Below are 132,562 nucleotides of genomic sequence, written 5' to 3' on the forward strand. Positions count from 1 at the left end.
TCACTCCTGAAGTGGCCACAACAGCCAGAGCTGAACCAATCCGAAACCAGGGGCCAGGAGCCTCTTCTGGCTCTCCCACATGGGTGCAGAGTCCCAAGGCTTTGGGCCGTGCTCTATTGCTTTCTCAGGTCACAAGTAGGGAGCTGGATGGGAAATAGAGCAGCTAGGACACAAACCAGTGTCCCTGTGGGATCCCAGCGTGTGTGAGGCAAGGATTTAACCACTGACCCATTGCGCTAGGCTATAAATTTAATTTCTACAAAGCTTTCATTCTAACACTTCTAGATTTAGAACTCACTGCAACCTGTTTTACAATTCTAAATGGTTGATGATAGAGGCTGACTGATTAGGTAAATCATTTGGTAGGGAACTACATTCTGACAAAAATTTCCACCTTGCCTTACTTTCCTCTTTGGTGCCAATATGTTTCTCTTAGGACCACCAAGCCTTTGAACTCTTTCTAGGAATACTTTTCCATTGGTCTGTTTATCAAAATCTATCCAGTTCCTTGCTCTGAAAGGACTTGGCAGACAGCCCTCCCCTGCCATTGGATTGTCTTCCCTTGGGGCAGCTGAGAAACAGAATTGTTGCTGGGCTTAGAAGGCAATTTGCCGTGATTTCCTCCAGACACCTGCAGCAGAGTGGCTGTCTCCACACTTCCTTTTCCTCTCCTTTCAGAGTATAGAATTTAAATCCAGACAAAGACCACACTTCCCATACTCCTTCACGATCATGTAGCAACACTATGGCCAAAAGGATGCAAACACAAGTTTTGTGTGCACTTCCTGAATGATACACTTGAAAGATACATGCCTTTTCTCTCTGTTTTCCCTCTTATGGCTCAAACATGGACGTACAATTTTCCTCCATGCTGATGAGGGTAACAGTAGAACAAAGAAGTGGAACAATGAGGCGGAAGGCGAACTGGATCAACATGGAGCCCTGATGACAGGTCCGCAGGTTGCTTGAGAGAATTCTCTTTCAATCATGCTGAAAGGACTGTTATTTGGGGGTTTGTTCAAAGAGATTATCTGGTGTCTCATGCCTTCCTGCCTTCCTCACCCAGAAAAGCAGCAGCACCATCTCCATTTTGCCAAAGCAGGATAAAGAATGGACATGCCCACACTGCTCAATAACATCAACAAATGTTCAAGACCTTGAGCTGGTGTCTTCTAAGATGTGTGGCCCCTGGCTCCTCTGGTATCCTTGCCTGTCTTTATTGACCTGTCCTTGGTCTGCTCTCAGTTGTGACTAAGCTTGCCCACAAGCTGTACAACAGGACCTGAGTCATGGATACAGTCTAAGAGACCCTGAACAGCCTTGCTCCCCTGCCAAGCAATGCTTTGCAACTTCCCAATTGGAACATTCTCCATTCTTTTTGCTCAGCTTTCCCTGAAGTTTCTGCACCAGCACTGAAGTCCCCTCCTTCAGCCTTATGTCCTGGGCTTGTCAGGTTGCCTTCTAGGGCCTGGCATGGTAGCCTAGTGACTAAAGTTCTTGCCTTGTATACACCAGGATCCCATCTAAATCCCAGTTCATATCCAAGCTGCTCTACTTCCCATCAAGTTCCATGTTTGTGGCCTAGGGAAGCAGCAGAGGATGGCCCAAAGCCTTGGGACACTGTATCCATGTGGGAGATTCAGAAGAAGCTCCTGGCTCCTGGCTTTAGATCAGCTCAGCTCTGGCCATTGCAGCCACTTTGGGAGTAAACCAGCAGATGGAAGATCTTTCTCCGTATCTCTCCTTCTGTCTGTAAATCTTTCCAATTAAAATAAATAAATAGTTTTAAAAAGAAAAAAGAAACCCTTCCAACATTAATAACTCTTTCCTGACATAAAAATTACTTTCAAATGTTCTTCATGTATCTCCTCCCATTCAGCATTTCTTGAAAATAGCTGATCCTGATATCCTAAGTGGTCTAAATGGAAGCAGTTAAGAAAAAGTAGGTGGTGTAAACCAAGCCATTTATGCTACCAATATATGAAGGGACTTCAACACATACATGGAAAATGGAATAAAAAGATACATGTCTTTCAAAGACATTTTGAAACTCATGCAAAGCATTTTTTCCTGGCACTCAATTCCTGCAAACTGTTTGAAGATTTCTTGCATGTGGCCCACCTACTCATGAACTCCATTAGACCTAAGAGTTTATCAGTGAACAGAGAGAGGACACAGAGCTCCCAGCTTATTTTTGGAGGGGGGGGGGTGTTGCTACAAAGGAGAAGAGAAGGAAGGAGAGAGAAGAAGACAGCAGGAAGAAGAAATGTCAAGAAATTTTAGATAGTGATGAGAATGAAAGGATGCGTCTCAAAGACCAATGTCAGGACATTGGCGTGGAGTGCCTAGAATACACCTGTTCTCTTACAGCCATGATCATTGCTGCCTGTCTCCGTGGCATGGTTCCCATCTGGTTAATTTCACAGACATCACTGCTGACAGGTCTGTGAGCAGTTCATTGCCCACGCTGTTGATGGGCAGGTGAAGAGGCCTTACTTTCAAGAGGTTTCAATCAAGTGGAAAAGGTGAATACAGGACAAGGAATGTCTCCAGCTCTGTGGAGAAGATCCCTTGGGAAAAGCCAGTGGTCATGTTTACGCCTGGGGCTGCAGAACTCAGTTTTCTTTAAGGTCTCATCCATTTTGAGAGATTTATTTTCTAACCCTTAAAGATTATTTGCCTTTCTGATAAACATTAAAGAAAAACTTGAAACATGTAAGTTTGTTTTTCACCACCTACCTACCTTCTACTGACTCCCTAAGCAGTGGCCCCACCCTTTCTTATTGCCAACAGTCAAACAGACTTTTGAGCAGTGGACCATGGAAAATGATATGGGATGTGGGAAGAGTCCAGAGTTTGGCCTGAGATGATCTGGGCTCCAATCCCAATGTTGCCTCTGAGAAACACCCCCTCCCCTAACACACACACACACACACACACACACACACACACACACACACACACACTGAGGATAATAACAACTCCCATCCTCACTCCCAGGGTTTTTGTGAGAATCATGGCAATCATTTACATGAGAATGCTCTCAGAACTGTGGTGCATTATCCTCATGTCAGCTGCTATTTCACAAGTCTTAGCATATTCTGGACTCCGGTTCTTCCTGACATGAACACACAGATTCCAACTATTCTTTTGTGACATCCTTCAATATATGCCCCTCCTTCCATCCTTTGTGTTCATGAAAAAGATTGGCTCTAACAGCTTTCCCTCGCTGCCACACTGATTCCTTTAATTGCATCTCTCTTTCTCCCTTAGGATTTTCTGTACTGCTACAGATAGGATGTCATGAATACTTCAAAACCTTCCAGGATCCTTTCAGGAGCATCCTCAAACCAAATCTCTGACACACATACATACGATTCCATTTTACTAACCTGGATAGTCAGAAAGTGCCTTTCAATCCAGATCAACATCATCTCTCAAAGACCAGCATCAAGACCCTCATCTTTTTCATGAAATCTATTCTATTGGTGGTGACCCTAGAGGAACCATACAGAAGCCAGGGGAGTCATAATTTCCTGAGGGACTTGACAGGGTGATGGGGAAGTTCAGCAGTCTGTATGCCTGGAAAATCATCTTCAAAGTTTGCTTTGTTCCCACAGATGTACCCTGAGCATAGTCCACCCAAGGAGCTGTGCTTGGCTTCAGCTTGCTGGCCACCATGTTCATCTCTGGTTACTGCCCCCACTTCAGAAAACACCCTTGATCTCCTGGGAGTTTTGTGTGAAGCAGGATGGGGCCAGCTCAGAGCCACTTCACTTCAGGTCATTCTTCCGGGACCCAGCAGAGGCGGCTTCAACAGGAGCTTCCCTTCCTCCTCCAGGCAGCACAACACTGACCCTCATGGTCAACTGGCAGGCAACATGACTGTCCTTTGTGTTCTCAACTCTCACAGAGGGCTTCTCACTGGAGTACTTGGAGAGAGAGGAGCATCAGAATTCTCCCCTTCTCCTCTCCACTACAGACAGGTAGAAACTGCAATGCACAGAGATGGAACTAACATCAGTCTTTCTCCTCCTCGCTTAAAGAGGTTGATGAGTAATCACATTTCCAGAAGTGACTCTCTCATTGGCTGTACCTGGCTACAAGCAACAACGGACAGGAAAGCTAATGTAATGGATGACAAAACTCTGGGGTCATTGAGGGCAAAGGACCTCATCCCAGAATCCACAGCTTCTGCCCTGGGTCACATCCATTGAGCATCTTACTAAGAAGGATGCAGCCCATTGCTCAATTAGCAAATCTCTACCTCCAAGTGCAGGTATTCCATATGGGCACCAGTTCATGTCCCAGCTGCTCCACTTCCCATCCAGCTCCCTACTTATGGCCTAGGAAAGCAACAGAGGTGGGCCAAGTCCTTGGGTCCTTATACCTGTGTGGGAGACCAGGAAGAAGTTTCTGGTTCTTGGATCTGGATCAGCTCAGCTCTGGCCATTGCGGTCACTTGGGAAGTGAACCAATAGATGGAAGATTTTTTTCTCTGGCTCTCCTTCTCTGTCAATCTGCCTTTTCAATAAAAATAAAATAATCATTAAAAATTAAGAAGAAGGATGAAGCCCCTTGAGATAAGAGCATGGCAGAGCCCTGGCTGCCTCTGAGCTCCCAGACTCTGGCTTTGGCTTTGTCCCTTTCTTCCAGGTGAGTTATGGGGAATCCTAAACGACATGCATGTGTCTCCAAATAAAGACACAGGAGGCACTGGGTTCCTGCAAAAGATGAGTCTTCTTTCTTTCCAGCCTTCTTAACACAGTCTACCCAGGTTCAACAAATCCCCAATCATGGGCGGAAGCAGCCCTTACTTGCTCAAAACACAGGTTAGTTTAAATCCTGGGATGGGACTCATCTTACAAATCAAGACGCATCCTGGAAAACAAGTATGGAGAGAAAAATAATGTGTAACTTTGTATTGTCCCAAACCTTCAGCAGGGAAATACTGCATTCCAGCTACTGCAATCTCAGCCACTCACAGACTTCATCTTTTTAACTTTGAGTACTTTTTTTTAAAGATTTATTTTATTTTTAATGTGAAAGGCAGAGTTACAGAGAGAGACAAAGATTTTCTATCTTCTGGTTCACTCCCCAGATGGCTGTGATGGCTACAACTGGGCTGATCCAAAGCCAGGAGCCAGGAGCTTCTTGTGGGTCTCCCATGTGGGTACAGGGGCTCAAGGACCTAAGTCATCCTCTGCTGCTTTTCCAGTCCATAAGCAGGGAGCTGGATGGGAAGTGGAACAGCAAGGACATGAACTGGTACCCATATGGGATCCTGGGGCACTGCAAGTGTGGGCTTAGCCCACTATACCACAGTGCTGGCCTGACTCTGAATACTTTTTTAAAAAAATGTCCCAACTCCTGATAATCCTTGCATGGCACTGAGGAGGTGGGGCAGGTGTCTGTGCAGGGGCCGAAGCTCAGGGCATGCACTGCGAGGCTGGACCCGTTGACACTGCAGCGGATATCCATTCGTAGCTGTGGAAATAAAGGGGAGTCAGCTGGCATGAGAAGGGTTGGGTTTGTTTGTTTTACTTAAGTGAGGTAGTTTTCTAACTGTTTGTTTTTTTGTTTTAAAGATTTATTTTATTTTCATTACAAAGTCAGATATACTGAGAGGAGGAGAGATAGAGAGGAAGTGGAGCTGCCGGGATTAGAACCAGCAGCCATATGGGATCAAGGCGAGGACCTTAGCCACTAGGCTGCCGAGCCCTCAACTGTTTATTTTTAAAACAAACTCTAGAACTCTTTAGTGTCAGAAAAGCAAAAAGCCACTGCTATCAATGGAGTTCTAGGACCTTCTGTGCATAAACACATTGTGTGATATTCTGTTATTTTTTTGTATGTTTAGAATTCACAAATGTTTTTGAAGCTAAATAAACAGTATGACATTAAAAAAAAGTGTCCCTTTAGGTTCTCGCAATCAAGGCTTAAAGTTGATGCTATTGTTTTGGGCATGATTTCATAACTGTTTAAAAGTTTTCTTAGGGCTGGTATTATAGTATAGCACGTAAAGTTGCTGCCTGCAATACTGGCATCCCATTTGGGGGATGGAAACCCATAAGTTGCTGCCAGTTTGAGTCCAAATTACTCCACATCCAATCCAGTCCCTGCTGATGTCCCTGTGAAGCATCAGAGAATGGCCCAAAAGCTTGGGCCCCTGCACCCACATGGGAGACTGGATGAGGTTCCTGGCTTCCGGCTTCAGTCTGGTCTGACCCCAGCCAGACCACTGAGAAGTGAATCAGCAGAGGAAGATCTGTCTCCTCCTTTCTCTTCCTCTGTAGCTCTGTCTTCCAATAAAATAAAATAAATCTTTCTAAAAGTAAATAAATAAAAATTTCCTGAAGCTATCTAAGAGAGTGTACCCTTGAGGGGATAAGAAGGAGGGTGTTTCATGGACATATTGACCCATTAGGGTTTATTTAAATCATCCTTGCTTCTGGGATTCTGAAGACAAAGCCATATCCATGGCAACCACATGCTGCCCAGCCAAAGAGCGGACACATCCACACAGAGCACAATAGCTCTGTTGACTGTCGCCTGCAATCTTGCAAGCTTTTCCTGTACATTCCAATGCACAGCTTGGGCTAGGAGTCCAGACAGCCTTTATCCGCCAGGCCTAGAGCTGATAATCAGAGCCATGGGATATCAGAAAGTGCTTTTCCCAGCCATGGACCACATGTCCCTGGGAGTAAGCAAAGTGGTACGACTGAGGCTCAGCATGATGCTGACCAGAAGCTGGACGAGGCTAGGTCCCGCAGAGGACTGTGGGAGCTCTCGTGGGCCGAGGAGTGTCCCCGCCTGGCACCAGCTGAGGACAGCCACCTCTCAGCAACCCTTGCAGGGACTGCCTTGTGCCGAGTCAGCTCCAGAGAAAGGTTCTTAAGTGCCAAGAAGCTCCACCGCAGGAGTAGGTCCTAGCCTCTATCTCACACCCAAGGGTTCTCTGATGTACCCTGCCCGCCTCCTCATCAACACGCTTCACTCCATCACGCACTGGTGAAAATCTTAGCAAGCCTGCACAGCCCATGAGAGGGCTGTGCCTGAGAGTACTTTGTAGTTCACTGCCTGGGACACAAAGCAAGAATTCACTCACTCTTCTAGAACAGCTCATCACAGAGTGCCAGGCTCATATGGGGCCGGGTCAATGTACATGACTAATGTAGAACTCATGCTTCCACTTCCCTTTCACGGAACATGCCAGAACAATTTCTCTGGTAAAGTATATGATGTTGGACCTGGTACAATAGCCTTGCAGATGAGGTCCTTGCCTTGAGGGCACCAGGATCCCATGTGGGCACCGGTTCTAATCCTGGCAGCCCTGCTTCCAGTCTGTCTCCCTGCTTGTGGCCTGGGAAAGCAGTTGAGGACTGCCCAAAGCCATTGGGCCCCTGCACCCGTGTGGGAGACCCAGAGGAGGCTATGGGATCCTGGCTTCGGATTGGCTCAGTCTCAGCCATTGCAGCCGCTTGGGAAGTGAACCAGCAGATGGAATATCTTCCTCTCTGTCTCTCCTCCTCTCTGTATATCTGCCTTTCCAATAAATAAGTAAACCATTAAAAATATATATACGATGTTTTTGGATCTCCCAGCAGCATGGCAACTGCTGGGAGAACCTGGGCCAGGTCGGGCTCAATGCTTGGGGCCTTGGCCCTAGCCACTGCTGCCAGGCAGTGAGCAAAACCTGGGCTTATGCAGGCCTGGGGTGTTTCTCCCTTCACAGTAATTACACTGTGATGGGATTTTAAACAGGCTATGAGGCAGGCCAGGCCACAACATTCACCAGCTCAAACAAGGCAAGCTGGAGGGGCAGGCCATGCCAGGCAAGAGCCTAGCACCCCAAGGAATGCATGGGATCTGGGTCTGGGAGTAGAGCCAAGTGGGGAAACTTGGGAAACTCCCATAGTGGGTAATTGCTTCCATTGGTGAGTACGTGGTCCAGGCTTGGGAGAAGGGCAAGCTGAGCAAGGCAGCTCCAACTGTTGGCTAATGTGTAGGTTGGTTTGGAAGGGGCAGACTGGGGAGACCAAGCAAATGTTAGCTCACCAGCAAGTGCAGAAACCAGGCTGGAACACAGGCCATACCAGGCTAGATTGTCATATCTACTGGTTTACATAAGCCAGGAATGGGAGTAGACTGAGCAGAGCCAGGTTCCAGCACCCACTAGTGAGGGTTGAGACTGGGGGCTGGGGGGTGGCTGGGTCAGCATCCAAAGGCAAAGCATCCAAAGGCAAAGGTCAAGACAGGTGAGGGACTATGCCAAGCTGGGTCAGAGCAACCACTGGCATGTGCAAGATCTATGGCTGGGATCAGGCCTAGTTGGGAAGCAAAGGGAACACCCTAGTTGGGTTGTAGTTCCCACTGTTAAGTACAAGGCCTGGAATGGGGGCTACTATCTGGTCTGAACATTGCTGCAGTCTCCCTCAGAACAAATGTGGGCTGGGTCTGGGGTGTGGCAGACTGGCCTAGACTCCAGCACTCACTGGTGCTCTTGATAGCCAGGATAGGTATAGGACGGACTGGCCTAGGACTCTGCCCCTGTTGAGCCATGTGTGAGCTATGTCTGGCTGTGGACCAGGCTAGATAGGCCATGAACCCAACAGTGGGTGCAAGATCTGGCTTTGGGAGAAGTTTTGATGGAAAAGCTTAGGGGACTCCTAAGTCCCTGCAGGTGACCACAAGAACTACGATTGAGAGCAGCCCAGACCATGCCAGGGAACCATACCTACCAGCATACATTTGGCACAGGTTGAGGGCGAACCAGGCTGGGCCAATTCATATCACCCACTGGCAAATCCAAGCACCAGAATGGAGTGTGTGCCAGGCTGGGTTGAACTGCAGCACAGGCCAGTTCACATGAGGACCGGGAATGGGGACCAGCTGGGCTGAGCCAGCCTGTAGCCCCCACTAGTGTGAGCTGTAATTGGGAGTGAGCCGGGCCCAGCTAGGCTACAGCACCCACTGGCAAATGCCAAGGTGTGGTGGGCCATGCCAGATTAGGCTGCAGCACCCAGCCAGCATACACAAGACCCATGGGGTGGGGGTGGCTGCGAAGGGTTCCTCTGCTAGACCACCACTCCCACTGGTGAGCATGAGAGCTGGGATGGGGGAAAACCAGGCTGGGCAGGGCTACAATACCTGTTGGCCACATGTGAGCTGGACAAGGGAAAGCCAGGCTGGGTTGACTGTACCTTCTGGTGCATGCATAAGCCAGAGGGGGTGTGGGTTAGTCGGGCTTCACTGCAGCATCAGCTGGCAGATGCTGGCACACAGGGCCAATTTTGTCAAGTTAACTTGCAGAACCACCTGCAGATTGCAAGATCCAGGAATGGGAGTGGGCCCATTAGGAAAACTGTGGGCACCTCCCTCTTGGGTTGCCACTCTGACTGGTGAGCATGAGAACCAGCACTGGGACAAGCATGGCTAGACAGAAAGTGGTACCCACCAGCACATGTGTGGGCTGGATAGTGGGGCTGGTTGTGTTGAACTAGCCTACAGTGCGCATGGACATGTATGAGAGCTGAATGGGATATGGGACAGACAGGACCAGTCTGCTGTACATACTGGCAAGCATGGGAACCAGGGCAGGAGGCGAGCCTGGTGGGGGTTATTTCAGGTCACTCCGACTAGGTCACAGCTCCCACAGATGCATGTGAGGGCCAAGTGTGTGGTGGGCAAGATCAGGCTGGGCTCCAACATCCATTGGTTTCTGTATAAGACAGAACTGGAGACAGAACTGACCCAGCAACTGTAGCCACCAGCATGTGCATAAGCTGATTGACACAATGGACTGTGCTGGACCCTGTATTAGCAAGCTCACACAAGAATCAGGTCTGGGATCACCTCAGATGAACTTTCTTTAGGGATCCCCACAACTGAATTGCTGGACTCAGAACCCCTACTATGGAGAGAATTGCAGGTTCCATGGTCTGACCATGGCATGCATATGTCAGAGCTGGGCCTCCTCAGTGGCTTAGACAGAGCAAATGACAGCATAACCAGGTGCACATGAAGGATATGGCAGTCCACTGGAGTCTGCAGAGGTCACCTGGTACCACAACAGAAGAGAAAAGACAGAACAAATTGATTAACTACCCAGCCAAGTGTTGGCAGTGAATATCCAGGCAAAAAGAAACTCTAAGGTGAACTACTGTCAACCAGTAGATTCTAGAGAAATTTCATTGTGCTTGGAGTAGCAAGATTGGCAGTCATTCAGAACTGTTGAATTATCAAAACCAGTTGAACACCACCCTCAGAACATGCCCCACATCAGGGATTCTGGGATGTTATCAGGTGGCTGTTCTCCATCTCAGGGTGCAGAGGTGTTTGGAAGACTGGGCGTGGCTTCTTCCATTATATCTCCCCTTCCTCCAGATACAGGAAGGAAAAAAGAATGTGGAAATAATCATTTTACCTTCCTGTAGCCCTCGACCCTTATCACAATAATCAACCATGTAATAATCATCAAAAATAAAAATAATTATTAAAAAATTTTTAAAGATTATGACATTTTGACTTGGGGGTTTAGGTTGTTTGATTCAATGCATCTGAGAGACAAATTGTTCTACTGATTCAACTCTTTTCTCCTGCTGTAATGGTCCTTCAACTATCCACACCCACAAGGACACTTCAGAGAGATCCACCTTGCACTGGCCTTCATTTATTGCTCCCACCTTCAGATGTAAGGCCTGCAGTAGAGGAACATGCAGGTCCCTGAGTCAGGCCACTTCCTCCCCTCTCCCAATGAGGATCCTAAAATAAACAGGGTGTGCTGGGCCTCATTTAGTGAATGCCACTTTAGCCATGGGTGACATTCTATTAGTAAACTAAGACCATCTGTCAACCATTCACAAACCACCCTTCTTTAGAGTTTGAAGACTTTGGAAGAGCCAGTGTTGTGGCACAGTGGGCTAAGCCATAGCCTATAACACCAGCATCCCATATCAGAGTGCTGGTTCAAGTCCTAGCTGCTTTACTAGCAATCCAACTCCCTGCTAATGTACCTGGAAAAGCCGAAGAAGGTGACCAAAGTGCTTAGGCCCTCACCACCCACTTGGGAGAGCCAGCTGGAGTTCCTGGCTCCTAACCTTGTCCTGGCCCAGCCCTTTGCAACCATTTGGGGAGTGAACAGCAAATAAAAGATTCTCTCTTTCTCTCTGTATATGTATGCATGTGTGTGTTACCATCTACTCTGCACTGCAACTCTTCTTTTCAAATAGATAAAGTTTAAAAACAAAAATGAAGACTTTTTAAGCACACGAACTAGATCTCATTAGGTCTTCTTCGTCCAGCTCTATTTCCTCTTGTCTGTTTTGGCTTTCCTGATTATTCTTTTGCAGATAAGAATCAAAGTGATTTGAAAAAAAAAATTCTTGAAGGATGAAGCTTGGAATGGCCATTGCTTTATCAGATGTGGAAGGAGCGGGGGAGATTTATAAAAATGAATTTCTATGTTGAGAATAGTAATAATTCAAGTTCTTATCTAAGGGTTAGCCAAAACAGCAGATACTTTTATAAGCTGAATAGAGGCCAACGTTAGATACTAAAAATAAAAGAATAAAAATGGAAAATGAAATTAATTCTATATTAGGCTCATCAATAATGAAAACATAGAAACTGGCATTGCAGGTTAGAGCCACTGCTTGACATCAGCATTCCATATCAGAGTGCTAGTTCGAGTCTCAGCTGCCCCACTTCTAATCCAGCTCCCAGTCAATGTGCCTAGGAAGGCGACAGATGGTGACCCAGGTACTTGGGCCCTCACCACCCATGTGAGAGGTCACAATGCAGTGCCTGGCTCCTCACTTCAGCCTAGCCTAGCCTGACTATTGTGGGAAGATATTTCTCTCATCTCTGTTTCTCTCATGTCACTAATTTAATCTGTGTCACTCTACCTTCCAAATAAACAATAATAACAATAAGTAATAATAAGCAAATGAAAAATTTTAACATTTGGAAACAGTTCTCTACTTTTTAAAAATTATCTTCTGGGGCTGGCACTGTGGTGTAGTAGGTTAAGTCTCAACCACATGGGTGCCAGTTCCCCTCTCTCTCTCTCTCATAAATTATTATTGAATTTTAAATGTTTGGCAATTTCTTGTGAGTCCATAAGTACTTCAAGATAGAAAGTCAAAAATATTAACGGGGATCAACAAACACAAGGAGCTTATGGACTGTGTAGATTCAAGATACAGATCATAGCATTTGTCCATGACACAAAGGTAAAGACAGATGAGTGTCACTGGTGTGAGTTAGAGAGATATGGAGCTTCTAGGAGAGGAAACCTATGGACTCACGACTCTATCAGCAGACAGAAGAAGCCACAGTTGTTCTTAGAGACTTCAAAAAGTTGGTGGAAATGAAATTGAAAGAAAAGTCTGGTCTTTGCATTTGGCACAGCCACTAAGACACTGCTTGGAATGGCTGTATTTCAATCCAAGTTCAAGTTCTAGCTCTGCTCCCAATTCTTGCTTCCTACTAAGGCTTCCCATTGGAGGTAGCAGGTCACACTTGGAGTCCTTGAGTCCCTGACACCCACATTAAAGGCCTGGGTGCTGGAGTTCTGCGTGCCTGGCTTCAGCCTGGCCCAGCCCTGATTGCTGAGAGCAGCTGGGAAGTGAACCAGTGGATTGAAATCACTCCATCTCTCCCTTTTTCTCTCCCTCTCCTTCTCCCTCTTTGCCTTTTCCTTTTCCTCTCCCATAAACAAATTTTTTTAAAGTTATTTGAAAATAGAAGTTTTTTCTCATCACAAAAGATGTCAAAATCCATGCATACAAGGAGTCCTCAAAAAGTTTATAAAAAGTGTGAGTTATGAAAAAATATTGTGTTAATTTTCAGTCTTTTGACATCAAAGTTAATTTCTCTTTTAATTCCACTTTCATATGAACTTCTTGAAGTGCCTGCATACTTCCTTGGTGGCTGAGTATTACATGCACAGTAGACATCTGTCCCTGGCCTGGCATTGCATCCCAGTGCAGACTCCCACATTCCCTCTAGCCCTTTCCTTGTCACAGATTGCTTACTCCTTTCTCCAAAGGCTAAGGCAGGTGAAATGAGGTCAGTGACCTTGGGGGTGTTGTGTACAGCCAACATGAGATTCTAAGTTCGTGTCTTGGATTCTTTCTCCAACTCCGCTTGGGCCATAAGCCACTGACAAGTCATCTGAGCCCACGATCAGATGCCCAGCAGAAGGCAGGGCACGCGGGGTATTGTTCCTGCCCTGGTTCTGCCCGCCCCTGGCGGCTCCTGCTCCACTCGCGATTCCCAAGCAGCTGAAATGTGTCAACAGGCAGCGGGTCTGCTCAGAGAAGCCTGGCATCTCGCACTCACCCTTCTGGAGCACAAAAGCTGGTTTCTCCTGGGAAGTGGTTGCCCAGCGCTCAGCACTGAATGGAGCCCTTTACAAATCCTTTACACTTGGCCTCGCAACCTGAGCTCTAGCTCTCTTCCTGGCAAGGACGCTGTGGAAAATTTCCTGTGCATAGAGAGCTGGCTCCATCTCCCAGCAATTCTACGAAATTCTGTCCCTTGGAATGGCAAAAACACGGAGCAGTCTAAACATCTCCCCCAAACAAAGAGTACCTCGGACACAGACGACAAGAAACAGAGTCCCATTGATTCAGCCTGCAGCGCTGAGGAGAATTTAAAGTAAATCTGGCACGGACGATTGAGTCACAGAAATCGCTTCAACTTGGAGCCAGCTGGGACATTAGCAGAAGCCAAATGGTTCCGTTTTATTGGCAAAGCTGTTCCAGCCCTGGTCACCTTCCTTTAGATTAGCTACCTCTGTGAGTCAATTACAATTATACAGAAACAGCTGCTAGTTTCAGAGAGAAACAAATCCAGGTGTGTATGTGGGCGGGTGGGGAGGGGGGTTCTGCAACTGCAGTTCCAGAAGGCTGCCCTTTCTAACTGTGCAACCTTGGCCTGCTCCACCCTCTCCCATAGTCCCCACCTCCCAGAAATCTCCTGAAAGCAACTGACATCCTACCAAGGGGAGGACTGGTGTGTTTCGGGTTTAAATAAAAGCCCTTTGCCCCGGAGTTCTTGGCATGCTGGTGTATTCTCTGTCACACTCACTTTTCATTGAAATGGTGGGGCCAGCCATTCAAGAGCTTTTCCCAAACCTGAGACTTGACCATGTTTGTTCAGCAGGTGTCTCTTGGGAGCATCCAAGTAGAAGACTAATTTGCCCCCTAAATATCGATTTTAAAGCATGATAATAAGGGCAGTCATGTGCGGATACAATAAGGGGGAGTAGGAACCTGTGTCACTTGCAGCTCTATGAACTGAAAATGGCCACGGTGAACATATTGGTATTTCTCCTCCCAGGTTTTGCACTGGATTTACTTATATAAAAATATTCATGGGAAATGCAAAGTTTGGTTCAAACTAGATACACAGGATGGACCCAGCATCTGTTTGGGTTTTTTTTCCAGGTCATTGAATGATCTTGCTTATAAACAACACCAGCCAGACAGCAGTGCACTGTATGCTACAGGTACCATTTGTTCATTCATTCTACTTTACAGATGCTTTCTCTTTGTTCCAAATATTTTGAAAGATCAGAGATGTTTTAGGAAAATAAACAATCCGTGTTCATCTATCTGATAATTTTTGCCAGCTCTGACCTGGATGCAGCCAAGAAGCAGAGCCCAAGAAGGAGAACCACCAAGTAAAAGCAAGACATGCCCATGGCTCTTGATGTTTTAGATGTTAAACAGTTTTTCATGAAATTTGAGTCAATTCACCTTCCTGGGGTGTCCCTCAGTCACACACAAAGAATGTGAGAAGGGTCTGGTGAAATGGCTAAATTGGCTAATCCTCCCCCAGCAAGTGCCAGTATCCCATATGGGCACTGGTTCATATCCCAGTTGCTCCACTTCTTATCTAACTCCCTCTCTGTGGCCTGGGAAAGCAGCAAAGGGCGGCCAAAGCCGTGGGATCCTGCACCCATGTGGGAGTCCTGGAAGAAGCTTCTGGCTCCTGGCTTCAAATGGTCTCAACTCTGGCTGTTGCGGCCATTTGTGGAACGAACCTTACAATAGATGTAAGATCTTTCTCTCTGTCTCTCCTTTTCTTTATAAATCTGCCCTTCAAAAAAAAAAAAAAAAGATTTGGGGAGCAGCTGTGAACCCTTATAAGAGTACCTGGCTTACAGAATTCTTCCTGGGTCTTTAGCGATTCAGGGTGTTGTTTGATTCCTCACATAAATTAGCAAGCTCTCAAGGGATAAACAAACGTGCATGCTCCACTGACCAACTCTTAACAGAACAGCCTTGCCAGCACCCCAGAGCGCATGCTGGCTCATCCAGCAGCCTGTGCAAACTTGAAACCATTGCATTTTCCTCGAGATACTTTAGTACAACTTCCCAGTGCTTGAAATGCTCAGAACCTAGTCAAGTCCATGAGGCCTGTCACATTGTCCCGAAGTGTCCGCCCCTGCAGTTCTAGAGGTTTCTACACCAAAGGGTGCCTCTGTCACCACAGTCCAGATAAAAAACAAAGCCTGTCCCCTGCCACCTGTGCTAGGGCACCTGCTCAGGCCTCCTGCTCCCCCTCCACCTCTGGCTGCGTACAACAGCCAGACACTTGTTGGGATAGAAAATCCCTGAGCCTCCTGTTGGTCTGCAAATTACAATTGGCTGCTTTCACAGGTGTGCCAGGCTGCATTTCCTGTCCTGTAATGCTGCTCCATTTAGATAACCCAGCGGTGCCTCAAGTTGGTCACAGGAGCCAAATCTCATCCTCTCTGCCCCACTTCTCCGTCTCTTCGGGGAAAGCTGATCACCCTGAGGCTTGTCAACAAATCATCTCTTCCCTTCGCACCCCACCACTGAGCTGTTGCCAAATTCTGATTATTCTTCCTTCAATTCGCGCTCTCCTCCGCCTCCCTTGAATCCATTAACCTCGATCAGGACATTAATGAGCACAGGGTATGGAAAATTACTCCAGCTTCTGGTACTATCGTATTCACGTTGGAGTCTTCCAAAAATTTCCTACCTTGCTCTCCACGCAATCCTCCCCACCCCAAAACTGCCCTGTACTAGTGCTTAGAATGAAACACAGCACTGGATTGAGAGGGACCAGAAGCAAGAAATAAATTGCTGGACAAGCTCACTGAGTTCAGGCGGAGTCAAGCAGAAGGGGATGTAATCAGATTGGCTGCACATGGTGGATCAATTCAGTCAAGACCTGTGGAGGAGATTCCCTGAGCACAAAAAGCCGAGCTTCTTCAGTCAAATGCTCTGTAAACTGGACAGAATCCCGACAGGCTCTTGTCTGGTGCAGGTGGCAGCATTCCAATCCCCCATCTTTGCTTTTGAGCTGCTGGTGTAAATCCTAATGCAAGTGTCATCCCTCACACCGACCTGCAGCTCAGATGAGGCGCCATCTCCAGTGTCAGACCCTCAGCCAACAGCCACTGTTTCCAGTGGCCAGTGGAGGGTCCCTTGTTGGTTTCAGGTTGGTACCCTTTCCCTGTAATCTCTGCCATCATCCCCACCGTTGCTAGATTACAGCTTTGCAGGAAGCCCAAGTCCTGCCAGCCGCATCATCAAACCTGAACGTGCTTTTAGAACCTCCCACCCTGCCCTCCAAATGTCACTCGGTGTCAGAAGTGAAGAAGGTCTTGGGACTAAGCCTGCAATTTCTAACTCTGATCAAATGGGCTTAGGGTGGAATATAATGTGATTTAGCTTAGTCCACAGGAAATGTTCTTTTATGACAAAGTTGCCAAGCTCTGGAAGTGAAAGTCCATCTCAAGATGGACACGCATGGTCTGGGGAGAGGCCCAGGTACATTGGGACACCCACATTCCATATAGACATACCTGGGTTGAACCCCATCTATTCTGATTCTGACCCAGCTTCCAGCTACTGTGCATCCTAGAAGGCAGCAGATGATGGTTCTGCATGCAAGAGAACCACATGGGGCTTCTGGTTCCTAGCTTCTGCCTGGCCCAGCTCCTCTGACTCTTGTAGGCATTTGAGGAGTGAACCAGTGGCTGGAAGATCTCACTGTGTCTCTCTGGCTTTCAAATACATGGGGAGTGAAGAGTGGAAAGTCAGTGTCACCACATAAGAGGCACATGTAAATATTTGCTGAATAAGTGAAAAAAAATAGAAAGAATAGTAAAATGCATAGTTTTCCAGCATGATTTTATCTATGGCTTAGTTTTTTTAACTTTTAAAATTAAAATAGAATTTACATACCATGAAATTCAGTCTTCTCAATTTGGGACATTTTTAGCCCAATGCTATGAACCTACTAAATCACCACTCTTTATATTAAATCAGCATTCTTATTTCTTCCAACTTAACTTCAATCCATGTCCCTCTTTTTTGTCTGCTGTGTGGCAGAAATGGACTTGATGATTTGGGAGTAGGATTGGAAGCCTGAAGACCCTCATGCATCACCCACATGGCAAGCCCAGGGCCCAAGTGAGGCCACCTCCTCCTCAGCCTTTCAACATATGAGGAGGCCAAAACGAGTGAGAACAAAGCTGACTGCACCCAGTTGCCTTGCTGTGGGGGAGCCCTCAGTCCACCAAAGGTGAAAATAAATCTGGAGAAAGACGCTGTTCTTGTGGTTCCCAAGACTAGCCACCCCACTATACTTCCCGCAGACTGCTTACCTAAACCCATGATTCTCCCAAGCCCAAACTAGTTCCAAACTAGTCTTTCGATGACTTGGGACCTGCGTCCCTATTCTGCCCACACACTCTTTCAGCACGCATGTAGTCAGCATGTACCACACGCAGGGCACTAGTCTTGGGGCACACAATCCAGTAGAGCCACCCCAAGCACAGTCAATGCCGTGAGAGGGCAAGTTGCCAAGCAGAGATGCTCCCCACTGTCAGGGGGCAGGAGACTTCTGTAGGGAATCCCATCTCAACTAAGACCTGACTTTAACAAAGAGTTAAATGTGGGATGAGAGGTGCCCAAGACACTCAGAGCACTCAGAAGGGACCACCGTCAGCTACAGATGTAAGCTCCATGAAGAAAACCAAGTCTGAGTTGAGCCTTAAATGATGGGTAATGGCCAGCTACATGGAGATGGGGCGTGCAAGTATTTCAGGTATAAGAAGATTTAAACAAAGATCAGAAGCAGCAAACAGTGAAAAACCAACCAGAGACCAGGGCATGTGAAAGAAAGGCAGGAGCACAAAATTGGGACCCCAGAACCCAGAAGGTGTACAGTGGGGAAATAGTACTCACAGCTGTTGTATCAGGTGTTAGAACATGGCTAGAAAGGATGGATGGTCCCTGGTCGGGGCAACCAGACCATCACCCAAAGAACAAGACAATCCAGACCAGCACAGTGGCTGGGAAACAGGTAAGAACATAGGCATGCACCACCCAAGAGGAGGAAATGTTCAATGTTACGATTGGATAGGGCAGGTGTGGAGGAGAAAGAGAAACTGATGATGATGATGGCAGTGGTGATGGCCGAAACCAACATTCCTTGGCTGTAGCTGGAGCAGAGCAATCCATGGGCATTATCTCATGACATTTTCTTGATAGCCTAAAACAGGCCTCCTCTTCCCCCCCATTTTAGAACTCCTTGCACCAAGATAATCTAGATAACAATGAAAAACAAAACAAAAAAAGAAGGCATGGGGTAGAGAAGAACCAGCAAGAGGACCGCTTTTGGCTGTACTTTGCCTGGTTGTCTGGAGCTGAGTTCCCAGCTGCAGTCTGAATGTGCCCCTGCCAACCAGGAATCATCTTTCTTACCTGTTCCTAATGAGTACACCACAATGTGTGAAGTCCCAAGCTCTCTTAAGTCAGGATAGATTATCCTGACTGCTCCCTCCTCCATCATCACTGTCACTCTGTGATGGAAGGAAATGAGAACTGCCTGATGAGTTTTGCTTTTTCACACAAGGATGTGGGATACCCTGTGGTCCTCTGGGTGTTTGCAAATTGATTTTTGTTGTTATTGTTGATGATGATGACTTGTCCCAGTGATTTTCCATGTAGTCAGTGTTTGTCCGAGTCAGCGTTACCATGTGGCTCAGTTAAAATTCTTCTGGGCCTTCCTTCCCTTGCCAGCATTCACATGAATGTTTAATGTGGCAGTCCTTTGAGAGAGTCCTGTCTGCAGCAGTGGGGGTATTCAGGAAACACCCGCAGAGGGCTATAGGACAGTGGACATATTTGGACTGGGACATGCAGCAGGCTTTATGCAGAATCCCTCAGCCTTTCTGACTGTGCACAAAACATGGAAAGGTACTGATCCTCAGTCAATCCCACACTTTTTAGACATGCTTATAAACAATTGTACTGTGTTCATGTCATATTATGAGCAATGAATAAAAGCTAAATACCAAATAGAGGTTTTTATAAGTTTTCTTTCCTTCCCTGAAGCCAGCATGTGAAGGGAGTTTGAGGATATGAGGGTCACTCAGAGGTCCTTGTGTTGAAATACAATCCCTACTGTGAGGTATGAAGAGGATGGAAAGTCAATATGGCTGTGGTGTTGTTTCCGGGAGTTGATTAGATTAGCTTGGATTACCAGGGTGCAGCCCCCACTCTAAAACTGAACACTGGGGCTTGACAAGGAGAGAGACCAGGGGACACACCCAGGCACACAGGCACACACTTCTGCTGTGGCCACACGAAGTCCTGCACGGTAATGCAGTGAACTCTGCCTGCAACCATGCCCACAGAGTTGTTACAAGACCAAATCCATGATCTTGGGGTCACCCCCTATTGTACTTCCAGCTTCCAAATCCATGAGCCAAATGGCTTTCCGCTCTCAGCCGTCAGTATCCACTGTTGGAAGGAAAAGCAAAAGTGAGTACACCACCTGAAGTGCAACACTAGGCAAGCGCAGGACTCAATTCCCAAAAGGGCTGTGTCCTGGGGAAAATGAAGGGACCAACTCGCCAGCTGTTAAGGGTCTTTGCAGGTCAAATAGCCTGTGATGGAATGAGGACAGTCAGCGATTCTGTAAAATGTCTTACCAACAGGTAAGGCCAGGAGAGTGCCACATGTAGATAAAATCATCACATGCCTTGATGTTTCAAACTTTTCATTTTATTAAGTTTTTTTTTAATATTTATTTTTATTGGAAAGGCAGAGTGACAAAGAGAGAAGGAGAAACAGAGACAGAGATCTTCGATCTGCTAGCTCACTCCCCAAATGGCTGCAACAGCTGGAGTTGAGCTGATCCAAAGCCAGGAGCTTCTTCTGGGTCTCCCACATGGGTGCATGCGTTCAAGGAATTGGGTCATTCTATGCTGCCTTTCCAGGCCATTAGCAGGGAGCTAAATTAGAAGTGGAGCTGCCAGGATTCAAACTGGGTCCCATGTAAGATACCAGGCCGGAGGCAGAGGCTTAGCATGATAAGCCACAGCCCTGGCTCCAATCGTTCTATCAAGTTTTTAGACATGTCTACCATGAGGCTGGTATGAAGGTTTAACTGGATAATCCTCTGCCTGCAAGCATCAGCAGGCATAGGTCACCAGTTTGTCTACCAGCTGCTCCACTTCCCATCCAGCTCCCTGTTTATGATTTGGAAAAGCTGGCCCTTGGCTTGGGATCAGCTCAGCTCCAGCTGTTGCGGCCATTTGGGGAGTGAACCAGTGGATGAAAGATCTTTCTGTCTCTCCTTCTCTGTAAAGCTGCCTCCCTCCCCTGCTCAAAAAGGAGGTGGGTGGCTACTATGCTCTGAACCCACTAAATATTAGAGGAGAAAGCTCCTGCCATACTGTAAAGCCAGAAGTCTATTTTTGGACATAAATGGTTAGCAGGAAATATAGCCATTTTGTGGAAATAGGTGATTAATAAGATGACTAGATTTGACAGATTTCATGCAAATGGAGCTCACCTGCCATCTGAAAGGAAGTTTTCAGACAACCAGGACAGCCCACAACTCCTTGTCCTGGGCTGTACTCCCTGCTGGAGCCTTGTTAGCTGGGCAGATCTGTGCACCACACTATTCCTTGCTGCTTGCCCAAACTCTAAAGACTTCTTCTGAGTCTTCCCTTTATTAAACGTCACTCAGAGTGAGCCACCACTTTTCCCCAGGCCAAGCTGATGACCTGATGCCGTCTAGCAATGAACTGAACTTCAAAACAGATGTGGATGCTTGAGCCTGGTCCATGGTGTAAGTGCTCAATGAAACAACCTGTTGTTGTTGTCATTTGGGGTTTTGATTCTCCCTTTCAGTTCTGCCCTACCTGGCTCAATAACCACAGATGGCCTTCTCTTCATCAGGAATTCTGACTCAGCATCTATTCAGCTTGGCATGTTTATGAAGGGCATTTGGTCTTGTGTCCCTTAAATCCCAAAGGATCATTGAAAAGAGAGGACCCCTCCAAGCAAGTCATTTGGACGCTGCATCGCATTCACAGCCCTCTCTGTGCAGGGCAGCGAGAAAGACAGAATGGGCAAGAAGAATGTGACTCCCAGGTGAAAAACAAGGGTACCCGCCATCAGTGGAGGTTCTGTCCGGTAACAGCCGGAAACTGGTCGCACAGCAATACAGAGATGTCTAACTTTGGTGGAACATACCATGAAAGCTTGCTTGAAGTCTTAAAAAAAAAAACTAGGATTAGTCAAATGGAGGTTAAGGAGTGAGAAAAAGACTGCTGCCATTGGATATTTATTTATTGCTAGTGGAAAGGCAGAATTACAGAGAGAAGGAAATATAGAAAGATCTTCTATCTACTGGTTTATTCCCCAAGTGGCCACAATGGCCAGAGCTGAGTCTATCCCAAGCCAGGAACCAGGAGCTTCTTCTGGTTCCCCCTTGTGGGTGCAGGGTCCCAAAGCTTTGGGCCATCTCTCACGGCTTTCCCAGGCCACAAACAGGAATGATAACCTGATTTTCTCTCTCCCTTTCTTCTCCCTCTAAATAAGGGAGTTTGTGAGCCGTTTGATCTTCAGACTCCATAAACTGGGCATTCAAATGGAATGGAAACCTTACTAGCCTCGATGGAATGGGGCAAGCAACTTAAAAGCCCCATAAAAGCTGGGCCTTTCTTTCTGCTCAAGGACGAGCACTTTGGGGCCAGTTTCTCCATATTCATCATACAAGGAGAAACTGCAGGGGCCCTTGCCATGTAGCCACGCCCCGCTGCCTCAGCCCTAGTTGTTTATTCCAAAAACGGATTCGAGAAGCTGAGTTACTCCTTCGTGTTTGAGATCTGGAGCCCTTCAGGCTCCTCTTTACGCGTGTATTTGCAGCTTTTCAATTTAAAAACACCAATCTTTTAAGGTTTGTTCGTAAAAAGTAGACATTCCCACACCGGGAGTCGAACCCGGGCCGCCTGGGTGAAAACCAGGAATCCTAACCGCTAGACCATGTGGGAGATGACAGTAACTGCTGCAGGGCGAGGCAAATTGAGTCTTTCTATCACTGCCTTCCGCCCGTGCTATCTCACAGGTTTGTTGGCGTCAAACTTGTTTCTGCGCTTGCGCTTATCTGGCACTTGCTTAACCCGCTCCAAGCTGCGCTTTCCTCTTTGCTTCCAGAGAGCCCTGGAAATTTCTCTTGCGTCTGCTCTGCACTCGCGCTTTTTGTGGTCTCATGAGTTTCCTGGTCCGAGCCCTGTGGAGTTCACATTGGATGAGTCAGTGTTCTTAATGCCTCACAAGAACTCGTGCAAAACACGGAAAGAATGGCTTTTGAGCGTTCGAGCCACGTAAACCGGCAGGGACCACGGGGAGCCTTAACACCGCCAGGGCGGAGGTCCTCCCCGGGCGGGCGGGCGGCCCCCCGCCGAGCCCCCACTGTCCCTGCCCCGCTTCTGGGCATCAGGCACCAAGCCGTCGCCTCAAAGCCGAGCTTTTCTTCTGAAGGAACCGAACGGCAGCCGGCAGGGGCCGTTGGGAGCGTCGCTTCTGACCCGGCAGAGGGCCCCTTCTCGGGGCGTGGAAACTCCGGGTGGTTCCCACCCGTTCTGCACGGGAAGCAGCGCCCGGCGGGAGCGGCCCGCGGGCTGTGGGGCCAGGGCCTGGGAAAGCGGCTTCCCTCCGCCACGCGGACTCCCCCGGCCTCCCTAAGCGGGCGAGGAGAGGCCACCGTAGGCGCCGCTCGGCCTCGCGCTGACGGGAGGCGCCGGGACAGGGGGCGAAACTAATCCCGACGTGATGAAAATGGCGCACAGCCGGGCTGGCGTCCTGGGTTTGTTGGAGCCGTTTAGTGTCCCCGTGAGGAAGATCTAATCCACCTTGTAGCGCTGACTCTTCCCCTACTGTGTTTCAACAGGGTTTCGCTTGTTAAAGACACAGAGATCTTGCTTCCGCGGGCTCACGCTGCAGATAACTGGCATCCGCGGGGGGCCAGGAGGAAGCCAGGAGCTGAAAGCTCATTTCCAGGTCTCCCACGGGGCGGCAGGTACCCAGACAAGTGGGCCGTCCTGGACCTGCCAGGGGGCGCCTTAGCAGGAAGCTGGACTTGGAAAGGGAAAACCCGGGGCAAGACTCCAACCCGGAAACCTGAGGTGGGATTGCAGGTGCTGCAAGCTGTGTGTTACCTTGGTGTTTTAAGTGATAGGTGGATGTTTTCCTGTGGAGTGCATGCTGTAGAACGTCACCGAGCAAAACTCATCAGCCACACAAGCCCTTTCCTCTACAGTGCTCCAGCTGGGTCTCAGAGATCTTATGCGTAGGTTTTCTGCTCCCGTGTGATAATAACTGATGTAAACTATCTTGGTGGTGTAAAAGATAAAATTCCTAAGAGTAACTCACACCTCAGACAGAAGCCATCCACAGCCTGACTTGGTCTGTCACTGTCTCCATAGTGAAATTTGTTCCATTTTTCGCTGGCCACCCAATGGAACATTGAGCAGTAACAGAAACCCTAAGGTTACTCACTGGAAGTCACGAAGCACAGTCCAAGACAATAGCGTATTCAACAGCTCGGTCTTCTCCATAGCACTTCTTCCCACACCAGAGCTTGGGCAGAATTTCAAGCTAAGAGCAGAGGTTTGCTGGATCAGGTTCCTACTAGTTTGCTGGAGCTGACTGTGGGCTTCTGTTGGCGTTGTTCATGGACATTGTAGCCGCAGCTTGAGACGGCCACGCTGGAACATTTACACCATGGCAATAGGCAAAGACTAGACAGGACTTCCCCCCATCACCCCACTGGTAAGTGGTACACTGGTTAGATATATTTCTTTTCTTTCTTTTTTAAAGATTTATTTATTTTTATTGGAAAGGAGAATCTGAGGAGAGACAGAAAGAAACTTCTTCCATCCACTGGTTCACTCCCCAAATGACCACAGCAGCTGGAACTGAGACCATTTGATGCTTCTTCCAGGTCTCCCACACGGGTGCAGCATCCCAAGGCTTTGGGAACATCTTCTCCTGCTTTCTCAGGCCACAAGCAGGGAGCTGAATGGGACATGAACCAACACCCCTATGGGATCCTGGCACTTGCAAGGTGAAGATTTAGCCACTGAGCCATCACACAGGCCCAGGATAAATATTTCTTATCTACATGATCTACTTATTCCTTTCTTATGCCGTCTTGCCTTAGAGGCTCCAGGGCCTTCCAAGATTAATGTACTGGGATGGGAAAGGGAAGAGGGGACCAAAGTTCCTACTTAACAGGTAGTGACCAGACCTGGCCTCCAGCTTCCGGCACTGCCTTTGTTGTAGGGCTGACTCTCAGTTGCCCTGCTGGGCTCACTTGGACAGGGAGGCCAGCGACACTTGCCTGGGACTCAGATGGGTAGCCCTGCTTAACTGCGGCTTCCTAGCTACATCCACGGTTTGTCCAAATGACACCTTCAGGAAGGGGGTTTTTGTTTTTTGCTTTTTTTCTGAAGATTTATTTATTTTTATTTGAAAGGCAGATCTACAGAGAAGAGACAGAGAGAGAAAGTTCTTCCGTCCACTGGTTCACTCCCAGATGACCATAACAGCTGGAGTTGAGCCAATGCAAAGCTAGGAGCCAGGAGTCTCTTTTGGGTCTCTCACATGTGTGCAGGGTCTCAAGGCATTAGGCCATCCTCTGCTGCTTTCCAAAACACATTGAACAGGGAGCTGGATTGGAAGTTGAGCGGCTACTCAAACATCAACTGGTGTCCATATGGAATGCTAGTGCTTGAAGGTGGAGCTTTTTGAGCTATGGCGCTGGTCCCTGGGAATATGAATTCTAAAAAACATTTGCTGCTCATTCCTGGAATGATTCTGATGGCATTTGTATTTGAATACTCATTATATCAATTCCGTTCAATCTCTGATCCCTAAAGGACCCCTTCTGTCCTTTCCCTTCCTGGCTCAAAAGCCTGGAAAAAAATGGCATCTGGGTGTCAGTTGAGTAGATTTCCCTGTGTAAGCATTCCTCCTCCAATGCTAGCTGCTTGCTAATCCCACCCTCCCTGCCCAGGCCCCTCTGCAGAGTTGCCAGGGTCCCCACTCCGTTATTCCACCTCCTTCTACGTTCCACAGCTGACCCAACTCCAGGGCCAGTGCAGCCGGGTGAGGCTGCTCGCAGCTCCTCCTAGCTATGAGGCATTTCTGTTCCCTCTGAATCCCAAAACGTGGACCCCTAAAACAAAATAGTGATGTAGGCTTATGCCTTAACACCCTCATTATTTAACTTACTTAATAGGAAAGTTCATGAATAAAAAATCAGATTCCATAATCCCCCTGGGAACTCAATTCCACACTCAATCTTTCTGCCAAGTAGTCCTTCCTTTTATCTAACTTAAACACTTCCTGCTGTACTTCTATGTGAAAGCTGCCACCTTTTAACCACCAGTATGAACAAAATGTTCCTAGGAGGAAGGAAAAAAAAGCAACATGAAGTTTTGAAGTGTAGCCAGACCAGTAAGTGAGCTGCATTTCTTCAGTTCGGCATATACTCACAGAAAAGTCTCCTTGTTGACACAAGGAACAGTTATTCCTGTTCCCATGCATCTAAACCTGATTCTCGCTGGGCAGCTCTCCCACTTTGTCCTCCATTTGATACTGGAAAAAAGCCCCAAACAGACTAGTTGCCAGGCCTCTACATGAGCCAGTGTAATGTGGGGTGTGATTCAGGGCTGTATGTGCCAGTCGGTTAACAGTTAAGACAGCTTCTATTTCAGTGGCCCTGAGAATCATCCCTTTTTAAAGGACGTTAAAGCAATGGCCAATTTAGTTGCATTCTCCCAAGCAGAGCCCTGGGCAGCACCAACCCAGCCTAGGGCACCAAGTTAACCTCATAGCTCTTTTGGGTAACAGCACATGCCCCTGCTGACCAGGCAGGCTGAGTTAATTTTCATGGCCTAACAGTAGGCTCAGCTTCTAAAATTAAGTTTGCTTTCAAGAGTTCACTGGGATGACAGCTTCCTCAAGGGCTTGTCTAGATCATGTAACTCTGACCCTCACCTCTAGCCCAAATCTAGCAACTCCCACTTTATCCTATGACTCAGGGCAGAATCCTTGAACGCCCAGGGCTGGCTTGGGGCTTGCTGTGTGGGCCCATCCCACTGATCCTTGGCTAGAGTTACTATCCTTCTCTCTTCCTGCTAGATTGCAAACTCTGTGATGGCAGATTCTGAATGTTATTCTGTTGTATGCACAGCTTCTAGCACACAGTACTTGGCACGCACAATTGTTCTATACATGAATCAATCCCTTAAAATATGTTTCTATCTTTAAGGGTCCTTTCTGGGAGTTACTTTTTTCCTGGAATCAGTAAACAGCAAGTGAGAACAATTTCTCAGCTGAGTAAAAATACCTCCACAACATTTCTTTCTTCCCAGTTGTCAGTCCGCACACACTAAGTGTTACTGGTTTGTTCAGTAATGAATTGATCAATTGATCAGTCTCATGGGAAGAGGCTGGTTGTCACTGAAGTGGCAATGGTGAGTCTCAGAGTCTTGATTTTAGTATTTGAGAAACTGAAATGTGGAACAAGAAAACTATATCACTGTCTCTTAATATCCCTCCTATAGTCTTTCCCCACCCCTGCCCCGAGTTCTTGCCTTCATCTGATCTGACAGCACAAGACAGGGTTTGGCCAGGCCATCATCACTCTCTCCCACCAGATTCTTTCAGGCCTCCCCCTGGGATTAGATGTGTTCTTGTTTTTTTTTTCTGAGGTCACACTCAGAAATGGTAGGGCAAGGTGCTCCAAGGCCTGGCATCTTGAACTCTTGCCCAACACTGTGGTCTTTTTGTTCCTTAACTGTAGTTGCTTAAAGATTGAAATCATAGCCTTCTGCAATCTTGGTTAATTCACTTGCATTAGATGCTAAGTGAAAATGAAATTGGCTGTTACATAGGAGGTTAAACTATTTTTTATTCATTTCTGGAGCTCCCACCAATAGTTCTGAGTTGAGCGAGCTTTCTAAACTCATTTTCTTCTTTCCTTGTGACATAATCTGTCTCAACTATCATCAGCAGATCCATAGTCAGAAATATTGTCAAGTTCATTGCTCATCATGGCATCCTATATGTATGTGTGTTTGTGTGTGTGCATGCATACATATATATGTACTGTACTTCATATAAATATAATAGCTTTTAAGTATAGGGTTCGCTTTATGGTAGGCAATTCTAGGCACATTAAAGTATCAATGATTTAATTATCAATGATTCAATGAGATAGGAAGTAATATTCCTATTTGTAGCTTAGGAAACTGAAATATAGGCAAGTTAATTTGTTCCAAATCTGACAGTTTATGCAAGCATTTTGCCTCTGGAATCTGAACTCTTTTTTTTTTAAAGATTTATTTATTTTATTACAGCCAGATATACACAGAGGAGGAGAGACAGAGAGGAAGATCTTCCGTCCAATGATTCACTCCCCAAGTGAGCTGCAACGGGCCTGTGCGCGCCGATCCGAAGCCGGGAACCTGGAACCTCTTCCGGGTCTCCCATGTGGGTGCAGGGTCCCAATGCATTGGGCCGTCCTCAGCTGCTTTCCCAGGCCACAAGCAGGGAGCTGGACGGGAAGTGGATCTGCTGGGATTAGAACCGGCGCCCATATGGGATCCCGGGGCTTTCAAGGCGAGGACTTTAGCCGCTAGACCACGCCGCCGGGCCCTGGAATCTGAACTCTTAATTTGTGTTCACCTATGTTAATAAATCAGTCTGAACTGTTATGAGCATATTACATGAAATAGGACAGCGTTGCTGAAAGTGTTAATTCCTTCAGCAATAATGATAGCACACATTCTGAAGTTGATGATATGTTCTCAGGGGAGTGAGGAAGATTGTTTTGGGCTCTTAAGCCAATAAAAATAAATTAAAATAAAAAATACCCCATAGGTATTAATGCCAACACAGTGTCTGCCCCGGTCCTTCTTCCTCATCATCTACTTACAAAACTACCACCTCATTCATGATTGTCCCAAAATAAATTAGTGGTACCTGCTGTTAATTTTGTGTAGATACAGAAATGATTTCTTCCCCAACCTCCCTTTATTCTCAAAATTTTGTTGTTGTTCATTGACTGGTTGATTGGTTGATGCTGCCAATAAACTAGGCCTGAACATCCATGAGGCCTAAGATTTCTGTCCTTCCCAAGTGACAATTTACTTGACACCCACACATAGGTGGCTAATGAGCATCTCAAGATTTACATATTTAAAGCTGAACTCCAGAAGGTCTGCCCTTTCTCTTCTCTTAGGAGAGTGCCTCCTGCCACCTTCTCCATCCTGGTTGGTGGATAGTCCACTCTCACAGTTGCTCCTGCCATAATTGCTAGAATCAGTCAACCTTGAATCCATTCTCTTGCACTCCACACCAGACCTTCAGGAAATCACGTCAGCTCTATCATGCAAATGTATCTAGAATTTGGTCAAATCTTCCCATTCTTATGGCCAAGCCATCATCATCTCTCACCTGGATTACAGAAGTGGTCTAATTCCTGCTTCTATCTACTGGTTCTCAGCCCCCCACAGCCTTTTCTAAACACTGCAGGTTGGGGCCCAGCACCGTGGCCTAGTGGCTAAAGCCCTCGCCTTGAACGTGCCAGGATCCCATATGGGTGTCCACTTCCCATCCAGCTCCCTGCTTGTGGCCTGGAAAAGCAGTCGAGGATGGCCCAAAGCCTTGGGACCCTGCAACGAGTGGGAGACCTGGAAAGAAGTTCCTGGTTCCCGGCTTCAGATTGGCGCAGCACCGGCCGTTGCGCTCACTTGGGGAGTGAATCATCGGACGGAAGATCTTCCTCTCTGTCTCTCCTCCTCTCTGTACATCTGACTTTGTAATAAAAATAAATAAATCTTTAAAAAAAATAAATAAAAATTTGTAAAATAAAAATAAAATAAAAAAGCATTAAAAAAAGAAGTGACTTCTTCAACCTGCAGTGTTTTTTTTAAGACTTATTTTTTTATATTTTTTTTTTATTACAAAGTCAGATATACAGAGAGGAGGAGAGACAGAGAGGAAGATCTTCCGTCCGATGATTCACTCCCCAAGTGAGCGCAATGGCCGGTCCTGCGCCAGTCTGAAGCCGGGAACCAGGAACTTCTTTCCAGGTCTCCCACTCGTTGCAGGGTCCCAAGGCTTTGGGCCATCCTCGACTGCTTTTCCAGGCCACAAGCAGGGAGCTGGATGGGAAGTGGAGCTGCCAGGATTAGAACCAGCGTCCATATGGGATCCTGGTGCATTCAAGGCGAGGACTTTAGCTGCTAGGCCACGCTGCCGGGCCCAAATTTTTATTTTTCATAATAATTACATAGTTGATCAGGATGGAAAGGATCAAACGTTAGGGATAAATGGATAAAATCATTATTTTAAAATTTGCTATTTCTTCTTTTTGTTTCTGGGGGAAGGGAAGAGATAAAGTGGAAAGCCACACCCAGCTTTCCAAATGTCCCAGTACCCAGGGATGGGGAACAGCCACCCAATATCCACCCAGGGTGCATGTTCCAAGGGTTCTGCCTAAGTGGCTTAAATAGTTCTGAAATGCTGTTGATTCACTGATCCAAGGATGACACAGCCCTCCCGATACCCACTTACTGACATGGTCAACCTCAAGTATCCCTTCATCCAGATTTTTGTTATCATCGTTTGGCTGGGGTGCTCGTCCAATTTTCTCTGTTCTTCTTCTGCTTTTGGCTACCATATTCTCTGTGTGCATAAGGGTCTGTGCCCACGGTTCTACCCTTTTCACTAAGGAAGGCATATTCTTGCAGAGAAGTTCAAGGACCTGAGCCAGGCAACCTGAGCCCCACCGGATCTCCTACCCCTGGAGCTGAAGAAGTCACTTCTATATTTAAAGCCCCCACAATGGTTTTTAGAATCTTAGGGTAAAGTACTTGCCTAGATCCTTGACCTCCTAAATCAATGTTAAATGTGAAATCCTGTCTGATGCCTGATGTGTAGTAAGTACTCAATAAATAGTGGTGAGACTGTCATGGCTCTGGCAAATAGCAGAGATTAATTTGAGCATAGTTGTGCATAACAAAGTCTTTATTATTAAAAACAACAGAGTATCTAGAGTGTCTCCTAGAAATGTACAGGCAGGAGTGCAGCCAACTTGGGACTATCTACCCTGCTCTTGCTGCACTTTGCACAGTGTAATCTGATTCATTTTTGCTAACTTAACTACTATGTACCAGGCACAGCTTGAGGCCAGAACACAATGGCAAAGACAGAGATAAAAACGTTAACACTTTAAAGTGCAGGGTTTACACTCTAGTGGAGAGAGATGAATTATCTATCTACAAGTGAAGTAGGCATTTAGCCCAGCAGCTAAGATGCCTGCATCCCACATCAAGCTGCCTGGATTCTATTTTTAGCCTTACCTCCTGACTCATTTTCTGCCAGGGCAGACCCTGGGAGGAGGCAGCCATGGCTCAAGTGATTGGGTTCCCGTCTCCTGCTGTGTAAGACCTGCATTGAGTTCCCAGCTTCAAACTGTTGACCGCATCTAAGTGAACCAGCAAATGGGAGCTCTTTCTGACTGCCTCTCTCTCCTTATCATTTTCTTTTTGAAAAGAAAAAATATTACACAAGTAAAAACTACAGCGATGATACTGAAGCAAGCCTGAATTGTTATTCCTGGCCACTTGGGTTCCTTGTCTCATGTTCCACAAAGAATGAAGACACACACCCAAAGGACTGAGGGAAGAACGAAGCAAAGATTTATTTAAGACGACAATGAGAGGGACCTTTTGAAACAGGCCATTGAAAGAAAGCAGTGTGTGGCTTATGTTCTTTGTGTGAAGGGAAAGTTTATACAAGGACACAAGGTCTTTCAAAAACTTGCCCGTTTTGCTGTGAGTTCATCTGGCCTTCTTTTCTCCTGTTCCTCCCATTTGGTCAGTCTCTGGCCTCAGCTGTTATCGATGGTTTTCTTTGGTTGGTAAATGTGCGATCCTGAGCCAGTCCTCTCCTATATTGTTGTTCATGGCTTTGGGCTTGTTGGGTTACGACCACAGTCTCTAAGCTTTTGCTCTTTAAATTCCCTGTTAGGCTTTTGCAAAGTGTATCTCTGAAGTGCATGCCCTCGTGTTGCTTAGTAACCAGAGGCCAAGGCAGAGACTTGCCTAAGCCTAATCTAAACTGGCTTTCTCCTACCTACATCAGCACCTGCTGAGGACGACAGGAACCTGGTGCCAAGTCTATATCACAGGAGGACCTGCCCTGCTTTGGGAGGTTAAGAAAGGCCCCTGTGAAGGAAATGAAGAGTGAGCAGGGACCCAAACTTCAGCAAGCAACAAGATCACAGTGGGAAGGAAGAGCTTCCCAGGCGTAAAGAGCTGTACACCCCTGACCAAAGGGAGTATGGCAAGGAGCCAGGATTGGTGCTCAGAAGATTAGGACACTTGCTCCAGGTTGTGAAACCAGCATCAAAGAATAGGGCTTTTAATCCAAGTCTCTGGAACTCCTAGGTTCTCTTCATCGTGCTGCCAACATCACTCAGCCATCATCCTTTTCTCTCCACTCAAAACCTTGCTCCAGTGAGGGGATGAAGCAGCATAAAGTGGGATGTGGAAAAAAAAAAGCGCAGAGACTTGAGGCACAGAAACTGAATATCTTTCTATGGAATTGTTTCTTGTTTTTTTAAAAAGCTTGATTTTCTTATTATTTTAGATACACATGCAAACACACACACACAAATACACACACAAGGATGGAGGGAACTCCCTTTTGCCAACTAATCCACTCTCCAAATGCCAACAACAGCTTGGACTGGGTTACCCAAAGTTGGGAACTGAAAATGAAATCATTGAATCCAGGTCTCTCATGTGGCTGGCAGGGATCCAACACATGGGCCATAACCACTGCCCCCCATGATCTGCACTAACAGGAAGTCGAAATCCAGAGCAGAAAAAAACAAACTCTAATGTAGGAAGCAGACAGTGTGGCAGAGTGAGACAGCCAGGCATCTTCCATCCACTCCCCTAAATGGCTGCGACAGCCAGGGTTGATCCAGGCTAAAGCCAGGAGCCTGGAACTCCTTCCAAGTCTGCCACATGGTACAGGCTCCCAAGCTAGGGTCATCTTCTGCTGCTTTCCCAGGTATATTAGCAGAAAGCTGGATCTGTTTTATACAGGGTGCTGGTGCTGCAAGCAGTGGCTTAACTTACGAGCCACAACACTGCCTGGGATGCAGGTATCTGAACTGTAAAATCAAACACCTGCTCCCAATTTGTTGTTTCTTTGTTGAGTGTGACCTAGGGGGGGTTGATCTATGTTAGAGGTTCTCAAAATGTGACCCTAGGCAAGGCAGCAGCATCCCCTGTGAATGTATTAGAAATGCAACGGGCAGGTGTAGTAGTATAGCATGCTAAGCCTCCACCTGCTAGGATCAGCATCCCATATGGGCACCATTTCTGTTCCCTACTCATTCACTTCCCTTGCAGCTCCCTGCTTGTGGCCTAGGAAAGTAACTGAGGATGGTCCAAAGCCTTGGGACCCTGCGCCTGTGTGGGAGACCTGGAAGAAGCTTCTAGCTCCTGGCTTTGGATCAGTTCAAAACAAGCAGGTTGAAGACCTCTCTCTCCTCTCCACGAAACATGCCTTTTCAAATAAAATTAATCTTTAAAAATCAAGATTCTTAAGAAAGAAAGAAGAGGAAAAGATGTAAATTCTCAGGTTTCTTCACACCCTGAGCTTCAGAGGTTTGAGCAGCTGGGCCCTGCAGTCTGGGCGGTGATAAGCAAGCCCTGCAGGAGCTTTTAATGTGTACACAAAGGTTTATACCAGTGGCTCCCAAAGCTGGTTAAGCTCTTCACCTGAGACATGTTTTAATCTAGTCCTCAGTTCACGCTAGTAGGGACAAAGCTCGCAATCTCAGGGCAGGACTTAGGAACCTAGGATCTGATGGTGAGCCTGGATTGGCAACCGCAGGTCTACATCACAGTCACACAGTGTCTAACATGGAGAGCAGTTTCTTTCTGAATGCTATGTGTCACTGCCAGGAAACTTAGAGTAGTTAAGTGCCGCTGCACTACATGCCAGACTCAGGCTGCAGTTTGATTGATATTTCTCAGCTGTTCGGTTCTAAAACAATATCATTCAGAGACTTCCCATTTTCACATTTCTTGATGTCTCCTCTTGTGTCACTGTCCCAGATCATCAGAGCCACCACAAACTGAATGAAATTTATTAATGCAAGCTGAACAAATTCAAGCTGTGGTCTTGGAGCTGCAGCTTAAAAATCCAGGCCTGTAAACCTCAAGTTTCAAAATATGAAAGAGAAAATTGTGCAATCTTATAACACAAATGTATACTCAATTCAGAACTTTTCTGTTTCCTGCTTCTCCAAGGAAGTGGGTTTTCTTAAATGTTAATACAATTGGCTAATCTGCCTGCAAGTCCTGGGATCCCATGTGGGCACCAGTTGGTGACCCAACCATTTCACTTCTGATCCAGCTCCCTGCTTGTGGCCTGGGAAAGCAGTAAAGGACGGCCCAAAGCCTTGGGAACCTGCACCTGCACCTGTGTGAGAGACCTAGAAGAAACTCCTGGCTCCTGGCTTTGGATTGGCTTAACCCCGGCCATCGCGGCCATCTGGGGAGCGAATCAGCAGATGGGAGATCTTTGTCTCTCTGTAAATCTGCCTTTTTAATAAAAATAAACCTTTAAGACAATTTAGTGAACAAAAAAATACTTTTCTATTACGGTAACACAGTAGTTTTAAACATAAAAATCAATGAAAGTAGTGAAGCAATATTATTTTCAAAAGCATAAAACATTTTCAAGAGCTAAAAGAACAGACTTTATTCTAGATTCCTTTCAAAGTAATATTTTCAATAAACTTTCCCATTTTTAATTTTTTTTCTTTCCCTGGGATTTATGCAGCTTATTTGCAGGTAAACTGACTAGTCTCTTCCAGGTATTTTACAGAAACTGTTAAGTGGTCACTTCCACATTTAAAAAAGCACAATTATTGGTTAGGATATCTCTCTAGTGGCTAGGGCCAGCAACCTTGGATGATGTAAACTCTGGCTTTGTGAAGTGGCTATTGCTTCCACTCCAGTAAAACTAGAAAGCAGTTTCAGTCTTAAGAAAACAGAAGTACATGTGTGGGAAGAAAACGTAGCCATGGTGAAATTACTGTGCCCCTGAAGATGTCAAAAATAAATTGCTAACTGTAAAATTGCTGAATGGTAATGGATTGTTTCTCATATCCTGGTTTCATCATCCTCAAAAGCAAACAAAAGAAGCAGAGATTTGGGGAGAGTGAACCAAAGGATGCAAGATGTTTCTTTCAAGTAAAATGAAAGTAATGAAAATATATTTTTAAACTCCAATGCAGCTCCCTAAAAATGTACCTGGCAATGTCTTCCACTTGAACCCTCCCCCCTGCCACCTGTGTAGGGGACTCCGAATCAGGCTTTCTGGCCCAATGCAGCCATTTGGGGAATGAACCAGCAGATGGAGGATCTCTTTGTCTCTCCTTGTAACTCTGCCTTTCAAATCATTCAATTGCACTTAAAAAGAAAAAAGAAACGACAGAGGGAGCATTCCCCTCTTGAGTGTCTGGGTCCAGGTTCTAACTCTACTCTCCAGGTGACGGTCCAAGTACTTGAGGCCCTGCCTTGCAATGGGGACCTGAACTGAATCCCAGTCTCCTGGCTTCAGCCTGACCCAGTCCCCGCTGTTACAGGCATTTGGGGGATAAACCAGCAGATGGAAGACCTCTGTCTCTTGCTTTTCAAATAAATTAAAAGAAATACTGTAGAAGCCAAAATCTTTAGAGCACAAAACCTAGAAGGGAGTGTCAGAGTTAACCATTATACCTGTAGAAATGAGACTGCAGGAATGCCTGCCGCCCCCTTCTATGGTTCTACAGAAGAGAGAATTTTAAGTAAGTCAACAAATAAGCAGAATAATAAAAGCTGAAATGTAACATTGCAAAAGTGTTTGGAGGAAAAATATGTGCATTTGAGGATAACACAAAGCCCCAAAGTCATTGATGAAACCGTGATAGATGTCACCTCCCCAAAAGTTAAAAAAAAAAAAAAAAGAACGAGTGAAATATTTAACTAAAGGCCAAAGCCTACAACAAAATGTAAAAATTAAAAAAAAAAAAAGCAACCCAATAGGAAAAGATAAAATGAGAACAGGCAATTCGGATCACAATGGCTCATAATGGTAAGAAGTAAAAGTGAGTTCACGATGGACAGGGAAACAAAACATTTCCACTCTCTCACTTGACAGCATACCATTACCATATTTGTTGTAGGATGTTCTCATCCCTGAACAGGGTCATCCGCATGTTCCTTGTGTCACATGCAAATGGTCCATCCTTGGGAAGCCTGTACTGCAACTTGGAACTGGGGGCTGGCTGAGTGCACCAGCCTCCTGGGATCAGAAATTCCATCAGGGAAAAGCAGAGCAGCCCTTGGCAATGCCCTGCCAAGTGTGACAAGGGAAGCTTGGGGACAACCTGATTCTTCCTCCACTCACATCATCCTCAAGCCAACTAAACTGAGGACATATTGTTTAGAAAATCAGAATGTCTTATACACTGGTAATGTCACATGCATCAGCAAAACCAGAAAAAAAACATTTGAAGTGCCACAAAAAGCAGAAGTAGAAAGAAGTTCTCATGTACTTTTCACAGGATAATTTTCCAAAAGTAACAATAAAAAAAAAAAAACAGTAAACAGCTCAAAAGATTTATTTAACTTATTAGTTTCAATGACGTCAGAGGACACAAAAAACATACCACAAAAGAATGTCAGGGTAAGATTACAAATTAGATGCTTAAGTAGTTGTGCTGTGGCTGGGATCTGAGTGTCCCCCAAAGGTTTTGTTGGCAGCTCAGTCTCTAGCATGGCGATGTGGGAGCTGACACATCCTTCAAGGGGCAAGCCCCAGCAGAAGGGTCCTGGGTTATGGCAGGCAGGGGAGGACTTCTCTGGGAGGGGCACTGGTCTGCAGTGAGTTCTCCTGAGAGCAAGTTGTTAGAAAAGCTGCAACAGTCTGGCACAATGGCTCACTCAGTTGGCTAATGCTCCCCCTTCAAGAGCTGGGATCCCATATGGGCACTGATTTGTGTCCTGGCTGCTCCACTTCCCATTCAGCTCCCTGCTTCTGGCCTAGGAAAGCAGAGGATGGCCCAAAGCCTTGGGACTCTGCATCTGCATGGGAGACCTGGAAGGAGGTTGTGGCTTTGAATCAGTTCAGCTCTGGTAGTTTCGGCCATTTGAGGAGTGAACTAGCAAACTGAAGATCTTTCTGTCTCCTCTTCTCTCTGTAAGTCTACTGTTTAAATAAAAATAAACAACTCTTTTTAAAGAAGAGAGAGAAAAGCGGCAGCCTGATGCTCCATCACTCTCTGGCTCCTCCTTCCACACCTTTCAGCGCTGCCAAAGCCATCATCATGAGGAATTGGAGCCCAGCAGAGGCTGGCTGCTCGCCCCTCAATCTCAGGAATTGAGCTCTGGCAATTACTCTGCCTAACAGAAAAATAGGTAATAGTGTCCTGTAATGTTTTAAAAAGTGGTACACTCTTGTCTACCAGAAAGAAATATAATACCTCTCTACCAGATAATCTATTGTAGTAGGCAATATCGGCCTTCATAGGGTCTGAGCCTTCATGGACAGGAAATGACCATCAGAAAGCATCACTAGCCATTTGGTGGGTGTGTAGGACACTACTGCAGCACATGGCTCCTCCAACACTTCGGTCCCAGGACTCCCTCCGCTCTTAAGAATCATTGAAGATATCCAGGAGCTTCAGTTTGTGTTGGTTACTTACTAACATTTAGAGCAGAAATTAAAATAGAAAACTTGAACATACAAATCCACTTAAAAGTCTTAAGTCCATTTACAGATTAAATAATCTTTTTTAAAGGAAATTCTATTTTCCAAGTTCAAAACTAGTGGCATCATTTTAGTTTTGCAAATCACTGGTATCTCAAAATAATTTACTGATGGCAATCAAAACAGAATTGATGGAGCATATACCAAGTTTAGCAATGACAGAGTGTAGGAAAAGTATCAAGTTAATCCCTGAAAATTCCTAAGAATATTCTTAGTCTACCACCTTAGAAAACTCAAGAAAATGCAAGAATAGTCAAAAGTATGTTCTGTTGGCTGTTAAGAGTGAGGTCAGCATCATATATCATGCAACTTTTGAAAACTTCACTGTGTACACATAACAGAATGAACATGAAATAGGCAAATCATGTCTCAGAATTACAAAAATTAGTTTTCATTTTATAGACTCTGGGTCACATTTTGACAACAGCTGTTTCAACAAGACAGTGAAATGGCATGTAGCACCTGATTTTCCTTATCTCAAAGACCTGTTTTTTTGAACATCGGGTCCTTCAGAAAAGTCCGCAGAAAAATAGAATGAAATACAGAGTCCATTTTGGTGCAAAGAAAAATTAGATACATACACACAAGAATTTTTTGTATATCATGAAGATACTATAATGGATTTCAATGATTTTTGGAACAAAAAGCTATAATTCTACTTTCCATGTCTTTTTTGAGGTATGGTTGTATACTCATACACACATGAATGAATACTCAGGACATTGTGAAATAATTGTGAAGCAGTATCTGTGATAATATCCCCACATAACAACAAAATTTGAGTGCTTAGTTACTTACAAAAACATATTTTTAAAAGCCAGGAAATATACACCTAGCTTTTTCATAATGTCATTTCTGGGGAATACATGGGAAGTAGGACAGAACAAACTTCAGCTATTATCTTATATGTTACTGGATTTATTCTTGCCATTAGTAAACAAAGACAGACTAAAAGCAAGTTAACAAGAGATGTTGACTAAATGCAATGTGGTATGCCAGTCTAAATCAACAAAAATGGCATGAAGAAAAAGCTGATTAAATCCAAAGAAAGCCTGTATTTTAGCTTTAAAAGTTAATTTTTTTGAAATTCATAAAAACAGGAGACAGACACACTAAACACAAATACAAGGAGGCTTCATAAAGTTCATGGAAAATGCCTCTTTAAAAATATTTATTTTCTGAGATACCACATTTTAATTTATACTACAGCAGTCAAAGGTTGTTCAATAAATAAAGACTGTAATCTAGAAAGAAAATACTGTGCCTTATCTTTTAATTGCTATTTTTCGTAAACTTCTTGAGGTACCCTTGTATGTTACAGTCAAGGAAATGGTACTTGCTAATACTGGAAACTGGAATATGGAAACTTTCACACAACTTGCGAAAGACTTTGTGTGTGTGTGTGTAGGGAGGTGTGTATATAAAGACTGATTTACCAGGTCACTAGAAGACCCAGAAAGCATTCCAAACATGAGCCACAATTAACCACTTCATAGGATGCGCTACCTGCAGTGTAACCTATGGCAACAGCTTTTAACAGAATTTCAATCTGAGGCTTTTCCCCAGGGGCCCTTTGTACACTTGCATTCTCTTTTGTTCATGCAGTTTATCCACTTTAACCTATTTTCTCGTCTCTCAGTTATAAGCAATAATCACCTGCTCCCACTTCAGCTCTGCGATAAGGTCTCCCACTCTGCCAATGAAGACTTCTCTGGGTGCTGATGCATTGGCTCTATTGGCTAATCCACTGCCTCCAAGCACCAGCATCCCATATGGGAACTGGTTCATGTCCCAACTACTCCATTTCCCATCCAGCTCCCTGCTTGTGGCCTGGGAAAGCAGAGGAGGATGGCACGAATTCTTGGAACCCTGCACTTGCAAGGGAGACTTTGGTCCTGGCTTCAGATAGGTTCAGCTCTGGCCATTGTGGCCATTTGGGGAGTGAACCAGCATCTTTGTCTTTCCCTCTCTCTGTAAATCTGCCTTTCCAATAATGAATAAATCTTAAGAAAGAAGGAAAAGAGGAAGAAGAGCAGGACGACGACGATGAAGAAAAAGATGATTCTGGAGCACCTTTGTCCCTTGAAGCGTTCGCTCGCCAATACCAGTGGCCTCTCGGGCAGAATGACCCTTCCACTTTCACCTTGTATCAGCAACAGGGGCTTACAGAGGAGGGACAGTGAAGGGCCAGAGATCTTCCCAAGAAAAACTGCCCTTCCTTGTTGTACCAGCTGGGTTTCCCTCTCCCACCCAGAGCCTGCCGGGCTCCCAGGTGTAGTAAGTGAATTCTTCAGTACTTGCCACCATCTAAGTCGAAACACATTACCGGGGGCCAGCATTACAGCATAGCAGAGAAAACCAACTGCCTGCGTACTGGTTCCAGTCCAGAGTGTTCTAATCAAGCTCCCTGCTAATGGCTGGGAAAAGCAGTGGAGGATGGCCCAGGTTGCTTGTGTCCCTGCCACCCTTGGGGAGATCTGGATGAAGCTTCCAGCTCTTGGCTTTGGCCCCACCCAGCCCCAGGGACTGTGGTCATTTGGGGGGTAAATCAGTGGATGGAATATCCCTCTGTCTCTCCTTCTCTGCGACTCTGCTTTCGAATATATAAAATAAACATTTAAAAAAAGAGAAACTGATCGGTGTTTGACTTTAATCAGCAATATCCACTGCTAACAAACATTGTTATAGCTCAAAATGCAATGATTTTGAATCTAAAACTGTAAGTTACTTTTTAAAAATTATGTTCTCGACATTTAATGACTTCAAATTATGTTTCAATAAACCAAAACACTAACTCTGGAATGCACGAAGCAGCAAAGACAAGGAAGCAGTAAATTCCTACTTGTCTAAAAACTAAATTAAATGTTAAAACACACCTACTCCCAAGGTTATAGAGATTCATTCAAGACTAAAGTCACACACAATCACACTACAAGAAGAGGCTGAGGTGAAAATGTGAAAGAATGCTAAGGTTACTGACTTAATTGGGAGATGTATGGAAGACAAGGCAACTGATTAATCCTAAAGAAAGAGTAACCATAAAGAAACAGCAGTATATTTAATAATCTCCATACCACTAAGAAGTAAAACAAGGACAAAAAAATCATTGCAACACATATATTACTGACATAAAAAAACACAAAAATATGGTACATAGAAAACACAAAATAAGATGGCTAGACCCAAACATTTCAATAATGTCAATTAATATAAATAGTTTAGATTCCCAGAGATACTCAAATGGAATGGTCAAAAAGCTTTTAGTTGTGCGAAGTAGAACTTCTGAAGATCCTGAGAACAAAGGAGGGTATTTCACAGTTAGCATGTAACGCACGATGCCGACAGTGCTTTCAATCTCAGAACTCAGAGGATTAAATAGACAAGATAGGAATGTAGAAGGCTTAAGCAATCAACAGCTAAATCCACAAGCAAGCCCCCTCCACCCTCTAAAACTCATTTACAAATACTGACTATGCATGCCATACAGCTATAGTTTACCACCTGTAAACTTCAAACACACTTACTTTATCTTGAAGAGAGATGAATGGGCTAGGAATCATAGTATTGAAAAAGTAAAAATTAAAAGCTTCTTCTGGTGCAGGGCAGGGTGGGAAGAAAAAAAAAGCTTCTTGTAGCCAGGCAAGACTTTTTCCATTTTTATACCTACAATACAGGCTCAAGTAAGCTACTCACAGTGGTGTAAATTTTGAACTGAATATAAGAGTGGGGTAAACAGAATAAAGATACGGTGGTGACTAGGTTGAGAAAGCAAGGACAAGGTGTGAACCTTACCTCCTGTCTGAGACGTCACGGTGTAATCATTTGCCATCCTTCCAGGACCCTGAAGGGGGGCTTTCCACCGTCACAGAGCAGTGAGCAGTCTTTCTCACCCACCTTTTTTCTTATCAATGAGATTTATGGACTTCAACAACCACATGTGAAATGAAAACCATTTTTCAACTATACGACAAGACACTGATTTTTATATCTTTATTTTTAAAGATTCATTTATTTTTATCTGAAAGATTTTTACAGAGATAAAAGGAGAGACAGAGAGAAATCTTCCACCTGCTGTTTTATTCCCCATATGGCTGCAATGGCCAGAGTTGAGCAGATCTGAAGCTAGGAGATGGGAGTTTCTTCTGGCCCTTCCATATGAGTGCAGGGCCCAAGGGCTTGGGCCATCCTATGCTGCCTTCCCAGGCCATAAGCAGAAAGCTGGATTGGAAGTGGAGTAATTGGGACATGAACTGGCACCCACATGGAATGCCAGTGCTTGCAGGCAGAGGGTTAGTATTTTATACTACCATGCTGGCCCCATCAGACTACTTTTTAAACCTAGTCCATTATCTCTATGTCAAAAGGACAGACCAGGACATGAAATAAAAATCCACATTATAGGAGACAAAATTCCCAGTAACTTTGATGATCTAAAAATAATTTTTAAAGGTTCCATTACTACGTTCATAGAATCAATTGGCTTAAAACAGATTAATTTATTCTGATTACCTCAGAAACCACCGAGTGTTTTAAGAAACAAGTTGAGGGCTCGGCGGTGTGGCCTAGTGGCTAAGGTCCTTGCCTTGATCCCATATGGCCGCTGGTTCTAATCCTGGCAGCTCCACTTCCTATCTCTCCTCCTCTCAGTATATCTGACTTTGTAATAAAAATAAATCTTTAAAAAAAAGAAAAGAAACAAGTTGAATCTCATCAAGTACTATCCCGACATACTTCTCATGGGGAAAAGGCCCCATTCTGAACTGTATCAAAAAGAAGCACCTCAATTAAGTCTACATATACAGAAGCCACATCAAACTAAATCTAGACACAAACACCACATTTATATTAGTATTTCAAACAGTAAGTTATGTAAGTGCTACTAATAGATGAGTTTCAGTGCGTCTGTCGAAAGAAACAGGAACATTTCAAGAACTGTCTGATTATATTAACTTGACCTGGTTTATTTTGAACATATTTTCCTTTACTATAGTCAAAGAAAAACACTTCCTCTTCTGTTCTACAAACAAAAAGGCTAGGACAGGAGCTGTTGTGCAGGGTTTGAGATGCCCCCTAAGAAGCTGGCACCCCGTACAGGCAGGCCTGGGTTAGAGTTCTGCCTTCTCTTCTGATGTACACCTGGGTCACACCTGTGTGGGTGATCTGGGTGGACTGCTGGCTTCTGCGGTTACCCTGGCCCAGCCCTGGTTGCTGCAGGGAGTGAACCAATGGCTCAAAGATCCCTGAACGTGTGTGTCTTTTCCCTTTAAAGAAATCAGAATAAACACAACTTAAAAAAAAAAAAGGCTGTACTCTCCACCCCAGTTTACTTAGCTACACTGAACATTTTACAAGAGGTAACAGTAAACCAGTAAATTCAATTCTTAACTGGCAAAGCTGGCATAGTGATACCAGCATCCTGTAAGTACTGGCGACTCTACTTCCCATCTAGCTCTCTGCTAATGTATTTAGAAAAGCATCAGACGGTGGACCAAATGCTTGGGTCTCTGTACCCACATGGGGGACCCAGATGAGGCTACTGGCTCCTGGCTTGCAACTGTCGCAGCCTTTTGGGGAGTAAACCATGAGATGAAACATCTCAGTCTGCTCTGCTCTGCCTTTCAAACAAAAAAATAAACCTTTGAAAAAAAGTTTTCAAACTGGCCCATCAGCAATCTTCTCTACCTTAGAGCAATACCAATAAAAATTCCCTCACTAAATCTTACATGTACAATCTCAATAGTACCAACACAGTAGATAAAAAATCAGCTGTACATTTATTTGCATAGACACAAAGGAAATACTTGAAAATCCAACATAATGTCTTTTGGGCTTACAATTTAATTCCTAATCTAGTTTTGGGGAAGAAGGGGTTTTTGGTTTGTTCCCACTAACTTAAGGCTGATGCCATTTTACACGCTTCAGTTATCTGTGTGGAAACATCACACATCTTGAGTTTTATCAGAATTAGTATCAAGTCCAAAGAAGTTGTTTTTGATGATATACCGAACACACTGCAAGATCACATTTCTTTCATGTCGAATGTCTGGAGCAAGAAGCTTAAAAAAAAAAAAAAAAAAGATGATTAGCTGACACAAAATGTACAGGAAACAGTATAAAGACTGTGTCTTCCCATAAAGAACATGGTACAGTAAGAAATAGAAAAAACACATTTAGCAATTACTTTCCAAGACCATTTTCTCATACAAAGACTAGCTTGTTAAACAGAAAAAAATGTTCATTCTGAGGTGATTCCTTAATCTGAAAATTATGTCAAAGAGGATCTCCTCCCCCAAACTCAAATCAATAAACAGTCCAGAAACTGGTAAGTAGAGCTTTTAAAAGTAATAATGAGACTGCAGTAAAAACTCCAAAATTCTGATTTTTATATCATTTCATTTTTGTGCTTATTCTAATTGAAAAAAAAAAAAAAACAAAACTAAAATTTCCTGGTATTCAGAGTAAATACATAACTAAGCAGTGGTATGCTATTTGCCAAAAATCAATGTAAATACTTTCTACAGACTGCCAATAGTTTGGTAATTCTGAAATATGTGGAGGATACAGGATGTTTCTATTACTGTTAGATGTGAAAGTTTTTGATCTTTGAACAGCTTCATGTCCATTTCCTAGAATCAAAATATGCATTGCTTCCACCTTACAATTTAAAGAAATGCATTATATTTTAAGGCACATAATGCTGAGAATAAACCCAGAAATACACACACGAAAAATAAAGATTCAAAAAGAGAAAAAATGGAAACAATCCCTAAAGACAGGAAGTAGGGATTGTCAAGAAACCTTAGTTTTTTTTGCTTCTATTACCTTGTCACTTTCAGCAGATACTTGCATAAAAACCCTTTTTTCTCTCTTAGCCTACCATTGAATGCCATCACTGAAAATGCTAAAACTACAGTAAATCAATACATAATTCCTTGATAACTATTTAAGCCTAAATTTATTTTATTTTAAGCAGTTTTGAAATTGAAATTATTCCACATTTACTAAACACCAGCTATATGCCAAATGTAGCTTTGGAATTAAGATAAATAGACAAGTCTTCTAGGACCATATGTTTCCAGTAACCAGAAAACACATGCTCACCAAGAAAGGCGAAGTGGCTCTATTTTTATGAGACACAAGGACTGCGGGGTAAAGAAAAGTCACCTACCATTTCCAGGAGATATGGATGGCGTGTTCTCGGTTCAAATAATGAATGAAAATTGTAATTTTTTTTCCTGTTAGAATTCGTCTTTGTAAAACTTTTCTTTTGGTTCTCACATTTGGCTGCTGAGGGACTTCTGACAGTTGCTTTAACATCTTGCCTTGGACTCTGAGGAGTACTGCTAGGAAGAACCTGGTTTTCTGCCAGCATGTCTGTTTCGGTCTTGATGGGAGTTTCTAAGTGTGATGAAAAACACGTAAGTAAAAAAAAAAACAAATTGAAAAAAAAAAGGTAGAAATTTTAAAAGTGATCAAAACAGCCATAATAATCTCCCACAAGCTAAAATATTGGCCACTTAATTGCTTAAGACCATGAGATATTTTGCAAGGCATTTACAGTGTACTGCAATATTTTTCAACTAGGGAGCCACACATGCCAACAATGGAGGAGACTACTACAAAGAGCTCCCTATGAAGGAAACAACACCAGATGGAAACTTGGACCTACACAAAGGAATGACGGCTGCCGGAAATAGTAAACGTGTGGACAAACACCAGACACTTTTTTTCTCATATGAATTTAAGACAGCTGACTACTTAAAGCAATAATAAGTGTATATGTGTTTTGTTAGTGCCTCAGGAGATAAAATCTGAAACCACATAAAGGAAGAAAGGAAGGGGGAAGCATACTGCCTTACAATTTTTAATTTACCTATAAAGTGGTTATCATTTGAAAGCACACTGTGGTAAGTTAAACGTTGCATTCTTTTAGACAAACGCATGAAAGCAAAAAGGGGGATTTATAGCTAATAAATCATTATTTGCACTGCCTCCTAAACAGAGTTAATCTAAAAGAAGGTAGGAAAAGAAAAACAGAGCAAGAACAGCTAAGGCAGATGAAATAAGCCACACCAATCAGTACAATGTGTGCAAGTGTTCTTAATATCACACTTTAAAGGTAGGGGTGGCAAGACTGGAAAAAGAATAAGACCCAACTCCATAATGTCTACAGGCAAGTAGGCTTTATAAGGGTTGGACTGAGAGTAAACCTGTTACCAAGGAAATGTGCAAAGAGAAGATCACCTGTGTAAAGTTATGGGCTGACCAACAAAAGAATATTGTGCACACACCCATCATAAGCTAACTGGAACGGTTACATCAGTAACAGACAGAAAAGGCTTCAGCATTCGGAGCATCAGCCAGGGGTAAAAAGGAACACAGGTCCAGTACAGCAAAGCTGACACGGCCCAGCATTGTGCTGCAATAGGTGAAGTCTGCCTGAAACGCTGGCATCTTATATGGGTAACAACTTGAATTTTTACTGCCTCACTTCCAACACAGCTCCCTGCTAATGTGAGGTATAAGAGGGCCTGTGTGTATGAGCCCCTGCACTCACGAAAGAAAAGAAGAGAAGAGAAGAGAAGAGAAAAGAGAAAAGAAAAGGAAAGGAAAGGAAAGGAAAGACAAGAGAAGATAAGAGAAGATAAGAGAAGAGAAGAGAAGAAAAGAAAAAAGAAAAAAGAAAACAAAAGGAAAGAAAAAACAAAAGGGAAAGGGGAAGGGAAGGGAAGGGAAAGAGAGAAAGGAAGGAAGGAAGGAAGGAAGAAAGAAAAAAGAAAAAAAGAAAGAAAGAAAGAAAAAGAAAGAAAGAAAGAAAGAAAGAAAGAAAGAAAGAAAGAAAGAAAGAAAGAAAGAAAGAAAGAAAGAAAGAAAGAAAGAAAGAAAGAAAGAATGAATTACTCCCAGAAAAAGCTCCTGGCTTCAGCCTGGCCCCGTCCCCAGGCCAGCCACTGTGGTCTTTGTGAATGAGTAGATAAAAGATTCACTGTCTTTTCTCTTTGTTTCTCTGCCTTTCAAATAAATAAAAAATACTAATCCTTTAGAAAAAAGCTGACATAAGGGTACTAATGCTAAAGAAGTCAATTCATCAAGAACACAAAAACAGTAAGATTCAATAACAAATTTTCAACATATAAGCAGCCAAAAAATACTCCACTCTTGGTAACTATAGGAAAATCAGAAAATGAAGGCGTGGTAGCCTAGCAGCTAAGGTCCTCACTTTGCACACCCGGGATCCCATATGGGCACCGGTTCTAATCCCGGCAGCCCTGCTTCCCATCCAGCTCCTTGCTTGTGGCCTGGGAAAGCAATCAAGAACGACCCAAAGCCTTGGGACCCTGCACCCATGTGGGAAACCTAGAAGAGGCTCCTGGCTCCTGTCTTCGGATAGGCTCAGCCATTGTGACTTTGGATTGGCTCAGCTCCGGCCGTTGAGACCACTTGGGGAGTGAATCATCAGACAGAAGATCTTGCTCTCTGTCTCTCCTCCTATCTGTATATGTCTTTTAAAAAATCGACATTGCTTGTGCAGCGGTAGTGTTTTGCAAAAAGAAAAATACAACCAGCATCCTTCAAAAATATGGATGCAAATATCCTTAACAAAACACTGCCAAATCAAGTCAGTCAATGTACTAACGTGTTAATAGTCAGGTGTTGTGGCACAGCAACTGAGTCAACACTGGAGTGCCTGAGATGGAGCTTTGCTTTCCATCCAGCTTCTGCTAACACACTGAGGTAGTGAGTGATGGCTCAACTACCTGTCACCCACACTGGAAGACTCAGATGTAGTTTCTGGTTCCTGGTTTTGGCATTGTCCCTTTCTTCCATTTCTTCTCTGCCCCAAACCTGTCATTTTGCCTTTCAATTAAAATTTTTTTAAAAGATTTATTTATTTTTATTGGAAAGGCAGCTATACAGAGAGGAGGAGAGACAGAAAGATCTTCCATCTGCTGGTCCACTCCCCAAGTAGCTGCAACAGCCAGAGCTAAGCTAATTGAAAGCCAGGAGCCAGGAACCTCCTCCAGGTCTCCCACAAGGGCGCAGGGAGCTGGATGGGAGGTAGAGCAGACCAGACATGAACTGGTGAACATTCCAGTGGATGCTCGGAGACTCGCAAGATGGCCGACATAGGAGGAAGACTGTGAGAGAGCTCACAGACAGAGAGGGCTAGAACGCGACAAAAGCGTAAGTGGAGCAGCATAGAACTACACGGAGAAGAACGTGAAGTTCCCTGGACAGTGTGGAACCAAAAAAATCCACACAACTAGGAAGAGCAACCAGGGAAAAACAAAATGAAGGGCAGGGAAGACGACTTTCCGCTCCTGACCTGCTGAGTCACCTTTGAATGCAGAAGCTGAAAGCCGCCGACCGACCCCCCGCAGACGCTGAAAGCCGCCAACCGACCAGCACACGCTGTGGCCGTGAGGACCAGCGGTGATCGGGACCTGCTGGAATCTGCTCACCCTGGTCACCAGGACCCGCCAGGACTCCCCCCGCTGCGTACACCAGGACCCTGAGTCACCGGGACCCGCTGGCATCCGCCCACCCTGGTCGCCAAGCCCCGCCGGGACCGCTGCAGCCTCCAGGTTCCACCCGCCTACACCCGCTGAGACCAGCAACAGACGCAGTAGCTGAGAGACGCATCCGCGGCGAGGGTTCCCACCAGAGGAAGAGGCAAACTGCAAGAACCTGAGGTTTGAGTGAGTTGGGTGGGGACAGTGGTGGGTTGGAGGCTTCGGGAGTTGGCCCCCCAGGGGCATGCACAGAGCCTGAACACAATTGGTGCTCGTCTCCCCGCCCCTCCCCCCCCAAGACTCCAGCGTCTAGAGACACAGGGCGAGTGCCTTGAAACTGCCAAAGCTGTGTCTGGGAGAAAGGCAAAAGGCACACTGAATACTCCCCTGTGCCTTTGCGGTGTGGCACTCAGCTGGGCGGTGCTATCCCACAGGAACCCAAGCACGCCTCTGGGCTGGGCAGTCCCGTGCTAGCGCTGGGGCGGTCAGTCCCCTGCAAGCGCTGGGGTGGGCGGGCCTGCGCAGGAGGCGCCTCCAGAGAGCACCTGGAATACCCCACGCCCTATAGTCCCGTGCTCCGAGCCTTGTGATCCTGCGCACAGGGGGCGCACACAGAGAGTGCCTTCACTCCCCCACGCCCTGTGGTAGCATACCTGTAGGGGACGAGCTGAGAGTGCGCTTTGAATCCGCTGGACCCTGGAAGTGGCGCCCTGAGGTCCAGTGTTCTGGAGACGCACCAAAAGTGCCTTGAAAATTCCCACACCCTGCTACTCCACGCCTGCAGACTCCGATCTCTACAGGATAGTGCTTGGAGACCCCTCAGCACACTGGTGCCTAGGTCTCTCAAAAAAGAAACACTAACACAATGGGAAGAAATACCAGAAAAGGTAATGATCCAGATGAGAGTGCCAACACCCTACCAATAAAGAATCAAAAGCCAATGTCTATTTCGGAGATGCGAGATGAAGACATAGAAGATCTACCAGACAAGGAATTCAAAAAATTAATGTTAAAATATGTCAGAGACAATGAGAAGAACTGGGAGGACTTCAAGGAATTCAAGAACCATATAACCTCAGAAATACAACAAATGAAAAGTAAAATCCTTGACTTAGAGCACAAAATTGAGAGCCTAACCAACAGAACAAATACAGCAGAAGAGAGGATCTCTGAAACAGAAGACACACAAAACGAACATACCCAGTTCATTAAACAGCTGGAGACAAGTCTGAACAAAGCCAATAAGACCATACAAGAAATGAAAGACAACCTCAGAAAATCAAATATTAGGATTATTGGCCTTCCTGAAGGAGCGGAAAAAGAGTCAGGAATGCAAATGGTGCTCGACGAAATTATACAGGAAAACTTCCAAAACACTTGGAACATGAACCCAGCCCAAATCCAGGACGGTCAGAGGACTCCCAGCAGATATGACCCAAAGCGATCTTCACCCAGACATATGGTGCTCAAGTTCCACTCCAATGAAGACAAAGAAAGAATCCTGAGACAAGTACGAAGCAGAGAAAAGATCACATACAGGGGAAAACCAATCAGGATCACTGCTGACTTCTCTGAAGAGACTTTACAAGCAAGAAGAGAATGGACAAAGATCTTCCAAATCCTGAATCAGAACAACTGTCAACCAAGACTATTGTACCCAGCAAAGATCTCATTCGTATTTGAGAACGAAATCAAATACTTTCACAGCAAAGAGAAATTAGAAGAATATGCCAGCACAAAACCAGCTCTACAAAATCTCCTTAGAAATGCACTAAATCCAGAAAAAAAGGAGGTGAATCATAAGCAAAGATGGCAAACAGGAAGATCTCCCCACTAAAGTCCACACAAGGAAGGGCAATTACACAGATATCAACACCCACAAAAACAAGTATGGCAGGGCAAAATCACAACCTCTCAATTTTAACTCTTAACACAAATGGCCTGAACTCACCAATCAAAAGACATAGATTAACAGAATGGATTATCAAACAGCACCCAACTATCTGTTGCCTACAAGAGACACATCTAACCAGAAGAGATTCGAAGAAGCTGAAAGTGAAAGGTTGGAAACAGATATTTCATGCCAATGGACGAGAAAAAAAGGCCGGGGTAGCTGTCTTAATTTCAGATGATGTGGACTTCAATCTGACACACATCAAAAAGGACAGGGAAGGACATTATATATTGGTGAAGGGACTGATCCATCAGGAAGTAATTACCATTGTGAACATATATGCACCAAATTCAAACGCACCTAGCTACGTGAAGCAATTACTCACGGACTTAAGGGGAGACATAGATATGCACACAATAATAGTGGGTGATCTTAACACCCCACTAACAACAATAGACAGATCAACAAAACAAAAACTCAACAAAGAAACAACAGAGCTCATACAAACAATAGAACAACTGGACTTGGTTGACATTTATAGAATTTTTTACCCTAAGGCCACAGATTATACATTTTTTTCAGCAGTGCATGGCACCTTCTCCAGGATCGACCACATGATAGGACACAAAGCAAACCTAAATAACTTCAAAAAGATAGGAATCATACCATGTACCCTCTCAGACCACCATGGAATGAAGCTGGAAATCAGCAATTCAAAATGCCCCAGGAAATACAGAAACTCTTGGAGGCTGAACAATATGCTATTAAACGAACAATGGATCAGAGAAGAAATTAAAGATGAGATCAAAAAATTTATGGAAACCAATGAAAACTCTGACACAACATTCCAAAATTTGTGGGACACTGCCAAAGCAGTGCTACGGGGTAAATTCATCGCAATTGGAGCTCACATCAAGGCCCAAGAGAGGCGCCAAATACAAGAACTAAACACACACCTCCAGGAATTGGAAAAACAACAGCAGAAGTGCCCCACACACAATAGGAAACAAGAAATCATCAAAACAAGGGAGGAAATCAACCAGATAGAAATAAAAAAAACCATACACAAAATCAATGAATCAAAAAGCTGGTTTTTTGAGAAGATAAACAAGATAGACACCCCACTGGCCCGACTGACAGAGAAAAAACAAGAGAAGGCAAGAATTAACAGCATCAAAGATGAAAAAGGCAACATAACAACAGACACCACATCCATTAAGGCCATAATTAGAAATTACTACAAAGCACTGTACTCCAACAAATCAGAAGATCACCAAGAAATGGAAAAGTTCTTAGACTTCTACCACCTGCCAAAACTTAGCCCAGAGGCAACAAACGACCTGAACAAACCCATAACTGAAGTAGAGATTGAATCAGTGATTAAAGACCTCCCAACAAAGAAAAGCCCAGGCCCAGACAGCTTCACTCCAGAATTCTACAAAACATTCCGAACAGAACTGACCCCAATCCTCTACAAACTCTTCAAAACAATAGAAAAAGAGGCAACCCTTCCGAACTCATTCTATGAAGCCAACATTACCTTAATCCCAAAACCAGACAGAGAACTAACAGAGAAGGAAAACTACAGACCTATCTCTTTGATGAACATTGATGCTAAGATTCTCAACAAAATCCTAGCCAACAGAATTCAAAAACACATCAGACAGATCGTTCATCCAGATCAAGTAGGATTCATCCCTGGAATGCAGGGATGGTTCAACATTCGCAAATCCATAAATGTGATACACTACATCCAAAAACTGAAAAACAAGAATCACATGATAGTATCAATAGATGCAGAAAAAGCTTTCGACAAAATCCAACACCACTTCCTACTAAAAACCCTAACCAAGGTAGGCATAGATGGAAAAATCCACAACATAATTAAAGCCATATATGAAAAACCCAACGCCAGCATCATACTGAATGGAGAAAAGCTGGAACCCTTCCCACTGAGATCTGGAACAAGACAGGGATGTCCACTTTCTCCACTACTATTCAACATAGTCCTAGAGGTACTCGCTGAGGCCATAAGACAAGAAAAAGAAATCAGAGGAATCCAAATGGGAAACGAAGAAGTCAAACTCTCACTATATGCAGATGATATGATTCTTTATGTAGAAGAGCCAAGAGACTCAATACAGAGACTGCTAGAACTTGTACGAGAGTTTGGTAGAGTGGCAGGGTACAAAATTAATGAACAAAAATCTACAGCCATGGTGTATGCGAACAGCCCCAAGATGGAAAAAGACTTAACCAGCAAGATACCATTCAAAATAACAGAGAAAAGTATGAAATATCTGGGAATAAATCTAACCAAAAATGTAGGAGACTTATTCGAAGAAAACTACAAACTACTTAAAAAAGAACTTGAACAAGACCTCAAAAGATGGAGTAACATCCCATGCTCCTGGATAGGTAAAATCAATATCATTAAAATGTCTATACTGCCAAAAGCAATATATACATTCAACGCAATCCCAATCAAATTGCCCAAAACATTCTTCATGGAACTGGAAACAATGATCCAAAAGTTCATCTGGAAGCACAAAAAACCACGGATAGCTAGAACCATCCTGAAGAACAGGAAGTTAGCAGGGGGAATCACAGTTCCGGACCTCTGGACATACTATAGGGCAGTGGTTATCAAAACAGTGTGGTACTGGCACAAAGATAGAGAGGAAGATCAATGGAGCAGAATAGAAACACCAGAAGGAAACCCACACAGATACAGCCAAATAATCTTTGACAAAAAGACAAACGACAATCCAGGCAAATGGGAAGGTCTGTTCAATAAATGCTGTTGGGACAACTGGTTAATAGCCTGCAGAAACAAAAAAATAGATCCACATCTCTCACCATACACTAAGATCAGATCTAAATGGATAACAGATCTAAACCTACATCCAGAAACCTTCAAACTTTTGGAAGAAAATGTTGGAAACACACTGGAACACTTAGGGGTAGGCCCTCACTTCCTAAAAAAGACTCCAAATGCAGTAGAAATCGAGACCAAAATAAACAATTGGGACCTCATCAAACTAAGAAGCTTCTGTACAGCTAGAGAAACAATCAACAAAGTAAAAAGGCAACCCACAGAATGGGAGAAGATCTTTGCACACGACATAGGTGATAGAGGGCTGATCTCCAGAATATACAAAGAGCTACAAAACAACCAAAATGTCAAAACAAACAACCCACTCAAGAAATGGGCACGGGAAATGGACAGACACTTCACAAAGGAACAAACCCAAATGGCAAATAAACATATGAAAAAATGCTCAAGTTCCCTGGCAATAAGGGAAATCCAAATTAAAACATCAATGAGGTACCACCTAACGCCAGTAAGACTGGCCCACATGAATAAAAGCACCAACAACACTTGTTGGCGAGGTTGCGGGGATAAGGGAACCCTACTCCACTGCTGGTGGGGCTGCAGGCTGGTACAGCCTCTATGGAAATCAGTATGGAGAATATTCAAACAACTCAAATTCAACATACCGTATGATCCAGCAATAGCACTCCTAGGAATATATCCAGAACAATTGTTTTATGAGGAACCAACATGCACTCCTATGCTCATAGCAGCACAATCAGTAATTGCAAAAACATGGAAGCAACCAAAATGCCCATCAACAGAGGATTGGATAAGAAAGCTATGGTTCATCTACTCCATGGAATACTACTCAGCTATTAAAAAAAACAAAATGCAGTTCTTTGTGGCCAAATGGGCCAAACTGGAAACCATAATGCTAAGGGAAATGAGCCAATCACAAAAGGTTAAATACCACATGTTTGCCTTAATTTAAGATGATATGATGTTATGTATAACATGTTATGTTTTGAATGTTATATGTTGTGTATAAACTAAATTGAAGTATAGGTGAGGTGGTCACAGAAGGTGGCTGGGAACTCGTATTTACTTTCAACATGTTGGTTACTCATTACTATGTCAATTAATTCCATAATGATGTAAATTTTTGCTGATGGTATGATGGAGCTTTCAATTGACTGGGATAATACTCTGCTAGCTCTGTCTTCAGACCAGAGAGGGTATACCTAAGAAGACGTTGAACTTGACTGGACAATAAGATGCTGGACTCTATGTTTGGTGTATGCTTGCAATGGGGGAATCTCAACTGAACTTGAGCTGTGGTTATGCAACAAGGTGGAGGAATCCACCATGGTGGGAGGGTTTGGGCAGGGGTGGGAGAACCCAAGTATCTATGTAACTGTGTCACATAATACAATGTAATTAATGAAGTTAAATAATAAAAAAAAAATAAATAAAATTTAAAAAAAAAAAAAAACATTCCAGTGGATGCAAGGTGAGTATGTTAGCCACTAGGCTATCGCATAGGGCCCTTTTCAATCAAATTTTAAAAATGCTTTTAGAAAGATAACAGATCATGATCAAGCAGATTTTACTCCAGGAATACAGGTTAATTTGACATCTGAAAAGTCAATCAATGTAGTTCACTGCTGAACTACACTGAGTAACAGAAAAACAACTACTGACAGTTGAGAATTTTAAGAATTAAGACAGAAATCTTCACCACTACCACTTCCACATACTTGCTCTGCAAGAGTGGAGAAGTCTCACAATCTCCCTCAAAACACTCCACACTTAAGTATTATGCAGGACTGAATGCAGACATTGTATCTGAGATATAGGAAAATATTAAAAACCCCAATCTGCTGTCAGTTAAGTTCAACTCCTAAGTTCATCACTTCCTGCCTATGTGACTTTGGAGCAAGCCACTCTACCTAAACTTCTCCCATAGAGTGAAGGGAGGCAGTGGTACCTACTTCCTGGGGTTGCTGCGATAATTATCTAAGTACAGCAGTGCCTGCAACAGTGAACACTGCTTAGAATGTGCTCTGACAATACTAAGGATGATACATTTTCAAAATGATGGGGAAAAGAGGAACACAGGGAAATGTAATTATAAAAGAATACCGCTAAGAATCCCCAAAGCAGTTTTTGGGTTAACTCTGGCAATAATAATTAAAGGCAAAAAAGAAGAAATTGGATTTCTACTTTCTAGGGCACTACTCTCTGTTATTCCCTTCTCCCTCAAATGTTGACTGCTTAATCCAGGACCACAAAAGTCAAACAAATCAGAGTTTATATTACCAATTTTTCTGTGCAGGAATGAAGAACTTGTGCCACCTTCTTTTTTTAAAAAGAGATTTACAATACTTCTCCTTATCAATATAATGTCCATCAACTCAAATATAATTAAAATATATTCATTCAATCCTCAAATTCCTCTTTGGCTTACGAATTCATGTGAAGCAAGATAAATTCAGGGCACTGTAGAACCCTGGGTCAGATATCCAACCAACCCACTTTGAAATACTTCTCATTTAAATTTTTTTCTCTTATTTCTATTTAATGTGATTCTCACAACCCCAGATCTGAGAATATTCTCTTCCTTTGCTTCAGTTTTGCTTGAGGGACTCTTTCCTAGGTTAAAACTCTTTCCAGAAAAATAGAATTTATGTTTCAAGATCCTCTATATACTTCTACATTACTTCTTGAAATGGAACTGAATTGTGAAGAACTAATTGCTTAAATTTCATTTGAATTTAATTACATTAATAAAAGGAAATGTTATAAATTCCAGAGCCAGAAATTGAACCCTGTTACTTCAGCGTAGTGTGTGGGTGTTCTAATGAGGCTTAACCACTAGATCAAATTGCTGCCTCAATTTTCTATTATCTTATTCTCAATCTTGCCCACTGCAGGGCATTTTAAACATCTGTATAAAACTGAATACATATTTTATCATACAAGTTTCTTTTCTGTTGCCTTTAAAAGGAAAGGCTATGCATTACTGCCAGGCAGAGAGCAAATGCCACACCAAGGAAGACCATGATGTGAGAGTCATCAGAGCTGCTTCTTTTCCCCTTGAATTCCCATCACATATCTGCCATCAGCTCTGTCATTTCTAGCCTCGTAAAGTTATTTTCTCTAGCTCAAAGTTCTTTGAAATACAGGTTTAAGGTCTCAAAGTTCCTTGCCAAGTTTCCTTTCTTCCTTGCCATTGAAAACGGTGACAGTCTCAAAATGAAGACATGAAGATCAAAGAATTAAATATTTTATCTTCAGAAAGGGAGAAGAAAGCATTAATCTACCTTGTTTTTATGGAATTCAGTAATCTGTTACTAGTTTTGTTATCAATTATCGTAAACAAACCAGTAAGCGAGAAACATAATCTGTGTTTAAAGAATAACTTCATCTTTATATCAAGGCATTAGACACATGAGTAAGAAATAAATACTGTTTTTCTTAAAATTAAAAGAAAGAAATGAGGCAATTCGTGGTTAAGTGGTACTTTGATAAAGCCAAAACAGTCTAGATTTCAAAATCCCAGTAACTTCTAATAAGCGACCAGAGCAAAAACTCCCATGTTACAAACATCATTTTTCACGTTAAAGCCACACTCTTCTTTACATCTTCCAACTGCAGTCACAGGTAAGAGTGTCACCACCGTCATCCAATCATACTCACACTGCCTCTTCATTTTACATACATTTTAAAAAAAAGATTTAGTTAATTTTTATTGTAAAGTCAGATATACAGTGAGGAGGAGAGACAGAAAGATCTTCCATCTGATGATTCATTCCCCAAGTAGTGCAGTGTAGCAAGGGCTGGAGCTGTGCCAACCAAAGTCAGGAACCCACAGCCTCTTCCGGATCTCCCATATGGGTGCAGGGTCCCAAGGCTTTGTGCCTTCCTCAACTGCTTTCCCAGGCAAAAGCATGGAGCTGGATGTGGGGAGTGAGGAGACCAGGATTAGAACTGGCATCCTTATGGGATACCGGCATATGCAAGGCAAGGACTCTGGCCACTAGACTACTGTGCTGGAACCTCATTTTATATGCTTTTAGATATAGTGACATTTTGATGCATTTCCCAAGAGAGCTGCACAGGAATTCCCTCATGGTTAAGCCACTGTCTGCTCCACTTTTGGTCCAGCTCCCTGGATTAACAGTCTGGAAAAAGCAGAATATGGCCCAAGTGGTTGTGGTCCTACAACTCACGTGGCAGATCCAGATGAAGCTCTAGGTTCTTCTGGCTTTGGTGAGACCTAGCACCGGGCACAGTGGCCATCTGGGGGATGAACCAGCACAGAAGATCTTGGGTCTCTCTCCCACTCTGCTAATTATTTCAAACAAGTAAATAAATCTCAAAATAAAAAAATTTGGGATTAAAAAAGTACCACGCTACATCAGATCAACAATCCACACAGGTTTTTTAGAAGACGCTATAGGAGAATAAATTGGCTTGTCATACTCAATTTCACTAAAAAGATGCAGAAACGATCATCTGTGACATCATCTTTAAAGCGAAGACTATGGAGAGAATCAAGATGGCAGAAAAGAGTAAGGACATGTTTAAACAGACAGAAAAACATTAGCCAGTGTGAGGCAGAGAGGGCACATTCAAGGAAATAGCAGAGGACATAACAACAGCAGAGGGGCACACAGAGACTGACAGACACAGGAAAGCAGCAGACACAACGGTGTGGTGTTCAGTGACTGATACCACGGCATTCAGCAAGGGGCGATCTGAACCGCACCAGCACTCAGAAATCGACCAGCAGTAAGATGGGAAGGAATGTTTATGGGGAGCTTGGGAGGTGAACCCAGACAAAGTATTGCCCATCCTACTGGTCTGTTTGATTTGACCAGGAACAGAGACAGAGCAGCAGGGCCCAGACGGACAGTGTGGGAACAGGGTGGATTTCACAGCCCAGTCTGCCCCCTACACCTGAATCGGGTGCCATTTTGTGTAGGGAGGTAAGGACTACGAACAGGAATGTGCGTGCATTGAGCTGAGAGGGAACTCATTTCTGGCTCAGTGAACTGCAACAACGAGGCATCCTACAAGTTCCACCCAAGATAGGTCCTGGTAGCCCTCAGACCTGACAGCCAGCAGATCAAGACCTCAGGTAGTGGCACATCAGGTGCCATTTAGTACAGTGCAGCAAAGGCATTAAGACCACAGGGTTAAGAGTGAGCTGCATATGTACTGAGCTGGGAGCAAACTCACTGAGATCAGTGCACTGCACTGGTCCCACAGGGAAAATAATACCAACTTGGGCATCGTACAAGTCAGAATAGGTCCATCTGGCTCTCAGACCTAACAGCCAACAGGTTCTGGCAAGATCAGCACCATCAACAATCTAGCTATATAGGACTCCTGGTGTCTCCCTAATCCTGGGAACTGCTCTAACAGGAAGTGGGAGAAAGCTTGTACAGGCAATGATGCAGACTCAACATGGTATCACAAGAGGTGGAGACTGGTGAGCAAGCAGCTGGGGCTATGGCGATAATCGTGGAAGTCTAACCAAAGAACCCAGACCTGGAACTCACTGGAGAGTGTGGCACAAGTGACTGCAAACAAAGAGTCATGTGCCAACTGCAATAAGTAAAATCAAACTGTAGACCTGTGGATGACACAGCTTAGAAACCTGCCCCAAGGAGAGGAATCTGATAACCAGAAGTACAATGACCAAGAGCAAAAAAAGAGACAAAGGCACAATGAATGTTACTGAAGACTTTCCTGCAAAGGAGCAAACACCTTTGCCAACCTCAGAGTTCACTGAGGAAGACATAGAGAAAACAGGGGATACAGAATTCAAAACACATGTTATGAAGCTTCTTATCAACAACGAGAAGCACATAATATAGGAGTTCAAAAATTTAAGGAATATGTCACACTGGAAATGAATCAAATGAAAGTTGATCTATCAGAAATGAAGAATACAATGGAGCAAATTAAGAGTAGAGTGGAGAGTCTCCAAAATAGAATGATGGAGGCGGCAGAAGAAAGAATCTCAGAATTGGAAGATATTTCCTGTCACCAGAGGGAAACAATCAGAAAGCTGGAAGCAGAGCTGGGTCAAGCTAAAAAAGCATTCAAGAACTGAAAGACACTATTAAAAAGCTAACTATAAGAGTTATGGGAGTCCCAGAAGGTACAGAAAGAGAAGCTGGGTTAAAAAATATATTTAGTGTAATAATAAGGGAAAATTTCCCTAATCTAGAGAAAGAATTGGCAGAAGAAAGAATCTCAGAATTGGAAGATATTTCCTGTCACCAGAGGGAAACAATCAGAAAGCTGGAAGCAGAGCTGGGTCAAGCTAAAAAAGCATTCAAGAACTGAAAGACACTATTAAAAAGCTAACTATAAGAGTTATGGGAGTCCCAGAAGGTACAGAAAGAGAAGCTGGGTTAAAAAATATATTTAGTGTAATAATAAGGGAAAATTTCCCTAATCTAGAGAAAGAATTGGGAAACAACATCCAGGAGCGACACAGAACTCCCAACAGGCTTTACCAAAAGCGATCTTCACCATGACACATTATTAGCAAGCTCTTTTCCACCAAACATAAGGAAAAAATCCTTAAATGTGCACATGAAAAAAAAAACCAATTGACATATAATAGAATGCCAATTAAATTCACACAAGACCTCTCACAGGAAACTCCACAGGCCAGAAGAGAATGGAGCAACATATTCCAGATTCTAAAATCAAAAAACTGTCAGTCCAGGATAATGCATCCAGCAAAACTTTCCTTTGTTTTTGAGAATGAAATAAAATTCTTCCACAGTAAAGAAAAGTTAAAAGAATATGCCTGTTCCAGCAATTGCAACCACCAGCTGATCGGGGTGATGGACTGTGCCGGGCCCTGTGCTTGCTAGAACATACAAAAAACTAATCTGGGAATACCTCAAAGTATCTTTGGAGATCTCCCCAATCGAACTGCTGGACTCAGAACTCTAACCAAGAAAAGACAGAAGACAGAACGGGACAGTCAGTCATCTCAGCTATATGTTGGCAGCAAATTATGGGGCAAACGGAGACTTTATGATGGACCATGTCAATCAGTGGACGACCTCATCGAGCGGAACTGGCAGCGATTCATAACTGGAGAACTATTAACACCACTTGGGCACATATCTCAGAGCATGCCCCACATCCGGGACTTGGGGTGGGCGGGAAACCGGGTGGGACTTCTCCCTCAATGTCCCCCTTTACCTCAGATGCATGATGGAAACAATATGGACATAATGGCATTACCCACTTTCCTATCCCCCTGAACCTTTTTTTCTTTTTTTCTTTTTTTTTCTTCTTTTCTTTTCTTCTTTTTCCTTTAACTGTAATTAACTATGTAAAGATTGTCAACAACACAATAAAAAGAAAAAAAAAAAAAAAAAAAAAAAAGAATATGCCTGTTCCAAACCTGCCCTACAAGTGATACTTCAGATGTTCTCTTGACAGAGAAGAGGAATAGCACCCAACAAAGCTAAGGGCAAATGTGAAGAACATCCCAGTAAAATAACAACAGAAGACTAAACCAATGAACAACCCATTGCTAAAATGACAGGACCAAATTACCACCCATTCATATTAACCCTGAATGTAAACGGCTTAAACTCATCAATCAAAGATAGATTAGTAGACTGGATTAAAGATTAGTAGACTGGATAAAAAAACAAAAGCCATTTAATTGTTGCATCCAGAAGATCTATTTCACCAGCAAAGATCAAAAGAATCTGTATCTCATGGATTTTGATTTTGTTTTAGTTCAAAACACTTTCTTCCGATTAAATTCTCCAGTGACTCATAGATCATACAGCAGCATCACTTTCTTCAAGAAGGTTCTTGATTTCTTTTTCATTTCTTCAGAGACACATTAGTCGTTCAGTAGCATGTTATTTAATTTCATGGCATTTTTAATTTCATTTTTTTCTACCCGTTGTTTATTTTGCTTTGTGACTTTTCATTTGAGAGGATGTATAGTAACTGTAATGGAAACTATCATATCCAGATGTGAAGATACAATGCAGTATGCTTCTCCACTTGCAGATCAAAGATGCACTCCCAATGATACTGTTTACTACATCTTGACAATGGGATGCTGGACTCTGCCATTGTCCATGCGCACAATGATGGACATATGACTGTGTATGAGGAACTATACTATAGTAATGATATAGGGGAATGCAGAGGGGGAGAGAGGAGGGGACTTGGAGAGGGAGTAAGGGACTTGGGGAGGGAGTAAGTGAAATCCCAGGGCCTATGGAACTGTATTATAAAATGATAATAATAATAAAAGAAGTGTAATTTTCAAAACAAATAAATAAAGGTAAAAGTATGGATCACTAACTTCTTAGAAAGACTCCTGCAAAGACTTCAATGTGTCCACCTTTAAGAATGCAGGCTACCATAACCACAAGAACAGGGCCATTGTATTTTCTTTTTTTTTTTTTTTTTAAAGATTTATTCATTTTTTATTACAGCCAGATATACACAGAGGAGGAGAGACAGAGAGGAAGATCTTCCGTCCGACGATCCACTCCCCAAGTGAGCCGCAACGGGCCGGTGCGCGCCGATCCAATGCCAGGAACCAGGAACCAGGAACCTCTTCCGGGTCTCCCACGCGGGTGCAGTGTCCCAATGCATTGGGCCGTCCTCAACTGCTTTCCCAGGCCACAAGCAGGGAGCTGGATGGGAAGTGGAGCTGCCGGGATTAGAACCGGCGCCCATATGGGATCCCGGGGCATTCAAGACGAGGACTTTAGCCGCTAGGCCACGCCACCGGGCCCCATTGTATTTTCCCAAAGAGAAATCTAAGTAGATGGGATTTATAAGCAGCAATGACGTATAAACATTTAAATATTTTAACATGTTTATCATAAAGGAGGTCTTCTACACCTACCAAAGGCACTAGAAAAACATGTTATGGGCCTGGCACAATGCCTCAATTGGTTAATCCTCTCCATACATGCGCCAAGATTCCACATGGATGCCAATTTGTGTCTCAGCTGCTCCGTTTCCCATCCAGTGCCCTTCTTGTGGCCTGGGAAAGCAGTAGGGGATGGTCCAAAGCCTTGGGATCCTGTATCCATGTGACTGACCTGAAGGCTCCTGGCGCCTGGCTTCAGATCGGATCAGTTCTGGCCACTGTAGCCATGTGGGGAGTGAGTCAGAGGACAGATGTTTCTCTTAGTCTTTTCTCTCTGTAACTCTACCTTTCCAATAAAAATAAATATTTAAAACAAAAAAAGCAATCCGGAGATGAAATAAAGTGCATACTGGATGCTATTAATACATAACACTTGCCAGAGACAAAGAGCAACAGAACAAAGCATACCTCCCTGCAGCAACCAACAGCAGGACTCACCTTCTGGCTCACTCTCCGATCCAGACAGATTGCCATAGCTGCTCATGAGAGAGCATAAGGCTGGGGTGACTTCCTTGGGTATGACAGTCTGCTGTGGTTTCTCCTCCTTTTCAGACTCTGAGAGAGAAGGGGAAAGAACTTTCAAACAGTGTATCGCAAAGGATCTACCACCAGAAAAAAGAAAGCAGATAAAGCTCATCTGTTATTGAAAAGAAATTTCTGATCAACCCTTTACCTCTTCAAATAACTAATTCCAGAGGACCTGAAAACCTTCCCCTTGATTTAAATCCTCATGAGCAGGAGACATGATCTACAGGAGACAGCCAGGTAACTCATGCACATGCTCCCCATGCTTCCCAGGTTGTGGAGTATGTGCCTTCCCTAAATCTACTTGATTACACAGTCTTTGTTATTAAATTACAGGCAGTAAGAAGGTTAAAAACTTATGTAACTTTACTGGCTCAGGATCATTAAATTTAAAAATTAGATCTAGGAATAAATAAAATATAGAAATATGCACCCCTGGTTTGGGGAGGGGTGGTGAGAATCCAAGTACCTATGAAACTGTGTTACATAATACAATGTAATTAATGAATTAAAAATAATAAATAAATAAATAAATAAAGAAATATGCACCCCTTTTGTTGTTTGGGGGACTACTTTTCAGGACCCATACATATTTAAATCAGTGTATAGGCTTAATCAAAAAGGTAATGCTGAAATGAATCCACCTTATTTTTATTACTTAGAACTTTCAAGAATGTAAGTAAACAAGATGACCATGAGAATTTAACAGGTTCTGAAGAGCCTGCCAGGGATAAAGTGTTTGATTAGAACGTAGCCAGCCTGGTTGTAGCCCTAGGACACCTCCTGTTGCATTTATTTTTGGCAGCTCTAAACACATATTAACTTTATTCTGGACAACCAATACAGAGAAAGCCTGCTGGAAGACAGTAAGTAACTTGTCTATTCAGTGAAGCAACTCAACCAATCCACAACTAGTAGGAAAAGTTTCAAGTCTGAACAGTTAACATTCACCAAGTCTAGGGGAAACCAGAACCTGCCAACAAGAAATGGGAGCACTCGCCTATGCAAAGGTTGAATTAGCACCTTCTGCTTGCTGAAGTCAAACCCTCCTCCACCAGCCCACACTACCTAGGGCCACACTCCTCTCAAATCACTCCTTCTCAATTTTAGGCTAAATGGATAGTGTTTCTTCTGGATTAAAAGAGGGAATTAAAAATACATTTACACTTTACAATGGAGGAAACAGAAATCTGCCATAATTTCAGTGGGAAGACTGCTTACTCGGTGTTTGAATGGCCAAAGACCAAATTATAGCATCTCATTCCAAGACCCACACAAAGCGACAACACAGAAAAATCAACAGTTGAATGCTATGCTCTTTAAAAGCATGGCCAAATTGGATCAAATTAACCTGAAATAATGAGCCAGAATGCCTCCTACAGATACGCAGTGTCTGTAACAGCTGGGATTGGGCCAGGCTGAGGAGTCAGGCATCAATGACTTGACCCATCTCTGTTCCTTCCCAGGGTCTACTTGGACAAGAAGCTAGAGCCAGAAGTCAGGGGCAAGCATAAAATCCAGGCGCTCTCATTTGGAACACAGATGTCTTAACCAGCATTGTAATTTTTAAAAGAGATTTATTCATTTTAAAATTATTAATTAATTTTATTTCATGATATAGTTCCATAAGCTCTGGAATTTCCCTTTCTCCACTCTTCAAATCCCCACCTGATTTCCCCCATATCATTACAATAGTACAGTCCTTCAGTCGTTAAGTCCATCATTCTGCTATTTAAGTGTATCCTGGGGCCCGGCGGCATGGCCTAGCGGCTAAAGTCCTCGCCTTGAGCGCCCCGGGATCCCATATGGGCGCCGGTTCTAATCCCAGCAGCTCCACTTCCCATCCAGCTCCCTACTTGTGGCCTGGGAAAGCAGTCAAGGATGGCCCAAGGCATTGGGACTCTGCACCCGTGTGGGAGACCCGGAAGAGGTTCCTGGTTCCTGGTTCGGATCGGCGCGCACAGGCCGTTGCGGCTCACTTGGGGAGTGAATCATCAGACAGAAGATCTTCCTCTCTGTCTCTCCTCCTCTCTGTATATCTGACTTTGTAATAAGCTGCATAAATCTTTAAAAAAAAAAAGTGTATCCTGACATTGTAGGCGAGGACAATGGCAGAGTTCAGCATTCATTCATTTTTATTTGAAAGAGTTAGAGACATAAAGAGAGACAGAGAGAGAGGAGCAAAGAGACAGATATCTTCCATTTGTTGATTCACTTTCCAAATGGCCACAATGGCCAGAGCTAACCCAATCTGAAGCAGGAACCAGGAGCCAGGGCTTCTTCTGGGTCTCCCATGGGGTGCAAGGGCCCAAGGCTTTGGGCCATCCTCCTCTGCTTTCCCAGGCCACAAGCAGGGAGCTGGATGGGAAATGGAGCAGCCAGAACATTAACCAGAGCCCATTCAGGATACCAGGCAGAGGTGTAGCCTCCTATACCAAGGCACTGGCCCGCTTAACCAGCATCTTAACAGAGAGGCTAAATGCCCACCCGTAAAATATATTCATAATGAATAACCATGCCAATAATGTCTTCTCCCACTTGCAATTCCATTTGTTATTCTTTTTTCAAAAAATGTTATTTTATTTTTATTGGAAAGTGAGGTTTACACAGAGAAGGAGAGACAGAGAGGAAGATCTTCTGTCCATTGGTTCACTCCCCAAGTAGCCACAATGGCCAGAGCTGAGCCAATCTGAAGCCAGGAGCCAGGAGCCAGGAGCTTCCTCCAGACCTCCCACACAGATGCAGGGTCCCAAGGCTTTGGGATATCCCTGACTGCTTTCCCAGGTCACAAGCAAGGAGCTGGATGGTAAGCTGAGCAGCCGGGATACGAACTGGGGCCCAAATGGGATCCTGGTACACGCAATGCAAGGATTTAGCCACTGACCTATTGCACCCTACCCTCAAAATCTCAACCACTTATATGGTAAAGTAATTCATGGGGGAATTAATCTAGGTCTCAAATTTTCTACAGCTGTCTGACTCACTCCAGAATCTATTCCTATCAGTCCTTTTGGCCCACTGCCAGTGAAATTTTTTCTTCCAAGTTAACCTACTGTACTTCTAAACTTATAAGTAATTTCTTGCTTATCTTATTTAACTCAGCAGCAGTACTTGACAGTACAGAATTATCTTCTTTGCAATGCACCTTCTTCATCTGGCTTCCAGAAGATTTTCCTGGGCTCTCTTTCCCTAGTCTCCCAACTGAACTCTTCTCTGACCACCTTCCAAAATCAGAGTGCCCCCAAGGATGTTGCTCTCGTGTTTTTAATATATCTAGCTATCTATAATCCATTTATTCATCCATCCATCCATCCATCCATCCATAAGAATGACAGAGACAGAGGGAGACAGGGAAAAAGAGGCAGAGGCGAAGATGGGCAGGGAGAGATCTTCCAAACTGATTCACTCTCCCAAGTTCACTCCTGCCTCAGCAATAGCTGAGTCATGTTAAAGCTAGGGATACCACTTGGGTCTACCACATGGGGGTCAGACGCTCAAATATGTAGCCATAATCTGCTGCTCCCCAGGCAAATTATGAGAGCACTAAACTGGAAACAGAACAGCTATGATTTGAACCATGCAAGCAGTGGGCCAACCTGTGCACCACCAGGCCCATCCCTCTCAAATTATAGTCTGAGACCTCTTTTACTTTAGGCCTCTCATTCCCAAGATGTCATGTTATCTCAAATCTCAAAAAAATATTAACTATATGCTGGTGAGTCACAAAATTCCATTTCCCATCTTCAATTTCCCCCTAAATGCCAAAATAATCTTAACAACTCAGTCAGCATCTTATTTAATGTTAAGTGGGTATCTCAAACATAGCATGTCCAAAAACAAACACTTGATTTCCACATGGAACATGTACTCCCTCCATCCTGAAAAATGCCAACTCTCTTAAAGGTTAGGCCAAAAACACAACAGTCACGCATGACTCTTACATACCACATCCAATAAACCAACAAACGCTGTCAGCTCTGTTTAGAAAATGGATCCAGAATCATATTCCTCAGTACTTCTACTACAACCCTAACACAAGAGAACATTTTTTGCCTGGATAATTCTAAAAGCTTTCTACAAGACATCCCTGATACAACCCTGTTTATCCCTCCTTATAGTCCATTCTTCACCTAAACACAGAAATCACAGGGTATCACTCTGTTTCACCTTTAATTAAGACCCCCAAACCTTCTCCAGGATACAATGTCAATGCGATCTGGTCCTCTGTCTATATCAAATCTGACCACTTTTTAAAGATTTAGTTATTTGTTTGAAAGTCAGAGTTAGACAGTGAGAAAGGAGAGACAGAGATCTTCCAGGTGCTGGTTTACTCCCCAGATGACCACAATGATCTGGTCTGGGCCAGGTCAAAGTCATGAGCCAAGAGTTTCATCTGGAGCAATCTTATGCTGCTTCTGCTAGGCCATTGAGAGGGAAGTGAAGTAGCCAGGACACGAAACAGCATCTATAAAGGATACTGGTGTCACAGGCAGCATCTTTACTTGCTATACCACAACACTGGTCCCTAACTACTTTCTCACTCCAATCTGGCTGTTCCTTAACTACATGCATTTGTTGCTATTTGCCAAGATATTAGTCTCTCACTTTACTCTGATATCTTCATGTCAGCCCATCAAAAATATGTCACTGAAACAGTACACACCCCCGACTCCCAGTCTCTATCCTCTAACTAGGCTACATTCATCTTTATGAAACCTATATCTACCTAACATATTACATATTTGCCTGCTGCTATTCTTCCCAATTAGAATGGAAACTATAGGACAGAAAGACTTTTTCCTCTATCTAATATTTTATTCTTAGAGCCTGTAACAGTACACGAATGTTCAACAAACATTCAAAAAAACTGTTTTTAAGAATAAGACGGGGGGGCCTGGCACAATGGCCTAGCGGCTTAAGTCCTCGCCTTGAAAGCACCAGGATCCCATATGGGCACCAGTTCTAATCCCAGCAGCTCCACTTCTCATCCAGGTCCCTGCTGTGGCTTGGGAAAGCAGTTGAGGACGGCCCAAAGCCTTGGGACCCTGCACCCACACGGGAGACTTGGAAGAATCTCCTGGCTCCTGGCTTTGGATCGGTTTAAATCTGGGCATTGTTTCCATTTGGGGAGTGGACCACCAGATGGAAGATATCTCTCTGTGTGTAAATATACCTTTCCAATAAAAATAGACTCTTCTTTTTTTAAAAAAAGAATAAGATAAGTTCAGAAAGGTTAGCTAGCACAGGATGAATGATAACAGGTAGATACAGGGGTAAAAAACCTGGTTGTTCTGCAGAACAGAAATAGAAAAAAAAATGCATGCCATCAGTAAAGAAATCTAGTGACAAAGTTCTCTTTCACTGGTTCCCTCCCCCAGATTCCTGCAATAGCTGTGGGTCAACCTGAAGTCAGGAGCTGGAAACTCAACCCAGGTCCCCCATGTAAGCGGCAGCCATTGGCTGCTTTCTCCCAGCCTCAGAAGGGCACTAGAATCAGGTGTGAGGCCAAGAATTCTCCTAGGCACTCCAATACGGGATGTGGATGTCTTCACCAGCAGCTGAACCATTCTAAAATCTTTTTAAGAAGAAAAAAAAAAAATCAAGGCCCATGTCAATTCCACACTAGTTCAAAATATCACTTACTTTTGCCTTGCCCTCTGTAAAGGTAAGACGCATTTTTTTTTTTTAGATTTATTCATTTTTATTGGAAAGCCGGATATACAGAGAGGAGGAGAGACAGAGAGGAAGATCTTCTGTCTGATGATTCACTCCCCAAGTGAGCCGCAACGGCCTGTGCGCGCCGATCCGAACCAGGAACCAGGAACCTCTTCCGGGTCTCCCACATGGGTGCAGAGTCCCAATGCCTTGGGCCATCCTTGACTGCTTTCCCAGGCCACAAGCAGGGAGCTGGATGGGAAGTGGAGCTGCTGGGATTAGAACCGGCGCCCATATGGGATCCCGGGGCGCTCAAGGCGAGGACTTTAGCCGCTAGGCCATGCCGCCGGGCCCGGTAAGATGCATTTTTTAAAACTCTTCCTCATATCAAAACTATCCTATTCTCAATAAAATATTTTGTTGAATAAATTCAGACTTCACATTCAGAGGACCTGTAGTACTAGTGAAGTTAGACCCCTAATTTCAAATTCTAACTACCATCAATAGCAATAAAGTTAAGGCAAATTGCTTAGTCTCTTTGTTCCTCTTTTCTAAAATAGGAGAGCAATAATACAGAGAGTGCAATAACACAGAAAAGACTGTTGTGAGGAAAAGAAATGTATATGAAGCATGGGAAGAACAGTAAGTATATTACTTGACAAATGCTATTAACATGACATTATGTTTCCTATTAAATTTTAATACTTAGCTCATATCTAAGATCCAATTAACAAATTAGTTACCCCCATTTCTTGACATAGATGTGACATAGATATGTTTAACTGCTTGTCATGTGATCATGGATACTACTGTCACCTGGGATGAAGAAACCTGTAAAATTCCCAGGACAACCCTAGTCTACTCACTCGCCATGTTCAGGCACCCTTGTGAGACAGGAAGCATAAGCAATCCGCTAATGCTTCACCGTGCTGTTGGAGGAAATGGGACCTTAGACCCAATGACACCTGCGTGTGACAGCAACATGTTGATGCTTTAGTGTTTTAACTTATTAGCAAGAGCCAACTTGCCCAATACATTTTAGAGAGAATTCAAGAGTAAACTGCAAACTGCAAATGTACATAAATATATTTTAGGTTCTGAGGAAAAACAAATAGACAAAAACGATGAATCACACACAAGAGAACATGTCAGTATCATATGTTATACTTGCTTCCTAGCATCCCTGCATTGTAGTGTGGGGAAGTACACATAACTGGACAACTGTAAATCTACAGCACCAACACATTCAAAAACAATCAACATTCCCAAGACTGCATAAGACTATGGAAATGGTCCAACAAATCTAATCTTTCTTCCACAGTCTGCCTGCTCACCCTCAGACTCCTGTCACATTCAGAAAAAAAATGTTCTGAAACAAGCTTTTAACAAGATTCTCCTACTAAAAAAATACAACACTGAACGATTTGCCATTAAGCTCTCCAGACACAAGGTTATGAATAATAATCAACTTCAGCATCACTCTTCCTTCTTGTTGCACTTACCAGAATCACTGTTGGCCAAGACACCAAGAGGATCTATATTTGTCTCAAGTGGGTCTTTAGGCTTCGAGTCGCATGCATGACTGCCTGCTGCAGTCACTGGCTGCTGGGCATTGTCACTCTTCCACCTGTGATGTCTGCCAGGACTTCTGAGTTTTGACATCTGTGAATGCCTTGCCATCCCCTTCATCTTGCTGGAGTAAGAAAAATGCAACACCCAGTAACACGGGCACTGATTTAACCAAAACACAAACAAACAACTCTGCAAAGGGCAAGTGAATGCCAAATAAATAATGCTTAATTATTACAAACACCAAATATTTTCACTCATACATGGAAACTAAAGAAGCTGACTTAACAGAAGTAGAGAACAGAATGTGGCTACCAGAGGATAGGAAGAAGGGGGCAAGACATCTGTTACTAAGCACTTAAAGGAAAAGTTCTTTTTTTATTTGAAAGGCAGATTTACAGAGAGAACAAGTGACAGAGAAAGAAGCTCTTGCAGCTCTGGTTCACTCCCCAATTGGCCACAATGGCCTGAGGAAACACAATCCAAACCAGGAGCCAGGGGCCTCCTCTGAGTCTTCCATGTGGGTGCACAGACCCAAGGACCTGAGCCATCCTCTGCGGACTTCCAGGGCCACAAACAGGGAACTGGAAAGAAAGTGGAGCAGCCAGGACTAGAACCGGTGTTCATATAGGATGACAGCACTGCAAGAAAGAAGACTATCCCGTCAAGCCACCGTACTGACCCCAGGAAGGGTAAGTTCTAACAGCAGAGTAGGGTGACTAGAGTTTACAATTTATATTTTATAAGGAAACAAAATGATAGGGATTAGAAGATCCCCAACACAAAGAAATGAGAAATGTTTAGGTACAAGAAATGTTAATTACCTGTTTTTCTCATTACACAATGCATATCTATTTCACAATATCACACTAAGCCCCACAAATGCACTAGCATTAAGTTTTATAAAGTCTACATTAAGAAATAAAACTAAAAGGTTGATATTTTAGATCTCAAAAAAGTTAAGAACTTTTATTTATCAAAAGGTACTCCCAGAAAAGTCTGCTTCTAGCCAAAATAAAGAGCCAGGATTGATAGTTATGATAGTAAAATAAAATACCAGAGGAAAAAAAAATAAAACATTTGAAGAGACAATGGTCACAATTCTTCCAAATCCAAGACATATTAACCAAACTGCTAAAAACCAGTGATAAAAGAGGCCAGAGGAAAAAAATGTGTTCTATATATGAGAAGATAATGATGACAGCAGACTGCTTTCTGGAAACAATGCAGGCCACGACCAAGCACCATCTTTAAATTACTACAAATTTTAAAAACAATTTAAAAGTTCCTATCCATCAAAGGTATCTTTCAGAAAGGAAGATGCAGGGCAAGCATTTGGTGCAGCACTTGAATCACTGCATGTGACACCCACATTCCATTTCAGAGTGCCTGGTGTAAGTCCTAGCTTCTCTGCTTCCAATCCAGCGTCCTGTAATGGGGGATGAAGCTGACCTAAGCATCTGGATGCTACCACCGATATGAGACTTGGATTGAGTCCTGAGCTCCAATCTTCAGTTTGGCATAGACCTGGTGGTTTGGGGGATTTGGGTAGAGAGCAAGAAAAGGGCAGTGGAAGAACTCTCACTGTCTCCCTGCTTGGGCCCCTGCATCCACATGAAGGATTTGGACGAAGTTCCTTGCTCCTGGCTTCAGACTGGCTCAGTTCTGGCTACTGCAGCCACTTGGGAAGTGAACCAGTGGATGGAAGATCTTTGTCTCTGCCTCTCCTCTATTAAGTCTGTCTTTCCAATATAATACAATAAATCTTTAATAAAAATTGCTAAGAACTTGAATGACCATAGAAAACTGGATTTTTAAAAAATTATTTTTATTGGAAAGCCAGATTTACAAAGAGAAGGAGAGACAGAGAGAAAGATCATCCATCCACTGGTTCCTACCCAAGTGGCTGCAACAGCCAGAGCTGAGCCGATCTGGAGTCAGGAGCTTAGGGCTTCTTCCAGGTCTTCCACATGGGTGCAGGGTCCCAAGGCTTTGGGCCATTTTCCACTACTTTCTCAAGCCACAAGCGGGGAGCAGGATGGGAAGTGGAGCGGCTGGAATGCAAACCAGTGCCCATATGGCAGCGCATTCAAGTTGAGGATTTAGCCACTGAGCCACCACACTGGGTTCCACAGGAAACTGTTTTTTTAAAAAATAATATAAGATAGTTTTCAGATACCTACAAATCCTTGAAGAATGAGGCTTGTTATAGACCTACAACGAGACAACCCTCAAGCCTATCATTCGGCTAACAAAGCAAGGTTCGCAGGTGGACATGTAGGAGGTGCGGCAGAGCCTGTATCCCTTATCACAGTGCCTGTTTCAAGTTCTGGCCACTATGCCTCCACAACCAGCTTCCTGTTATGGACTCCCCAAAAGGAGGCACACAAAGGTTCAAGCACTGGGTCTCTTGTAATGCATGTTGACTCAGATTGAGTTCTCGGCTCCTTGCTTCAGCCTGGTCCAGTCCTGGCTGGCTGGGGCATTTGGATCTAGTGGGATCTAGTGGATGGGAGATCTCTCTGCATCTGTCTTCTCAACTTCCATATAAAATGAAACTTTCAATACATAAATAAATAAAGCAAGATTCAGGGCAGTATCAGAAAACAAACTGATCCCATCATCTGTGTGCTGTACATAGGCTGCCTATGGTGAGGATGCTTGTCCACTGGGAGACCAGACCCAGACCCAAAGGACTTGCTCCTCACACCACTTTGAAAGTCTTAGCAAAAGAGGATGATACTGAGTTAGCATCAAGAATGAAAGCAATTTGAGGGAACTTACCCATACTGTGTTGTTGTCAATACTGCTCCTCTCTTTTCCTTTTCAAGTTTCAGCTTTTTTTTCCTTTCAATATTGGCTAAAGTTGGATAGTTTCTGAAAAATAGTAAAAGAGCTTTGAGAGGACATCTTGAAGCAAGCAACCAAGCAACTACTGCATTTAGGAATTCTGCAATTTTGATTTGCAGTCTTGCAAATCATTATACAATTTAATTGCTCTAAAACGTTTTTTTAAGAGGGGAAACACGCAGACTGTAACAGTACCACTTGAAGTGTAGGTCAGCTGCTGGTCTACAAATGTGCTACCAATCCACAACTAAATATGGAACTTACACTCGAATTTAAGTAGGTCATACCATGCACTCACACTGATGTAATTCATATTTTGGCATGTACCCATACATTCTTTTGGAAAATATTCAAGTCGAGTCAACCGGTTATAGAAATACACGTTAGATACACTCAACACTATCAAAACACAGAAGAGCTAAAATTGCAGCCCATGAAGGAAGATCACAAAAGCGTACAAATGACTCTACCATAGAATAAAACACCACAACGTATACAAACAGGAGAGATAGTGATTTAACTAACTGGAGGAATCCAGAAAGAAATTGTCCTTAAGTGGTGTGAATTCAGATGGAAATGTTTCAGTGCTTGAGGTAAGGCAAACACAAAGTCAAAGAAAGAACTCTAGCTTCCGAAGTGTGAGGGATCCAGGAATAACTCTGCATGGAACCTAACACAGTCATGCAAACTGGAAGGCCAAAATGTGTCTGGAATACCAGGCCAGAAAGTTTATACTGAATTCAGCAGGTGAAGGGGAGCCACAGTCACAAACAAAGAGATAGATACAAGACAGTGCTTAAATCAGCAGCAGGCAAGATGGATTGCTTTCTTTGTTTCTTGGCACAGCAGTGAGGAGACGCAGGCTCCAACTCCGATGGGGAGGACAGACACTAGAGAGTGGGAAAAACACTGAAGGTGAGAACACCAACAGTTCTCCACCTTCACAGCCATTGCAACGCAATCAATTCTGAGAAACATCAACATATTATTATCTGTCATTGTTTAAAGGACACCTCTTGCTTTTTAACATTTGAATTACTGACTTGGATGGCAGGGTCAATATGAAATCTATGGTTGACTATGTTAGAAGACAGGAATGGAAATGACAGAGTAAGCGATGAAGTAATCAGAAAAAAAGGCAATGAATTTCAATGAGGACAGTGCAAAGCAATACACCCAGCCAAGAAAAATAAACTGCATAAATAAAAGATGATGAACACACAAGCTATAAATAAACATAAGAGGAAAAGATCAAGGTCATAGGAGATAAGAATCTGACAGCCAGTGAACAACATAGGACTACCCCTTTGGAAAACACACACTGTAAGGTTTGATCTAGCGGGCTCTGACACTCAGCACGAGTGTGAAACCACCCTCCCATGACACTCAGGATTAGTGCACTACTCTGAGGCACTATCAGTTTTATACTTCTAACTGGAAAAGAAACAAGGAAAAAAAAAAACCAATTTGGAAGGGACTCAGACTCACATGATGAATAGGATGAAAAATAAAACCTTGGCAGAAGAATGAAAGGAACTATTTGCAGCGTCTAAAATAGGATGAAGGTGGCAACAAAATAATCTTTCAGGGAGGACTGCGTGGTGGCCAGCTGTCCTGAGAACTTAAGCTGGAATAGGCAGCAGCGGCATTGATGGGCAGAACCGTGCTGACTTTCCCAGCTCCACGGAGTCAAGGAACAGTGGTGAGGAGTGCAGCTACTCCACTGGCTGCCCGGCGCTCAGGCTTACATACTCTTACTCCGCTGTGCTTCTTCACAGTGTTTGTTCCAAATAGTGCAGACCCTCACCCTGGCGGACCATATGTGAAAAAACAAGATTTGGTACTTTAATGTACACCACATAAAAAAAAATGAATGTTAAGTAAGTGCTTTCCAGTGTTAAAGAGTAAAAATATTTGTTATATAGGTATATTTTAAGTAAAGCATAAAAATTCCCTAGACATCTAAGATGTGTGCAGACACCTTTGGTAGAAGCCTAACTTTTTTCTTCCTGGAAGAATAATACATCAGGTTTTTTTAAAATTTATTTATTTTTTCTCAGAAAGTCAGATTTACAGAGAAAAGGAAAGACAGAAAGATCTTCCATTCGATGGTTCACTCCTCAAGTGGCCACAACACCCAGGATGTGAAGCCAGGAGCCAGGATCTTCTTCTGGGTCTCCCATGTGGGGGTCCCAGGGCTTAGGGTCATCCTCTACTGTTTTCCTAGGCTACAAGCAGAGGGCTTGATGGGAAGTGGAGCAACCGGGACACAACTGACGCATTCAAGGCGAGGACTTTAGCCTCTTAGGCTACCAAGCCAAGCCCAGCCCAATATATCAGGTTCTTACAGGTAAGCGATCTTTCAACATCCCTTCCTAAGTTATAAAGTTCTAACTTTCAATTTAACATTTGAAACTTCTGTCTTGGATTTTTATGTTTTTTCTCCTTTAACCTATTTTTCCCATTAAATAATGGGTAAATTGTAGAAATAGAAATGTGGTAGGAATGTATTACTGATTAGCAGGTAATCGTATGTGCTTTGGCCTTTAAGTCCTGGCTGTCGCTCCATGGCTACCACTGAAAAATGAATAATGGCTTGCTTTGAAGAATATGAATACAGTATTTTGCAGAATAATCTTTAGGGGCACCTGCTTAGCCCTGAAGTACAGACAGAATGACCAAATGTTTGTGCATGCCCCCTTGGTCTTGAAGTAAAAGTAGAACAATTAGTTGTTTGTGTAGAAGCTTGTGATGTGCCTGAGTAAATAAAAAAGGACAGCTTCTTGAGCTGTTGCGAGAGGGCACTAAGTAACGCTGTCCGTGTCTGTCTTTACCGCCGACTCCACACACCCTTCCCGAGCTCCGAACTCGGCTGGAACTGGACTCCGGCAGCACAGTGAGACCAAGTTACAGACTGCCACAAGGGACATGTCTTTTGCCTCTCCTTCCTTCACTTTTTTTTTTTAAATCAATTTACTTATTTGGAAGATAAAAGTACAGAGAGAGAGGGAACTTCGATTCACTGGTTCACTTCAACGGCCAGGACTAGGCCTGGTCAAAGTCAGGAGCCAGGGACTTCATCTGCATTTTCCACATGGGTGGCACGGACCTAAGCACTTGGCACTTGGTCCATCCTCTGTTACCTTCCGAGGCACAATGGCAGGGAGCTGGATCAGAAGTGGAACAGGCAAGACTTGAACCAGTGCCTGTATGGTATGGCGTGCTGGTGTCACGGGTGGTAGCTTAATACTACAACGCCAGTCCTCTGTTAATATCTTACCTCCTTTTTTGCTCTCTCCTTTGTCTACACCATAAACCACAATGATATTCCTTAATCACCACAGAACTAACAAAAGGGCAAACTTGTGTGAACCATCACCTTAGCATTTAATCATTTTGGTCACATTATTACCTTTTTCTTTCTTCTCAAGTTACCACCCATTTGCTGAGTCTTACTGTCTGGAAGGCACCACCTTACACTCTCAGGGACCACCTTGTGCTTCACTGCCAACTATGTCTGCAATTTTATCCCAAAGCCTCTGTTCTTCAGACACATGCGGCTTTCTTGAGGCGCAGAACCCTGCATGCCAATTCTGAATGGCCAAGGGGATTCCTCAGAGCCAGTCAAGCACCAAAACATTACAGAAGCACTCCACCTAGTGGACTCCCAGGGTGCTGTCAAGCTCACTGTCCCTACAAAGTTTTGGAAACAAATATTAACTATCATTTACCAAACCATACAGCATTTGTACCTCACAGGTAATGAACTAAAAAAAGAAAGGATTTCCTTTTTCTTTTGAATGGGGAGTGTGCAGATTTGTTTTGGATTTTTCCAACTTTTTAGGGAAAAACCCTAAAGTTTTCAACTAAACACAATAACCATCTGTGAGTGGCTAACCTGAAAAAAGGATGCACTTTCCTTAAAGACAAAGGAGCGATTTTCTTCCAGTTTTAAAATTTTTACTCTGTGAAACATTTACGAAGATTTCTAATATAATACTTAATGACTATCATTGAAATATTTGTTTTTTGGGCCCAGCGCAATGGTGTAGTGGCTAAAGTCCTCGCCTTGAAAGCACCAGGATCCCATATGGGCGCCGGTTCTAATCCCAGCAGCTGCACTTCCCATCCAGCTCCCTGCTTGTGGCCTGGGAAAGCAGTCGAGGACGGCCCAACGCCTTGGGACGCTGCACCTGCGTGGGAAACCCGGAAAGAAGTTCCTGGCTCCTAGCTTTGGATCAGCATAGCACCAGCCGTTGCGGCCACTTGGGGAGTGAATCATTGGACGGAACATCTTCCTCTCTGTCTCTCCTCCTCTCTGTATATCTGCCTTTCCAATAAAATAAATAAATTTTAAAAAAAACCATAATTTCATAGTCCTTATCGACAAGGCAACATCTCAGGTACAAAGAATCTTAATTATCACCTTTGCTTAATTTCTTCATTCTTTTAAACACCTCTAAATCTCACCCTCATTTATTTGCTCAACAACAGATTCAGCCAGCCATTCCATGGCTCAGGAACTTGGGAGCACTATGACAGCATACCTTGGGCCTGCACCCGGGAAACCACAGCTCTCTGCGCCATCTGCCCCATGAAAGGAAACACCAACAAGCATGTGAAGTGTTTGCTCAAGTCAATTCTGTTCTCAGGACACAGAAGCTCCCTGCTACAGTTCTGATATTTGGCAAAACGTGCCACCAAGTGCCAAGGCAGCACAATCTCCTCTTCTAAATGATGTGGGGCTTTTCTGTGACTAACTCCACTGCCACTGAACGTAGCCAAACAACCTACTTCTAATCAGTGGAAATCCCTAGCTGCAGCAAAAACAATGTTATTGTTTTCCCAAAAGAAAAGAGGGAAACCAGGCCATATGTGTCTGTTACTTTTTTTCTCCTTTGTGCCTAGAATGAAGGTTTATTATTGGATTTACAGGAACCTTCCGGCAGGGAAGATGGAAACTACCTGCTAAGCAGCAGTAAGAGTCTGTGCCTGATGGTGTGTGGTATGCAGCAACAGCAGTCCTGGGCTTCCTTCTCTTGGGAAACAGGGATTCCCTCTGTACCTAGCCACAGCAGTAAGGCCCTGCTCCATGTAAGGGAGCACGGTCCTAACTCATGCACACACCACTGCACCCTCAACATTCCCTTTCATCTGAATGCGTACCCTGTTCAAACTGGCATATCTTGATTTAAAAACTCTTCTCCTAAAAGGTTTGGGAGTTTCAGAACATGTGCTTACCGTATGACCAACCAATTCCAATCTCAGGTGCTCACCCAACTCAAATAACACCTATATTCCAAACAAAAGCCTATACACGAATGCTTATGAAGGCTTTGTAAAGGCCAAAGATGGGAAGCAACCCATAACTGTGAAGTAGCTAAGCAGAACTGACGCATGCATGCTATGGAGCAGACTACTGCTCAGCAACCAAGACAGACCAGGTCTACAGGCAGCAATATGGAGCAGGCAAAGATTTCATTTACAGGATGTTCTGCCAGGCATGACTATAGAACAGAACCAGATCAGTGGCTACTGGGGGTGGAGAGCAAATGAATGCAAGGGGCATGTCAGGGGTTTCAGGACAATAGAGCCCTTGGTTATGGTGATGTTTATACAACTGTATACATCTTTCAGAACCATCCCCTAAAAGGGAATACACACACACACACACACACACACACACACACACACACACAATGTACTTTAAATAAGGGACTATCTTCTTCATATCTTACAGGAAGCCCTACAAAACAAACTGAGGACCTGTCTTTTAATGACTCCAAGGAAACCTTGAGCAGACAGAATTTATCCCTATATGGCCAACAGCAAAGCTTCTGTGGCCTACAGTCTTACAGCCATGTCATGTACATGTATCTTACTTCTCATATGACAGAGAGTCTTCAAGACAAGGCTCTACTCCTATCTGTTGTCAATGACCTTAGCCCTTTACAGCAACATCTCTCCCCTTTCAGATATAGAATGTTTACCTCAAAATGTCAAGCTAAACTAATCCTGAAAGGAAGGAAAGGAAAGAAAACAAGACGGATGGATAGATGGATGAAAGGAAGGAAGGGATTGATTTTCTAGAAGCAGGAACACAAGCAAAACCAAAAGGTGAAAAAATGTGTAGGAGATATGATAAATAACAAGTCCAGCTGAGGCCAAAAGTTCCTTACAGGCAAATAAGGTGGAAATAACCAGAAAAGGTAAATCCACTGTAGAGAATCCTGCTTACCAACTCTATCTTTGCTTCTACCGGGCATTTTAGCTGTGTAACAGATTCTTAAATTTCATACTACACAGTCACCTAATAACATATTCATAAGAAACATCTAACTTTATGCCACAAAAGAACAAATAACTAAGAGAATGCCTTAATGTTCTCAGTAGTCAAGTCAGTTCCCTAAGTCAGAGAGCACTGTTGAGTACCCTGTAGTGTGTGGTTTCCTTGAACAAGAGTCTGCCAAGCGAGAGCCATGAGGGACAACGAGGGGAAGGAACTGAGACAATGACAAAAGCAGTTGCTGGGGTGAAGGGGTGAAGGCACGAAAGGAATGAGAGAAAAAGAAGGTAAGAGTCAGGGGCTGGGAAGCCTCAACTAGCCCAAGTCCAGTTGGAGGTGCCTGTAATGGCATGGATGCAAAGAGATGCTCAAACAGGCAGATGCCCAACTTTAATCCAGTGTGGCTATAAAAGCAGCAGAAACTGCACGGAAATGAAGGATATTGCAAGTCTGAGGATTACAGGGTACTGGATGAACTTGGCAATTACAATCCTGCACTACAGAACTAAGTGTGCCAAGGGCAGTTGGCAAAAGCAAGCCCTCTTGTTAAGAATCATTGGGAAGGGTTAGTTCGGATTAAAGACAGCTGTACAGATGGCCAGAAGCTGACAGGAGCAGGGCCAAGGATTAAGCATCTGGAATCCCCCTTCAAGGAGGCCCTGCATACGTCCCAAAATCTGTCACTTTTTGTTCTTGTTTTACTTGATCATTCCATTGCAATCTTTCCTGCTAACCACATCTTTCTTGAAACACTTCCCTTCGGTGGCATCCATGACACGCTATATTCCAACGCATTCTAGAACATTATATTGGCTATTCTGTTAGCTGAAGATGCTCTTGAAATTTTACCACAACCACCTGTTCATATAGGCAGAATGGACCTTATTTGTTAAAAAATGAAATTCCTTTATTGTTCCTTCACCTTCATTTAACTCTTTCCTCTGCACCCAAGATTGAGTCCGGACATTTCTATAATGCTGTCACAACACTCTGTCCTGAATCCTTGTGGTTCTGCTGGTTCCCTGAGAAGCATCTCTGAAGCCTTAAAGGACAGGAATTAACATTTCTTACAAAACAGTACAACATCTGCACTGTACTGCCTAATTGAGTGAATTTAAACCAGAAACTTCACATTGAACAATGAAGATACAACCTGATGGTCAGGAGTTTTAAGTATTCTCCTTGACCTACAAAGATACTACTTCTTTTTTCCATCCCAGGGATCTACCCCCCTTTTCTTTTTAAAGACAAGAAAACTCCATTTGACTTTCAAAGTGCATCTGATCATTTTAATAGTTCTGCCTGGGGCTGGCATTGTGCCACAGTGGATAAAGCCACTAACCTGCAACACAGGCATCCCATATGTGAACTGGTTCAAATCCTGGCTGCTCCACTTCAGACTCAGTGCCCTGCTAAAGTGCCTGGGAAAGCAGCAGAGGACAGCTCAAGTCCTTGGGCCGCTACATCCATGCGGGAGACCAGAAAGAAGCTCCTAGCTCTTAGCTTCAGACTGGCCCCGCTCCACTGCTGCAGCCATTTAGGGAGTAAGCCAGCAGATGGAAGACCTCTCTGTTTCTCCATCCCTCTCACTCTAACTCTGCCATTCAAGAACATGTTTATTAATATATTTAAATAGATTATACTTAAATTAAAATACTTATTAATATATTTTTTAGAGAAGGCATTTCTGGTCTTTGTGCTGTGAAAGACAAGCAAGCCATGTCCATCTTGCTCAGTGCTGTACTCCCATCCAGTGTGGAGCAATCATCTGGCAATCTGCTGATATACAGATTTATAGAGAAGGAGAACCAGAGACAGATCTTCCATCTGCCAGAGCCAGGAGCCAGGAGTCAGGAGCATCCTCTGGTCTCTCACATCAATACAGGGGCCTAAGCACTTGGGACATCCTCCATTGCTTTCTCAGGTACACTAGTAGGGAGTTGGATCAGAAGTGGAGCTGCCAGCACTTAAACTGGGGCCCATATGGGATGCCAACACTGCAGCTAGGGACTTTACCCACCACTCCACAGCGTCAGCCCCGACATGTTTTTTTCATATAAGAAGACTCACGCGTGCTATGTCAACCACCAAACATCTAACAGATGGTATGTAGTAGCTCCCTTCAGAATAGCATACAGTCCCACTGAGACACCTGTTACTTTAATGAAGAGTTCCTATTATGTACCTCCCAAAACTATCTTCAATAATAGTCATATATCATGGCTTCCAGTCCTACTCCCAGGTAACAACACCATAAGAAAATGCAATGGATTTAACCATAGCAATAAATACTGTATCTTTATAAATATAAAATTTACTTAAATATCTTTTTTTTATTATTTATTATTTTTATACTGTATCTTTAAGCCATCAAGTACAAACATCTTCAAAATCACTGTGTTACCAATTCTGAAGGACAACAAAATCAGGACTGGCAGTTTGCAGCTGAATATCTGCAGGTGTACAAGACCGAGCTTCTTCTAAGTACTCACTAGGGTTAGAAAGGCAGGACTGCAACAGCGCTGACGTGGTAATACACAACCATGCCACAGCTGACCCCTCCACTCACCTCCTTCTCTCCTCCCTCCACCTTGCAATCTCCTCAGGGGTGTCCAGCTTGATCTTCTTCATCCCAGGAGCATGCATCTGCAAGGGAAAGCCTGCTGCACACCGAGAGGCACACCACATACTTCTGACCAACCCGGAGACTTGATCACCAACAGGAAATTCACTCTGAGAACCCATTCTAAAACTAAACAGATCTCATCCATCCTTTTAGGACTTTCTTTCAAGAAAGAAGGCCAATTCCTCGGGCTATGGTGTCAGTGAGTCCTCTTCCCCCCACTGCACAGTGCTGAGGTGGGGCCATCAGGAATCCATCTCAGGGAAGTAGTGTCCTGATGAAAACAATGACCTGTCCTCCACCCCATCTCACCTGTTCAGACATCCCCCCGCCACCTTACACAACAGGAACACAGGAAACAAGGCCCCCATCCATCCTGAAACTTCCAGCCTTCAAAACAGTAAGAAAGAAACCTAGTGATTTATTAGTTGTTCAGTCTCAGGTACTTTGTTCTGGCAGCACAAAATGGGCTAAGAAAAAAAGAAGTGACACAATTTTGGATAAAAGAAGATATGTCATCCATTTTCTTCACTGACATTAAATACTCAAATGAACAACTTCACCCAAATTGAGGGCAGAGTTCAACAAATGAATAGACAACACAATCTGGAGCAGCATGTCATAAAAACAGCACAGAACTCAAAGTCAAGAAATTCAAGCGCAAAAACCCATTTGTATGCTTTGGCCAAATTTTTAAATGTTTTTCATATATTAAATGGGCCAATATTTACTTTTTTCACACAACTGTTTACGAGGACAAAACTGAATAAAAGATGCTAAGATCTCTGATACAGTACAAAGTACTCCAGGAATATAACTTACCACTTATTAGGCTACGTCAAAGCACTGTGATCAATAAAAGAAAAAGCACGTATAAAAAAAAAATAGCCTTAAGTAAAACTTAAAAACTTACATTTTTCCAGTGGAACTGGACAATCTTCTCATGAGCACTGAAAGAACAATCTGCTTCTGGACACTACAAAAGTTAAAAACAAAAGACTCATGCTTCTATGTTGAATTCAATTGAGTTACACATACACAGACACACTGTGCTCAGATTAGCTGGTTATCCATCCACCTAGTGTTGCTGCTGCACACTCCGGTCAGCAGCAAAGTGTGAACACAACGCACATACAGTAATAAAATCTCATTCACATCTCCACTGGAGTGAAAGCATGACATCAGTACTACAGTAAAATGCTCCTAAGTCCTGAAATTGAATAGTATTCCTCCAAACCAAGGATGGCAATTTTTTTTTTCTGCCAAGGGCCATCTGGATGTTTATAATAGTGTCTATAGACCATACAAACTCATCAACCTAAAAATGAGCCTGCTATAGATTGACTGCATTTTGAATCCCACCTGGAGTTGCTTTGGCAGGGCCGGACCAGACGATTCTGGAGACCTTATATGACCCAAGGGTCTGATACTTCCCATCCAATTCCCAACCAAATTTTTTTTTACAGTATGGGACATTCTCAGAAGTTGTTGAGAATCACAGTAAATTACATGGAGTGGTTAACTGGTCCTGGGCAACTTCCTTTTTATTCACTAAGTTTATCTAAGGCAGAGAGATGGAGACACAGAAATCTTCCCTGCACTAGATTACTCCCCAGATGTCCTCAACGGCCCAGGTCTGGGTCAGCTGGAAGTGAAGTGAATAAACTCCATCCAGGTTCATCATCAAATAGTAAGTGTGTGAAAACTGATCTCTTAAACAAAAACTTGGCATTTCTATCAGTTAGGAGGTTGTTTTGTTACGCAAAATTCAGGACAACAAAGAAAACCTACTTTTGTGTGTTCAGACATGTGTGTGTCATACTTCTCTTGATTTTTAAAACCACGATCACAGGTATCACAAAAAAAGTGAAAAACTGGCTCCTTCCTTTTCTGCAAAGAAAAAACAGATACTATTAAGCATTTGGCAAATAAAACTTCTTTCTTCAAAAATTTTCATTAGTAATAAAATATATAACTATCCTTCTAGTAATATAAACTTTGATTTTTCCCATAAACCTTATATAATGGGGACTTCAAAAAAATTCATGAACAATAGAAGAGATAATGTAAGTTTTCTCTGACTTTTGTGAGCCACTCATGCTGATGTACTTATTACAGATATATTCATAATGAAAAGATAATTCTGTTCTTTCCTTTCCTTCTTCCTTTTAGTAAACAGTGACACAGTAGGCTAATCCTCTCCCGGGGCGCCAACATCCCCCATGGGCACCAATTTGAATCCTGGCTGCTCTGTTTCTGATCCAGCTCCCTGCTTTATGGCCCGGGAAAAACAGCAGAGGATGCACCCATGTGGGAGACCTGGAGAAGGCCTGTGGTTTCTAGCTTAAGACTGACTCAGCTCCCACCACTGTGGCCATTTGGGGAGTGAACCAGCAGACGGAAGGTCTTTCTCTTTATCTCTCCTGTGTAACTGCTCTTCAAAACAAGTCAAAATAAAATCATTTTCATTTGAAAGTCAGAATTACAAGGAGAGATCGCTTCTCAGCCTTTTGGCTAAGATCAAATGCAGAATTACAAGGAGAGAAGGAGACAAAGAGCTCTTCCAGTCACTGATTCACTAATTCACTCCCCAAATGGCCATCCTGGTCAGAGCTGGGCTGTTCTGACTGGGAGCCAGGAGCTTCTTCTGGGTCTCCAACATAAGGACAAGTGTCCAAGGACTTGGGCCAACTTCTACAGTTTTCACAAGCCATTAGCAGGGACCTGGATCAGAATTGGGGCAGCCAGGACACGAACTGACTCCCACATGGAATGATGACACCACAAGATGGTGGAATAGCTTGCTATGTCATGATGCTGACCCTAAGGAAAACTTTTTAATGTAAGCAGAGCTGATATAAACTATAAATTTCAAATTGGTAAGTCAATTAAGATATAATACAGCAAATGTCAAACTAAAATCCACTTAATGCTTTTCTACAATTACTATGTTTATTTCTCAAAGAGATTTTGCATTAACATTTTACTTACTATAGCTAAGACACTTCCAACACAAATATGCAACAAGGGATACCTCATTTTATTGCATTTCATAGATACATAATTGCTACACAATCACAGTGAAACAGTTATCACATAAACAAAGGATTCAAATCATGATACAGGCACTGGAATATCACAAGCAAGACAATCATGAAAATACCTTTTTTTTCTGTTTTCTGTTGGGAGGCATGTTGAAGTCAGAGAACTTTACATCATGTTTTTGAGGAAAATATGAATGTTTACCTAAAAAAACAACAAAAAATCCACTCATGTTTACAACTATAAACAAGAAGAAATTCAGACAAATAAACAAAGAAAAGAACTAGTCTATCAATAAGTATTTTTTGGAGAACCAAGATGGCGGAATAGGGTAAAGACACGTTTAGACATATGGAGAAACATTAGCCAGTGTGAAGCAGAGAGGGCAAGTTACAGGAAATAGAAGAGGACATAACAACAGCAGAGGGGCACATAGAGACTGACAAACACAGGAAAGCAGCAGACACAATGGTGTGGTGTGACTGTTACCCCAGCAGCATTCAGCAAGTGGCGATCTGAATTGCATCAGCAGTCAGAACTCCACCAGCAACAAGGCGGGAAGGGATGCCATTGGGGAGCTTGGGAGGTGAACCCAGACAAAGAACTGTCCATCCTGCTGGTCTGTTTGATTTGACCAAGAACAGAGACAGAGCAGCAGGGCCCAGACGGACAGTGTGGGAACAGGGTGGATTTCACAGCCCAGTCTGCCCCCTACACCTGAATCGGCTGCCATTTTGTGTAGGGAGGTAAGGACTACGAACAGGAATGTGCATGCATTGAGCTGGGAGTAAACTCATTTCTGGCTCAGTGAACTGCAACAACGAGGCATCCTACAAGTTCCACCCAAGACAGGTCCTGGTAGCCCTCAGACCTGACAGCCAGCAGATCAAGACCTCAGGTAGTGGCACATCAGGTGCCATTTAGCACAGTGCAGCAAAGGCATTAAGACTGCAGGGACAAGGTCTGGTGTGGTAGCCTAGTCACTAAAGTCCTTGCCACGCATGCACCAGGATTCCATATGGGCGCCGGTTCTAATCCCGGCTGCCCTGCTTCCAATGCAGCTCCTTGCTTGTGGCCTGGGAAAGCAGGCAAGGATGGCCCAAAGTCTTGGGACCCTGCACCCATGGGGGAGACCCAGAAGTGGCTTCAGGCTCCTGGCTTGGGATTGGCGCAGCTCCAGCCGTTGCGGCAGCTTGAAGAGTGGATTATCAGATGGCAGATCTTTCTGTCTTTCCCCATCTCCGTATATCTGACTTTCCAATTAAAATAAAAAATAAATCTTTTTTAAAAAAAAAAGACTGCAGGGTCGCAGGGTCAAGAGTGAGCTGCATATGTACTGAGCTGGGAGCAAACTCACTGAGATCAGTGCACTGCACTGGTCCCACAGGGAAAATAATACCAACTTGGGCATCGTACAAGTCAGAATAGGTCCATCTGGCTCTCAGACCTAATAGCCAACAGGTTCTGGCAAGATCAGCACCATCAACAATCTAGCTATATAGGACTCCTGGTGTCTCCCTAATCCTGGGAACTGCTCTAACAGGAAGTGGGAGAAAGCTTGTACAGGCAATGATGCAGCCTCAACATGGTATCACAGGAGGTGGAGACTGATGAGCAAGCAGCTGGGGCTATGGCGATAATCGTGGAAGTCTAACCAAAGAACCCAGACCTGGAACTCACTGGAGAGTGTGGCACAAGTGACTGCAAAGAGTCATGTGCCAACTGCAAGAAGTAAAATCAAACTGTAGACCTGTGGATGACACAGCTTAGAAACCTGCCCCAAGGAGAGGAATCTGATAACCAGAAGTACAATGACCAAGAGCAAAAAAAGAGACAAAGGCACAATGAATGTTACTGAAGACTTTCCTGCAAAGGAGCAAACACCTTTGCCAACCTCAGAGTTCACTGAGGAAGACAAAGAGAAAACAGGGGATACAGAATTCAAAACACATGTTATGAAGCTTCTTATCAACAACGAGAAGCACATAATATAGGAGTTCAAAAATTTAAGGAATATGTCACACTGGAAATGAATCAAATAAATGCTGATCTATCAGAAATGAAGAATACAATGGAGCAAATTAAGAGTAAAGTGGAGAGTCTCCAAAATAGAATGAAGGAGGCAGAAGAAAGAATCTCAGAATTGGAAGATATTTCCTGTCACCAGAGGCAAACAATCAGAAAGCTGGAAGCAGAGCTGGGTCAAGCTAAAAAAGCATTCAAGAACTGAAAGACACTATTAAAAGGCTAACTATAAGAGATATGGGAGTCCCAGAAGGTACAGAAAGAGAAGCTGGGTTAAAAAATATATTTAGTGGAATAATAAGGGAAAATTTCCCTAATCTAGAGAAAGAATTGGGAAACAACATCCAGGAACTCCAACAGGCTTTACCAAAAGCGATCTTCACCATGACACATTATAAGCAAGCTCTCTTCCATCGAATATAAGGAAAAGATCCTTAAATGTGCACGTGAAAAAACATCGATTGACATATAATGGAATGCCAATTAAACTCACAGGAAACTCTGCAGGACAGAAACATATTCCAGATTCTAAAATCAAAAAACTGTCAGTCCAGGATAATGTATCCAGCAAAGCTTTCCTTTGTTTTTGAGAATGAAATAAAATTCTTCCACAGTAAAGAAAAGTTAAAAGAATATGCCTGTTCCAAACCTGCCCTACAAGTGATACTTCAGATGTTCTCTTGACAGAGAAGAGGAATAGTACCCAACAAAGCTAAGGGCAAATGTGAAGAACATCCCAGTAAAATAACAACAGAAAACTAAACCAATGAACAACCCATTGCTAAAATGACAGGAACAAATAACCATCCATTTATATTTATCCTAATTGTAAACGGCTTAAACTCATCAATCAAACATCATAGATTAGTAGACTGGATTAAAGAAACAAAACCTATCTATTTGTTGCCTCCAGGAGATATATCTCATAAACAAAGATCAGCACAAACTATATCTCATGGATTTTGTTTTTAGTTCCATCTCTTCAAAACACTTTCTTTCTCATTAAATTTTCCCGTGACTCATAGATCATACAGCAGCATCATTTTCTTCAAGAAGGTTCTTGATTTTTTTTATTTCTTCAGCGACACATTAGTCATACAGTAGAATCTTATTTAACTTCATGTTGTTTTTAGTTTCTTTTTTTCTACCTGTTGGTTGTTTTGTGGCTTTTCAGTTGAGGGGATGTACAGTAACTATGTAATGCAGACTTTCATATCCAGATGTGAGGATACAATGCAGCATACATCTCTAGTTCCAGACAAATATGGACTCCCAATGAAACTGTTTACTATATCTTGACAATAGGATGTTGGACTCTCTGACATTTTTCATGCCTGCAATGATGGACATATAACTGTGTATGAAGAATTATACTATGGTAATGATATAGGGGAACTCAGCATGAGAGCAGGAGAACTGGGGAGGGAGTAAGGTATGTCCCATGGCCTATGGAACTGTCTCATAAAATGATAATAATAATTAAGTAAGTAATAAAAAAATTTAAAGCTTATCAAAAAATTTAAGTATTTTTTTTCTTAAAGATTTATTTATTTTATTGGAAAGGCAGATCAGATTTACAGAAAGAAGGAGAGATAGAAAGAAAATCTCCACTTGCTGGTTCACGCCCCCAAATGGCCACAACAACTGGAGCTGAGACAATCTGAAGCCAAAAGCCAGGAGCTTCCTCCAGTCTCCTATGTAAGTTTAGGGTCCCAAGACTTTGGGTCATCCTGCTTTGCTTTCCCAGGTCATAAGTAGGGAGCTGAATTGGAAGTGGAGCAGCCAGGACATGAACCAGTATCCTTATGGGATCCTGGTGCTTGCAGTATGAGGATTTAGGCGTAAAATCATCACACTGGGCCCAAATGGCACTTCTTACATAAAACCACACGAATGAGTTTATACGCCCATAGATGCTTTAAGCAGCAATATGCAATCTCACCTGATGGAATTATGTCAATTATTTCCCATACTAGAAATGTTAACAAGAAAAGTCTCTAACACAGTTCTTCAGAACATCAGTTTCACACCAGGCAAACAGAATCTTAGGACACACCTCTCCTCTCCAAGCCCAGTGAACCTTTCCATTCTTATTGCTACCCAACTCAAATCCCATCTTTCACACAGGGTTACTGTGCTGGCTTCCCACTTGGTTCTCCCATTCCTAAACTTTCTCTTCCAACAGACCTGCATTCTTCAGTCAGGTCAACTCAATTTAAAAAACCTGAAAATAGTTCCCAGAGTTCTTTGATGTGATTCTAGTTTCTTTTCCTGCCCTTTCCCACTCCCGGACCTTCTACAGACTTCATGTCAATCACACCACAACACTATGGTCTTCAGGACCTGCCTTGGGCCGGCATCCGGCTCTCTCTGTTCTCACATCCCACACCTCTCCCAAGAGACATCTCGTCCAAAGCTTTTCCCCACTTTGCATTGTGAAATGACCTTTAGTATACTTCCCTCACTGATCATAGTTTCAGGATTTATCGTTAAAAACCCCTCTCCTCTGACTTGGTCAAACTCATATTCCCAGCATCTGCCACACAATAAACATTGTCTGGATTCAATTTAACCTAAACTAAATCCCACACAGAATGAGTTAAATTTAACATAAATATTATCTACTCACACTTGATTAGGGTTTTAAGTCAACAATCCAATGCTTTAAATATGAACAACACTTGGATGACGTCCAAAATTACAGCAGCCACACAGTTCCCCAAAAGGCAGATGAACAGTTAACGGTCTATTCAAAAGTTCTGGTCCCAATGCAACTCCTGGTCTTCCATCCAAATCTCCATTCGTATTCAATGTACACTGTATTTCGATGAATAGCGCTCTCTCCTTCCAATTGTTTGGTAGAAAATTTTAACTTGCTACTGTCTCCTCTTTATCTCACATCCCACATGGCAACAAATCCTGTTTATCCTACCTTTTAACATTTATCCAGAATCCAACTGCTTCTCATCATCCTGAGCCTCACTCCAGTTCAAGCGTCAACTCTCTCTTCTTTGGACAACTTGCAACCATGGTCCCTCACTTCCCTGAAGTCTTTATTAAAATGGATTACCTACCATTTCCCTTCGCTTTCCCTTGCTCCACGGTACATTCATATAGCCTCGGACGAATAACGTTTGGTTTCTTATGTCTTCCTACTCAACGAGGGAGGGACGCTAGGCTCCATCAGTTAGTTTGCTATTTTGTTCCCTGCTGTGTTCCCAACTCCTAGCGGCATAGTTAGAAGACAACAGAGTCGCTGCAGCCGGACACATCTTAAGACATTAATGATCAGACTCCAAAAGCGCAGGGCAGAGTGGAGGGGGAGGGAGGAAGGAGGAGCAGGGAGAAGATAGGCAAAGCGTGGCCCCGCGCGGAACGGCTGCTTACCCAGAGGGTTATGGGGGTTCTGGTGCCGAGGAAAACCCTCCGGAGACTGTCCCCAACACCATGAGGTCGCAGCTTGGAAACTCCAGGGTGACACGCCGTTGAACTGAGGCTGAGAATCACAGGGGGACTGGGCATCGAAGGGTGGTTGCGCTCCTGGAAGAATCTGCGCGTCGAAGGGGGGCGGCGCCCCGGACAGAGATGGGGTCACCATGGGCCGCGCTTCGGAGGCAGCCTCTGACCCGGGCGCGAGAGGCGACGACGAAGGCAGGGGCGGCGGTGTCAGCACCGACCACGGCATACAGCCGTCCCGCGGCAGGGCCATGCCGCTCTCGGGTCCAGACCTGCGAGTCCCGTCTGGAGCTGGAAGCCAGCCGCTGGCGAGCTCAGCCATGCCACCTTTCAGCCAGCAGCACGCGCCTGTGCAACAAGCTTTAGGCGTCACTTCCTTCACCGCAAACGTCACGGTTCCACCAACCACAGGTTGCTGCGTCATCAATCAGAGACGGAAAAACTTGCAACCTTTGCGGCGGGTTGCGGACCACCTTTTGGGAATTGATTGAAAGTGCTTGGACAGGTGTGCGTGACGAGCGCCGGCGACCGCGGATGGCCAGGGACCTGATCGGGCCGGCGCTGCCACCCGGCTTCAAGGCCAGCGGACTGGCGGAGGGAGAGGAGCGGGACCCGAGCCCGGGTAAGCGGTGCGACGTTCTCGTGCCCGCCAGGCCCCACCGACCCTTTCTGGAGGGTTGAGGGAGTGGCGGGTGAGCGCGTCCGGATCCCAGTTCCCAGGGTTCTTGGGTGGCTCCTCAGAGTCAGAGCTTTGGGTGGCTAACCCTGCTGAGGACGACCCAGGCCCGAGAGCCGGAGGCGCTGTGCTCATTGATACCCGCATTTGGCCATGTTCTCTTTCCAGCCGCTGTATATGGAAAATACCATTATCCCCAGATCGCAGTGTGAAGCTAGAACGAGGCGTGTGCCCTTTGAACTTCCAGTGCACAGGATTCTGGCCTTGGCTCTGCCTTCCTAAACTTTCCTTGTGTTACTGCATCTGACTCTCGGGTCCAGTGCTCCTGCAGCTCCTCAACACGCCCAGCTTCTTCTGGCATCTCTCTGGTTACACTTCCGTACAAACCTCGTGATCTCCTCGTCCTTAAAGGGCCGAGTTAAATGACAGCTCAGAGAAACCTTCCCAGACTCTCCCAGGTGTGAGTCACTCCTCCTCTTTAGAGTTGTTTTCCCTCTTATTTAGTTACATTATGCATGTTTTAAGTGTTGTTGTTTTTTGTCTGTGTATTTACTTGAAAGACGGAGAGGATCTGGAGCAATGGTTCAATTGGCTAATCCTTACCTTGCAAGTTCTGGGATTCCATGTGGGCACCGATTCCTGTCCCAGCTGCTCCACATTCTATCCAGCTTCTTGCTTAAAGTCTGGGAAGTCAATAGAGGATGACCCAAAGCCTTGGGTCACAGCACCACTTGGGAGGATGGGAAGACGCTCTTGGATCCAAGCTTTAGCTCGGCTTAGCTCTGGCCCGTACAGACATCTAGGAAGTGAATCAGTGGATGGCAGATCTTTGTCTCTCCTTTCTGTAAATTTGCCTTTCCAATAAAAATAAATCTAAAAAGGAGGGAAAGAAGGAGGAGTAGGAAGGAAGGAAAGAGACAGAAAACGAGGGAGCAGTCTCTTGTATGCTAATTCACTTCCCAAATGCCCAGAACAGGTGGTATTGGGCCATACTGGAGGTCAGAACTAGGAACTCAGTCGAGACCGGGCATGTGGGTGCGAGGGACCCTACTATTTGAACCTTCATCTCTACTTAAGCTATGCATCAGAAGAAACAGGAATCTAGAGCCAGCTGTTGAATGCAAGGACAACAATGTGGTTAAAAGACATTTAAAAAAATATTTCCTTATTTGAAAGGCAGAGTAACTGAGAGTGATTTTCCACCTACTGGTTGATGCTCCCATAATAGCAGGGCTGAGTCAGGATGAAGCCAGGAGGCAGGAACTTCAGCTGGATCTCCCGTGTGGTTGCAGGGGCCCGAGGACTTCCCCTGACACTAGCAGGTGACTGGATGGGTTGTGGAGCAGCCAGGACTGGAACTGCTGCCTGTTAAGAATGTCTGTGACACAAGTGGAGGCTTAATGTGCTGTGCCAGAGTGTCAGCCGGAACAAAGACATCTTAACGACTAGGGTAACAACCTGCCACACATTACATGTTTAATACATCATACATGTGAATCATGTATTGGCATATCTGTCCCTGTGTGTTCTTCTATACACATAACAGACCTTTCACATACAGCAAGGACATGTTTCTCAGATGCATTTGTGCCAAACTGTCTCCTTTAATGGTCTGATTTGCAGACTGAGAGAGGTCCTATAGATAGAGAAAAGCTGGAAGAACAAGCCACACTGCCCTCCCCCGCAACTTCTGAATTTAATTTTCCTTCTTTGGTACCCAGAGTCCTTGTTGCTGCCAGAAATTCCCTTCTAGATCTCAGTTTTGTTATAATCACTAAAAAACCAGACTTGGGCTCGGTGCAATGGCTCAGTGACTGTATCCTCCCTTTGTAAGTGCCAATTCATCATAGTCTCTGATTTTATTTATTTATTTTTAAAAATTCATTTCTTTTCATTGGAAAGATAGATTTACAGAAAGAAGGAGAGACAGATCTTCCATCTGCTGATTTGCTCCCCAAATGACCACAATGGCCAGAGCCTGGTTGATCTGAAGCTAGAAGCCAGGAGCTTCTTTGGGTCTCCCGCATGGGTGCAGTGTCCCAAAGCCTTAGATCAACCTCTGTTGCTTTCCCAGACTAAACAGGGAGCTGGATGGAAAGTGGAACAGCCAGGGCATGAACTGGCACCCATATGGGATCCCGCTGCTTGTAAGGAGATGATTAGGCAATTGAGCCATCACGCTGAACTCAGTCTCAGATCTTAAACTCAGGCAACATTTGCAGATAAAGTGCTTTCCTGGAAGGGTGTTTCACTGTGATTGGCTTTTGCCATTCTACAAGCACTTACGTCAGGTGCTTCTTTCTTTGTATGCCCTCTGTTTCTCCAACTCCTAACATGTAACACTGTGTGTGTTATGTCTGTCAGGTTTTCCGTTGAATGAGTTTGATGCCAACCTGCCGACACCGAAAGAGCCTTCATACATAATTTATTGCATGCCTCTACCTCTTCATCAAGCACAGTAGCATGCTGTGTGTGTCATCTTAAGCCTGTTACCCACCCACCCCATCCCACTATAATTCCATTCCTTTCATGGTTGATCCTAAGACAATTACCAACATTTTTTCAGATAGCATCTTTTTTAAACTCTCCTTATTTCTCTGTCTGGGCCTCTATCAAGCTTGTTAGCACCAACAGTGTTCAAAATCCCCATAGCACATGAGAGATGCTCCCCATGGGCCGTCTTCCTAGCTGTCCTTCCCATCCAGAAACCAGGGGGTTATCTTATCACTGCCCTGACTTGTAACCTCTCTGGTTAATTTGACATACTTTTTTGTTTTGTGTAACTGGGAAAATACAATATGAGCTCTTCTGGAATTGGCTTCATATTTAGCATCACATTATTTTGTGATGTTCATCCATATCAATGAGAATTGAGGTTTTGTTTTTTATTTGTTTGTTTAAGTCATTACTGTTTAGTAATCCTGTGGATAAATGTAGTAATTTGTCATGGGTATAACTTACTTTTCTTTGAAGATGTATCTTATTTGTTCGAAAGGCAGTGTGTTATTTATCTGTTATTCACTCCCCAAGTGACCATGATGGCCAGGACTGGAGCAGGCTGAGACCCACCGACAGGAACTCCAGCCAGGTCTCCTCTGTGGGTGGTAGAAGTCTAAGTAGTTGGGCCGTCCACTGCCTTCACAAACGCATTAGCAGGAGCTGGATGGGAAGTGGAGCAGCCTTGGACTAGAGCATGCTGTGGTAGTGACAGCTTCACCTGCTAAGCCAGAGTGCCAGCTCTTGAGTGCAATTTGTGCATTTTACTGTTGGAAGATGTTTGAGTAGTTTCCATCTCAGGCACAGAGTTGTAATGAGGCTTGCACTCTTGGGGTTCTGCAGCTCGTCAAGTGAGAGGCTGTGATGACAGCATCCTGTTGGGCCTGCAACCGGTTAGGTCGGAAGTCCCCGTTCCACATATACACATTGCTGTTCACACAAACCATACTGCTTTCCACCACCATCTGGCCACCTGCTTCCTTCTAAGTTTGGCAATTTTTTTTTTTTTAATCTACAGTCCTTTACTCAAGGGGCCAGCACGTTGGCTCAACTGTCTCATCCTCCATCTCCAAGTGCCAGCAACACATTTGGGCATCTCTTTATGTCCCAGCTGCTCCACTTCCCATCCAGCTCCCTGCTTGTGGCCTGGGAAAGCAGTCGAGGATGGCCTGAAACCTTGTGGGACTCTGCATCAACATGGGAAACCTAGAGGAAACTCCTGACTCCCTTACTTCGGATCAGCATAGCTCTGGCCATTGCTGTCATCTGGGGAGTGAACCAACAGATGCAAGATCTTTCTTTCTGTCTCTCCTCTCTATAAATCTACCTTTCCAATGAAAATAAATAAGTCTTTTAAAATTTTGAGAAAAATGCATCTAAAAACTTTTAATTTGAAAGGCAGAGATTAGCAGACATCCTGCATCTACTGGCTCACTCCCCAGATGCCAGCAACAACCCAGACTGGACCAGACCAAAGCCAGAAAGCTAGAATCCTGTCAGATCTCCCACATGGTTGGCAAGGACCGAAACACTTGCCTTCACTTGCTCCCACCCAGGGTGCACATTAGCAGGAAACTGTGATTGAGTGGAGCCAGCACTCAAACCCAGGCACTCTGATACCGGATGTTGGTGTCCACGTGACATCTTAACTTCCTAACCAAATACCTCTCTCTGTCAGTTTTGTTATTTTTTGTTTTGTTTTCGTTTTGAAGATTTATTTATTTGCTTAAAATACAGAGTCACACAGAGAGATCCCACCTACTGGTTTACTTCCAAAATGACCATAATGATGGGCTGGGCTGTGTTGAAACCAGTAATCTGGAGCTTCTTCTGGATTTCCACATGGGTATAGGGGTCCAAGGAGTTGGATCGTCTGCTGCTTTCCCAGTCATATAAGCAGGGAGTTGGATTGAAAGTGGAGCACCTGGGACTCAAACCATTGTCCTTGTGGGATACCAGTGCCATGGACTATCACAGACGGTACTGTTGCCTGCTACACCACAACACCAGCCCCCAATCAAATTTTTGAAGAAAGAATTTAAATTTTGAAGTCGATCTTTATGTATTGGGCTTTTGTTCTATATTAATACACCCAAAGATACAGGAAATAGTGCAACACTCCAAAAATGAGCCCTAATTTTTTCCTTCAGTTTTAGACTGGTATAACCAAATATCACTGACAGCACTACAGAAATTTTTAAGGGCCATTTTAAATTTAAAATGAAGACTAGGAAGACCAGGAATCTAGAGAATGGTAGTCGAGCAAGCAACCTAAGGCCTCCTTGTTTCCTTATATCTGCCCTTTTCATATCCAAGCCATCAATAAGCTCTCTTTGCTTACTAATGGTTTGCAATTCAAATATTTTTTATGAGATATATTTATTTGGAAGGCAGAAGAAGATATTTGGGTTCACTCCTCAAATCCCCAATGCTAAGGCCAGGCCAAAGCCAAGAGCCAGGAACTCTGTCCAGGCCTACCACATGGGTCACAGGGACCTGCATGCTTGAGCATCATCTACTCCTTTCCAAGCACATTACAAGACCTGGATGGAAAGCAGAGCAGCTGAAACTAGAACCAGCATCAAAGACAGCAGCTTAACCTGCTCCATCACAGCGCCAGCCAGTTTCCTTCCTGCCTTTCCTTTTTCCTTCCTGCCTGCTTTGCTTTGCTTTTACGATTTATTTCTTTACTTGAAAGGCAGAGTTACAGAAAGAAGTTTTCCATCCACTTATTCACTCCCCAAATGGCCGCAATAACCAGAGCTGAGCTGGTCTGATGCTAGAAGCTTCTTCATTGTCTCCCACTGGATACAGGGGCCTGAGTACTTGAGTCATCTGCCACTGGTTTCCAGGGACATTATCAGGGTGCTGGATTGGAAGTGGAGCAGGTAGGACAAGACCAATGCCCATTTGGGATGCCAGCCACAGGGGCAGCAGTTTTACCCACTATACCAGAACCTAAGTGATGGATCTTAAGAAAGGGTCATTGTGATTTTCAGTATACTGGAGTATGTAGCTACAAATTTGGTTGGTTGCATGGTGTGAATGTCATCTCCAAAGTGCTATCTATAAGGAAAAGACATAAACCTGTTTTAGCAGGTACACTAACCAACATGGAAGATAATATGTTATCAGGGAACTTACTTAAATACTATTGTTACAAATTTAGGTTTTGACAAAAAAATACTGTGGTGCTCTTAGATGTCTAAAGCATGAGGGCTGCCTTCTTCGCTTTGGAGACACAACCACCATCTACAACACAGGAGCCATGAGAGTGAAGTATGTAATAAATGATAGACATGCAGGGCTGTGAATATTAGGGAAGAAAGTGGACGATGTCAGCCAGAGGACTTGCTGAAACAATGACAGCCACTCATGACGTACCCACCCATGTTTAGTTGCAGGACCAGCTCTGCCCCCAAATTACAAAAGCAGTAGTTCAGATTCATCAGACAGCGATGAGGACAGCAGCTCTTTGTCTGAAGAAGGAAATCAAGAATCTGAGGATGAAGACTCTGGTCCAACTGCAAGGTCAGTCACTTCAATGGCAAACCAAGCTTCAGACCCTGTGAAGTTGACTGGAGCAGAGAGCTAGTAAGAGGCTGTCACATCTGCATTTGTACAGCACAGCAAGAAATCAGATAAGATGGCATATTATGAACAGTGCTGTCTACAATGAAGTTTATTGTAGTAGATTACTATATCAGCATCTAGTCTTTCAGTGAAAAAAAAAAGAAAAATAAGATTTATTTATTTCCATTGGAAAGACAAACTTTCAGAGAGAAGCAGAGACAAAGATCTTGCATGTCCTGGTTCACTCTCCAAATGACCACTATAGCCAGAGCTGAGCTGATCCGAATCCAGGAGCCAGGAGCTTCTTCCAGGTCTCCCAGGCAGGTACAGGGTGCCAAGGACTTGAGTCAATGTCCACTGCTTTCAAAGGTATAAACAGAAGCTGGATGGGAAGTGAGGGAGCCAGAAAGGAACCAGTGCCCAGATGGGATGCCACCCTTAGAAGTAGAGGATTGGCCAGTTAAACTATTGTGGCAGCCCCTCAGTAAATTTTTATATAAAGTACCTTTATTTTTCTGTTGTTATTGAAATCAATTCTAAATAAGCCATCAAATTTCATTTTAAAATAATATATGCAGTATGTGTCTTATTTATAATACTTTCCTTGTAATCTAGTCTCACCCTGCATGGGGCCATATAAATAGGCAATTGAATCTTAGTTAGATGATAGGGTTTTCTGATACATTTTATAGATTATGAAAAATAGCAACTTAAAGCCCTTCCTCAAAGGAGACTGCGAGTCAAAGTCAGAAACGTCTCCGGAGAAGCATCTGACAGACAGTGGGCACTTCAGTGAGTTGAACATTTAATACCACAGAAGACAGAGAAGAGTGAAATGTTACATCTATAAAGAAGTAACTAACCTCTAACAGTTTGGGATAAAAATAGAATTCCAGATTTCCACTACTAATCTTACTGCTTTTAGAATTAAATTTTGTCTTTATGAAAAATAATTTAGTGGGCCCAGCACGGTAGCCTAGTATCTAAAATCCTCGCCATGCATGCTCCATGATCCCATGTGGGTGCTAGTTTGTGTCCCGGTGGCTCAGCTTCCCGTCCAGCTCCCTGCTTGTGGCCTGGGAAAGCAGTGGAGGACGGCTCAAAGCCTTGGGACCCTGCACCCATACAGGAGACCTGGAGGAAGTTCCTGGCTCCTGGCTTCGGACTGGCTCGGCTCCAGCCATTGGGGCCACTTGGGGAGTGAATCAGTGGACGGAAGATCTTCCTCTCTGTCTCTTCTATCTGTATATCTGGTTTTGTGATAAAAATAAATGAATCTTTTTTAAAAATGGAAGAAAAAGGAAAAATAATTCGGCATATATACTGATCAACTTTATACTATGATCTTTTCAGAAAACAGGGGAGATATGAAGATGATGATGATGATGATGATGGATTTTTTGGACCAGCCCTTCCTCCTGGATTTAAAAAGCAGGATGATTCTCCTCCAAGGTAACACTCATTCCAGGCCAGTTGTTTTCATATATTTCCAATGCTTTCCCTTGGTAAAGAGTTGTCTGAAAATTTTTTTTAAGATTTATTTTATTTTTATTGGAAAGTCAGATATGCAGAGGAAGAGACAGAGAGGAAGATCTTCCATCCGCTGATTCACTTCCCAAGTGGCCACTTTGGCAGTGCCGATCTGAGGCTAGGAGCCAGGGGCCTCTTCCGGGTCTCCCATGTGGGTGCAGGGTCCCAAGGCGTTGGGCCGTCCTCAACTGCTTTCCCAAGCCACAAGCAGGGAGCTGGATGGGAAGTGGGACTGCCAGGATTAGAACTGGCACCTATATGGGATCCAGAGCATGCAAGGCAAGAACTTGAGCCTCTAGGCTACCATGCCGGGCCCTGAACTTGTTTTTCTAAATTATTTGCAATTGGACATTCATAGGGAAAAATACTTATTCCCTATAATACAAATAATTATTTGCATGTTTATGACACTTTTCACGGTTCACAAACACACCACATCTCTTTTGATACTCAAACAAAGCATTTTATAGTAGGCTGTGTAGACCCAACAGCCTCTTCCCTTCTTTTTGTTTATTTATATTTGAGAGACAGACAGACTGGAGCTATCACTGGTTCATTTTCCAAATGCCTAGAGCCAGGAGGGCTGAAGGCAGGTGCTGGGGGATCTCAGCCCAGCTGAGTAGCAGGAGCTTAGCTAATTCGGCCAACGCTGCTGCCTTCCAGGCTCCACATGAGCAGGAAGCTGGAATGATAAACGGGAACCAGGAATTGAACCCGGGAACTCCCACAGGAGATGCAGTAGCCCTTCTGGCATCTTTACAATGAAGCGAAATGCCAGCCCTTTCGCAGCATGCAACAGCAAGTAGAAAAAGTTACTGTTTATTTTATGTTTAAAATTTATTGTTATATTTAGCAGTGAATGATTTCCCTGTAACCATGGTGCTTTTAGAGGGCCTGTTGCCTATTTTTTTAGGAGACCCCAAGCTAAGAATGGTTCTTCTGTTTTTAAGAAAAATTATAAACACAAAGAGAGATATGTCCAGAAACACATCCAGTGCTTTCAAAGTCTAAAATTTATCATTTTAGGGCTGACATTTGGCACAGCGTTGAACATGCTGGTTGAAACACTTGTGTACTGTATTGAAGTGCCTAGTTCGAGTCCCACCTCCTCCACTTCCAGTTAGTTTCTTGCTGAAGCATACCCTCGGAAGCAAGAAATGATGGCTCCAGTCCTTGAGTCCATTCCACCAGCAGGGCCCAGCCCGAGTTCCAAGCTCCTAGCTTCCCCCTGGTCATGATGGATAGTTGAGCCAGTGGATGGAAGATCTCCATCTCTGCCTCTTTGTCCCCTGCCTTTTAAATAAAGTGGAAACAAATACATTTTTAAAATTCATGATCTTATTCCTTACAGGATGCACGCTGACCCCCTGGGATATAACACCGCTTTAAGAAAACATGTTACAGGAACAGGTGTTTGGTGGAGCAATTAGGCTGGTACAAGTTCATCCTGTGTCAGAGTTTCTGTGTTTGAGTCCCAGCCCTACTCTCCATCCAAGCCTCCTGCTGATATGCTGGGATACAGCACATATGGCTCATGTGTTTGGATCCCTGCCATCTGTGTGAGAGGCCCACAATGAATTCCTAGTTCAGCTCCTGGTTTTGGCCTACACCCAGGCTCTTCACTGGCATTAGGAGAGTAAACCAGTAGATGGGAACATATTTCCTTTTCTCTCTCTTTGTTTCAAATAAATAAAATGAATTTAAAACTTTTTTAGAAATATATATGTATTGAGCTCTCTAATCGAAAATTCAAAATACCCCCAGAATTTTAAAAAATAGTAAAGATAGATAAGCTCAGGCCCAGCTTGGTAGCCTATCTGCTAAAGTCCTCATCTTGCATGCACTGGGATCCCATATGGGAACCAGTTCATGTCCCAGCCACCCCACTTCTGATCGAGTGCTCTGCTTGTGGCCTGGGAAGGCAATAGAGGATGGCCCAAAGCCTTGGGATTCTACAACTGCATGGGAGACCCAGAAGAAGCTCCTGGTTCCTGGCTTCTAATGGGTTCAGCTCCGGCTGTTGCGGCCACTTGGGGAGTGAACCAGTGGATGGAGGATTTTCCTCTCTGTCTCTCCTCCTCTCAGTATGTCTGACTTTCCAATGAAAATAAATAAATTTGAAAAAAATAGATAAGCTGAACATTTTATTTTATCTGAAATACACACACACGGAACTCTCACTGGTTCAAATGCTTCCCCCAGTAGCAGAACTCAGTCCAAGTCCCCACACAGTTAGTGGGAACTCATTCACTTGAACAATTACTGCTGCTTTCCAGGGTCTATTTTAACAGGAAGTTGGAGTTAGGAATGATTGTGGAGTTGAACATGGGTACTCCAGTATGAGATGCAGGTATCTTAACTGCTGGACGGAACACCTGCACCCTGAAGCTTTGAGAGAAGCGTGTCTGACAGTTCCTATGTACACAAACTTTGTTTCCTACACAAATTTATCAAACGTGTTGTAGGAAATGATCTTCAAGCTATGTGTATAAGATATATGTGAAACAACAACAACAAAATATATACATATATGTATGTATGTATATTCCATGTTTGAAGTTGGCATCATCTCCAAAGTATCTCATAGTGTGTGTGCAGATATCCCAAAATCTGAAACACTTAATGGTTCTAAAGATTCCGGATGAGGTGTATGTACCTGGGCTTAGATGTATAGCAACATATTTTTAAAGGCTGTATTTATTTATTTGAAGGGCTGAGTTACAGAGAAAAAAGATCTTCCATCTGTTGGTTCACTCCCCAAATGCTCACAAAGGCCAGGGCTGGGCCAGATTGAAGCTAGAAGCTTCACTTGGGTCTCCCATGTGGGTACAGACACAAGTACTTCAACCATCTTCCACTGTTTTCCTGGGCAGATTAGCAAGGAGCTGGATTAAAAGTGGAGCAGCTGAGACATGAAACAGTATCCATTTGGGATGCTGGCTTTGCAGGCAACAGCTCAACCCACTGTACCACAACACCACCCCCAGGGATATGTTGAAAAAAAATTTTTTTTTGAGAATTTTTGAGAATTACGTTTCAGTTAAAAAAATGAACATATACAAAATAAATAGCTGATGCTGCATATTGGATTCAGAAACCTTTTCTACAACCACAGCATGCCATGGTTGTATTCCTTTGCTGTGTTTTAAGTTTTCAAGTATCCAGGAGTTTTATCTTTGGAAATCCCCGGAATCCAGAAAGTTGAGCATTTGTAGATCTGCTAAAAATTATACTCAGAAAAAAACATGTGGTACTCTCTTGTAAATGATAGATGATAGGTAATTGGATCTTTCTAACAATGCCAAACTTCCCCGTCTCTCATTAACAACATTGTTCTGCTGAATGAGGTTTCAGAAGCTGAGATGAGATGATTCTACAGTCAAGAAGAAACCGGGCCTTCTGCCTCTCAGGGCAGCTTTTCCTCTGTGAGGAAGGCTGCCTCTCAGACTCTGATAGAGTGCTCCAACAGTGCATCCTAGAAATTTCAGCCTAGGACTTCAGTGCTACCTGCATGGGCACAGTGATGGCCAAGGAAAAAACCGTGTTGCAAAAACAAAGGTGGGGCCCCACACAGTAGCCTAGTGGCTAAAGTCCTCGCCTTGCACATGCTGGGATCCCATATGGGTGCCAATTCAAATCTTGGCTGCTCTATTTGCCTTCTAGCTCCCTGTTTATGGGAAAGCAGTGTAGGAAGGCCCAAAGCCTTGGGACCCTGCAACTGCATGGGAGACCCGGAAGAGGCTCCTGGCTCCTGGCTTTGGATCGGCTCAGCTCCAATCGTTGCAGCCACTGGGGGAGTGAATCAGTGGATGGAAGATCTTCCTTTGTCTTTCCTCTTCTCTGTATATCTGACTTTCCAATGAAAAGAATAGATAAATTAAAAAAAAAAAAGGTAAAAAACTTAATCAGAGACAAGAAAGCATCTTTTCTCTCCTTCCTCTCCTTCCCCTACCCCTCACCCCAACAAAAGTAAGGCTGTTTCTTCTCAAGACTCAGAATTCAGGAAATTCTCTCTTCCACGCTGGTGACAGTTCCCTCATGATGTGGCAGAGTAGAGCGTCTCACATGAACATTGGTGCCTTGGGTTCAAACTCTAGCTCAGGAACTTTCTATTTGTGCTGACCTTTGGCATTATTTTGCTACTCTGAAGTGGGATGAGTTACATAGGGTGATTTTAAACAACAGAAAGGTACGTGGATAGAAATGTGCTTAGCACAGCACCTTCTCCTCTTTCTGTGGGTCTCAGTGAACTCCCTGCATGCTTCTGCATCATTCCTGGATTAGTGTGTAGACAGACACCAGCGTTTTATACCACCATACCTGCTGTAAATAGATTGCTGGCATCTGTTATAAGTGTATGCTATATGCATATCCTTAGAAGAGCTCATTTCCTTCTTTAGTAGTTGTGACTGTAATAATAATGCCCTCAAGAGATGTTTTGTTAGTGGGTAGTGAATATAAAGCTGAAGGAACACCAAAGCACAAAATAAAAAAAAGACCTTCTTAGATTTTTGTATGTGATAGGAACTTTGATGATTATTTTTACTAATATAAATAGTTGTTTTTAGGAAGTGGGCATACTTCAGTGTCACATAGATTTAGAATTCTTAGTTTATTATCTAATAATTAACAAGTATAAAGATAGAATGTAAAAATTAGGCTTTTTTGAAAAGTCCTAGGCAGGGACTGGAGTTGTGGCTCAGTGGATTGAGCTTCTGATGCCAGCATCTCATCTGAGCACCAGTTCAAGCCTCAACTGCTCTGCTTCCTATCTAGCTCCCTGCTAATGTGCCCGGAAAGGCAGCAGAGGATGGCCCAACTACTTGGGCCTCTTCCAGGTATGTGGGAGACCCAGATGGGGTTCTGGGCTCCTGACTTCTGCCTGGCCCAACCCTGGCTGTTAGAGCCACAGGAGAAGAAACCAGCAAAGGAAGCACCTGTCTCTGTCTCTCTTTTTCTCTCTATCTTTCTTTGTAACTGCCTTTCAAATAAATAGATTCAACTTTAAAAAGAAAAAAAAACTAGGTGATACTAGCAAAAATAAGCTCTCACTTTCAACATTTCTTATTTTCTGACTTTATAATCTTGTGCACTTTTTGATTCTGGAGATGACTTTTTTGTATTAGGGTGAATGATAAAGATACATCTTACTTTTCAGGCCCATCATAGGTCCTGCATTGCCACCTGGCTTCATTAAATCTACCCAGAAAAGAGACAGAGGCAGAGATGGTCCAAGAAAACCAGCATCGTCACATCTCAATTCTGAGGTTTGGAAAGTTTTCATTTAAAGAATCAAGTATAACAAGCTCAGAACTTTGTGAAGATGATCATTTAACAGATTAACTTGCATGGTGACATAAGTAGATGAGATCAAAAGTTGTTCAAAAACCTGGGAATCTTTTAGAAAAAATAACAAGGTTGAGTGGGTGTTACCTGAAAAGGCTATTTATCTTTGAAGGGATGCCGTAAAGTGTCAGAAAAACCGAACAAGATGAACAACTTAAGGAATTTAGTCTAGAGAGAAAGCTGTGGTTTCTGCCCTGGTACCCAGCTGTGTACCTACATTGTAACAAGTGCACTGGGTGGATGAGTGATTTGTTAAAAAGATGAAATGATTTGGAGATAAAGTGTGAAAGCTCTTCTCCCTAGCTGTGTATTTTCCCATCTGTTTTTATCTTCTTGCAGCCTCATAAAATATAAGATATCTGCATCTTACAGATGCAAAACACCAAAGTCAGGTGACTTACCCAGGACTGGATAAAGTTTACTTAGCAAAACCTTGGTGGAGACCCAGTTTTTATAACTCTAATTGTCTGCTCATCCTCCAGTGGCTTCCTGCATGTGAATTCATCTGGAGCAGGAGACCAGTGTTGCTCTCCACTGCAAATTCAGCATTTACACTGAGGTTGCTGAAAGGAAGTACAGTTTAGCAGTTAAGATCACGAACTTCAGACTTGGCCCAAGCAACCGTGTTTCACTCCTTTGATTGGTTCTTCCTGTTTCTGATAGCCCTTTCCCCGTTCTTCCTCCTAGCACAGCAGCTACAGTGGCCTAAGTGACATGAAGTCCTGTTACTAACCTTCAGAACCACCAAATCACCGCTCTTGTCTCTGCCTAGAAGCCAGGGTCCTTACGGAGGCCGCTGCTATCTGACCTCGTTGGCACTCTTGAGTTTCTGTTTGGCTTTGACGCAACCACACTGAACTCTTTGCTGTTCCTCCTCAGAGGAGTCAGACCCTGAGGCCTGCCCCTTGAAAGTTTCTGTCTGCCGTCCAGTTCGATTCCAAATGGCCTTGCCCTCAGTATCCATGTGGATGACCTCTTAGACCTTCAGAACTTTTTAAAAATATTTATTTATTTTTATTGGAATGGCATATACACAGAGAGGAGAGACAGAGAGGAAGATCTTCCGTCTGATGATTCACTCCCCAAGTGGCTGTAATGGCCGGAGCTGAGCTGATCCCGAAGCCAGGAGCCAGGAACCTCTTCCAGGTCTCCCACGCGGGTGCAGGGTCCCAATGCCTTGGGCCGTCCTCGACTGCTTTCCCAGGCCACAAGCAGGGAGCTGGATGGGAAGTGGAGCTGCCAGGATTAGAACCGGCGCCCATATGGGATCCTGGCACATGCAAGGCAAGGACTTTAGCCGCTAGGCCTATGCGTCAGGCCCAGACCTTCAAAATTTTTGCGGAAATATCATCTTCCCCATAAGGTCATCTCTGGGCTCCTAATTTACATTTTTGTAAGCACTCCTCTCTTTACTCTTTACTTCCTCTTCTCCTTTAATTCTGCTTTCTCTATAACACTTACCACCAACAAGGAATGCATTGATTTTACTACTGCTTGTTCCTATTGCTCCCTGTCCACTAGAATATGTATCCCAGAGCCCAATGCCTGACACATAGCAAATATTCAGAAATAGTCGCTACAACAGTTACTGCAGAGTAGGGAATACAGACTGCTCACCCTCCAGTCCCCTGGTTCTGCATGCTTGGATTCCACCCATTACAGACTGAAAATACAGCAAAATTGTGTCTGGACTGAACCTGTTCAGCTTTCTATTCTGCTTTATCCCCTAAAAAATACAGTAACTATTTACACAGAATTTATGTTGTAGCAAGTAGTGTAAGTAATCTAGAGATGGTGTAAAGCGGCTGGAGGATGTGCCTGAGTGATATGCAAATCCCAGGCCATTTTGTTTGAGGGGATTGAGCACTCGCCATGTGGTGTCCACAGGGGGGCACTGGAACTCAGCCTTTTGCCAATAGTGCCTGATGCCCATACAGCCAGGCTGGGAGTATCCAGCCCTGGCAATCACAGGTAGGCCTAGAAATTCAATAAATGAAAGCAGGCTAATATTTTAAAGATTTGTTTACTTTTACTTGGAAGTCAGAGCTACAGAAAGAAAGAGGCAGACCTTCCATCTGCTGGTTCACTCCCCAAACAGCTGGACCTGGACTGGCCTGAAGTTGAGAGCCAAGAGCTAGCTGGTTCTGGGACTCCCACGTGGGTGCAGGGGCCTAAGGACTTGGCCAGTCTCTGCTGCGTTCCCAGGCCATTCACAGAAGCTGGATCAAAAATGGAGCAGCCAGGACACAAACTAGTGCCTGTATGGGATGCTGGTGCCACGGGCTGCCACGCCAGCCCCTAGCAGGCTAATTTTTCAGTGGGTAGTTTTGAATCATGCTGTGCCTATCCAGATGACCCTTGGCAGACTACAGGTTCCTCACCTCTGCAGTAAATCCAATGGTATGAGCATTTCACAGGATGAGAAGTATGAATAGAAACCTGGCAGGAGAACCAAAACTAATCTGAAGAAATGAGAAAAGATTTTTTTTTTTCTCTTAGAGAACCTCTGAGCTACAATTGATTAGTTGGAGACAATTCAGGAAGAAGGAGTGGCTGATCGTTCCAGAGGGTGTGTTGTATGTAGCCTATTTGTAGGTAAAAAAAATACGGAGAGGAAGAAAGGTAGGGGTTAAAAAGTCTGGTGAAGTCCAACAAAGATGTTAAATACAAGAATACAGGCTGAGCTGACATCATCAGGTAAGGCTGTCCCAGCCACAAACGCAAAAACTTGCTGGCAGGAGTAGTGGAGGAGGGCTGCAGAATGGCAATAGTTAGAATAAGCCCCAAAGGAGGAAACACTGAGAGAATTCAAAGCCAGAGCTCAAGTTTACATGGTAGGGGACCTGTGATAAGCTGTAAGAGATTTTTCACCTGGCTTCTGGCTCACTCAGGCGGAAGAGAATAAATTGAGTCTCTTTTATATAGACCACAGCCACAAAACCCTGCTGTCTGTGAAAAAAAGAGGACTTACTGGAGAACTGTAAGCCACTGCCAGGAAACAGGGAGGAGGGCTTGCTTCCATCTAGGGCCTTATCACGCTGTCTGTAATCTGCTTTCAAAGGGTTGGAAAAAGAAGTGTGGCTGGCTGTCTCATGGGGGCGTAGGGCGGACGGAGAACAGAAGGGTGGATGTGCAGATGGATGGCTGTTCAGTGTATGGCACTGTTCTGAATTTTAAAATTTTCAAAATAAAAGGTTGGGAGAATTTTTTTTCAAAGATTTACTATAATCCTGCTTTCTTCATGCTTGGAATTTTGTCCTAACCCACCTGCTCAGCAAGTGAGTGGTGTATATGATTGCCTGGCTGGTACACATTCTGTGTATGTACCCATCAGCTTCCCTTAACACATGAGAGGTGAGGGTAGGGGAGGAATTACACCGCAGTGTTAAAGACATTCAGTTTTCAGATTCTGTTTCTCAAAGAGGGGCTTCTGTTAGTCTCTTATTCACAGCACATACTTCCAAATTAAGACATACACGCTAGTACTGACCGTTAACACCTCTTGAGCATTCACCACAGGCCAGACACTGCAGTGCACAGCACCAACATAAATTTAAACAAATCCAAGCAGCAGTCCTGAGAAGTACTGGATCGGGTGGAATGTTCTCAACTAAAAATGTCAGAAACCGCAAACTCTGTCTTAATCTACTTAGCTGAATGCATGAGTTGTTGGTATAAGTTCCCTGGTGATACATATCCTATAGTCTCAAACTCAGAAACTGTGTTGCACATGTTGGGAAGTAAGATCATTCTGGAGTTAATTCAACAATCTAATGATGCCATCAAGGACTTAAGCTTTTTTCCATCTTTCTGCTCTACTCTATGGTATGTGAATTACTCTGACTGCCTTCATCATACCAAGAAGCATACCGGAAATCTGAGATTCACAAACAGGTGGCATTGTCTGAACACATAAAGAGCCATGTTGCTTTTCTGGGTTCCACTTTTAGAAAGAGGAAAGTCTGGGGCTGGCACCATGGTGTGATGGGCTACGCCTCTACCTGTGGTGCTAAGCATCCCCATGGGCACCAGTTCGTGCCCCAGCTGCTTTTGCACTTCAGATCCATGCTTAGGACCTGGAAAAGCAACAGAAACTGGCCTAAATCCATGTGCCCCTGAGCCCATATGGGAGACCCAGAGGAGACTCCTGGCTCCTGGCTTCAGATTGGCTCATTTGCAGCCATTATGGCTATGTGGGGAGTGAACAGCAGATGGAAGATCTCTGTCTCTCTCTATGTCTGTCTGTCTCTGTCTCTCTCTCTCTGTAAATCTGCCTTTTAAATAAAAATAAAATAAATCTTTTAAAAAGTAATTCTTAGGAAAAAAAAAAAAAGGCAGGGGCAAGAGGGTGTTATGGAGTACAGCCAGTGATAGACATTGGGCAAATGAAATTTGGCTGTGTCCCCTACCCTCTGTATAATTCCATCCTCAACCACTCCCCACCACGCCCTAATTTAGCCAGATAAGTCCAGTTAGTCTAGGTGTTTTTAGCTACAAGCCCAGTTCTTGTTCCTGCCCATCCCAGTGAGCACTAATCAACTCCTTAGCGCACAACACTTAGGTATTCACTTCTGCCCACCTGTGACTCACCTATCAACTGAGAGGGAACGGTATTGCCTTGTTGTGTAACCACTCCCCTCACAAGCCCCTTTAAAAGGCCCATGAAGTGGGAACTCTGTCTCTTTCTGGCCAGGTGCTTCCATTACTCTGGCACCACGACTCTTGGCTTACCCAGGATAGGTAATCCCCTGAGCATGGTCACTGTGTACTGCTTAGATGGGACAATGGATATAATAATGTTTCTGGTTTGTGAGCTGTCAGGAGTTCCAGGAGAGGTAAGGCCTAGCAGTAGTGGAATGTGGGCAGAGAAGCCAGGGAAAGGTGAATGCCTGCAACTTTGTAAGTGTGTCCAGGTTATTCATTGCATGCCTCTTAGAATAACTTACGTTGTTGGGGAAGCTGGGACATAGGTCTTCGGCTTAATGGATGAACTTAAGGATAATTACCATTTGTTCCTTTTGGGATTATGATTGGTTGGATTATGATTGGTTGGATTGCCGTATGGACTTGTGATTTGCTATTTTGCTCTATTATCACCAAGCTTGGTTAATACAGACTCGTTAAAAACCTTAGACATGTCTGGTGTGATCTCGCTCACACCCCACAACAAGGGGAATCTTCCCAGAAGGTTTCCTGTAGACTTCCCTTCATGTTTGACCAAAACCAGGCTCATACATAAGCAGCTGGTTGAGCAAGAAGAATGAAAGTTATGGGCTTAGCATTGTCAACACTTTCCCCAGGAATCAGAGAAGCTTCCAGTTTCCTAAGAAGGAAGTGACTCCAAGATGAACAAAATGCAGGGATCTCATGGCATGAGAGTAGCAATTGGCAGGAGTCGTACTCGCCATTCCAAAGACAAGAGAAGCCTTACTAGGAAAGAAGAACTCACTTAGAACACCATCATTGTTCAATATTGTGAATGAGTTTTGGCATAGGATTCCGATTTCTTTCTAGTTTTGAGTTAGTATGCCTTTCCATTGCCCCATTTAATTTGTGTCCTGACATCTTGAGTGATCTTGATTTCGAAGTTTCCAGTATCATCCCATCAAGACGTGCTGAAATTCTACCTTTCATAAAACTTTTTCTTATTAGATGAAAGTAAAAGGTTCAGTATGTCTTCTGTATTTGCTATTTTATGTCAGCAAATGTTTGTGTTGGGAATTACAGATTCAAAGAGCTTACTAATATAGAAATAAGTTCTAAACACTTAAATCACTAACAGGCTGAAATTAAAAAAAAAGAGAGGATTTCTATCAGGTAAGTAGAAAGATTACTGGTCTTGACCTTAGGACAATTGATTCTTAGATACTGATTTTAGAACCTCAGGCAAGCTGTGGAACTAACTTACTTTCAGGCCAGTATTTTGGTTTTGTTTGTTTGTTTTGTTTTGTTTTGTTTTCCAGCATTTTTATACAGCATTTTTGTTCCAGTGGCCTCAACTGAATTCTGAAGACCAGTAGAGCTTCCAAGAATGTATATAACACATCTATATTCTAAAGGGTTTTATGAGTATTAGGAATGAAAACGATTTGCACTGTACCATCACTGACTGATACTAAAGCCCTCCAGTTCTGTGCTGATAAGAACTCTGGAGCCACATTTGTGTCCATCAGGAAGGGAACTGATTTGGTGAAATCTATGATGGACCTAAGAGGGCACCTGGCAGAGTCCACACACTGTGGAGCTGGGATTTGTGTATTGTGCACTTGAGGAAGGTCAAGACAGGGTCCGTGTTTTTTCAGTGATGGACTGTGTTGGTTTTGGTTTCTTTTTGTTGTCCATGGGTAAACAATTGCAGTTAAATATAAGGAATTTACAGTTGTTTTCTATCACTTATACCACTGCTCTTGGTTTAACAAAATGTCTTATTATTTTAAAAGGAAACAGATAACAGTGACAAGGAGGACATTATTGGACCAATGCCTGCAAAAGGACCAGTTAACTACAATATATCAACAGAGTTTGAAAAAAGGGCCCAGAGAATGAAAGAAAAACTGACCAGAGGAGATGATGTAAGTCTTTTTTTTTTTTTAAGATTTATTTTATTTTATTGCAAAGTCAGATGTACAGAGAGGAAGGTCTTCTGACCGCTGATTCACTCCCCAAGTGACTGCAACAGCTGGAGCTGCGCCAATCTGAAGCCAGTAACCCGGAGCCTCCTCTGGGTTTCCCACATGGGTGCAAGGTCCCAAGGCCTTGGGTCTCCTCGACTGCCTTCCCAGGTCACAGGCAGGGAGCTGGATGGGAAGTGGGGTGGCTGGGATTAGAACTGATGTCCATACAAGATCCCGGCACATGCAAGGCTGGGCTAGATGCTAGGCTACTGGACTGTGCCCGATGATGTAAGTCTTTTTTTTTTTAAAGATTTATTTTATTTTTATTAAAACATTAAAAGGCCATCCTTTGCTGCTTTGTTAGTCTACTAGCAGGGAGCTGGAGGAGAAGAGAAGTAGCCAGGACCAAAGCTAGCACCTATGCAGAATGTTGGCACTGCAATTGGATGATTACCGTGCTAAGCCACCACTCACTGGCTCCTGTTAAGTAACTAAAACCTCAATTGATAAAGATAGCATTTACATAATATTTTATATATGTACATAGTATATAATTCATGTTTTCTATATACATACAAAGTATAATATACACATGTTTCTAAGTATATAATGTTTTCATGTTCCTTTTTTTTCCCCCCTTTCATTTCTCCTAAAGGATTCCTCTAAACCAGTTACGAGAGAGTCGTGGATGACTGAGCTTCCTGCAGAAATGAAAGACTTTGGCCTTGGGCCTCGGACTTTCAAGAGGAGAGCTGAGGACAAATCAGGGGACCGATCCGTGTGGACGGACACTCCAGCTGACCGAGAAAGGAAAGCAAGGGTGAGATGTTACATTGGCTATTTGGTTGGTTGGTTGGTTGGCTCAAGTTTTTTGAAAAGTAACCAAAAAAGAAAAAAAAAGAGCTGTTTAAAGGATGTGCTACATTTTAAAATGATGATTCTGAAGGGAAAAAAGTATAGATTTTCTCCTGAAAGAAGGTATAGGGAAGGCAAGTAGCACTGTTTGCCTGCTGTTTCCCAGTGAATTGCTACGTTTTAACCTCAGAAAATTCAGACACATGAAGTAAACTTAGGTTTATTGACCCTGCTCTTGAGTGGAGGAAGTTAATTTCTCACTAAGGTGACAGCACTGGTAAGTAGTCAACAAGAATCCCATGCTAGACCTTTCTAAAGCAAATTCTGTAAACTCCATACAACATCACTGTATTCGTAAGAGTGTAACTTTTAAATTATCTTGGTGGGGAGGGAAGCCTCTAGACAACCTAACAAATGAAATGATATGTGGAGACTGTTTCTTAAAATAACCATGTCCCAGTTGGGCTCGTTTGCATGTTACTGTCAGGATAGGCTTAAAGTGAGGTCCATGTTGTGACTCTGCAGGGTAAGGTGCCACTTCCTGTACCAGCATCCCTGCTAATGCACCTTGTACTTGAGCCATTGTCTGCTGCTTCCTGGATGCATTAACTATATACTTTTGGAGAAGGTTTATGTTTTTTGTTGCTCTGTTTTGTTTTAAGATTTATTTATTTTTATTTGAAAAGCATTGTTAGAAAGAAAGGCAGAAAGAGACTGTCCATCCACTGGTTGACTCCCCAAATGGCCACACTGGCTGCAGCCGAATCAGGTCAAAGCCAGGAGCCAGGAGCTTTATCCAAGTCTCCTACGTGGGTGGCACTTCTATCTTTCAAATAAATAAATGCATCTTTGAAAAAATATTTCATTACTACATTTTGTCACTGTTGGAACTCATTCTCCATTCAATAAATAAATGATTTCTTCTGGTTAGTTGATAGAGTCAGGTATCACCCCTCACCTTTCTTTAGATGTATTTATTTATTCATTTGGAAGGTAGATTGAACAGCAGCGTAAGAGAGAGAGTTATAGAGACAAGACCAGTTCATCCACTGGTCTACTCTCTAAATGGCTAAAGGAAATCCATCGGGGCCCGGGCGCTTGGACTATCATCCAGTGCTTCCCAAAACATGCTGGCAGGCAGCTGGGTCAGAAGCAGAGCTGAGGCTTGAGCCTGCGCTGTGATGGGAATGCAGGCAAGCCGCAGCTGAAACCACCGTGACTTTGTTTTCTTATGTGTAGGAAACTCCTTGGCTTCAGTATTAACTGATCCCTTATCGAGAATATTAGCATTTCTAACCAGAAGGAATTCAACAACCCTGGCTTTAAGTACTTTTTCATGACTTCACTTAAGTAAAAATAGCAGCATTTCTTTTTTATCTTATTTATGTGGTTCATTAATTTGTTACCTGTCATTACTCTTCAGGAGACACAGGAAGCAAGGAAGTCATTCAGCAAGAAGGATGACAAAGAACGTGAGTTGTCAGGAAGGGATAAGAGATTGGCTGAGCAGGTGTCCTCATACAATGTGAGTAAGGAAATAAAATCAATAACTTTATAGATGTAACTACTGTGTATTTTTTCTATAGTTTGAGTTGTCATTTTTTTTTTCTGTTTCTTGTTTTTCTTTCTTTCATATATCTGCCTCTCTATCCCAGGTATTTTGTATGTATCAGTCCTGAAAAATATTCAGTTTTGTTGTTTATTTATATAATATCCTTCTGTGCATCTCGTATAGTATTTCAAGCATGTGTTTTACTGAAGCCAGATATCAGAAATCCAGTTACTAAATATAGGTAGCACTTGATCAAAAATAAGAGCCATAATAACTCGTAGAGATAGATCCTCAGCTCGTAAGTTTTTAAATTACAAGTGGATTTGGAATACTTGATGAAAAGATTTAAATATGAAAAGATTTAAAAATATGGTTCACTCTAAATTTATGAACAGTTCAGTCTTCACTTTGGTGAATTGTCAGCTTTTAATAAATTCAACACTGTCTTAGCATACTACCATGAAAAGAAAATAAAAAGCAGTCAACTAAAGAACATGTGTTCTGAAGAACTGTTAGAAGCCCATCTCTTTAAAAATAAAGTAATTCCTAGTTCCTGGTTTGGGTCTGGCCTAGTTCCAACTGTCGCAGCTACCTGGGGGATAAAACAGCAAGTGGAACATCTGTTTTTCTCACTCTCTCTTCCTCTACTCCTGTTCCTCTCCACGTCCCCTAATCCCTCAGTCTAGTTTTCAAGTAAATAAGAAATTATAAGTAAACATGACAGGGGTCAGCAGTGTGGCACAGTAGGTCAAGCTGCTTAAGGATGTCAGTATCCAGTGCTCGCTTTGGCAGCACATACACTAAAAATAGGATGTCAGTATCCTGTGTTGGAGTGCCAGGTTGAAATCAGGTACTGAGATTCTGATACAGCTGCCTGCCATGTTCCTGGAAAGGCAGTAAAAGCTGGCACAGTAACTGAGGCCCCTGCTGTCCATGGGAAAATGTGGCAAATCAGCAACTGGATCATTTAGCAAATTCCTCGCTATAAGAATTGACTTTCAGTTTAGAATTTATAATGAGTTGGTTACTTCAAGGTGTTTTCTGTAATCTTTAAATAATTCAGTACCAAAATGATCTTGTACATCACAATATGCAAATTGTATGGAACCAGACTGACGGTAGTCCACCTGAAATAACTGATATTAAAGTTCTTTTCTTTTACCATCATAAATTTAAACTAATCTGTTTGAATTGATTATGATAGTCTAATTATTTCATTTTGCCTCTGATACAGATTCGCTTCACAGAGGCTGTCTTAGATTTGGGGAGACCTGCTGGCTTTGTAAATAACCCTCTTACACTTTTGCTACTGGTGATTGTCTAAGGATTATGTTCTGTTAGTCTATATAAGCCATGGTTCTCATTTTTGCTCTTCTGCTCTCTCTAGGAATCAAGAAGATCAGAATCTCTTATGGACATTCATCACAAAAAATTAAAGAATAAGGCTGCTGAAGATAAAAACAGGTCCCAAGAGAGAACACCATTTGACCGTGATAAGGATCTCAAGGTTAATCGGTTTGATGAAGCCCAGAAAAAAGCCCTAATAAAGAAATCTAGAGAACTAAACAGCAGATTTTCACATGGCAAAGGCAGTATGTTTTTATAAGTAAGTACATTTCAGTGAACTGTATTTTCATAGTGACCCATTTGAACTTTCTAAGTACTCTGGTGTCTATAATGCTGGCTTTAAAAAAAAAAGTGATTTCTTTAAAATAAAGTGGATTGCAAATCTCCATTTTTAAAAAGTGAACTGATTTTTGAAGGTCAGCCTTGATGGATTAAAAACAGTGTGGTTTACTGGAAAATGGGCATGTCCTTCTAATAAACTAATAGAGTTCTAACCCCAGCAGCTCCACTTCCCATCCAGCTCCCTGCTGTGGCCTGGGAAAGCAGTCAAGGACGGCCCAAAGCTTTGGGACCCTGCACCCGCATGGGAGACCTGGAAGAGGTTCCTGGTTCCCGGCATCGGATCGGCGCAGCACCGGCCATTGCGGCTCAGTTGGGGAGTGAAACATTGGATGGAAGATCTTCCTCTCTGTCTCTCCTCCTCTCTGTATATCCAGCTTTCCAATAATAATAAATCTTTAAAAAAAAGAAAAGAAAAGAAAAAAGCAAATCAAAGGGCACCATTTGGGGCCAGCGCATCCCATATGGGGACCTATTTGTGTCCTGACTGCACAATTTCCCATCCAGCTCCCTGTTTATGTCCTGGGAAAGCAGCAGAAGATGGTCCAAGGCTTTGGACCCCGAACCCACACAGGGATCTCAGGAGAAGCTCCTGGCTCCGAGCTTTGGATCACCTCAGTTCTGGAAAGTCACCAGAGGATGGAAGACCTCTCTGTCTTTCCTTCTGTCTTCGTAAAAATCTGCCTTTCAAATGAAAATAAATAAATTTTAAAAGAAAAAAGGTAAATGGTACCATTTTTCTTTAGCTATAATGCATTGACATGGTTAAACACCTAGGGTCCCCACTTATTTAGAGACGGTTTCAGAGCCTGCAATCTATCATCACTTAGAAAAGCACCTTACACTTAGTAGTAGTTTAAATTGAGAAATAAAACTTATATATTTAAATTTTAACCTTCTAATCCCATTTCCGTACAAACTTTGTGTAGTCCTCTGGCAATTAACATGATATTACGCAGCAAATGAACCTAGAAGTGTAGCCATTCTTCATTTTAACTGAGTTCTTGATAGTTTTCTAAATTGGTCTCTTTTTCTTCCAGTAGCCTGTCGCAGTTAATAAAATTGTAATATTTGAAAACCGGGGTTCTTAGAGTTTAATGTGTTTTCAGTGAAATCACATTTATCAAGAAAGAAGATTAAAATTCTGAACCTATCAATTTATAAAATGTGAATCAATCTATTATACTACCTTACCTCAAAGGATATGACATGAAAAGATGGGTTCAGAATATTCTACCTGGAAGTCATAAGAGTCTTTAAAATCGCATGCAGGGTAAGGGAAGATGAATGTCACGTTTATCATCTTTATATTGAGTACATAGAACACACAGTAAGTCTACACCTTTATTCAGCATTTGCCAGAATAAATGACAGTTGAACAAGATTACTGTAGGCCAATATTCTTGAAAAACAAACAAACCAAAACCTTTAAATCACTGTTTTTGGACCGCTGATGTCACCTCAATCCCTTGGAAACTCTTGAGAGCTGTCGAGAAGCTTAGCACCAGAGATTTTAGATTTTGTTCCTATGGGTTTGAGGTTGGACCCAGACATATATTTTTTGGCATTGTGCCCAGGTAATCCTAATGCACTCTAGAGTGTGAGGACCAAGCTTTATTGTTTAAATATATTAGTGTTTCTAGAATCAGAGAGATAAGGTTGTTGTCAGGTTGCAACCACAGAGCCTCATGTCTCAAAGGCGCACAAGTCATTTTCCCAGACTTCCCTGCTGGTGAAGGACAGATGTGCTACCAATCAGAAGCACCCACAGGGGCTGAAGATTCCAAGAGAAGAGAGAACAGGCATTCCCAAAATCATCTAGTAGGTGTAGTGGTGGGGTTGTCTGGATAACCAATAATAAAGTGCTTGTGGCACCCAGTTCCAGGCAGCACTGTGCTTGTGAGATCTGTAACACGGCAGAGTGCTGGAAAGGGGTGGCCTGAGCTTCACAACAGATGCCTGCTTTTGTAACTGCCAGACCTGCCTGAGCGCATCAGAAAATGCTAACTTTGCAAGAAGAGGCTAATGTAGGGGAGTTACTTATACCAAAAGCGAAAAACTTGGGAGAAGTTAAACTAGCTGTGTAAATTTAAGTTTTCTAACTTGTCTCAACTGTGACTTCTTTATCTTAATAATATCTTATTACTAATATTTCTCCATGTGTTATGAGGAATACATGATGTGGCATATTTAAGCTGCACAAGATCCAGCAATAAGCGATAGTTATGAGTGTAGTTCCTCAGTTAACAGGTCCACTCAGACAACTTTTATACACAGGCTTACTCATTTCTTAGGACCTCAGAAAATTCCTGTATCCAGCCTCTTAGCAGCAAGCAGTAGAAATCCAACTATAACCAGCTTAATCACAAAAGGAGAATGTTGGGCCTGGCCAGAAGCCCAGCGGCTAAAGTCCTCGCCTCGAACACGCCGGCATGCCATATGGGCGCTGGTTCTAATCCCGGCGGCTCCACTTCTCATCCAGTTCCCTGCTTGTGGCTGGGAAAGCAGGCAAGGACGGCCCGAAGCCTTGGGACCTTGCATGGGAGACCCAAAAGAAGCTCCTGGCTTCAGCTCAGCTCAGCTCCAACCATTGCAGCCACTCGGGAGTGAACCTGCAGATAGACAATCTTTGTGTCTCTCTTCCTTTCTGTATATCTCACTTTGCAATAAATAAATACATAAAATGTTTTTTTTAAAAAAAGGAGAATGCATTCACTCATGTAATGGAAACTCCATGGGTTAGTCCTGGCTTTAGGTACTGTGGGATCTAGATGCCCAAACTATGTCATCAGAACTCTGTGTGCTTTAGTTTATTTTTCCACTGTGGACATGAGCTTGAGTATCCACAGGGAATTAAGATTCCAAAAGGAAAAGAGAAAAAGAGCAGACAGTCCCAGCATCATCTAGTTGGCACAGTGATGGTGGGCTCCCAAGCTGGTCACCAGTGTGGTTAACACAGCCTAGCCACTTATGGAAAAGAAAGCTGCTGTTTCCCACAACTCCAGCCGAAGTCCAAAAACTAATGCTGGCTGGCCTCAAGGATCATCTTCGGCGACCTGTTGACCCCTGGACCCATCACATGGTCAGAAGAAACCACAACTTACAGCTCAGCTGGTCCATATCCCCACACTGGAGCCAAAGAGTGGGTGACATCCTGTCTAAACCCCATGGACTGAGAAATAGGCAGGCTAGCTCTCTGAGAGAAAGGAAATGCTATCACTGGGAACAAGGATAGCCCACACTGACTATAAAGGCATAAACATCCAATAGCTCATCTTACCTTAGATTCCCACTTAGTTGCTAAGGAAAATATTTTGATTGCCAAAACGTTTACCTGTTTACCAAATCCCCAGTTCCCATGTCAGTTCACTTGTTGCTATTTTGAATCCCCTTTTCATTACACGTTGGCATTCGCTTCTCATGGTTATGTCTCTGTGTGGATGGGGCCTGGAAGGAGGGGCCTGGAGGAGCGTGGGCATTCTAACATGCATTAGGGACAGCCAGAGCAGGGCAGGTTCTGCCCAGGGAGAAGGCGCCATGTCTTAACCACCAGCATATTCCCTAGTCAGCGTATTCCCATCAGATTCTCTGACATCAAGAATGATGTTTTGTACAAAGTAGAAGAGAAAGGAGGCTGTCATATTTGTTTACCTCATTCCGCTGCCATTTATGAATCAACGGTGCAATTCAAAACGATTTGTTTAGTCTTTCTATCAACACATAAGAAGAGACAATAAAAGGAAACACAATGTACTCGAATGAAGGCTCACCAGCTCCAAGTGATCATCAATCTCCAGGAAGCCCACCCAACTTTGACCTTGAATCATGTCTCCAGTGGAAGGAGAAGTCCAGTGACTGGGAGACCTTGGAGAGACGTCAGCCAAAGCAGGAAGTGTCTTCACCCTCACTGCAAGCCCAGGTGGGGCTTACCATAGCAGCTCCCAGCTGACCACATCCCGAGCCAGGACACTGGCAGGCCACTGAGTTCCTCTGCCGATTTCTAGCCTCTGTACACCATTCTGCTGCTCTGAAGGAAATGGAAGAGAATTGTTCCTGGGCAGCTGAGAAAACCCTGCAACCAATCAATAATAATAATAAAAACACCCTAACATGAAGGAGTGGGAAATAGATTATTTTTAAGTATTGTCAAGTAATGGTAGTTCTTACTAGACAGTTGTTTATTGTTAGCTATTAAGTATGTTCCCATAGTCCCACTGTTCTACACATAATAGATAATTTGTAAATGTATCAGTCTAAAGACCAACAAAAGATGGTTTTTTTAATTCTTTTACCAAGGTACCTGTTCCTAAATGGACTTTGTTTATCCTACCTGGCGAGCAGTTGAATTTCACTGTGGGCAGTATTGACATTAATTTAGGCATCAATAATACATACACTTGTTTGGCTACTAATTTTGAGTTCTCACTTATGATTCAGAACAAACTTTCAAGAGTCATTTAGATAAACTCAGTGTATAATAATAGTCAAAACAAGAAAAGGAAAAAAACACTAGTAGAATGTTTTATAATAAAATAAAGGAAATTGGGAGAACATTATGCTATGCTTAGATAAACCTATCGGTTGTCTACCTGCAAAACTTTTTCCTGTCCTAGTATCTACAACTCAAGTGGAAAAAAGGTCTAAAAAAGAACAACTAAATTGATTAGTTCCTGTCCACAAATGTTTATCTCACTCCCACCAGGTGCAAGACACTGGTCTGAGGATACAGAAATAAATGAGAAATTCTTCTCAACTTCACAATCTGCTGAAGGGGACAGATGAACAGCACCAGCTGCAGCCATGCAATGCAGCAACGGCAGAACCAAGATAGGCACAGAACGTCAAGATGACAGACATCAGGCACCAGGGATACCTAAAGCGAAGATGAGAATAAAACCAGGAAAAAAGTGAGAGGTCTACAAAGTGACTTGGAGTGATGTTGTTTCTGTTATTGTTTGGATGTTTAGCAATGAGAGATACCAGCTTGAAAAAAAGGAGCAATGGGGGGCTAGCAAACTAATCCTCCATCTATGGTGCCAGCATCCCATAAGGGTGCCAGCTCAAGTCCCTGCTGCTCTACTTCTATTTCAATACCCTCCTGATGGCCTGGGAAAGCAGTTGAGGATGACCCAAAGCCTTTGGACCCTACACACACAAGGGAGACCCAGAAGAAGTTTCTGGCTCCTGACTTCAGATCAACCCAGCTCTAGCTCTTACGGCCATTTGGGGTGTGATCCAGCAGATGGAGGATCTCCCTATGTGTCTCTTTCCTTTTCTTTCTCTCTACAACTCTGACCTTCAAATAAAATAAACAATTCTTAAAAACAAAACAAAAAAAACCTTGTCCCAGTGCAGCCTCATAGGGGCCTGAGGGTATGGGCTTGCCAGAGTCTTGGAGGTTGGCACTGGTGTGGACATGCAGGAACGTGGGGGCTCACATCCAGGCAGGCAGAGCAAGTTTGGGGATTTCCTCCACATGCTTGGTCCTGAGCGGTAAGGGACGGGGAGGGGAGTGGAAACCCCTAAGTTAGCATGCTGACCTGGTATGCTGGATGACCGGGCTTGGGGAACTTTGAATGGGCTTCGATCTTGGGTGGGTGAAGGGGTAAGGTCCCAGGCCAGAACAGATGCCAGCAGCTTGGGGTCCTAGTGGGCAGAAAGAGCTGGCCAGGACAATATCCCACTAAAAGACTGGACTTCGGAAGACTGGGCTGGGGAACCCATGTGCTCTTGGGTGTAGGTACTGTGGATTGCTCAAGGAAGTGGGTATGGGGATGTGCGGGAGGGAAGACTGCTGAAGGAGTATGTTGCAGGTGAGGAATGATTTCTGAGGGACTTCCATTGACAAGAACATTGTACTTGCAGGTAAGCAAGGGGGCTGAGACCAAGTGGTGTGGAGGAGGGAAGCTAGAGACGTTTATGGGTAGGATTGAAGTGCCTGCCACATGGGAAACCTGAGCTGGGCTAGTTAGGATGGAACATTGCTGACTGCCACTCACTGGCACATACTAAACCTAGGACTGGGGCCCGGCGGCATGGCCTAGCGGCTAAAGTCCTCGCCTTGAAAGCCCCGGGATCCCATATGGGCGCCGGTTCTAATCCCGGCAGCTCCACTTCCCATCCGGCTCCCTGCTTGTGGCCTGGGAAAGCAGTTGAGGACGGCCCAAAGCTTTGGGACCCTGCACCCGCGTGGGAGACCTGGAAGAGGTTCCTGGTTCCCGGCTTCGGATCGGCGCGCATCGGCCCGTTGCGGCTCAGTTGGGGAGTGAATCATCGGACGGAAGATCTTCCTCTCTGTCTCTCCTCCTCTGTGTATATCTGGCTGTAATAAAAATGAATAAATCTTTAAAAAAAAAAACCTAGGACTGGAGCCTGCCTTGCAGGGCTTGATCACAGTACCCACTGGTGAGTGTCAGAACAGGGGATGGGTAGTGTTAGACTGGGCTATGACATTAACAAGTATGTGAGAGAACCAGGTCTGGAGGCAGATTCTGTGGGGGATAGGTGGGCTCACACCTGTGGAACTGCAATTTCCACTAAATTGCTTAAGAGCTGAGGGTAGTGAAGTGCTAAATTAGGCATGATCATGGAACCCTCTGACACCCTTGAGTACTGGGGTTTGGAACAGGCTGGGCTGATCCATGCTACAGCACCCACAGGCACACCCAAGAATAAAAGTGTGAGACAGGCTGGGTCAAAGCATCCACCAGCTCATACAAAGTCCAAGACAGAGGGGGCAGACTAAACCAGATAAGGGCCTAGCACCCACTGGCACATGTGAGATTTGGGTCTGGAAGTGGGCCTGGTAGGGGTACTTGGGAAACTCCCCTGGTGGGTCATAGCTCTTCTTGTTGAGCATGTGATTCAGGCATGGGTGTTGGTCAGGCCAGACAAGGCAGCTCCACCCATCGGAGATGTGTGGGTTCGTTGTGGGGAGGAGTGGGCAGGGGTGTTGGCAGACCAGGCAGGGCTGGGCCAAACCTTAGCACACTGGCATGGGCAAGAGCCAGGCTGGAGTGTGGGTCATGCTGTGCTACACTACCACACCTATCAGTTTGCACTCTGCCAACTGGGGGCAGAGTGGGCAGGGCTGGGGGCAGGCTGGGGCAAACCAGGCTGCAGCAGCCAAAGGCAAAGACCAAGACAGGAGATGGGCTATGCTGAGCTGTGTCAGCACAACCATTGGATTATGCAAGATCTGTGGCTGGGAGCAGGCCTGGTTGGGAGCTAAGGGGACACCTGGCTGGGTCATGGTTCCTACTGGTTAGGGTGAGAACCAGAATGGGAATGACAAACTGGGCTGGACACAACTGCAGTATCCTTTGGTATGGGTGTGGCATGGGTCTGGACTGACTGAGCTAGACTCTAGCACTTGCTGGTACTCATGAGAGCCAAGGCTGGTGTAGGATGGGCTAGACTAGGTCTCAGTACCTGCTGAACCACACAAGGGCTGGGTCTGGGCACAGACTAGGTGTGGCTGAGCTTTCTTTTTTTTAAAGATTTATTTATTTTTATTGCAAAGTCAGATATATATATATAGAGAGAGAAGGAGAGACAGAGAGGAAGATCTTCCTCTGATGATTCACTCCCCAAGTGACCACAATGGCCGGTGCTGTGCTGATCCAAAGCCAGGAGCCAGGGGCCTCTTCCAGGTCTCCCACACAGGTGCAGGGTCCCAAGGCTTTGGGCCGTCCTCAACTGCTTTCCCAGGCCACAAGCAGGGAGCCGGATGGGAAGCAGGGCTGCGGGATTAGAACCAGTGACCATATGGGATCCTGGCATGTTCAAGGCGAGGACTTTAGCTGCTAGGCCACGGCACCAAGCCCAAGGTGTGGCTGAGTTTTAGCACCCAACAATAACCACCAGAATCAGAGTAGGCTGGTTGGGCAAGGCCACTGTTCCCACCAGGACAGGAGGAGAACTAAGTCAGTGTGGGCCAAGGATCCGCTGGTGTGCACGATATCTGCCACTAGGAGGACGCCTGATAGAAGAGCTTGGGGAACTCCTCTGTCAGGGCACAGTCCCTGAAGGCAAGTGCAAGAACCAAGGCAAGGAGCAGCCCAAGCCAGGTTACAGTACCTGTCCACACACGTGTAGCTCAAGTCTGGGGCTGGCCAAGCTGTGCCAGTTCATAACACCCATCGGCAGCTCTGAGAAACAGAATGGGATGCAGGAGGGGCCACAACACCAGCCAGTTCACATCAGGGCCGGAACTGGGGGCTGTCTGGGTTGGGCTAGGCTGGAGCACCAACCAGCATTGGCTGGAAACGGGTGCAAACTAGACTGAGTCAGCCAATACTGAGGTGAGGCAGACCATGCCAGACTGGGCTGCAGCACCTACCAGCACACATGAGATCAGGAGGTGGTGGGGTTCAGACCTAGTAGGGGGGCAGCATGGGCCCACATGCTGGACCATTGCTCCTGCTGGTGAGTGTGAAAATTGGACTGGAGACAGACCAGGCCAGGCAGGGGTGCACAACACCTGTTGGCCTACTTTTGGACTAGATTAGGGGGAGAGCCAGGCTAGGCTAACTGACTGTATTCACTAGTCCAGGCATGAGCCTGAATATGTGTAGACTGGTTTGGCTTTGCTGTAGTATCAGCTGGCAAGTGCTGGGAATGGGGAAGAGCCCTGTCAAGCTAGGCTGCAAAACCACCTTGAGATGCAAGATCTGTAACTGAGAGTGGGCCCAGTAGCGAAACTGTGAGCACTTTTCTGATGGACTGTAGTTGCCACTGGTGAGCGTAAGAACCTGGACTAGGGGCAGATCTAGATGGACAGGTGGTGACACCTGCTGGCACAAGTGTGGGCTGCAGGGTAGAGTTGGTTGGTTTAAGTTAGGCTTTAATGTCCAATGATGTGTATAAATGGGATGTGTACAAATGGAATGAAGGACCAATCCATTGCACATGCTGGCAAGCACAGGAACCAGAGTTGGGGGGGGGGTCAGGTCCAGTGGGGGTAATCGGGGATGCTCTGACTGGGCTGCAGCTGCCCCTGGTGTATGTGAGGGCCAAGTGTGTGGTTGGCAGGGCTGGACTGGGCCACAGCACCTATTGGTTTGCAGAGGAAGGAAGGTAGAACAAATTGATCAACTACCCCAGTGAAGCTTGACAGCAGATTTCTGGGCAAATGGAGACTCTAAGGTGGACTATGTCAGCCAGTTGACCTTGGAAGGTGTTCCTCATTCTTGGAGAAGTGATATCAACAGAATCTCAGAACTTGAGAAACACTTAAGCAGAACCCTTAGAACATCAAGGACCCTGGGATGACATTGGGTGACCGTTCCCTATCCTGGTGTGCTGAAGTAGTTAGGAGGCTGGGTGTGGTTTCTCCTTTTGTATGCCCCCTCCTCCAGATACAGGAAGAAGAAAATAGGTAAAAAATAGTCTTGCCTACTTTCCTCTGATCCTCCATCCTTCCTACTTTGGTCAATTATGTAAACATAATCAAAAATAAAATTTAAAGAAATAAAAGGATTTGTTTACTTTTCATGGAAAGGCAGGGTTACAGAGAAAGAAGGAGAGATCTTTCATCTTCTAGTTCACTCCCCAAATGAATGCAACATCCAGAGCTAAGCTGTTCTGAAACCAGGAACCAGGAGCTCCCTTCAGATCTCCCGTGTGGGTGCAGGGTCCCAAGCACCTGGGCCATCTTCTTCTTTTTTTTTTTTTTAATTTAAAAAAATTTTTTTTTCTGGGCCATCTTCTGCTGCTTTCCCAGGTCACAAGCAGAGAGCTGGATCAGAAATGGAATAGCAGGGACTCAAACTGCTGCCCATATGGAGGATTAACGTGACACACCACTGCATCACCTGCATCCATGAGCTTTTTGAATGTTCATTGTATAAGCTAGGGAAGAGGCTACCTGACACTATGCAAGAAAAAATAAAACCTTGTTGAGGTGAGTACACCAGTCAGCTCTCAGTTCTGTCACTAATGCCTGTGATCCAACTGTCTCTGTGCTGCTGCCTCCAGGATTCCTCCTGGGCCACTTGCCCTTTTCCCTTGACATTCGGATGTGCTCCAGTCTCTCCCATATTTGAAAACAAAACGATGAGTCTTCTTTCAAAGACAAGGTTGGTATGGAATTAAAGCTTATCTGGCATAGAGAATTCTGAAATAAACACAAGTACACAGGTGGCATTCCAAACCAGTGAAAGAAAAACACTCAGTGAAGGGTGTTGAGGCTGTTGGGTAGACACATAGAGAAAAATACAGGTTGGATTTCTGTCTCAGATTAAATTCTGGGTAGCTTAAATCTTCCCAAATGATTTCCACAGCCACAACCAGGACAAGTCCAAACTGGGACTTAAGAATTCCATTCAGGTCTCCCATAGAGCAGTAGGGATGCAATAGCCATAAGCTGTTCCACCCCAGGTTGCAGCTTAACAGGAAGCTAGAACTGAAAATAGAGGTGGGAATGAAATCCACATGGGATGCCAGTGTCCCATGTGGCATCGCAACCACTAAACCAGACACTTCGCTCCCCCGGCAACCCCCGCCAGAGATATCTTAAATACGTAAAAAGAAATTCAACCTTACTTGGAAAAAAGAAGTGGAAATTAAAACAACAATGAGTCAGGGCCCTAAAGGAAGTCTTGGCTAATGTCTGGGAGGCAACAAATGATGATCCAAATACTTGGGCCCCTGTTAACCATATGGGAGACCCAGATGAAGCTCCTGGCTTCCAGCAGTGGTTTGGCCTCGCCCTGACTGTTGCAGGCATTTGAGGAGTGAGCCATTGAATAAAAAACATTCTCGGGCCCAGTACAGTAGCCTAGTGGCTAAAGTCCTCACCTTGAATGTGCTTGCATATGAGTCCTGGTTCATATCCCAGTTGCTCTACTTCCTATCCAGCTCCTTGCTTGTGGCCTGGGAAAGCAGTAGAGGACGGCCCAAAGCCTTGGGTCCCTGCACTCATGTGGGAGACCTGAAAGAAGCTCCTGACTCCTGGCTTTGAATCAGCTCAGCTCCAGCTGTTGTGACCACTTGGGTGATGAACCAGCAGATGGAAGATCCTTTTCTCTGTAAACTTGACTTTCCAATATAAATAAATAAATCTTTAAAAAAAATTTTTAATAAAATACCCTCTCCCTCCCTCTGTCACTCTGCCTTTCAAATAAATAAGTCTTAAAACAATTATGAAAACCATTTTTCACTTAGTATAAAAAATTTAGATTTATTCATTTGTATTTGAAAAGCAGATTAACAGAGAGAGAGAGACAGAGGTTTTCCACCCACTGCTTCACTCCCCAAAAGGCCACAACCACCAGAGCTGAGCTAATCCAAAGCCAGGAGCCAGGAGCTTCCTCTAGGTTTCCCATGTGGGTTCAAGAGCCCAAGGCCTTGAGCCATCTTCCACTGCTTTTCCAGACCATGAAGAGAGAGAGAACTGGATTGGAAATGGAACAGCCAGGACACAAACCAATGCCCATATGGGATGTTGGCACCACAGGGTACAGGATTATAGCCAGTTGAGTTACAGCACTGGCCCAATGATTAAAAAAAAAAAAGATTAAATGCTCTGTGTTGGAAAGGCTGTTGAGAAACTGGTTCTGTCATGTATTAGGAGTAGGAATGTATATTGGTGTACCAACTTGGCAATATCCACAAAATTATATATAATACAACTCTTACCCCTCTGCCAGAAATTTACATTGCAGATATACTCAAACAAGCATAAAATTACATATTTTTAATTGAACACTCTTCTTAAGAGCAAGAGATTAGGAATAACCAGGACATACCAGGTGAAATCAGTGATGTGCAGAATCATGTGTTACTAAAAGGGAATGGAGGGTAAGGGAAGGAAGGGGAGGACGAGCGAAGCTGGGGTGTGTGTGTGTCTGTAAGAGTGATGGCCTCTGGAGCTATGAAGAGTAAAACTGAGTAACTAAGGGGCTGCTCAAATGAAAGGCAGGCTTATTTTCATCTTTCAATCTTGGGAAACAGAATCATTGAACACCCATCTCAAAAATGCCCCCTAGGGCCCGGCACGATAACCTAATGGTTAAGGTCCTGGCCTTGACCACGCCAGGATCCCATATGAGTGCCAGTTCTAATCCCGGCAGCTCTACTTCCCATCCAGCTCCCTGCTCGTGGCCTGGAAAAGCAGTCGAGGATGGCCCAAAGCCTTGGGACCCTGCACCCGCGTGGGAGACCTGGAAAGAAATTCCTGGCTCCTGGCTTTGGATTGGTGCAGCACTGTCCGTTGCGGCCACTTGGGGAGTGAATCATCAGAGGAAGATCTTCCTCTCTGTCTCTCCTCCTCTGTGTATATCTGCCTTTCCAATAAAATAAATAAAAAATATTTTTAAAAACATGCCCCCTGGTTCAATGGTTCCCACAGCTTCTCCAGACAGTGGATCTTCTGTATTGTCACGCTTCTCTTAACTGTTGGGTGGGACTCCAGAAATGTTGCTTGTTTTGTTTCCTACCCTTAATGAAATTGTGAACTCGATAAAGATAATATCCTTTCTTTTTATCAGTGTTGCTTCCAAGGACCAGTTCAGACACTATGGGCTTTCAGTAACCTTGTGGGAAAAATGAAGGAAGGAGAGCAAACAGAAGCAAGGAAGGATCAACAAATGGCGAACAATTATTTCTGCTCCTTAAATATGAGCAGCAAAAGCAAGTTCTTTTGTAGAAGGTGGGCTAAAGTGGAAAACATTAAGAATACCACAAAGAGGCGCTAGCGTTCCACATGCATTCTCTCTGCCAAGATAAGCCAGACCCGATAAGAGGCCTGACCTGGATTGGTACCTTATAACAGATGCCTGACTGTGAGTGAGCCAAAAAGCAAGGTTTGGAATGAGGATTGTGTGATGCCAAGAGGCTGCATCTCTGGTGTTGCCTTGATGGACAGTTCCTCTTGGTCTCTGGACAAGCCACCTGTCCAAACAGTGACATGCTATTCCCTCCCCTCAGACTTACTCCTCTCCTAACTGAGCAAAATCCTTGGGCTCATCCTGTCCATCATCACAAGACTTCTCTGTTGAGTTGTTTCTGCTTCGTTCCGTGGCACATTACAATCATCACAAATATTATTACCTCACTTTCCCTTTCTGCTTCCCAAGAGGTCACTGAAACTTTCACCCCAAGTCTTTGAACCCTAGATATCTGTGTAATCAGGCGATAAAGAAAAAAAAATCCTTTTAAATTTCAAATTTGTGTCTCACTCCTGTGAAGAACCAGGAAATGTAGCCATGGAAACCGGAGCATGAGTGTAACCATGGAGACCCATTTAAACCAGCTGGGCTGTTAGCACCCAGAATCTGGTAGGTTGGGGCTGTTAGGAGGATGCTTAGCCCTGTTGATGATAGTCAAGAGATGTCAATTGTTTAGGTGAGTGCATTACAGACATTTAAGTAATTTCTGAGCACTGCCAGTACTTTTATTTTTATTTCTTTATTTTCATTTTGCTTGAAAAGCTGAAACACGCACAGAGGAGGGAGAGAGAGGAGGAGGGAGAGATCTTCCATCTAGAGTTCACTCTCCAAATGCCCATGACAGCTGGAGCTGGGCCACTCTAAAGACAGGAACCCAGTACAGCATCCAGGCTTGCCACATCACATGGGTGGCAGGGAACCAACCTCTTCAGCCAGTCATCATCTACTGCCTCTGAGGGTGTGCATGTACTGGAAGCTTGATCAGAAACATAGAAACTGGGATTTGAACCTAGGCCCTCCAGTGCTAAGTACAGGCACCTCACATTGCTGCTTAAATCGTGCCCATCACCTGCCCATACTTTAACATGTTAAGAAGAACACCTTATCCCTGGAGTTCCTCTGTTAGGCTATGTCTGTAAGATTTCCCCAGCTTTTGCTCCCTGCCCCCTCATCACACTTCAGGAGTCATTATTCTCTCACTCAGTAGACACCCTCACCGCCTTGCTGCACAGGACACTGTGCCACATCCTGACATGTCTATGCTTCAAGTAAATTGCACTATTTGTCACAGTAGCCTTCATCCTGAGACACTGGGTGACTTCTCTGTGAATAGAGGCATTAAACCCAGACATCCAGTCAAACTAACCACCCATGTGAGTGTCTGTGACATGCCAACGATTACATTAGTGCTATAATGAATAGATGGGAATAAATGCTCCCCAGTTTTTAGATCAAAGATGAATAAAGTTAAAGACCATCTAGATAATGAGACTGGGGTGGGTAAGTAAAAAGGAGACAGCTCCATCTATTCAGTTACCACTTGTTAAGGCCCATGCTATGAGCTATAGGATGACGATGGAAGCCACGGAGCCATGTGAGGCAGACAGACGTGCAAAGACTAGGGAAAGAGAGCTGTGATCAGCTCTGCCTGGAGGGGAACCATAGCACAGGTGTCAACGATTTTCCTGGCCATGACATTCCATTCAGTTTGACACTTGAGGGAACTAACGGGTATTTTCAAGTGCAGAAAGGAGAGTTCCTCGCCAAGGGAACAGAATGAACAAAAAGCACGTTGCGTTTGAAGCTGTGGCACCTTGGAAACCATTTATTTTTCTCGAGGTCTGAAACAGCAGCAGCTGAGCTATGGTTCAGGGAGCACCTGTCTCTGCACCTGTCTAGCATCATATGTACCATCTGGGCAGGGATGAGCAGCTTTTGGGGGCTAAATCACCAGATGCAGAGGGAGAAGTGGAGAGATGTAGCAAAGAAAAATCATATTTTAATCTTTCTTCTCTGCCTCAACCCATATCTGACCTAGAATAGAAGTAGGTTAATATCTGATGTTCTGAACAGCCTTGTGGGTAGTCCGTATCCATGTGCATCTCACAGGTAGCTCACCGTGTCCTCTACTTCTCCCCCTGAGGGGGTGTTGATAACTGACTCATTAAAAAAAAAGACTCTTTTTTAAAATTGAAAAGTTAGATTTACAGAGAGAAGGAGAGACAGGGAGAAAGATCTGGCCACTGGTTCACTCCCCAAGTGACTGTAACAGCTGGAGCTGAGCCTATCTGAACCCAAGGGTCAAGGGATTCCTCAGGTTTCCCATGTGGTTGTAGGGTCCCAAGGCTTTGGGCCATCCTCTACTGCTTGCTTTCCCAGGCCACAAGCAGGGAGCTGGACAGGAAGTGGGACTGCCGGGGACATGAACCAGTATGCATATGGGACTCTGGCGAGGATTTAGCTACTAGGATACTGCGCTGGGCCTCAGGATTATGATTCTTACCACCTCCTGATAGCCAGGAAGTGTTGGGGACAGCATTTTTTCCCTGGAGGCTATTCTCTGCCAGGCCAGCATCAGAGACTAAACATACATGGTGTCCTGTTCTCAGTCAGTTTCTACCAGCCCAGTGGCACTCCCTGGGCAATGAGGCCTCCTTGAGCAGTCCGCAGAAACAAAACAGTAAACTTCCTTCAGGACTAGGGAGGCACAGGCTAGATGGATACACCCACCCCAGCACTGTCTAGAAGGTGGGTGTTTGGAAGAAGTAGGTGTCAATATTTGAAGCATACTGGTATTAAAAAGTTATTCATTGTTGATCTAAAATCCAAATGCAACTGCATATCTGGAATCTTATCTTGCCATCCCTGCAGGGGTATCTTTTCTACACTACACCACACTTGTCCCAAGCTGGACTGAACATGTTCAAGCGCAAAATCCGTATGCCCAGGACAACGGCCTGGCTGTCAGATCCCAGTTTGAATTCCAAAGACTGACAACTCCCCAGCCCTTCTCTCTGCTTTTCTCCCAAAGCCAATTGTCATTTCCTGCAGTTTGACACATGTCTAGAGTCAAGGAAGGTAAAGGTTTATGTCCTTGGGAAAGCAAAGGAGTGAAGCACATTGAAATGTAAAAATGAGAAAAAGCTTAGCCAGTTGCAATAAGAAAAAATAGAGCATGTGGAACTGAAAGATTGCATGAATTTTATATACTAGGTCTTCTCAAATTCTAGGATCTCAAGTTCACCATGACTCCCACATAGCAGAACTTCCATGGGAAGCAAAACTACAACATAATGAGACAAATTTTCATGTGTGTCGTATGGAAATGAGTCGGGATGAGTCACAGCTCCTGGTGCTCTCACCTCCCACTTGCTAGGGCGGAGCCATCACAGTTGTTGATCTGTTCCTTTCATGTAGAACAGTAAATGGGCTTCTTTCCAAACCACTGACCAACCATAACTCAGTGTGTTGTGGGCCAAACTGACGGCACTCCTTCTTTCTTTCTTTTTTTTAAATGATTTATTTATTTTTATGGGAAAGTCAGATATACATACAGGAGGAGAGACAGAGAGGAAGACCTTCTATCCGTTGATTCACTCCCCAAGTGACCGCAACAGCCAGTGCTGTGCTGATCTGAAGCCAGGAGCCAAGGAAAGCAGTCGAGGACGGCCCAAAGCCTTGGGACCCTTCACCCACATGGGAGACCCAGAAGAGGATCCTGGCTCCTGGTTTTGACTTGGTTCAGCTCTGATCTTTGCAGCTGCTTGGGAAGTGAATCAACAAATGGAAGATCTTTCTGTCTCTCCTCCTCTCTCTATATCTGCCTTTCCAATAAAAAAAAAAAAGATTTATTTATTTTTATTGGAAAGGCAGATTTACAGAGAGAAAGAGAGATATTCCATCCACTGATTCACTCCCCCACAATGGTCAGAGCTGATCCCATCCAAAGCCAGGAACCAGGAGCTTTTTCCAGGTCTTCCACGCAGGTGCAGAGTCCCAAGGTCTTGGGTCATCCTCAGCCGCTTTCCCAGGCCAGACATGGAATAGCCAGGGCACAAACCGGTACTCATAGGAGATACTGACACTGGAAGATGGAGGATTAAACAGTTCATCTGTCTCACCAGCCCCGAATGGTAGCTTTGGAAGCCTGCACACATGTTGAGATACACTGTCCTACAGCAACCAGCCTCAAGTCCTTAGAAGACAGCCAATGTTAGAAATGTCCTCAAAATAGACCTTTCTGCATTTCTGCAAGCATATCTTGTTCCTCCCACTTTGGGACCTGTGTGTTGCTCTTTCAATAGCCTCTTGCTTGCTTCATCTGGCTAGCCCTCTCAGAACTCTGCTCAAAATCACCTCTTCAAGAAAAAGCCAATTTCAAGGACCAGAGCTATAGTGAAGTGGTAAAGCCAAAGGGCAGTGGCACTGCCACCCCATATGGTGCCAGTTTGAGTGCCAGCTGTTCCACTTCTGAGCCAGCTCCCTGCTAATGTATTTGGGAATGCAGCAGAAGATGGCCCAAATGCTTGAGGCCCTAAACTCATTTGGGAGACCTGGAAGAAGCTCCTGGATTTGGATCAGTCCAGCTCTGTCTGCCCAGCCATTTGGAGAGTAAACCAGTGGATGGATGATCTCTCTCTGTAACTCTGCATTTCAAATAAATCAATCCTTTTTTCTTTTTTTTTTTTAATTATTTATTATTTAACTTCAGTAGTTACATTGTATTATGTGACACAGTTACATAGATACTTGGGTTCTCCCCACCCCTCCCCAAACCCTCCCACCATGGTGGATTCCTCCACCTTGTTGCATAACCACAGCTCAAGTTCAGTTGAGATTTCCCCATTGCAAGCGTATACCAAACATAGAGTCCAGCATCTTATTGTCCCGTCAAGTTCAACGGCTTCTTAGGTATACCCTCTCTGGTCTGATGTTTCTTTTTTTTTTAAAGATTTATTTATTTCAGGCCCGGCACGATAACATAATAGTTAAGGTCCTTGCCTTGAACGTGCTGAGATCCCATATGGGCACTGGTTCTAATCCTGGCAGCTCCACTTCCCATCCAGCTCCCTGCTTGTGGCCTGGGAAAGCAAGCAAGGACAGCCCAAGGCATTGGGACCCTGCATCTGCATGGGAGACCCAGAAAGAAGTTCCTGGCTCCTGGCATCGGATCAGCACAGCACCGACCGTTGCGGTCACTTGGGAAGTGAATCATTGGACGGAACATCTTCCTCTCTGTCTCTCCTCCTCTCTGTACATCTGCCTTTCCAATAAAATAAATCAATCGTAAACAGGACTAGAACCAGTGTGTATATGGGATCCAGGCAGGTTCAAGGCAAGGACTTTAGCCACTAGGTTACCCCGCCGGGCCCCAATCCTTTTTTCTTTAAAGCTAGTTTTCTGAACCTCCAGCCCCCTGTACCACCCATGATTGGATTAGGATCTCTCATCTGTATGCTCTCAGAGTTCATCCTGACATTCTTTCATAGCTTGACAAAGACATAGTCCTGTGACTGGGGATACTGTCTATCTCCTTGTCTTCTCTAACAATGGAACTTTTAGCTGGGTATGACACTTCCCAACTTGCCCTGCAGCCAGGTGTGGTCATATGGCTAGTTTGTATATAGTCCTTGGAGGGAAAGGAGCACACCTTCTCCTTTGATCTTTCTGCCTGCTGGCAAATGCAGTGATAGAACGAGAAAAGGACAAGGAAGCAGAACAACAAAAGAAGTCTGGGTGTCCACCATCAGGCCATGAGGCCAGCCCTCCACTTGCTATCCACATTGCTAGCTTGAGATCGAGTCACTCTGCTTCCCTGTTGAAGCTGCCTTAGTGAGTCTATTATACAAAGCAGCTTATATCCAGTGAAGCCAGATGGAACCAGGAGCAGCTTGACACCAGATGCCAAGCCCTGAAGCACCACAATGTGACCCTACATCCCAGGTCACAGGTCAGCTGGGACACATTGGTGTGGAGGCGGGGCTGACTTCACACTTACATCCCAGTAAGAATAAAATATGCCATCCTCCAAGAATGTTTCCCCATACTTTGTCCTTCTCAGCTTTCACGAATGTTTTTAACTCCAAGAATCTCTCTCTTAAGGTCCCGAGGACCACACTGATTTCTGATTTTATAAATAAATCATTCGGTTTCTGACACA

At 44.0% G+C, this 132,562-nt stretch overlaps 2 protein-coding genes and 1 non-coding gene across 3 annotated transcripts; 1 reads left to right on the forward strand and 2 right to left on the reverse strand.

The window, feature by feature from the left end:
* Positions 1–22,264: 22,264 nt before the first annotated feature.
* Positions 22,265–22,336, reverse strand: TRNAE-UUC (transfer RNA glutamic acid (anticodon UUC)). Its single transcript has one exon. It is a non-coding gene; the product is annotated as a tRNA-Glu (tRNA).
* A 20,618-nt stretch (positions 22,337–42,954) lies between these two features.
* NUFIP1 (nuclear FMR1 interacting protein 1) lies at positions 42,955–89,735 on the reverse strand. The gene is made up of 10 exons (XM_004577660.4): positions 89,335–89,735; positions 84,044–84,126; positions 82,672–82,770; positions 81,794–81,856; positions 80,827–80,903; positions 71,906–71,998; positions 69,055–69,245; positions 61,811–61,927; positions 44,368–44,597; positions 42,955–43,255 (listed from the first exon to the last, which is right to left on the reverse strand). Exons 1-10 carry the CDS (start codon positions 89,723–89,725, stop codon positions 43,139–43,141), a joined length of 1,461 nt encoding a protein of 486 aa, XP_004577717.2. The 5' UTR covers positions 89,726–89,735; the 3' UTR covers positions 42,955–43,138.
* An 86-nt stretch (positions 89,736–89,821) lies between these two features.
* GPALPP1 (GPALPP motifs containing 1) lies at positions 89,822–113,847 on the forward strand. The gene is made up of 8 exons (XM_004577463.3): positions 89,822–90,025; positions 95,974–96,106; positions 97,502–97,600; positions 102,837–102,945; positions 109,465–109,596; positions 110,294–110,458; positions 111,917–112,018; positions 113,433–113,847. Exons 1-8 carry the CDS (start codon positions 89,938–89,940, stop codon positions 113,649–113,651), a joined length of 1,047 nt encoding a protein of 348 aa, XP_004577520.2. The 5' UTR covers positions 89,822–89,937; the 3' UTR covers positions 113,652–113,847.
* Positions 113,848–132,562: the final 18,715 nt, after the last annotated feature.

This window comes from Ochotona princeps, chromosome 12, assembly GCF_030435755.1.
Source record: "Ochotona princeps isolate mOchPri1 chromosome 12, mOchPri1.hap1, whole genome shotgun sequence".
In the NCBI taxonomy this organism is placed as follows: Eukaryota; Metazoa; Chordata; class Mammalia; order Lagomorpha; family Ochotonidae; genus Ochotona; species Ochotona princeps.

Coding starts and splice junctions, on each gene's coding strand:
- NUFIP1 (XM_004577660.4), bottom strand. CDS start 89,725: ATGGCTGAGCTCGCCAGCGGCTGGCTTCCAGCTCCAGACGGGACTCGC. Junction 80,904..81,793: donor TCCAGTTCCACTGGAAAAAT/GTAAGTTTTTAA, acceptor TTTCCCTTGCAG/ATGCATGCTCCTGGGATGAA. Junction 69,246..71,905: donor TTGACAACAACACAGTATGG/GTAAGTTCCCTC, acceptor TTCTTACTCCAG/CAAGATGAAGGGGATGGCAA.
- GPALPP1 (XM_004577463.3), top strand. CDS start 89,938: ATGGCCAGGGACCTGATCGGGCCGGCGCTGCCACCCGGCTTCAAGGCC. Junction 90,026..95,973: donor GGAGCGGGACCCGAGCCCGG/GTAAGCGGTGCG, acceptor ACCCATGTTTAG/TTGCAGGACCAGCTCTGCCC. Junction 102,946..109,464: donor CGTCACATCTCAATTCTGAG/GTTTGGAAAGTT, acceptor TTATTTTAAAAG/GAAACAGATAACAGTGACAA.